Source organism: Pempheris klunzingeri, chromosome 19 (genome assembly GCF_042242105.1).
Source record: "Pempheris klunzingeri isolate RE-2024b chromosome 19, fPemKlu1.hap1, whole genome shotgun sequence".
In the NCBI taxonomy this organism is placed as follows: Eukaryota; Metazoa; Chordata; class Actinopteri; order Acropomatiformes; family Pempheridae; genus Pempheris; species Pempheris klunzingeri.
This window is the reverse complement of record NC_092030.1, coordinates 12879774-13020646: the sequence shown is the minus strand read 5'-3', so window position 1 is coordinate 13020646 and position 140873 is coordinate 12879774. Positions and strand designations below refer to the sequence as shown.

Genomic DNA, 140873 nt, shown 5'->3' with positions numbered 1-140873 from the left:
GCCACCTTAAAGCACTTTGACTGAGCATTACTTGCCGCTTTGCACCTCAGTGAGTATGAGCGACACAGCAGTAGGTGAGGGTTTTATCTTGAAAGTAGATTCAGCACCAGCAGAGTACATCAAAGATAGAATTCCACTTTTAAAATGCCTCAGACCCCCATAAGCTGTGGGTTTAAAGTGCTGAAAAGAATCACAACACCGCTTTGCTTTGGATGAATAAAAGAAAGAAAAAAACCATTCTGTCCGTCTCTGCATCTCCGCCCAGTGATATGCTTTTATTTCTGGTGTTTGGACTTGAACAGAGCCTCGTGTCATCCTCAAGAAACTCTTTTTGGTGGCTCGTTGTGCGGTCACAGCAGAAGAATTACCTGCAAAACACTTTTTGTCAGCTCACTGTGCAGAGAGCTCACAAACAAGACCATTTAGCTATTATTTCCTCTCAGTCGCAGATACACAGCACAGCGAACGTTTATCGAGAAAAATAGGCGACTGTGGGAGAGGAGGAAAATAGGACAGGTGGAGAGATAGGCCAGGAGAGATGGATGGAGGAAAGAGGAGGAGGAGGGGGGGGGGTTATTGGAGCCAGGGAGGGGTCATGGTGTCCCAGTGGAGAGAAGTAGTGGAAAACATCCGTAATTTTCACGGCGGGATCCCATGTAATTGAGTCATTTAAAATACAGATACAGAGCTGGATCAAAGCAAAGTGGCTTGTGGAGGAGGAGGAGGAGGCTGCAAAGTAAAATGAGACAGAGGTAAAAACAAGGAGATAGAAGTGTGTGTCTCCCATTATTGGACAAAGCCGCTCTGTTTATCCTTTTCATCTGTCAATCTTCTCTTTCAAGACAGGATGTTACCCGTGAGAGATTTTTGTTTGTTTGTTTGTCCTTTATGTTACTCCATCACCCCCCCCGTGATACTCCTGCTTCTTGTTCTCTTTATTCACTCTCACGCTCTCTCAAAATTGCATTTTATATTTGCAGTAACTTTTTATTTTTCCTCTCCTTCGTTTTGTTATGTCAGTCTGGGGTTTTACAGATGCTGACGATTGATCTCTTATCATTTGCCTCTAAATGTGCATTATGTTTTGTTTTTTTTATATTCCGTATATCTATATTCAATTCCACAGACTGAATCTGAGTCAGGAAAGTTTTTCACGTGTATGTTCCTGAAATGGTGCCAAAGTGCTGACTGCACATTTAAAGAAAATCAAACACAACTTAACAAAGCAAACTTTACATAACAAAACATACCTATAACATTAAGGTGGAAAAGGACACAATTACATTCACAGTTAAAAGACAAAAACAAGCAGGTTACAAGCTCAGTTGATGTGTGCGTTTGTGAAAGAGAGAAAGGATCAAAATGAAATTGCATTAAAAAGCAGTGTGCCTATTTTACGTGTAATGACACAGGAGTGTGTTTAATTTCAGACTTGTTGCTAACTTACCTTAATAGCTTTTTTCATATAACATCGTTACAAGGTGGGGAAGTTCACCAGTTCTACACATCAAAGTCTGAACTTAAAGGTCTTTGAGAGTATTACTGCACTTCTGAAAAAAGTTGTATGAAGCCATTCTTTCATTCCTGAGGGGAGCCAAAAAAGTCTGGTAGTCTGGTAACTTGCTGCAAGTGATGCATGGGAGCTGAGGACTACAAGTTTGAAAATGAAAAGAATGCGGAGCTGTGGAGTTAGACACAAGTTAGCTCACTAAACCCGTGTAGCCCGCTCTTCGTCTCTGCTTTAGGCTCACAGCTCGAGGCACATTAGCCCCTATTAGCATATCTCATTTGAATCTCCAACCAAACCCTTGGCACTTGAGTTGCATTATGGGTAATGTAGGCACCACGTTTTTAACAAGGATGAAGAATGTGTGGAATGAAAAAGACAATATATCCGGGTCTTAGCCTTTTACTTGTTTTTATTTATCTTCTTTCTTTACAGCTCACTAAAAAGCATTTTTAATATTCAAGAAAATTTTTAGAAATTATTTAAAAGATGCTACATATTTGGCTTTTATTTTGTGCAATGTGTTAGACAATATGTCACAGCCACTGCCTTTTTATTCACTGCTTCCCTCTGCGTGAACAATGTGCTCTTGAATGAAAGCTGTGCAGGGATACCTCAGAGGTCTCTAGATGAAACCCTATCCGTGTCTCGCATCCTGCCTTTAGAAAATCACGCCCACAGCAGAATCATGGCAATTATAAAGCAATTACAGTTTCACATGACCTTTTCTTTTGAGATCGAGGAGGAGAAAGTAGAAGGTGAAAGCTCAGTAGTTAAAAAGACTAAGTGTGCCAATATTGATGTTCCTTTTTCTAAATGTCCAGCTGGGCATGTATTCCACTTGCCTTGCCACAAAAACATCACATTTCCTGTAACTGAAATGAAAATCAAAAGAAGAAAAGGATCCACTACGTTGCACGTATAGTTTTCTTGAACCTTGGATTCGTTGGCGAGCAAACTTGTGCTTGAGTGGCTCTGCAGCTTTATGACAGTGAACCTTGGGAGCAAGAGTCTATTCTCTGCAAGACAATGACAGGGAAGAAGCTGTGTTTGTGTGTGACACTCAATCAGCCTGCTACGGTAACCACATGAAAACACACTCTTGGCCCGCACTAATTCAATTCCCATTACTTGACTGGCAGGATGTCACATGTTTGACCATATAAGGGCTGAATTCATAATTACTATCTGTATGTGTGTGTGTGTGTGTGTGTGTGTGTGTGTGTGTGTTCATGTATACATTAACTGCTGGCTGTATATGTCGACTACCGCCTGACTTAGCCTTTGATACCAGAGCTCTGAAATTATTTCCCAGCCACCTTGAATACATTGGACAGCACATGGTAGCAATATGTTAGGACAGGGGCCAGGATCATACTTCAGTCATGCTAAATTGGAGGTTTTCATTTCGAGCTGCTGGTCTGGGAACAGCCTTCAGCTCCTGCTTAATTTCTCTGCTTCTTTTTTGGAGGTGCTAACATGCCCAGGGGCTGACAAGGAAGGGAAACTGATATCAGTGCGGATGTCTGTGGGACGCAGCACGCCAATATGCTTGTCTCAAATTCGAGGTCAATCATCCCTGTTCAAGCAGCTGCCTGAGCATGTTGCATATAAGTAACCATAAAGGGAAACACTTATTTAAGTGTTAAGAAACAGCACATATGCTATCAACTTTATTTTTAAATTCAACTTAGTGCATTTCCTCTTCTGCTGTTAACTTTCAAATGCTACATTCACATTTTTGGACATGAGAGATTTGAGCCTCTAATATCATTGTCACTAGACTTCGTTAAGAAAATTATGATGAGCTTTATGTTCATCATCAGACACTCAGAAACAAACATTTAAATAAGTCTCAACTGTTTCTAGCCCAGCTGGACCATATATTCATTTCAGTCCTTACTAGTGGACTTTGCTCATTGAGGTTTGGATACAATTTATAGAGCAGGAACTGCTTTGCATAAACAGTTTGAAAATTTGCAGCAATTTGACTTTCTTCTGTCTGGCTGCTGGCATTTTCCAGATGTGCAACAATAGATGTTTCCACATGTGCAGCAAGGAAGGAAACCAATATTCCTCAGTGTTCATTTTGTTGTGTCAGATGGGAATTTTTTGATTCCGTCAAGACAGCTTGCAACGTTAGGACTATAAATAGCAAAAGTCAGTCAAAAACAGCAATGTGTTCTGTAGAAGGAGCTGTATGATGTATGTTAGGGCTCTCTGATTTTCATTTTTAACAAACACTTTTTGTATGGACCATCAGTACATCCAGATATGAAGTGAGTCTGAGGATGAACAGATTTCATAGCAGAGCACATTAGATCACAGATTCTTAGAGGATGCTGTTGTCCTGTAGATGACCTCCCTGAGAGGGACAGGAAGGTAAAAGGAGAATTTGAATGCTGCATCACTAAAGTATCACATCCTTATCACGATGCTGTGTGTAATTTAAAGTTTTCTGAAGCTCTCCAGTGATTTGTTTTCATAACAGCACTTGAATAAATTCTAGTTTCGTGAAGGTTATAATCATCAGCTTTTGCTGAAAGTTGATCTTCAGAAAATCAATGTATCTATTTAAGTCGTTTACCAAGAAAAAACATTAAACTATCTAACTAAAGAAAGGGAGGAATGTCAGTTTTTTTTCTGTCAGTCAAAACATGATATTACCTTTTGCTCTTCATGGTATTTTCACAATTTTTTTGATCGATTGAAAAAAAAAACAATTACACTTTATGTGTTTTAATGAATTTATGAATTATATTTTATCATGTGTAGGCTACATATGTATTTGATATATCAAACAAATATGCTTTCATCAGTCAGGATAACAAAATTTTTATTTATTTATTTATTAACTTTTATTAATTTATTATCTTTTATTTATTTATTTATCTATTCAATGTTACATGTAACACAACACAGTTGTACCGGGGGGATCCGGGGGGGTCCTTCCCTATATGCTATATGTGGTCTTAGATCAACTCGCGAGATCATGCGGCTCGCGGAGCTTTGGCTTGGCACGTGTGCTGTTCTTTTTTTTTTTTTTTTTTTTTTTTTTAAGTGTGGCTCTCAGCTGCCGAGGCGGATGATGATGATGGCGGAGCTGGTTCAGGGACAGGCCTCGGTGGCTCAGCCCGGAACGAAAGATGACTTCGCAGACACGATACGCCGGGTCCGACAGGTAAAAAAAACACGCTACCGGACAAAGCTGGTCCGTTTATCCCGAACACAAGTGTAGCGCTTTGCGACCACAAACAGCGTGTTTGCGTGTGGATCAGGGCAGGACTTTGGTCAGGGCACCCCGGACCCCCTACTACAAACACTCCTCATGCACCCAGCAAGCTAGCAAGCTAACGTGAAATAGCCGAGACAGCATAGCTAAGAGGACAGATTAGAGTTTACACGGGACAGAAGACACGTTAACTAACGCTGTCAAAACTGTCCAAACGACCAGGCAAGTCGTGTTTCACGCATAAAACACGAAGGCCTCTTATAATGTCGAAGTTTATGCAACTTTAGTAAGTTATGTCGACACACTGCAACCTGTTGTCAAGTCACAGAAGTTGCAGTTAGCTTACCTTGCTAACTTACTATCACAAGTTTGATACCCTGCAGCTTGACCCACAACGTGACTAAAGCTAATATTTAGTATAGACAAGAAGCCCGAACAACCGGACTGCCTGGCACGCTGTCAGAAAGTTAGCTTGCTAGTTTTGTCCCAAGTTAGCTTAACTATAACTGCTTATATCCCTATTTAAGGCGACTCACTGACAGCTCAGTCAGTGACCGCATGCTATGCTAACGTTCAAACCCCCCCATTCCCCTTCTTTAACTTAATAATATGCTCGTATATAAAACTTGTAGCGTATCTTGCTAATATCACATCTGAGTAAGCTAGCTGAGCTGGTGGTAGCTAGCTAGCGTGTGTGGTACTGTGTGTCCTAAAAGGCAGCGCTGGAGTAAGGCCATGTAATTTAACGTCATCTGTCCAAATAAGCCCCCCTCCTCTCCTCTTGCTGAGCACACTTGGATTTTTCCATTGCTGCCTGGAAAATACCTGAAAAATCAGTAAAATACAACCTGATTTTCACTGCCTCCCTGTTTACCTAGTGTTTCTAAGTTTTAGAAAGGGACTGTAGCAGAGATGGTTACTGTAGATAAGGTACCATTAAGTTGGTCAAAAATAGAGCTGCCTTTTTGCTGTCTTAGCAGATTAGTATACTACTGACTGCAGCTAATAGTTTGCAAATTGGACTTTAGTCAACCAGCTACCAGTTGCACTTAACCCTGTATAGATCATAACTTAGGTATGAACAAATAGTGTGTCCCTGTGTGTGTTAATCCCCTAATGTGTATGATAATAAAAAGATGTTCCAACAATATCTTGCATAATAGATGTAGATTTAATGCCTATTATCGGTAAATTTTCAAAATATAGGTTCATTTACACAACACGTGTTGTCTGTCGTGATGCGCTTAAAACCCTTTCCTCCGCTTTCTCATATGTATTTTCAGACCTTGTTCACAAGATCTCAAACTCACCAAAATCAATGCCATCAGAAGAGGAACAGTTCACATCAGCCTCTTAGCAGAAACATTAAGTTGGTTATAAGAGATTTGATTGTGGACATCAGCCTCCCACTTGAGTTATTAATTGCAGACCATAGACACTGCACATAAACATCAGAATTAATCACCAAAAAAAGCTATTTATGTCTGCTATGTTGTGTTTGTAGCTGATGTTAAATTGTAGATCCAGTCCGTTAACATGCCACTGCTCTCACATACATACATACATGCATACTTTTATAAAAAGGGATGTTATCCTGCTATAGTGTTTATTATATGGCAATTATGTGACATAAGTACTTGTTCTAAAGCTTCCTTTCACTGGTGTGTGTGGTGTTACTTCCCACAGATCCCTGCCTTTCTCTACCCAGGTAGCAGCCAGTGAAAGCGACTGACATTTAAATCTTTAAGTTGCACAAGCAGAGATTGCTCTACATTTAACGATAACTGCTCTTTTTTTATTAAATGGGTATCGGAGCAAACAAAAACAAAGTACACAATTGTGTAAATGCCCATTAACTCATCAACAAACATCACCAGATGTTGACCTCTTAACTACGCCTCCAATTTTCTAATTATTGCGTTCTGCCGCCTCCTGTTCTACACTTCTGATCCGTTTCAAATTGTGTGTCACTAAATGTGCCCATCTTGATCATGCAATTAACATTAACCCTCTGTAAACAGATGAAAGCATAAACACCATTTCTTGTAGAATATAAAAACCTCACTGTGTGAAAGTCAGAGGCTTGAATAGTGTAGCTCACTGACAAAATAGCCGTGCCACAGCACCCAATGAATGATGTGTTCTTTGACTCTAAATATAATCAGACGTTTAAGTTCACATTTTAAAGATTAAAGTATAAAAACTGACTGACTGTAGTTGCTATTTTGTTTTGTTTTTTTTTAAACTTTAGCTCAGTCAGGATCGCATTCAAGAAGTGAGTTGATCTTGGAGACCAGTCCAGTCCACAGTGGTGTTTACCTAGAGGCCACAGTGGACATTGTGGGATTTCTTCTGTAAGATAGACAGTTTGTACCAGTTTGCCACAAAATCTGACTGCATCCCAGCCTGACCCAACCACTGCAGTATGCCTCTGTAGCAAATATGGTAAATCAGCATCAGCTAAGGTGGTTATTTTGATCCTAATAGCTGGTAAGACTTAATATATATTTGTACTGAGTGTAGTTTATTATAAAGAAAAGATTTATGATGTTTTAAGTGTAGAATAACTATTATTCATGATGAAAACGTGTTTCCACACCTTTACTCTGTTTTAATAGAGATGAATTTACGGTTCAGTTGTTCAAATTTTCTGTTCCAGAGAAATATTTTACAGTATGTTGTTAGTCAAGGGACCAAGTAAAACCAATGAATTTTATCATGGCTCATAAATGCTTCATCTTAACCAGCAGTCATTCCCAAGCCACTTACAGAAATGAGGAGAAGATGGGACTCACTAATTATTGTACAGATTCATCCATTTGTGTCCATGATAAACTTAGTGTTGGCTGAAGGAAGTAAGTTTACTATGTTTGCAACAGTAAACAAGTAATAAATGTCAATCTAGTTGTGTCAGTCTTGCTGCTGTAAACGCTTGCCTCTTTGACTTGTAATTGATAAAACAATATTTTCAGAACAAAACTCAGTACTAAACTCAATATCTCAATATAAATGGTGTCAAAAACGTGACAACCTACACCCACACTGATGCGTCTCAGATGTCTTCCAGGCATCAAAACTCAGAAACACAGCTTTCACACAAATTTAAAGCATTTTCCTGCACTGACATTGACTTAATCTAAAATGCTTTTCAGGCTGCTTGAAATGCGTAACTATAGCAATGTCATGGAAAACGGCTACCCCACACCTGCTTCCCTTTCTGTCTCCTTATTTCCATTGCACCCCTCTCACTTCCACTGGTGGGCTCTGAAGTAGATAATCATCCCCGAAGGTGATAGAAGACTCTAATTGCCGTCACTATATTTTCATATTGTAAAAAAAAAAAAAAAATTCCAGTCAGGCACAGATGTCAATTTAGTATAATTTTCTGAAATGCTATACTTTTGTATAGAAGGAGAGGTAGCAGATTAACGGGGAGTGGAAAATGCTGTTGGCTCACTCGTGCAGCATAACTGAAGATTTAAATGTCCGTCACTGCAGAACACAGGCGTCTATTTTAGGTTGATGAGTTTGAAAATACGCATAGATTGGTTTTTAGTGTAGCTGTAATGTAAATAAATGCACTCTTATTGGAGTTGTGTGCAGGGGTTGGGCACTTTCCATCACTATAAGAAAAACAGAGAAACATGTCTGGCTTGCCAGAAATCTACGGATCACTCCTTGGACCACTTTTGCGGGTAAAATCAATGCACGACTGAACACTGACTAAATGCTTAATGGTACTGTTGCAAGCAACATGACAATAGGTGACATGACATGTTCTTTTACAGCTGCATGTGAAACAACGTTGATGTTTAATGTTAATGAATTTTGACTTCTTTTCACTCTAACATTGAAAAAAACAAAACTTCGAAAAGAAAAAAACCCCAAACTCCATCCATACATTTTCCAAATTAAACAATTAAGTGAGGTGATTAAAATAATGCTCACTGTAACACATTAAAATTCTGATTGTAAATGTGTGATTTGGCCACTCCTTTTTTGTCTACATTGTATATCTACGTACCCTCCTACTGCTTCTCCAAGCTGGATCTACAACCTACCCTTCAGGCTTGAATAAACTGGAAATGTGTCTTTTGTTTTTAGTTTTTGATAATTTAGGTAGCTGTCACACCTGTCGTAACTTTCAGGCAGCTCCTCCAGTCTGAGGAATTGCCATGTGCTGTGATGATCTATGTCATTTGCCGGTGAAAATATAAAAAGTTGGGTTAGTCGGTGAAAGCCGGCACATGACAGATGCTTCATGGAAAGCACCAACGTAGTCACAACAAGAACTGTAGCAGACTTCTTGAAGCTGCTGTTATATTTCACAAAGTACAGTTTTCAGCTGCTGTCAAAAAGATGGCACACTCCACAACAGATGGCTTTGTCAAGGCCCAACTTGACAGCAAACATGATGCTTTTAAGATGGCAAGAAGAAAAGCGAATGTGTCACACGTATGAGGAAGGGTTGTCCAAGATGTAGGATATTGTCATGGAAATTAAATGTATGTTCGAAAAGAATATCATGGCATATCCACTTCTCACCTTTATTCAAACTGTCTCACTGTTCTGTGTCTCCAGATGGCCGCCAAGATGGGAGGAGACCAGATCCCCAACATGAACAGTTCCTCCCCGGTCTTAGATCCTTCCCTCTATGGCTTTGGAGGCCAAAAACGTTCACTAGACAATGGAGGTAAGTCTTTAGTATATGAGCATATATATACCATGGGTTCATGTCTGCGGACTGTTAGCATATTGTTTTACATTCGCAAACCACTGTCTTATGCTCTAGCTTTTATCCTGCTTAACATGCATGTGGACACCTTTTATAAAAACACCACCCTTCTACATAAAAGCTCGCAACGTGTTCATCCCTGCAATGTAGAAAGGAGATGCTCCAAATGGCCGTCTTCTGCCTGCTCAAACTGTGTATGTTCGTGCTCTGTTATGTCAGGCTTTGCTCTAACTACCAAGACTGAATTGCCATTTCATTCCACATTACCCAATCTGACATGGTGCCATTTCTGTGTGGGAACGTAATTTTCAGTCAACACAAAAGCTGCAGCAGTGGCAGCTTGTTTACCTTTTCAAAGTGTTTCCAAGTTATGTCTGTAACTCAGCATAAAACCTGTACAGCCGTGTCTTTCCCAGCCATCTCTGCCAAAGGAAGATTTCATCCCCAGTCTTAATCTTGCCCACAAAGTTCTGATTGGTTAGTTGTTAGATGACATTTGGGCAGTGAATCACGACTCTTATAAAACTGTCAAAAGCGTAAATGAAAAAGTTCAAAAACACATAGGAAGTGTTTCTTACACATGTAGCCACCCATGCTATAAATTATATATAAGTAGATTATTAATGTAGGATATTTTCTGCTGGTTCTAATAAATATTACATATAGGCCTACACTTGGTTCAGGTTCACTGGCTTAATGTCCACTGTGTTGCACAGTGACTTTTTCCTGTGGCGGAAAAAAGATCACATAAGAGGGGATCTTAAGAGTAATATTTTTATTTAATACAATATTCTATGAAGAAAAAAAAATCCTTTTCGGGTGAACACACAACAGACTGTACTTTTATATATAACGCTACTATAATACATTTATGTTATAATACTAAAGTGGGCAGTCAGACTGAAGACAACCTTGTGCAAGGTGCTGTGTTTGTGGAAGCCTGTTGCTTCAGGGACCACAGAGACATGAACTACTAATTGGGAAGTTCAGTTTGAGAAATAGATTTTGAATGCTCGGCAGACACCAAAACACTGCACAGAAATTTAGAATTCTCTGAGACGTTACCAAGTATTTGTGAGGCAAACCATAGAAATACAGTGTTCGTGTGTCCAGCAGAAGTTGAGCCAGGCTCAACTTTGAACAATCAGTGGTCTGAACTAATCTCTTTTTTTTGTAGAGTCACATTAAATCAGTGAAATGCAAATATATGTATTTGAACCATGACAATAACACGACAATAACGATTAGAAATATTTAGCTTGTGACAGAATTTCCTTAGTCAGGAATGTTTGTTGCAGTGTTCCATAGTGTTTTTAGAGAATGGGAAAGTATGCCAAACAATAATAATCCAGTTTTTTTTTTTTTTTTTTTTTTTACACTCAGGGATGCATTGATCTATTGGTCAAAAATCAGTATTGGCCAGTACTGATGTTTTTTCAGAAATTCACCAATGGCAGTAACCAGTTTTTATCTGTTGTGTCCGATTACTTTTGCGCTGGCTAAATGTTGTGTTGGTTTTCTGCAGTCAGACTAGCTAGGAGCTAGCATATCTGGCTACTGATTTGGAGAAGCTGCAACTGGCTGGGCACAACTAGTATGACATCAGAGGGCCACGGGTTGCCTTGCATTGCTGTGGTTTGTTTGCAAATAAAAGCGAAAGAAAATGTTGGTTGTGTTAGAGTATTACACAAGAGACATGCAGTTTGTAAGATGTGCCAGTGACATTTCAATAGGAGGTACAACAAGCAAGAATTTTAACACCTCGAATGGTATCATCCATTTGAAAAACAGAGGTGAAGAAGTCTATGAATAGATGAACAGGGCACTATGGTTTCTTCATGTGAAAGAAAGTTACCAAGAGGTTGTTTCATGAATTTTTATCATTGAATTTGTGCTCTTTAAATATGGTGTAAAGAAGGTCTGACTGACTAAAGAACAGTTTAGTTATTATAATGAGGATGTTTTTTCCCCTTGGCACAAAAGGGGGAATTAAATTAAGATAAACATTTGCATCAGCTAAATTGTTTGCAATTTCAGTAGCGGGTGAGAATTTCACAATCTGTGCATCCCTATTTCATTGTTCACTCATTCATGTAATTGAAATTGAAATCTGTATTATTTACACCTTTTTAACCTGTGAATAATCTTCTTCCATGCAAATGGCCGTTTACCTCTATCTGTAGATTAGTGAAATAGTATGACACCATTGACATATCCCTTTGCGCATGTCTGAGATCAAATTAAACTAATAAAAGCATTGATCATAGTGCTACTAGTTGACAAGAACTCTGCATGGTACCTGTTAAAGCTTATCATTACCTTTTGGGAGGGATAATAAACTAGAGAAAATGCTTCCTTGTCAAACTCTTCCTCACCAACCTTTGACAGCAGCTCTATTTCCCTATTTATTAACCCATAATCAAGATTTTAAAATGCCATTATTTGATTTTCATTGTTAATAACTTTGAGTAGCTACAGCAAAACTTTTACATCACAGGTGGAACTATGTAGGGGAAACACTGATCTATAAATAAGAGCCATGGTTTTGTGTGTTCATATTTGTATGGAGTATTAAGTATCTGACGCTGCAGTGTAATGAGAGAGTTATTCTATTTGGCCGTGCCTTGCACATATAACAAAGATTTGATATTCCATTTCATATCCATGAAGTGGAAACACTAGTCATTTATCCTGTCCTCTTTATCCTGTCACTATTGTTTGTATGATAGTTCAGCCCTGAATGCATGGATAGATAAATTGTATTCAATTCTGGTTTAGGTTTGTTTGACGTACTGTTCTTGTGTGCAGCAATTTGTCCTCAGTTTTCCCAGTCAAGGTTATCCCACAGTATGAGGGAAATAACAGAAATGGTATCGGCGTATCACTGCAGTTTGCGCACAGTATTTAATTATCAAATGTGCAAATAGACCTGACACATTCACATTTTATCTTGCAGTCTTGTCCTTGTATGGATTCGGTACACCTCCTGTTTTATATTCATAGCAGTCCCATTCTCAAACGTTAACCCCGGTGCATTTCCAGAAGAAGTGAAATCAGAGCAAACAGCCATAAAATTGATTGAAACTGCTAGATATCAACTCAGGTGTTCACGTCCATGGCAGCACATCCTCCGCTGACCCTGCAGGACCCTTGCTTGGTGCTACCTGTCAAAATTCAATTCATGACCAGCAGCCACTGACCCGGCTGCTGCCTTTCTCTCTCTGAACAGCTCTGATTGAAACACTCACTCAAACACTCACAGACCTGATTACCATGCTGGTGAAAGTCCCCCGCTGTGGGTCAGACACGGACACGAACGATTGGCAGGACTACATCCATCTGTTCCCGTCCCCTCCAGCCCTGACTCATTCTTTTTCATTTTGCTGCTTTGTCAGCTATCACTTTTAAGAGCCAATTGAAATATTGTTTGTTTTCAACCATGATCTCAGATTATTTCTCACACGTTAATTGGTTCTTTGCTCTCACTTCTCAGTAGGGAACCATCTCGGTGCAATGGTACATCAAAGGTGAGCAGAGCATACTCACAATTCACTTTCTGTTCATTTTGATGCACTTTGGACGCATTCATAGTGTTCATTCTGTGCTTCAGTTAAATAGTTTTGACTTCACATTTTGGTTTTTTTTAACCTAAAAACCTTATTCTACATAACCATGAACTTTACATAACCATATCTGTCCCTATGTGACAAAATAGGCATCAGATATATTATGTTCTCACTGTTCGTGAGTTACTGTTACTGTTGTTAGCTAATTAGTTTTATCTATGAAATATCAGGAAAAAAAGGTTTTAACAGAGTTCAGGTTGACAAATACAAATTACTTATTTTCCCCGCCCAACAGTCTGAAACCAAAAGATTCATTTTACTACGATGGAAAACAAAATTATCAACAAATTTTCGGAATCGGAAGCAAATATTTGGCAAAAAATATTTAGCTTGAGAAATTACGTTGTTGTTGACGTTGTTTTGGAATAATTTGCTCTCATACAACTTGATGGTCATCATGGCTGAACAGAATCAACAGAATTAATCCACAACAATTTTACCGATCTTTTAATTAAGATAAATTAAAGATACAATGCCAAACATTCACTGGTTCCAGCTTCTCGATTTTGAATATTTGCTGGCTTTCTTTTGGTTTCTATGATGGTAAACTGGGACTATTGACTCTGGGTTTCGTATGTCGATCAGAAAGATCAGTATTTTCTGACATTTTATAGACCAAAATAGTGAATGCAGTTTGTTTAGAGAAATAGTAGTTTGAGATGTCTCTTGATTTTGTTTTCGTTGCTCAGCCAGTTATTGATCATGTTCTAATCTCTCCCAGGGCTCTTGCGACAGAAGACTTCAAAGTGCCTGATAAGATGGTGGGATTCAGTAAGTAGCTCTTCAGCTCATTATAGTCAGTATTAATGTTTGACATGTAATCATCAGTATTGACATTCTACTCAGTTTTTGGGTCACTGCTTGGGGCCCCTGACTAAATTCAAAAAGATTTACACTAGCCTTTTCTCTCCCTCCATAGTCATTGGAAAAGGAGGAGAGCAGATCTCAAGAATTCAGCTGGAATCAGGTTGTAAGATCCAGATTGCCTCAGGTGAGTTCTGACTAAATGCATTCTCTAAGCTCCTTGTTTCTGCTTGATTTTGATCCTCAGAGGCCAGAAATGTGTTTTTTGGTTGTTTTTTTTTTTTTGGAGATGCGTGGATACTAAAGTTAAATGCCACTGCAGGCAAAGGAATCTGGAGCCTTTTGAAGATCTTCCTTCATGTGCCATAATATTGTCCGAATGACTTTCAATGTATTGACTTTCTAAGGTGGTATCCATGATATTTCATAGAATGATTTGGCTCACCAAATCTCAGCTTCCGAACAACTACACACATGTTATACTGGAAACGCTAAAACTCCCCCAATTCAGAATTTATAAGCAATATTTTAAAAATTCCAAAGACGTGCAAGTTAGGTTAACTGGTGACTCCAAAACAGCCCATAGGTGTGAGCGTGATTGATCATCTGTATTTGTGTGTCAGTTCTGTGATTGTCCTGCGGCCCTGTTCAGGGTGTACCCTGGGGAGGCGGGGAGGTAGGGTGTATACAGAATAAACAGCTACAGAATGATAATATAGTCATACAGTTTGTAGAATAATGTAAAATGTCTTCTCAGGAGCAGTTTTAATTGGGGACAAATACTAAATAAGGATAGTCACTAAACAATAAGTGCGCACAACTACTGTATAGTATAATAAACCATTTAATACTAAATAAATGCAAAGATGGGGGACAAAGTACTGTTGTGTCAAAAGTTTTTAAATATCTGACTAATCATGTTCCTAAGCAATTTGCTGCATGTGCTAATACAGTACCCTCATATTAAGGCAAAGTGAACGTCAAGCTGCAGTCCAGATCACAACCTCACTATGACAACTGCTGATTAGGGCTTTGCTGAGTGTACTTCTCAAATATTTCAGCATATACATGATTGGAGCACAGAAAAAGCAAAAGTGAAAAGGTTTTCTTCTTGCACTATTGTATGCAATATGCAATTGTTGGCATTTTTACCTGTACTCTGCTTTGTGCCAATCTAGTAACTGTGTTTGCTGTGAGATTGCACAAGCAGGCAAGTTTGGCAAGAGCTGAATATGTCCTGCAAAATGTGACCTGTAGGTTTCCTGTCAGTTATGTTAAACAATAAATGCCTTTTTTTTCCCAAGAAAAAATGTACAGCTGTAATTGTTATGTAAACAGTATTAACATTAGCTTTTTTCAAAAAAAATAAACTAAAATGTTCCCATCTTGACACCCTGGCAGTCCGTTGTAGTGCAGTGAAGTTTAGACGTTTTGGTCTTGCCACATATATCAAATACACCTGGTGTCTGAAGGTCAAAGCATTGTGAATTTTACTTTTGAATAAGTGTTTCGCTTTGTCTTTGAAAGACTAACTGTTTAAGAAAACTATTAGCTACGATTATTAATGTATTTGCGTTTTAGAGGTATTTCCGAAAGCATCCAATCGCTGTAAACTGACAATGTGGGGCTTGACACAGTAAGAGAGAGACCTGTCCAGTTAAATGCAATGCAGTGTAATGCAACATCCCTGCAGTTGATACCACTTTTTTTTAAACCCAGAAAGTTTTACATATTTCTTTTTTTTTTTTTTTTTATTTTCTCTAAAACTATGACAGAGAGGGGGCGCCCTGTGGTATGAGGTGCTCACCACAAACTGCTATATCCCTGGCTTGAGTCTGCCTTGGGACCTTATTGCATGTCATTCGACCATCTCTCCCCTGATTTCCAGTGGACTCTACTGTTCTTTGCCTTAATAAAGGCTTAAAATGCCCTCCAAAATTAGCTACAGCCATTTTCTCACTAGTTAAATAAGCAGTTTTCATCAAAGGTGCTTCGGTCGCCTTTTAGTTGAGTTGTTTTTTTCACAATTTTTTCACATAAGAGTTTATATATTTTCCCTTTTGATACCAATAGCCAAAATAACATCACTTGCTGACTGCTGTAGATAAAAATAGTATGATTAATTGTTGATGCGTCTTTTGTTACAGACAGTGGAGGCATGTTGGACAGGCCCTGCACGCTGACTGGGAGCCCAGAGAACATTGAGTAAGTCTCACCCCTCAGCTTTGACAGATCTACAGAAACTTAAGAGTATTTGGAAAGTGTGCCCTATTGTTATAACACAGAGGGCACAAACTCATATCTTTCCACATCTCCTCTTAATCAGTCACTGAATCACCTGAACACCCCTTTCACTTTTGACAAAGAAAAATGTGACGGACAAACGTCTTTGTATAGAGCCCGTAATTGCAGTGACAAATGTATTTCTTGGTCGTCGCTCCACCCCCACAGTCAGGCCAAGAGGCTCTTGAGTGAGATTGTGGAGCAGTGTCGGTATGGTCCGGGCTTCCACAGTGACATGGATGGCAACAGTTCGATCCAACAGATCCTCATCCCTGCCAACAAAGTCGGCCTGGTCATCGGTAAAGGAGGAGAGACCATCAAGCAACTGCAGGTCTGGTAGTACAATGCATTGAATAGTTAAAGTAAAACTGTGCATTTAACAACCTAACAAGTTTACCTTTCTAGTCTGCTTTCATTCTTGCTGTTTAACATTTTATTCAGCATCATTGTAGAGACTGATCCCAGAGTCATTTTTTATATTGACAACATGCATACAGGCAACATTGAAAATCTCATAGTACTTACTTCAAGGAACAGCAGCCTCAACTGTGCAAACAGAATTATTGGCTGACCACTGTGCTATGTAGTGTATCTTTCAAGGACTATGAACAGTAATTATTAATACATGGATTTGAGCACCCACACACAAACTGATATGGATTCTTTTAATTATGACAACATCTGCTCAAGTTGCATTTCATTTATTTTCATGAAAATGACTGTTTGAGATTACTTGAAATATCATTTCACATGCTCCATGTGTGTCTACTGACAAAGGCTGCCAATGTTAAATAAAACCTGTTCTTTGAGATTTGGCAGAATTTGTGAACAGCCTCTTGGGCCCCAGGTAACTCTTTGGTGTGTGGTTTTTCTGTCGCTGTCTGATTGTACCCCGCAGGAGAGAACAGGAGTGCAGATGATAATGATTCAGGATGACCCCATGCCCACTGGAGCAGACAAGCCCCTGAGAATCACTGGGGATCCCCACAAAGTGCAGGTCAGTCTCAGAAGAGCTCAGTGTGTGCCCCTGCCTTTCCAGTTTACACTCAGTTTTACACATTTTATGCCTTCAGTCCTCCACTCAAAAGATTTGAAAACATCTTTGCTGTTATTGACATTTGTAGCATGACTTTTGACTTACTTTCCCTTGTACCATTGTTGTAAAAATGATACGTTTTCAAAATAAGATCTTGCTGTTTCTTTGAATCTTCTTTATAGCAAGCCCGTGAACTTGTGGTGAAGCTCATCCGAGACAAGGACCAAGGAGACTTCAGGACTGGCAGGGCAGACTTTGGATCCAAAATGGGGGGAAGCAGTCTGGATGTAAGAACTACTTGTTTTTCTGCTTTTCAAAATACCTAAATATAACTCAAATCTGATGCTTATTTATTTATTCACATGAGAGAACTTTTGTGATCTTTTCTCAATTCTTTACTCGCCCCTTATTATTCAGGTGGTTGTGCCCAGATTTGCTGTCGGCATCATCATCGGCAGGAATGGAGAGATGATCAAGAAGATTCAGAATGATGCAGGGGTCAGGATCCAGTTCAAACAAGGTAAGAAGGTAAAACGGCTTAATGTTGGAAATGTGTAATCTCCAAAGCTGGTTTTATAGTTGTGTTGTAAGGGGTTGCGGCGTAACTGACGTGCAAAAATGTAACTACACAGCGTCAACTCCAGTGGCCTGCAGAAACTCTGGATGGCTCCGGTTGTTTCCCACAGTGTGTTTCTCCTTTCTGATGCCACATAATAACGATAACATTAAGGAAGTTGAAGAAGGACTCTGTAGTGTTCTCTTCAGTAGCATATATTTAATACATTTAATTTAAAAAATCTCCACTCCAAAGCCTCTGCACGCAGTGATAACAGCCCTTTATTGTCAGTGAATGAAGGAATGAATGCAGACAGCACATGGCAGTAGTCTGTAATTCAGTAAGGAGACGAGATGGAAATGCAATGGAAAAAACAAACGCCGTTACTGTGGGAAACGTGGCCTGATCAGCTACACTTCATCCACTTAGTGTTGCTGTGTTGTTATCAGTTAAAGACAGTTTGTGTATTTGTCATTCAGATGATGGAGTCAGTGCTGATAGAGTTGCTCAGGTGATGGGCCAGCCTGACCACTGCCACCATGCGGTTCACCTCATCAATGAACTGGTTCAAACTGCTCAGGTATGTGCTGCTGCTTTGTCCCTTGTGTTAACCTCTGTCCAGTTAATGATCTCCACCAGGTGGATCTTATATGTGTGTGTGTGTGTGTGTGTGTGTGTGTGAGTGAGCATGTGTTCACAGCTAATGTCTCAAACTACTAGACCAATTGTATAGCATATTTTTGTGCACAATTATGTCTTAATCCTGAATGGGTTTATGCGACTGCTGTTTGAAAAACAACTTGATTGTTTTATACTGTTATTGACCTGACGGGTCATCAACAACTGCTTCCCTTTGACATCACAAAGTAAAAGTCACTTCCAGTGATCAGTTAGGCTAAGGCTAGGTTGTGTTATTTTCTGACATATTAACATATAGTCAACTTGGGCAAGTTTCTGACAGGGGATTTAAATATCCATCAAATGAGAAATTGGAAGAACTTTGAGTAGCTAATGCAACCTTAAGCAAAATTCTGCAATTTTAACATCACCATTTTTGTTTCTGTTTGACCTTTCCGGAAAACATTTTATGTCAAAATTCCTCCTGTCATTGACCCTTTTTTCTCCTGGTTACCTTCCTGTAGGAGCGAGACGGGTTTGGAGGTATAATGGCACGTCGGGGGCGAGGAGACTGTAACATGGGAGGGCCTGGAGGATTGCAGGAGGTGACATATGCAGTACCTGCCGACAAATGTGGACTAGTGATTGGCAAAGGTAAAGAACATGTTTTCGTCAACACCTGTCAATTCTGTAAGCAGCCTCAGTGGACAGTTGAGTTTGTGCTTTGCATGTATAGCTAAGACTTAAGGCTTTAATCAGTTTCTCGCTGTGAGGTCTCCACTTTCTCCCATCTCAGAGAAATGATACAAAGTTAATCAATACAAACGGGCTTATAAAGAGTATATCCAACTCACCAGATTGCCTTTTCCCTTTTAATAACTGAATGCCGTATGGTGTTCTGCCACTGCGTGAAACTGATGAGAAGAGAGGGTGAGTGACCACCCTCCTATTCTTCCCTCAAGGCTCATGTATACAGCACAAGTGGCATTCATTGGCTTCACTAAGGGCTTAATGACGGGGATAATGCGTGTAATGTGACATTAATTGTTAAAGGTGCATAATAACAGCCCTCAATCATGTGGAAGGCTGCCTGGCATCTAATGAGGGTCTTTCAGCCCAATAGAGTGCAGCGAGGGAATGAATAGGAGGAATTAGCTTATTGGCTATTCATGCCCACTCTATTGCCAGCTATTTAAAAGTCATTGACCATTGCATTGGAAGGAGCTCCGTGTGTGTGTGTGTGTGTGTGCGCGTGCGTGCGTGCATGTTGCTTTGGTGTGTGCAGTGGTGGGTGGGGTCGGAGGGGGCCTCTTTACCTAAGATAAAAACATGGCAATAGAAATGTCAAGTGGCTTTTGTGCATGTAGTGGGGCGAGGGAAACAAATAAACCTGGGCGTTGCGTCCCCCTCTCTGTGCATTAGCATATGAAGTGGGCCAATATGGTGGAGATGGCGGTGGGTCTGGGTGCTGTCAGCCGTCCCTTAAAGGGTGCGGTGATTAATATCTTTACGATGCCATATGCAGCTCATTGCCCCTCTATTTTGACCCCTTACACACACACACACACACACACACACTCAGAGCTTGACGAATCAAACCACCCACCAACCTGCTCAGTGCAAGAGCCGTAACAAGCATCCAATAACTTTACTCATGATTTTTTCCCTTAAAAAACTTAAACTCAGAGGCCAGAACCTGTTGAAAATTTAAACTTGTTTGAAAGCTCTGGCAAAAGTGAGTAAGAGGACCCTAAGTTAAGATTTCATTGTTAAGCCAATTCTTCTAAGGTCAAGAAAGAACTTTCACACCATACCCCTGATGATTCAAAATGTTGCTGACTGTTAAGATGGACTCGTATCTAACTGAACAAGCTAAACTTGGTTTCTCACATTTCAGTTTAATATCAGTTTTTTGTGTCTGCCCCGGGACAAGTAGAACTAAGTGACTAAAAGACGGTGCAATGTAAACCGAAATTGACACGCAAAGAAAATATTCTGCAAGTTGAATTTTAAACTGTAAAGTGCTTTGAATAAAAGTGCTGTATAAATCCAGTAATTCCTGTTTTTTTTAAGGCTTGGTACACTTGGATAGCCTTAACGTCAGATAACAAAACATTACAACAGAGTAGAGATGTACCAATGATTATTTTCATTAATCTGCCCTAAATTTTATTTATTTTTTGTTGTTTTGTCAAGAAAATGTTTCTCAATCCCACTGGGGACATCTTAAAACGTCTTTTCTGACCAAGTGTCAAAAGTCCTAAAATATTCAGCTCATCATCTTATTTGATTAAGAGGCTTATTAGGACTACATTTCCCATAGGTGTAACCTAATTCTATATTAAATGTGTTTTACAGTTGTACAGTATATTTATATTATTAAAATACTTTTCAACGTGATATTGATTCCAGCCATGCTGCCCACCTCCAGTTGGATGTTACACTGTGCTGCTGTGGCTCAGAGGTAGAGTGAGTTGTCTATCAATCGGAAGGTCCGCAGTTCCCCAGCTCCTCTAAGTCAGCATGTCAAAGTGTCATTGGGCAAGACAACTTGCTCCTGAAGCTTCAGTGTGTGACAAAGTCTCCTCCAACTTGGGTGATGGGTGAATGAGGATGTAATGTAAAAGCGCTTTGAGTAGTCGAAATGACTAAAAAGGTGCTATACAATACATTTAACTGCCGTTGTAGTAGAAGTTTCCCTGTTACACATACGGTAATAGTATTTTCCCTTGAGGCCTTGAGAGTCTTTTCTTTTTCTCCACCAGCAGCTAACCAGTTCCTTGGCTTTGCCTTGAATGCAGTCACCAGTTGCACTTTTGTATCTCCTCCTTTTCTCCAGCTCACTAAACCAGTCTCATTAATAAGGCCCGTATTATCTGCCCTCACTACAGCCCAGTCCATGAAATGAATAGTCAGGGTCTTCATTGCTCTCTGCTGTCTGACTAGAAGAGCTCATAATGGCTTCATTAAGGCAGAAGTTTCATTTGGTTGACAATGGGTTAATGGCCCATGTGCAGTCTGTTGGCAGCAAGGAATAGGCTACGGGAGGGGAGAGGTTTTTGATGAGCGTTTTCATTCGGAGGTCAGCCAGGGTCATCCGAGTGTCAGCCACAAGTGAACAAATGTGTAATTGATGTTGGGACAGCCCTGGTGTCCCCCCCCCCCCCCCCCCACACCCTCCCCCGGGAAGCACCCTCTGCCTTTTTCGTTCAGATGGGCATTGTGTGGGGGGGGGGGCAGCAATATGCCCCCCGATCACTCCCTCCTCTCATGACAGAGGACAACACAGAGTCAAGAATGAAAAGGGTAAAAGAGACAAACGATATCCCAGAAGGAGGATACGCTTCAATTTTGGCCCTTTTCTCCTGCCAGCTATGTTTCATTTCTCCCTGCTGGTGTAATTGCTCTCCCCACACGTCGGAAAGCTGGCATCTGATGCAGAAGAGGGGGAGGTGTGCAGGAGATGTCTCCTTTTGTTTCCTGATTTGCATGGATGTTACCACAGAATGTTAGATAAGTGTGAGACACATGCCAGAGTCTACTTAAGGTATCACTATCCCACCACTTAAGGATAGGGTTCTGGCAGAGAGACACGGAAAGATTCCCTCATTAGTCCCCCATGAGCGTTAGTCAACTTGGTTGTTTGATTTTGCTCAAGTTAGATTTACAAATCCTGTACATTGACACAACCCACATCCAGTGAGTTGGCAAATTTGAGTGAAGAGGGCGTTTTCTGATGCTGTCGCTTGTCTTAAACGGCGAGATGATTAATCGATTAGTTAACGGTCAGAGAGTGACTTGCCGCTTTGTCTTCGGTGATAGTTCACCAAATATCTGTAGGTTTTGGTTGTTCATTTTTAGGCTCAGGACAGTTTTTAGAGCAAACAATAAATCAAGAAATGATCGATAACAAAAATGATTTTTTAGTTTCAGCCCTAGTTGAATATTCCCTATTACTTGATGCTTTTCCAGGTGGAGAAACCATTAAGAACATCAAAGAGCAGTCTCGTGCCCACGTGGAGCTACAGAGAAACCCGCCACCCAACACCGACCCCAACGTGCGCATCTTCTCCATCCGAGGCACCCCTCAGCAGTTGGAAAAGGCCCGCCAGCTGATCGATGAGAGAATTGGGGTAGGTGGTCTGGCTCTGGCCCCCCTGGTACTTGCCCAAACACTATTGTCTGGCCTGATATTCATGAGCGGACGTGTCAATGCGGAGAGCTGCCGGGGTGAGCTAGGTTGCTGTGGTCCTGGTGGCCAGCAGGATGTCACCAGAGGTTAAACATGAAGAATCCATCAAATGGACTTAATGGAGTGCATCAGTGGCCGGCCCTGCCCTCTGACCTTGCCTGTTGGCTCCCTTTTAAACACAAGTGTGGCCTCTCACTTGCCTCCTCTTCCCTTTCTCTGCTCTAGGGCCCAGGAATGGGGGGCAACAGCAGCTTCGGTATGAATCCCTACAACCAAGGACCAACCACTCCTCCTCAACAGTAAGGTTCAATTTCTCTCCTCATCATGCCACATTTTCATATAATTTAGTGCATTACAAGTCAAACGTGTGCTGGAAGCGCAACATAGTGTCTTCAGTAGGAAGTTAATTGACCAGCTAATTACTCACGTCGAATTCTGTGTTTATTTTGCATAAGTGGGCATCAGACTTTCATGACTGGAGGATGGGGCACGACTTTTCAAATATGGCAGCCTCAAGGCCAACAGGACCACAGTAAGTACATGGACTACGCTAGGTCGAGGCTTTCTTGACAAACTGCCACTCAAGCTACCAGACCAGATTTAGATACGAAAACGCAACAAATCAGGGAATCTGATCCTTCCCCAGCTGGATAATTGTAGCCAATGCCTGGCTCAGTGAGGGAACAAAAGACTGTATACAGTTTTCATTTCTCAATTCATTCTGCAGCCCACAAGTTTGAATACACTGTAGCAGAAAACTAGCCTGGTTGTGCATCCAGAATTAAAGTGTTCACCAGCCGGGATGAGACGGCTGTCTTCCCTTTGGCTAACCGCCTCTTTCCTGTACGGACAGATTTTCATGGAAATCATTAGGAAACAGATGAGAGCAGTAGGTAAAAAGGGATACGCAAAGCTCACTCTCAGTAACTCTGGTGTTATCTGTGTCTGGTTTCAGGTCACAATGGATCCCAGACAGGCCAGATGGACTGGGAGCAGTATTATAAAAAGCTAGGCAAGTGTCTCTCTGAGAGAAAAGGACAGTTTCTTTTAACAACCGTCTCAACGATCACTTTATATTTAAATCTTAAATGTAGCTCTCCTTTACGTATGTTCACTTTGTTGTTTGCTCACAGATGCCTAAAGAAATTTTCTCTACTAGCATAAATCCTGCTCGTAACTTAAGTCTCCACCTTGGGTCCTTCTGTTTAAAAAAAGCAAGAGAGGAAAACGTCTTTTATAAAGAAACAAAACTGAAACTTGTAGCCTACATTTTTAAAAAGTCTCTTGACAAAAAACTGTTCAAATGGGTGACCTGATAACAGAGTGGTCAGGACGCATACCACCACATGGGTGCACATGCAGCGAGCAGCGAGTCCCCAGTTGGATTGCTGGCTGACTAGACTGTTTGCTGCATGTCGTCCCCTGCTCTCTTCCCCAGTCTCTGTCCATTATCACCGTCAAATAAAGGCAGAAAATGGCCAAAAATGATCTTAAAAAAACCCCGAAACAAAGCTGTTTAAATGTTCCAAACAGCTCTTCTGTTTTACAGGTCAGCAAAACCAAGCCCAGAGCACTGCTCCTGAATACAACAAAGCTTGGGGTGAGTGCTTGTGACTTGTGTATTCTATCATGAGCACAACAAAAACAATGAAAGGAGAAATCAGAGCTCAGATCTTCAAGTGCAACTTTTTTTTTTTTTTTTTTTCTCTTATTCCTGCTGCTCTTACTGTTTTTCCCCTCTTCTCCAGGCCAGACAGCTGGTCCTGGATCTCAGCAGACCTCTAATCCTGACTACAATGCCTGGGTTGACTTCTACAGACAGCCAATGGCCTACTTCAACCAGGGCGCACAGCAGACACAAGCTCCAGGCCTTCAGGTGAGAACCTACTGCCTCAACAGTGTTTCTGAGCTTCGTTCACAGCACACCTCTATCAGCGGGGGTCCTTAAAACCTCTTTGAAGAGATAAATTCATCAATAGATAAACTAAGGCCTGGATTGGTTTTAGAATATCTTTAATCAATCTTTCAAAAGTCTTAGGTAGACATGGGAAGTAGGATTTTATAAATTTTTTTTGTATTTTTCTGATGTTGCAATTTAAAATAATTGTCACTGTTTTCTTCCTCTGCACTGTGTTGTACTTCTTGCTCCAGTCCTCCGCTAGGGGTGAATTACAGTATCGCAGCATAATTGAAAAATCTGGTCCGGTTAATTCTGGTCCAATTAAATACTGATTTGGACGTCAGTTATGGCTACGGTAGAAGCTTAAATGTAACTTGCCTCAAGCTGTAGGAATCCTGTATCAGGATGAGGCCACAGCTTCATTTGTCTCTGTATTTTTCTTATTGTCGACAACTCCCACAACAAGACTAAAACCAACAGCGTGTTAGACTGTCTCGTTAATGTTACTCATACAGGAGTGGAGCTGAAACAATTGGTTGACAGAAAATGAATCTGCTACTTTGATAACACCTTGATTGTTTTAAGTCGTTTTCCAACCAAAGACGCCAAAACAATGTGCAGATCGTCACATTGGAGGAACTAGAACAAGCAGCTTTCTTGTCTTATATGATAGTAAGTTGATCAAATGTGGGTTTTGGATTGTTTAGGAAATTGTAGAGGTCTTTTTGTTTCATATTTTCTGATATATTTTTTTTAATGGAAAACTGGTAAGAAAATGACCAGCTGATTAAGGGATGATGAAAATAACCATTAGTTGCAGCCCTTGGTTGAGCATTTGATGGGAACTATTTTCAGCTGTGTATTAATGCACATCTATTTTGTACCCAAGTGTGATTCAACAATGGAGCTCTGTGGCACAATACTTTATAATATTTAAAGTAACATTAGTGATAATATTTCATTGTTTGTGGTTTGGGCCTTTTCCCCTAAATTGCAAACAAATGTCAGTGTGTTGTATTTTTTTATGTGAGGCGCCGCTGGGATCAGTTGCAATGTGTGCACATATTGTGAGAAAAGACTAACAAACCTTTTTTTTATTCTGCAGGATCATTAGAGAAGACGGCCAGGTGAAAGACTTGAATCACTGAGAGGATGAAAACGACCCTTTTTTAACAGAGGGGGTTGTAGATTTGCAACGCCTTGAAGACTTTTTTTCTTAGTGAGAAACACTAGCTGTAGAATGACTTATATGATAAAGTAATATTTCTAAAATCAGGAACATTTATTTGTTACTAAATGCTTGTGTACACTGTTATTTTGGATAGACAGTATCTGGGATCCCTTTTTGGACTTGAGAGAGCTGTTTTGTTTTTTTCTATATTTTCCTGTCTTTGACTCAGATTGTACCGCCAAAATGAACCCAAAAGTTGTAACATTTCAAACGGCAATATGATCTATTTTTTCTAGTTATGTTGAAATGAAACCATGGTTATGTGCTTAGCAGTCTTGAATACCATTTGTCACATGTCATAAGATGTTTAAAGAGTGTGTTAAAATGTTTTCCTTTTACATAATTCAGTGAAATGAAACTGTGATGTTTTTGTTACAGGAAATGTATTTTTGTTACAAGGCTTAAAATAAGGATTAATGTCAGCCAGTGGCAATAGTTCTAATTTAATTCCTGTTGTGCATTGTATGCTGTTTTTCATTGTCATTTTATTGTACTCTGGTTTAAAAAAAGGTGCAATATCTTATTTCACTTTTGAAACAAAGATGGGTTCTCTAATATTTTGACAGACTTTTAACTTGTAGTTTTAAGATGCTTTTTTTTTTTCAAATGGAAATGTCATGGATAATTTATTACAATTATCTGATATAGGATTCAGGGGGATGTTGCAAATAGCTTTTTTGCCTTTGCTACCTTGTAAAACTATGTATATATGCTCAAATATTTGACTGTTAATTTAAAATATATATGTTTCATATATATATACTTACAGAAAAATTATTTTTTTTTCCTGTGATCAGTGTTGCAGGAAATTGTCCCTCTTTTTTCTGTTCTGTTTTCATACTGAAAATGTTCAAAGATTGTGAATGTGTGATTTGAAATTTGATGTTGCATCTTGTTATGAAGACAAATAAGAAGTGGTAGATTTTTGTGTATGTTCTGTACCTGAACTATTCAAGACTGCTAAGCCTCTGTACTTCTACCTGTGTAATAATTAATGTAGTATTTTTATGTTTTAAGTATTATGATCAAAAACTGTCTTATTTGGTACCTCCCAGTTCACTAACGCCCCACTGAGCCCTCGCTGTGGACTCAGTGGGGCGTTGGACTCAGTCCAATGCTAATAACTTTTTAATTAATTTTTTATTTCTTTGTGTGATCTAATATAAATGGTATAAATGATGCATCATTATGGAAAAATGATTCTGGTATTAACGTCATTTCTTAATGAAAAGGGATATAATTTCAAGATGTCTAATTATGGTGTTTGTTTTTTTCCTTATGTGTACAGTTAACCATGTATTAAAAACATCCAGACTACCTTTATTGTGGACCTCTATTGTGATTTTGGTTGACATTATTATAAACATTTGAATGTCTTTTGTTGTGTTCTGAATTCTAAGAGACTTAGATCTACTGTGTATATGCTGACAAATGATACATGGAGAATCAACAGGCCAACTGTATTTTCATGTTTTGTTTTGTTTTTTTAAGCAGAGAAGATATTTTCTATAGTCTATTGCCACTTCTCAAATTCAAATAAATTTTCCGCAAGCCTCTCTTGTGGTTGAATTATACTACATTTACCAGTTCTTAATGTTAACAGCAACACTTTTTCACTGCTGCACTTTCCAATCAGTTTGCCATCTTAGATCACTTCTTGAGAGACACTATTCTAAACCCATCACATACATGCCCTTAAATAATCTAAAGTAATTGTCTCTTCTTTTTAGATGAAATCAGTGCAGAAGCTCTTCACTCGCTTCCTAATTTTATCTAATTGCAATATTTTGATTTAAAGTTATTTTATTTTTTAGTTAAATAGCTTTTTTTTCATGTGAATTAAAAGAACAACTCAAATGTGTTTTTAAGGTCAGTCAATTTGTCCATCTTATATTTGGGGGATTTTCTTCATAACACATCTGTCTGATGCCAGCATTCATATCCAGGCCTGTTTGCTTCAATGTCAGATGTGGTTTCAGGTGTGATTATTGCCACAATCAAAAGTTCACATCGACTCTTTTCTCCATTAGCTCAATCACAGCTAAATGTTTTGCCGTTTGCAGAATTGGGTTTTGTGTTTCATGACAAATTTCAATCTGCAGATTTGCGACTGCACATCTCGCTGCTCCCTAAACAACCCACATAACCTTTCCTTCCTCTTCCTCCCTGCGCGTGTTAACTGTCCACCAGCATCACCCCTCAGGCTCCTGTCCAGTGAGATGTTCCTCTCCACACCCCCTCCAGAGCCCCTCCAGCTTTGTCACTGCACATCTTTGCACTCAGCAGGGGGACTCCTGTCACAGTGGACCCTGTGCGGCCCCATACCGGCTCCTGCATTGATGCAGTGCAGCTGTTTCCAAATCCAGCCCTTGATTTTGATCCTCTTCCTTTTTTTTTTTTTTACCACGTCATCCCTGAGGACACTTCTGACCTGGTGGTCCTTTTGTGGCCACCTAATAAATGTAGTTGTTCCCAGGTCGTTCAAAGACTGAGGTTGAGAGGCACGAATATTTTTAATAAAGGCCTTTCTTGGACACCTTTTTCTCCTTTTTAGGAGTTATTTAATGCTGCAGCATTTGAACACTCGTCCTTAGAGCAGCACTCACTATGTTCAGTGTTTGGGACCGTGCTTCTTTAATGTGCCTGGGGAGGAGATGGGTGTTAAGGGCTGTGTTTTACACATTGTAGAGCAACTTTATGCTAAATTGGCTTGACTATCAGCTTGATCTTAGAATATAATTGAATCAAACAGTATCACCACAATCTGTGACTTCAAATCAAACAACTCATTTCTCAGCAAAAAAAAAAAAAAAAAAAAAGCACTTTAAAAGTTGGGAGAAGTGAGAATAATTCACATTTGATTGTCCACTTTTTGTGGACTATTTATACTTTTGTGCTCCACTCTACAAGATTTTGTCTTATTAGCTACACTTACTTTGAAACGTTATTCACCAAATTATTGATCAGCTAATAAAAGATGATGCATTGTTCCAGATTAAGCTGTCCAACAGAAGGAAGCAGATAAAATCAAATCCACCTCATACAAAAAAATTTTAAAAAAACTTAGGCACCAGCAGGAATATAACATAATAAAGTGATCCATTCTGTGCAATGAGAACTTTTACTTTTGACACTTTAAATATACCAGATAATAAGAAGAGAAATGACCTCATTGATTCTGTTGGGACTGTCTGCTTATAAAAGAGCAGGGCCTGAGGAAGTACTCATATATTTTCTCTGGTAAAAGTAGCATCATGCAGTGTAGAAATACTCTGGTATTAAAGTATACACAAAAGGACAGAATTATTATTACCATCAAAGTATATGCAAAGTACCCAAACTAAAAGTAATTATTATGGAGAATCGTGCATTATATTACTGCTGCATTAAACCACTTATGGGTTGCAGCTAAAGCTAATGGAGAGTTTCATCTCCAACATGTGGTCATAATTTATAGTTGATTACGTTTCTTTATAATTTAATTCAGCAAAGTAATTAAAGCTGTCACATAAATGTAGGCTAGATCTATCTATCTATCTATCTATCTATCTATCTATCTATCTATCTATCTATCTATCTATCTACCTATCTATCTATCTATATAAATGTGGTGTTTTTGCATTCAAGCTGCTCATAATGTTTTAATTATTATTTCAATGTCTAGTTTAATATTTAGGGGCAGGCTAAACAATTTAGTCCAAATCAAGCAGGTGTCCTGACTCCCCCCTGTCCTGTCCAACAAGGCGAGGGAGGGAGGGAGGGAGTGGGGGAAGTGGGGGATGCACCTCTCTCACCTTTGCAACAGATGAGCCGATCTTCAGTATCCTCCGCACTGTGGCAGCTACCTTAATCTGTTTTTAATGACCCTGCGGAGGATCCCTGGAGACTCTGCACACTTTTCTCCCAGCCGGCAGCGGTGTGTGTGCGTGTGCGTGCGCGTGTGCGTGCGTGCGTGCGCGTGTTTTCTCCGCAGCAGGCCTCTGATGAATATCTGAGCAACGTGACTTTAATTTAAGCTTAATTCTTATTTCCAAGCAGCAAAAGACGTGCAAGAAACGCACCTTGTCGAGCATCGTGTAAACACTTTTTACTCTCTCTCTGCTTCGCTCTCAGCTGCTTTGTCACTAAAGTCTAAATGTTCACATGCATCACTTAAACATGATCGAGTCTATTTTCTCCAGCCTCTCTTCTTTCTCTCCGGATAAGCGTAAACTCTCCTATTTCTCCACAAACAAATGCTTTTCTTTGATAGGTTTCCCACCAGCCCTTTGAAATAAAACAATTACCGCACTCTTTGTGCAATAATTGTCAATCATCCACATTAAATTGATAAGCTTTAAATGGACAGAATAATGGCTTAAATTGTTTTACAATGGAACAGCTAAGCAGGATGATTTGCTATTGCTGACATGCCCGCGGCTTTACCAGCTCCACATAATGCCATAGGTTAATGCATAAATAAGCAAATCAAATCCATGCGTTACCCCAATTCAATTCATTTAATTCCTCTTTAATAAAGAAGCGGCCCCACCCCCCTGTCCCCGCCATTTACCTCGGATTTGTGCGATGAATGCTATAAATGTAAATCAATCTAGATGAGAAAGAATCCCATTGAAAGAGCAGAGAAATTTCATCTGGGAAAAGGAGACAAACGTAGGAGGGGCCCGCTCATAAAAAGCAGCTGTTTCACAGTAATCTTTTTTCGTGCCCTGTCACTCACCTTGCCTTTTCACTATCTCTGCAGCTCAAAAAAGAAAAGAAAAATCCCTCCGCTATTGTATTTAGTTGCCATATCTTCTTCCATTACACTGCTATAGTCCGTGTTCGTCCAGAGAGAGAGAGAGAGAGAGAGAGAGAGAGAGAGAGAGAGAGAGAGAGAGCGCACAACTTGGGCATTTTTTCGGACAATCCCCTTGTAGTTGCTGGAGTGAAAGGAGGAGTGCATGGATGTCAAATTGGCCTCAAAACACCATGAAAGATTGATTTGCAGCACTTTTCAGGGCCCTGACATTACTTGGAGGGGAGCTGAATAGGAAACCTGTGAGCCGGGGATGGAATAAAGATGTCCTCTCTGCTGGAAAAGAAGGAAAACTGCCCATTTAGCCCCAGTCCATCAAGCCCGAAAAATGGGCAAGAGAGGAAAAAACACAGAGGACTGTGACTATAGAGAAGAAAAGGCCCGTATATACTCATCTAAACGTTGTCACAATACCGAGGGGGCTCCGAACATCCATGAATATTAAACCGCTTACCTCAACAAGGGCTTGAAAAAGTGAACCACGTCAAAGCAGCTTTGCATTTTTTGCATGCGAACAATGCTGTAAAAAAAAAAAAAAAACCCACGTCGAGCTTGTTTCCATTCTTGTCATTCCCGCGCTAAACTCCTCACAAAAAAAATTAATATTACCAGCGCATGAATACGAAATGCATGAGAAAAAAATGTGCGCGCAACTCCCAGACTCAATGACCCACTTCTGTGCACGGAAAAACCAAAGTTATCTCTGTGTGATTAATTCTTTTTGTCTGTTATTATCTTCTTCTTTCTTTTTTTCCCCCCTCTACATAATGTTTACACCTGACTGATATTGTTTTAAATCACATCTACATGCAGCAGCCTCTTACTTATGTGGACGTTCACAGGCTTTTGTTTATTTTACGCACTTTAAAGTTTCCATTCTGCACGTTTTCCTCTTTTAAAAACGTGTTGTTGGTTTGTTTTTTTCTTCTATAAAAGTGCAGCCTATTTACTGTCTTTTTAGCCAATCCATAAAGCATGTGCAGCTTTGCACAAAAATGTTGCGCGTGTTTGATGTCCGGCTTCAAGCGCGCATAAAATAATCACTAAAATAAAGTTTTGGACACTCTTCTCTCTCTCTCTCTCTCTCTCTCTCTCTCTCTCTCTCTCTCTCTCTCTCTCTCTGCTGGTGTGTTGCGGTGCAGCAGGCAGGTCCACCCGGTGAGGGGTGTGTCATTAATAAGTAATTAGACAGGGGTCACACAGCCACTTATATAAAGAGACCCTCACAGCCAGGCAGGGCAGCTTTACGCACAGACAGCTTGGAGCAGAGGGACTGACTGAAGGAGCAGCTCTGGGTGTCTAGGCCTACTTTTTCTTCTTCTTTTTTTTTTTATTATCGCTCCACTTGCAGCTACACCGGGTTTTCTTTTTCTTTCTTTTTATTCCCCCACCCCCACCCCCCAAGTCTTGGCAACATGGGCTCCGTGCTACCCGCCGACGCTTTGGCTCTCAAGTCTGGATTTAAGTGTCCGAGCCGCTCGCTGTCAGACGTGATCACCTCGGACATCCTGCACAGCTTCTTGTACGGCAGGTGGAGGAACGTGCTGGGAGAACACCTGGCGGAGGAGCGACACAGCGGCAGCGGCTGCAGCCCCAAGACCGCCTTCACCGCGGAGGTGCTGGCGCAGTCCTTCGCCGGAGGTAGGCTTTATTATTATGGGACTGTTTTGGTTCAGTCCTGGCTGTTTAACCGCACTCGTTGCGCGCGTTTGAGGAGTTTTTACCTGCAGCTTTGCAGCCTGATTGGACAAATTTTAAAGCGCTTTATTTAAGACTAATCATCCAAAAAAAAAAAACGCGATTTTGTCACAGTTTTGATTGAATTAATATCATTTCATCCAGAATGTGCTCACATTCGATCGAGTGCAATTTCTCACAAACGAGCAACATTTTCTTTCGCTCTCTCTTTTTTTTTTTTTTTTTTTTTTTCACTGACAGTTCAAATCTGAGCATTTGGTCCCAGTAAGATCATCACATTTAATTCCCAACCAAAACAACCATCACTGTCTTTCCCACACATTAATCTCCCAAACTTTCTCTAACTAACCTGTGGCTGCTCTCTGTATTCTCTCCCTCATTTTGCTGCTTTTATTTCGACCCATTTAACGCATTAACCCTTTCGGGGCGCTGAGACCTCGCGTTTGGAGGTTTGTTATGCGTGTAAGTGCCGCTGATTGAAAGACGCGGGGCATTAAATTCATTTGGTTAACTTTGTGCTTGACCTGGGAAAGTTTCCACTTAAACCTCGGGGAGAGAAAGGTTTCCTTTCTTTGAGATGTCCCGGGTTTTTATCCCGCATTCATCAATCTCCGGACAGTCTCTTTTCCTCTCTTGGCAGCTATGGGGCTCCGGTGCTTTTCTCTTTCTCTCTCCTTAAAAGATTTGCTGTTCCTCGCATAATGCACCGTGAAGGCTAAATCTAATGCTATTCATTGCATGTCAACCATCTAATCGCCTTTCCATTTTTTTGTTGCAGAAATTCCTGAGTCTTTTAAACAAGTCCTCGTTTCATTCAGCGCAAATTTATTGCTACAAAGTTCTTAAAAGGATAATGAATTTGGAATTAGCCGTTTCTTTTCCAGTAAACTTTAATGAATATCACATCTGAAGCATGACAAATTGCTGGACCCTGAGCAATAGAGGACCATTTAACCCCTATTCGGTCGGGCTTTTTCACAGCCTCAACTAAAAAAAAAAAAAAAAAAAAAAAAAAAAAAAAAAAAAAATCTTTGATTTTGACATTAAAGAACCGCAAGATTTCTCTCCCCTTTTTTCTCCCTCTGATGCGGATGAAAATGCTTTCCGAGGGGTTTCTCTGCACAACAAAAACTTTCAATTCAAGCAGATAATCGAATTAAACGGGGGATAAGGTGTAGCTTAATATTTCGTGACTAAAATAAGATCCAGTCCATTTGCTGCTTTCAGGGCTTTTCCAGCAATCCAGTTTCCTGAGGCGCTCTGGCATCCACTCACCCTGCTCAACAACTCTGACCGCAACATTGCTGCTTTCTTTTTCTTTTTTCTTTTTTTTTGTGCGTGTGTGCGTGTGTGTGTGTGTGTGTGTGCAATTCCATTCCTGCTCAGCCTCTGTTTCATTCAACATCCGCAAACTGCGCAGACCTCGTCTCCATTTCAGTCTCCATTTTCTCACACTTGTTCTCTCTTGTTTGTATTTGCAGAGGTGCAGAAGCTGTCCAGCCTGGTGCTGCCCAGCGAGGTGATCATTGCGCAGAGCTCGATCCCTGGAGAGGGTCTGGGCATCTTCTCAAAGACCTGGATCAAAGCAGGGACCGAGATGGGCCCTTTCACGGGGAGAGTCCTGTCCCCTGAACACGTGGACCTGCTCAAGAATAACAACCTCATGTGGGAGGTGAGCTTCTGATGCAGCCTAGACTTCATCCATTCATTAAAACATCCTGTTTGTGTGTGACGCTTGTCTTATAGCACTGACGCGCTTTTCCTCACTGTTGTGTGCGCTCAGGTGTTCAATGAAGACGGCACGGTGCGCTACTTTATCGATGCCAGTCAGGAGGACCAGCGCAGTTGGATGACTTACATAAAGTGCGCCCGGAATGAACAGGAGCAGAACCTGGAGGTGGTGCAGATCGGCAGCAGCATCTTCTACAAGGCGGTGGAGGTGAGGATTCACTTGCAAAAAGAAAAAAGAAAAAAAATCTGGACCTGAGGTGGCTTTGTAGGATTTTATTAGTTGATGCTAAGAATGACAACGTGCTTTAGAGCAGCGCCGCCTGCTGGTGAAAGGGGAAATAAATGATGTGGTTTTTGTAATTCGGACAAGTTCTCAGTTGTCAGGCACAGAGGAGAAAGTTGCAACATGCTGATCAGCTGATTCTTCTTTCCTCAGACCATCCCACCAGACCAGGAGCTTCTTGTCTGGTATGGAAACACTCACAACACATTCCTGGGAATCCCCGGAGTTCCAGGAACAGATGAAGACCAGCAGAAGAAAAGCAGGACTGGTGAGTAATTCCACGGGCCTATTACAGCTTGTATTAAACGTCTGAGCTTAACTTGTGATGGCTTGACCTCATCAACCCCCCTCCTCATCCTCCTCCTCCTCCTCCTCCTCTTTGTTGGCTCCCCCAGATGACTCCCACTCCTGCGACGGCTCTTCCTCTTGCTCCCCGACCTCCTCGTCCACCACAGCCAGCAGGATGCGCTGCGTCATCTGCCACCGCGGCTTCAACTCCCGCAGCAACCTGCGCTCCCACATGCGCATCCACACCCTGGACAAGCCCTTCGTCTGTCGCTTCTGCAACCGCCGCTTCAGCCAGTCGTCCACGCTCAGAAACCACGTCCGCCTGCACACCGGCGAGCGGCCCTACAAGTGTCACGTGTGTCAGAGCGCCTACTCGCAGCTGGCGGGCCTTAGGGCGCACCAGAAGAGCGCACGGCACAAACCGGTGGCGCGCTCCGCCGACGTGCCGTCCCAAGTGTCCCCTCCTCCCCCACAGATGACCACCATGCCCCACCAGCACCAGATGCCCCTGGTGCACCACATCCCCACCATGGTGCTATGATGACGGGAGCACGGAGGGACAGTCAGCGTTGCACTTTAGATTACAGCTGTGTCGGAGAGGCCCACGGAGAGGGGAATCCACGAGCTGATGTGACAAGCAAAGCATCCCGCAAACACATTTGAATATGTTGTATTGCTTGTTTCTCTGGCTACCATGTGATCAAACCCCCCCCCCCAGGAGAAAGATGTTTTAATGCTTGTCTGAAATGTGCTGAAGAACAACTGTTTCAAGATTTTACAAAAAAGGTATTATTAATACTTCTCTGTGTAAACAAGTGTCATGCATCACCAGGCTCAGGCGCAAAGTACTTTCACACAGTCAGAGATTTGGACAGTAAGTAGAGACTAAAGGAAGTGGCCACCAGTGTACATTGTTTCAGCTGCATCGTTCCACACTGTAAACAGAAAACGTCACTTTAACCTTGCACAGACTGTATACTATACTATTGTGTAATTGTAAAATTGTATTGTATGCTACTGTACATGTGAATGTAAATACATTTGTGCTTTCTTCTATTCTAAATAAATATGATATGCTGTTACATATGATGGTGATTATTGTAGGATTCAAACTAAGTGACTGTGAGTCACTCATCAAAACACCTTCTGCTGCTGCCTTACAGGCTCCCAGCCGGCACTCTTCAGAATAAACACTGAGATTATGCAGTGTTGATGGCAACAATACTGGATCTATGTATGAGCTGACTGAATCCAGTTGCTGTTGGGGTTTTTTGAGCTGTTCAGCAAATCTGCAGCCTGATGTGCCAACAGAAAAAAAAACAGATCTTAAGATTTTTTTTCTCAAAGGTTAAATACCAAGTTGTAAATGAAATAAGAAACATACGAGTCTGTCACTTAAACACTTTGTAAGTGATTAGTAAGGGTACTAAGACTTTACCAAAATAACTTAGTGGCTTGTTTTAGTTGGTCATACCAGTAGAGTGCCAGTTTTGAGAGGTGGAATCCACAAAGAAAGATATATATTGACATAGCATTTACTCCATAAGTAATACTTCCACCCATTTTCTAAACTGTCTGCCCTGTTTGGCATCACAAGGGCTGGAGGCCCAGTAAAAAGTGCCAAACACTGGACAGGTAAGCAGGTAACTCGCAGGTACAGTATGTCCTGGGTAGAAGTCATCTGCCACACTGGTGGTTGGCCTCAGCTCTTAGAAACTATTGTTTCTTAAGCTGCTTTTCTTGTACATTTTATTACCTGGGGTGTTCCAACTGTCAGTTGTAGTTGTTCTGTGGCCCGAGACAGTTTTCCACCCTTGTTCCAATAGTTGTATTCTCATTCAAACTGCTTAATGCACAAAAGTAGCTATCAATAGTTAATAAGAAACTGACAAGCACTTAATGTATATCAAAGAGGAGGAGTTCTTAAAAATGTGTTTTCATGTTATACACTGTATGTGCACTATACTGTGAATAGTTGAACATTCACAACATTATACAGTAGATATAATGTGTCCTCTCAGTTGGTTATGAAAACACACTAAGGATTAGCTACAGAGTAAAACCTTGAAATATCTTATTATATTTAATAGTGGTTCCTCTTGGTGAAAATTAATTAATTCTTCGGTCAGTGCTCAGTTGTCCCCTGCAATTCCTTTTCCTTCCACATGATGGCGCCAGATACACATGAAAAGTCTCATATGAGAAAAAAGGTCCTCCCAAGGATAAAAGGAGCAAAGATACTTAAATGACACAGATGCTCAAATGACCTCAACAGCCATTTATTTAATTAATTGGATCAATTTTCTATGCTGCTCATCACGCAACTCACTAATAAATACAGTAGATATGAGCCACTTCTGAGCCACTGCTGCACTTGTCAGCTGTCAGACATCATCCAACTTCCCAGGACAGGAGTTTTCGGACAAGTCATCATTATAGCAAGCACAAAGTGACACAGATCAACAGGCAGGGTTAAGTAAGGCGCTGGGGAAATGTGGGCATCTCTTCCGTCCTCTGCGCTGGGAGAACTGAGGCGGGGTTTTGACTGGATGTTGTTCCATCACTGGAAACCGTCCATACCTTCTGCCCTGCACAGTGAGGAAAACATGACAGTTTAAAACTTCAAGTTGGTTTGAGGTTGGTTTCCCTCATCTCGGTGATTGTTACTTCAAAATGGCACAGTTTCACCCCATCAAGTCGCACCTTTCCACTGGTGTGAACATCCCTCTGCTGTCCTGTCCTTCCCTGGGGAGCCACAGCAGGAAACTATCCACTCTGCGGCATTGCACATTGCTGAAGGAAGACAGGAATTCTTCCTTTATCTGTTTGTTGTATCATCCAAGTGTTTTCTGCTGAGATAATGCTGTGGCCTGTAACCTTATCCCACCCCTATCAGGTTTAACACGCTCCATTGCACACAATCCCACTGTACTATGCATTTTCACACCTTAAGTCTTCATTAGAATGTGTTTTTTCATTAAAAGAATGAAGCGGTCTATGGGAAAAAAAGAGATATTCACTATAACATCTATTTCATTTATAATCTCAATCTATTTAAACTCCCCTTTTGGATAATAAACAATGTCTGTTTAACAACCTGCTGTAAAAATGTGTCCAATTCTTACCCGAGAATATCAGTCACAGCATTGTTCCACTTTAATGTGCTCTTCGGTCCAGCTCCTCTGTTCCCATGTGGTCAGCGTGTTGGTGTGTGTGCACTGACACATCAAGCCAATGACACAGTTGTTTGTCAGCCACAGAGACTCTAGTGGGCTACTCCACCGACTGATGCCACTGTCAGCTCAGGACAGTGTAGTGTTACTAATACTAGTCCGAGGTGTGGTATTACTGGTATTGCATGCTTACTTCACTGACATGCACATACAAAATGATTGCATTGTTTCATGCACTTGTTAAATTCTCAGCTTCTAATTCTCAATCAGCAATCGTCACCATCTCAATGTAAAAGAGGGAGTTAAAATAAGGGTTGTAAAAGACAGAGGAAGGTGTGTGTGTGTGTGTGTGTGTGTGTGTGTGTGTGTGTGTGTGTGTGTGTGTGTCATCATCTATATTAGTAAATCAAGTTTGCCCATAGTTACATGCTATTAAACACAACACATTCTGTTATAGGAAATGAAAGGGGAAGCTATATGATGACTTCCACCCCTGTGATACTTTCAAACAATGACAAAATATCTTGTAGTTATTACCAAGAGAGGGTTTACTGATAATTAAGCAAAATATATCTCACACAATTTAGGGAAATCTAGCTCACATTATTTGTAAATACTACATAGATTGAGTTGGTCTGGCTCGATCGATGATGCATGAATCTGTTAGTCGAGTCTTGCCGATTCACCGCTGCAGGAGGATTGTTGTCATTTTTTTCTGTGGCTAGCCGTCAGAGCTAGCTAGCCGCTTGGGTTTTTTTTTTCTCCCCTACATTCTCTGATCCAGCAGGTGGGTCACAGCTTGTGTCAACAACTTTGTACTGAGCCAAGCTGATTAACTCGTGCAGCGAAAGCATTGGTGTATAAAACTAACTGCTTGTTGTCAGAAATAAACGTCGCCAGACGAAGCTAAAAGTTGAAAACAAATGTTAGCTAACAGCTAGCTGGCTTGTTAACTACTTAGCTAGCCGTGTCGTTAGCGTAGCTGCAAACTAAGCTCGTTAATCGCTGTTTTGATCAACGAACGCAAACATCTGTAGCTAGTTAAGGTTTCGTGGGTGAGTTGGGTGGACAGACAGTCTGCTTTTAGTGTAAACACACTAACTTTAGAGTTTTATACACAGCGACAAATATTTCCATGTTAGGTCATCTTCACACGACGGGTTCTGCAACGACCAGCTGCTCATATTCTCTCAGAATTAGATAAAGGTGCTGAAGGATTTTTTATGTTTAGTTCCTATTAGATTCCCAGTGTTATACGAGCGTGTTCGCTTGCAATTGAGGAAATGCCACGCTAGCATGGCTTATCAACCATAGATCCCTTTTTCATGTTGCTCTTTTCTTTGAAAATTGTACAAATTGTAGAGCCACGAAGAGCCAGCGTCCACAATGAAGTACCAGTGGATGCACTCACATGTCAGACATAATGGTGACACCCTCATTAAGCTGCTGTGACAGCAGGAGCCAAACAGCTATCAGTTGTCAGGCTTAAATTAGTCCCAGTGTAGCTGGAGCCTGTAGTTACTGGTGGGTGCTAGTGGCAAAATAATATGATTGATATGAAATAACATGACTGTTTTCTGGGGCTCTTCTTTTGAGATACAATCCATCCTCTTAGTTAGAATGTATTCTTCTTCTTTGTAGTGGAGCTAAATTGATTAGTTGAGTAATCAGATTGTGGATAGAAAATGTATCATCATTTTGATAGCTAGCCAGTTTAATGTGTCAGTTTTTTTTTTCTTTCCCAAGCAAGAATAGCAAAGCTGCTCAAAATGTGACTATTTGCTGCTGTTTTAGTTTTTTCTCTTTTATTACACAAGGTCACAATAAGGATACACACACACGTAAATAAACAAACAAAAGCTTGATTCATATCCTTATACATAGAACCAAATCCATACACACACACATATGCATATACACAGAGCTATATCTGCACACAAGCATATACGTATGTATAAAATGGTACAAAACAAGGACAATTAAGCCTTGATGGTGTGTGCGTGTCCACCTCTGTGTTTGACTATAGCTGAAACAAATAATGGATTAGGTGATAGACAGAAAATGTATCTCAACTGTTGTGATCATTTAAGAATCGTTTGTCATTTTGTCAAATGTGAACTTGTTCCAGCTTTGCACTTGTTAAGATTAGCTCTTTTCTGTGATAGGAGGCAGTAAATTGTATATCCAATATAAATAAGGCTTTGGACTCTTAGGCAGGCAAAACAAGTACCAAAGGCTTGAGGAAAATGTGTTTTTTTCCCCCCACTTTTTTCCACCATTTAAAGACCAAATGATTAATTAAGAAATTGCGTAGCATATCAATTTATAGTGAAAACAATTGTACATGTCTTGCTGAGAGTTACTTTAAACTTATGCTGTGCAGCCAACTTTTGTATAAGCCCAAAGATGTTTAATTTATATTCTAGTGGAGATCCCAAAGTTTTAAGGTATCAAAAATGTCAGACGGACTTTTTGGGAAATTGTGTGTAGAAAGATGCACAAACAAGCTATGCAATTCTGTAGAGTCTTCGGTTTGACTTTTTTACATCATACAGGCTAGCTTCGATGACTAGTTTTCACAAACAGATTCATACCATTAACATAATGGAATAAGATAACTTGCCAAATCTATGTTAAGAGGTTGAAGTTGCTTTACTAAAACATCCCAATCTTGTATCTCTGATGTGTGTGTGTGTGTGTGTGTGTGCACGTGTGTGTTACACAGGATGTTAGGATGGAGTGTGGCCCAGTTCTGCCGGACAGCCTGGTGTTGGAGATCTTCCTGCGTCTGCCCCATGATGCTGTGCTGAGAGCGGGTCTGACCTGCAGACAGTGGCTGGCTGTGTCCAGAGATGAGTTCCTTTGGAGGGAGCTGTTTTACAGCTACTACCGCATACCACGCTCTGTACCCCGACACCCAGGTAAACGATTAGAATCATAGGTATATAATTGAAACATATATTACATTGTAACTGAAGAAATTAGAGCTACATTTATTTACTATACAAGATGTTTAGAGTGGTTGCAGCTTAAAATAGCTCCTTTGTGTGATTCTTCTGTGCAGCGGCTGTGTCTTGGTACCGGGAGTTCAAGCGTCTGTTTGACTGTATCCCCTGTGTGGAGGTTCAGACTCTGAGAGAGCACAGTGACCAAGTCCTCCACTTGGCTTTCTCTCACAAGGGTCACCGGTTCTCCTCCTGCTCCAAAGACTGCACCGTTAAGGTAGGGATTAAAATATTATTGGTGTATTTCATCCTGCAACTTATTTTTTGTTTTGCTTTCTGCAAGCATGACTAGTGATTGTGTTCAGCTTTTGGTAAGGTACCAAACTGCAGGGATTTTTTTCCCCCCATTTTACTGGTTGTCCCGCTGCACATTTGAGGGTCAAAGCGAGCAACAGGTCAACCTAAAAATAGACTAAAACATGTCCTTTCAACACAATGCCACTCATACTAGTGGTGGTGTAATTATCACTATGTAACTTTCACTGTTAAAACACCAATGGAGCCAGAATATGCGGCATTTAATTTCTCTACTTATTTCATGTCACCATATATGTAATGTGCATGTATGTCTTTTTTAATGTATTTCATGTTGTTTTGTTGCCTGTGTTTGTGTATTGATTCAGTTATGTAACATCTATGTTTCTTTAAAATCTACTAAAGAAAAAAAAAAACAGACTGAATTGTTCAGCAGTCTTCAGATCAGACCAGCAGCAGCTGTCATCCTCTTTATCGTCCGTTCACTTCGTTCTAAACACGCCTTGTGCCTTCTCGTCTGCAGCTATGGGACGCAGAGCGGCCGGATGGTAACATCTCGCTGGTGCACAGCTCCAGCATGCGGCAGTTTAACTGGGGCTACACCCAGTTTTCCCAGTTCAATGCTGACGACACCCTGCTGCTCGTGTCTGGTGTCTATCTGGGCCCACACCACTCCTCATCTGGGGAAATTGCTGTCATTAGTCTCGGTAGGGACCAGACACCCCCCCCCCCACACACACACACACGAAAGTCTTGTCACGTTTTCCTGTTGGTGTTTCTCGAAGCGTAGTTACTTTTAGGTCATCTTTTATGGGAGCGTTCCCTCCTACAAACTAAGGTGTTGTCAGTGTGTGTGATCTCCTTTTGAGGTCAGACCACATAAAAAACGGTAGCATGATTTGAATTTGATGATGATACAGTTATGCATGAAGAAGGTTGATGTAGGTTAATATTTGTGACATGTAAGAAATAACGTACAAGTAGCAGCCATGACTATACAATATATAATGTGCTTCCGACATTCTCCCCATGTCGTAACACTCTACAGAAAATTACACGCTGCTGTCACGTGTGAGGAACAAGCCGTACGATGTGTTTGGCTGCTGGTTGAATGAGACGCATCTGATCTCTGGGAACCTGCACTGGATAGGCAACATGACGTCCTGCTCTGTGCTCTGGCTCAATAAAGCCTTCCAGGTGAGACCCAGTACAGCAGCTAAAGCCCGTAAAGACACGTCGATCAGAATCTTTCACACAGGAGCCACAGGAATGCTTTTGCTGCCTAATGTGATTATGTTATTGTACAACACAATTCTAAAAATGCAGTCTAAATGAGCAGCTTCCAGATGTGAGTTCATAGAAAAGTGTTTCCAGATCAACACTCGCTGAAAAAGAAGAAAATAACTCACATCCTTCACAATGTCTTTCCCCTCTTTCTCTGACAGGATGTTGAATCAGAGAACGTCAACGTAGTCAAGCGTCTTTTCAAGATCCAGAACATCAATGCCAGCACCATCCGGACAGTGATGGTGGCCCACTGCCGTCGCCACGACAACCCGGACCTGCTGCTGGACTACGAGGCTCAGTCTCAGGCCCGAAGGCAGAAAGGGCAGCAGCAGCAGCACCACCACCAGCCCCTCCTCTTTGACCTGGGAACCTCCGGCAGCGAGGAAGAAGATGAGGAAGAGGAAGACGAGGAGAGCCGCAGGGAAGCAAGGTGTCACACCCTCCCCACTGCCCGCGTTCCTCAGCCCACCATCTCAGGCCTGGATCACGTTATGCAGGTGAGCTAGGTTTAAAACTCATTTTGCATTTTGATTCATTTATTTTAAAGTAATATTGCTTTTTTTTTTGCTTTTTAGAGTCGAACAAATGTAGCACCCTTGGAGCTGGAGATTGAGACCCAGGTGGCCCAGATGATGGGCAGAGCCCACACAAAGGCCCCTGCCTTCAACCTAATTGAGCCCTCTGAGCCCGGCGAGGGAGAGGACAAGACTTACTTACTCTTCACCACCGGTAGCCTTACTTACTCCCCTCATCAGATAGGTAAGATAAGGATGCTACTGAAGCATGCAGATATAAATGCAACACACGTACGCAGCTTTGTGGAGGAAATTACTCACAATTACACACGATGCTGTCAAATATTTCCTCTCATGTTGTACTCTTTGTCCTTTTCCAGGTATAAAGCGCATCAAGCCTGACCAGATGACCACTTCTGGTCCTGTACTTGGGGAGGAGCGGAGTTCAGATGAGTTTTTTGATTCCCTGGACCATGTTATTGATATACATGGACACATCATTGGTATGGGCCTTTCTCCAGACCATAGGTAAGTAAATGATGTGCAGATTCATTATGCTTAATGCAGACAGTATGCTATATGGCCTTATATATACACATGTGTACAGCCATGTGCGCATACGTTTGTGTACTGTGTTCCAATGCAACACATTTTTCAGATTACTTATCTAAATGTACTTCTTTCCTTTCACTGATCAGGTACCTCTATGTGAATAGCCGGGCTTGGCCAGCCGGGTGTGTGATCTCTGACCCCATGTCTCCTCCCCCCATTGCCGAGGAGATAGACCTGCATGTGATCGATCTGAAGAGTTTGAGGGAGGAGAGGAGGAGTCTGCGTGCACACCGAGCCTTCACGCCTAACGACGAGTGCTTCTTTATCTTCCTTGACGTCAGCAGAGACTTTGTTGCCAGGTAGGTGACGGAAGACCGCCTGCTTTTCCATGAACAGATGCAGCTTTCACACATGTCACTGTAATTTCACTGATCATGTCGTGTATTTGCTTTGTGGGTGGTATTGATTACTCCGAGTAATACTCTTTGAGAGTCTTGCTTCATAAATACTGCTTGGTGCAACATAATCATTAATAATTTATTAACAAGGAATTCAGAGGATCTGTAACCTTTGTAATGACAAAATTCTGAGTGACAAGTATTCCATTTAGTTTGAATGTAGGAGTGTAATCCCCGAAAACCCTTGTGATGCAGACTATTATATTATAGATTATAGCGTGTTATAACTCTTAAAATGTACATAGACATGTGATTATTATTTTAAGACAGACTTGAAAAAATTTTAACCTACCCTTTAATATGTATTGGTATTGTCTATTAAACTCAAATTATGAAACTAGATAGTTCTTTCAAATGACTTTTAAGCAGGACAATGTTTCGAGCCGTTTAATCAATTAGTCTATTGGATGCTAAACATTCACTGGTTTCAGCTTCACTAATCTGAGGATTTAGCTGTTTTTCTTATTTAATAGTAAAGAGAATATCTTTGGGTTTGGGAATGTTGATCAGACACAACGTGCAAGTTGGATTTGTGATGGGCATTCTTTAAAGTTTTCTATTATTATATTATGATTCACTTATTATATTATTGATAGAGAATATCATAAATAGAGAATAACAAATCAAATAATTCCACTGTGACGCTTCCCTGACTTATCCGCTCTCCTGCCTGTAGTGGAGCGGAGGACAAGCATGGCTACATCTGGGACCGTCACTACAACATCTGTCTGGCACGTCTGGCACACGACGATGTGGTGAACTCGGTGGCGTTCAGCCCCGCTGACCAGGAGCTGCTGCTGTCTGCCAGCGATGACTCTACCATTAAGGTGTGGCGCTCGCCACGCATGGTCCGCCTGGCACAGGCCCCCACCAGGCCGCTGAGACCCCGCAGCCTCCTGCCGTCCTGGCTGAGCCGCAACAAGAGCTCAGCGTCTGCCAGCAGTGTCAACGGAAAACCATGAGTCAGGTTGGAAAAACACTTTCAAGTTGGGAGGGAGCGGGGAGAGGAAAGTTTGATCTTTTTCCTCTGTGATGTGAAAATATATATACACTCCATGTATATGTACAGCGTGGTTACAGTGAGTGGTTTTGCTTGAGCTCGAGGTGTTGTGACAGACAGCAGTGCTCGGGATCTTCAGTTAACTGGAGATGGGACATGAAATGACTCAGGGGTAGACACAAGAGAGCGCTATTGCACCAGCAAAGGACACAAATCACCACAGACTCTGTGCTGTTGACAGGAGTGATATGAAATGTTCTCACAGATAGACACAGTGTAGAGCTGACACCTAAATGCACAAGACAGACGTCCAAACACGGTCCACAAGAGTTGGTTCTTGTCTGTTTTTTATCGCGTCTGAACAGGTCATACACAGGACTCTGAGACCTGAAGTATAAATGTATGTAAGTGTGCTGCAGAGACGGCACCTTATGATCGCAGTTGTCATGTCCTGCTCATCAGAGGCAAAGTGCTGTAACTGAGAATTATGTCAGTCTTTTCTTATTCATGGATATATCCAATTAATGTCTTGAGTGTAAAAACTTCATGAACCCCGTTTTCGAAAAATTCTAAAATCATTTCAAAGCGAAAGGGAAGATGACATTGAGCTGCATTTACTGCAGTCTGCCTTGGTTTCTAATTACATCGCATCCCATTGTTTCTGTGCCCCATAAATGATCAATCACTATTCTATTCAACGTAGAACTATGGAGTCATTTGATCTAGTTGAGTCTTTAAGGAACAGTTGAAACGTGAAGCATGACAGTGAACAAAAGTTTGTGTAGCTAATAGTTATTTGGACCTATATCATGTAGAGATGTATTTAAACACATTAACTCATTTGTAGCACAAGACTGCACCCTTCGTCAAAAGACTCTCTGTTTCTCATCAGGAAGAATCCCAGAAATGTAATTTTTTTTTTTTTTTAGTAAAAAATGTATTTTCTTTCCTCACCATTACATGTGGCAGAAGGTTTGTTTAGTTCCCAACATGAATTTCCCCCCTCGAAGTCCAAAATTCCAACATAGTGATATAGAGCACAGACCCTGGATATTGGCAATTTCACTACATTAAGGTACAATAGTCAATGAATAGATTGCGGTTTTATTGAAGTTGTAACTCTGTTGAAAGAACAGACACTATACACATAAAATATGTGTATAGTACACATTAAAAGTACCATAGTACCATCTTTGCTGACATCTGATTAATTCAAACGGAGAACCAACAATGGACAGCAATTGGAAATGCTCTTAAGGGCCAATATCAAGTCAGAAAAATACAAAAACAAGAGACAATGAGATCAGTAGAAAAAGTAAAGCAAATCTCCTGCAGCCTCTATTCAAAAGCCTGATCAACACATCTGTGTGTTTGCTTTTTAAGCCCCAGCTGTCTTTTAGATGTTTGTGTGCATATGGATTCCCCCTTTACTTCCCTTCATACTCATAGTTCTCTTCAAGGTCCACACAAAGTAACGCATAACAAATCATGAAACCATGACACTGGACTTCATCCAGTTCAAGTACTTTACCTGGTAGATATTTTGGTTTACTCTTAGATTCCCTGCTGAAGGAGGTTGTGACTGATTATAAAAGCCTTCTTAGGTTTGGATTTTTTTCTCATTATTTGGCCAAAGTGAACTGTCTGGTTGTATCTGCATGTAAGCATTTCAGAGAAACCTGGCGAATTAGTCACTTTATCAGTTGACTCTTGCCACCAACTCAGCAGTATTTCCCATGTTTTGAAATGTACGTAATAAGTCATGAACTTTCTCCTTGGTTCCCTTTGACATCTTTCTTAATGTGTTATTTTAACTGTAGCTCAACATTTTAAATCATGTTTCCTGCCCTCTAATGTTATTTTCGTACTCCTCTGAAATAAAAAGCATGCCCTGAAAGGCGAGAAATCTGCAGAAATGTCTGATTAATATTCTTTTCTGTTAAAAAAATTCAAATGGAGCATGGATGTTCCCCATCTTAATTTAGCATGCATGCATGCATGCATCAACTAATTGGCACAAAACACAAAGTTCAGCTGAGGATGATGAAAATGTCATTGCTGTTGTTTCACATGTATTTAGTCATTAACCAAAGTAGGGCTGTTTCTGATAATTAAAAATGATTACTCATTAGGGCCCGATCACCAAGCAGTGCGAGGACCCTATTGAAATGCATCCGAAATAAATTACAAGTTTGAGGGCCTAAACATACATGAAAACTCATGAAACTTTGCACACGCATTGGTCGTGGTGAAAAATTACATATTTTATGGGTCTTGCAAATGGACGTGCCAAAATGGCTCCATAGCGCCCCCCAATTTCAAGCCCCGGAACTGTGTTTTATGTACATGTACGAAATTTGGTGGGCTCATGTATCTCTTCAAGATGTACAAAAAAGTCTTTTGGAGGGATGACCCAACAGGAAGTCGGCCATATTTATACTGTTTGATGACTGTCCGGCTCTGAAGACATGCACATGCTAATTTAGAACCATAGTCATAGTGCCACCTAGTGGCGGGAGGAAGTGCATGTTTTATTCTCAGACGTCTCTCTCTCAGCGGGTTAACCACAGCCACCTCAAATTTGGTCCAAACATTCCCAAGACGTGGATGATGCAAAGTTTTGAAGCTCTTGAGGTTTTGTCAAACGCTGTCACCGTGGCAACACCTCGCAGATCCCTTCCCTCCTGTGGGCTCTCCTGTCATCTTTGACAAACTCCTGCACAACGGCAACCAGGACTACAGTCCACAAACTGGCATTTTCACCAGTAGCGTACCAGGGATCTACTATTTTGCTTACCATGTCCACTGGAAAGGAGGTGATGTGTGGGTGACCCTGATGAAGATCAATGAACCAGTAATGTACACATATGATGAATACAAAAAGAGCTTGCTGGATCAGGCATCCAGGAGCGCTGTACTCCCATGACGACAAGGAGACTCTGTGCATGTGCAGCTGCCATCTGACCAGGCTGCAGGACTTTATGCTGGTCCATATGTCCACTCCACATTTTCTGGATATTTATTGTAGCCAATGTAAGAACTGTGTACAAGCAAAGGCGATAGTAATGAATGGTAAATGTTACCATATTTATGGTAAAAGCAGTCTCAAAGGTACAATGTACACTACCGTTCAAAAGTTTGGGGTCACTTAGAAATTTCCTTATTTTTGAAAAAAAAAAGCACTGTTTTTTCAATGAAGATAACATTAAACTAATCAGAAATACATACTCTATACATTGTTAATGTGGTAAATGACTATTCTAGCTGCAAATGTCTGGTTTTTAATGCAATATCTACATAGGTGTATAGAGGCCCATTTCCAGCAACCATCACTCCAGTGTTCTAATGGTACATTGTGTTTGCTAATTGCATTAGAAGGCTAATGGATGATTAGGAAACCCTTGTGCAATTATGTTAGCACAGCTGAAAACAGTTTAGCTATAGCTTAGAGAAGCTATAAAACTGACCTTCCTTTGAGCTAGTTGAGTATCTGGAGCATCACATTTGTGGGTTCAATTAAACTCTCAAAATGGCCAGATAAAGAGAACTTTCATGTGAAACTCGACAGTCTATTCTTGTTCTTAGAAATGAAGGCTATTCCATGCAAGAAATTGCCAAGAAACTGAACGGTGTGTACTACTCCCTTCAGAGAACAGCACAAACAGGCTCTAACCAGAGTAGAAAGAGAAGTGGGAGGCCCCGCTGCACAACTGAGCAAGAAGACAAGTACATTAGTCTCTAGTTTGAGAAATAGACGCCTCACAGGTCCTCAACTGGCAGCTTCATTAAATAGTACCCGCAAAACGCCAGTGTCAACGTCTACAGTGAAGAGAAGACTCCGGGATGCTGGCCTTCAGGGCAGAGTGGCAAAGAAAAAGCCATATCTGAGACTGGCCAATAAAAGGAAAAGATTAATATGGGCAAAAGAACACAGACATTGGACAGAGGAAGATTGGAAAAAAGTGGACAGATGAATCGAAGTTTGAGGTGTTTGGATCACACAGAAGAACATTTGTGAGACGCAGAACAACTGAAAAGATGCTGGAAGAGTGCCTGACGCCATCTGTCAAGCATGGTGGAGGTAATGTGATGGTCTGGGGTTGCTTTGGTTCTGGTAAAGTGGGAGATTTGTACAAGGTAAAAGGGATTTTGAATAAGGAAGGCTATCACTCCATTTTGCAACGCCATGCCATACCCTGTGGACAGCGCTTGATTGGAGCCAATTTCATCCTACAACAGGACAATGACCCAAAGCACACCTCCAAATTATGCAAGAACTATTTAGGGAAGAAGTAGGCAGCTGGTATTCTATCTGTAATGGAGTGGCCAGCGCAGTCACCAGATCTCAACCCCATTGAGCTGTTGTGGGAGCAGCTTGACCGTATGGTACGCAAGAAGTGCCCATCAAGCCAATCCAACTTGTGGGAGGGGCTTCTGGAAGCGTGGGGTGAAATTTCTCCAGATTACCTCAACAAATTAACAGCTAGAATGCCAAAGGTCTGCAATGCGGTAATTGCTGCAAATGTAGCATTCTTTGACGAAAGCAAAGTTTGAAGGAGAAAATTATTATTTCAAATAATAATCATTATTTCTAATCTTGTCAATGTCTTGACTATATTTTCTATTCGTTTTGCAACTCATTTGATAAATAAAAGTGTGACTTTTCATGGAAAACACAAAATTGTCTGGGTGACCCCAAACTTGAACGGTAGTGTAGGTCAAGTGAACTGGTTTACAATAAGTGGTGGAAGAATAATAGCTTTATATATAGTAGCAACATACTTCATTGAATTATTCTTTCCATTACATACATCACATCTCTATTTACATACATCAATGGAGTCTCAGAAAGTTGTGTGATAATGTGCAGAGTATGTACATTGTATTAATATATGTGGTCATTGGCAGTGATATGTAAGAAGCAAAGATCCTTGTGAGGTTTCTGGAGAGCAGAGGTCAAATAATACTACCAAATATCTCAGTTGCATTGTGCATTTATTCTTATGTCCATCAACATACAATAAATCAGTGTTTATGACACAGCTGGAATGATTCCTGGAACAATGAGAACAATTTCGTTACAAAAAAAATGCTCAGTTACTATTGTTTAATATTTTAATAGAACCTTTGAATGATCAACTGAACACAGAACCACAGCAAACAAATGAAATAAATAAATAAAGACCAGGTGCTGCTTCTTTTACGGTTTTCGCTCATTTCTTGAACTAAAAGTCAAGTGTTCACTCTTTCCCGACCCGCTTGAATTTAAATCCGGCTCCCCGTCTCTCTGTGGCTATGTACCTGGACCGTACCACCTCACTACCTGTCTTCAGAGCGTCTGCTGCCCTTCCTACTTTCACATAATGGTATGATCCTACTCTGTTCTCGCATGTGATTGGCCGCATGGTGTGCCAATTACAATAAAGTCTGAAGATGCGGCACTCCCAATGGCAGTCGGCTCTTCTCCTTCAGCTACAAAGAATCGGAAGCTTTGCTTCTGCTTCATAAAGTCTTTGGAGGGCGAGAGGAGGAAAACATCATGGAGACGCGGAGTTGGTTTTGGTTAATGAGGTCAGTCTGAGGCTGAATGGCCAAACAATCACAAACAAATCAGTGGTCAGTAGTTAGCTAATTAGCTAACGCTAGCTAACATGCAATCCTGCTACATTTTACTGCTGTTTGAGGTGGATATATGCTAATATATATATGCTAATAAGGGCACAACAGTTTTACTCTGTGATTTTTGGGTATATTGGTGGTTTCAGGTAGATCCTCTTAAACTTCTTGACAGCTTGGTTAGCCTGATAAAGTCTGTGAGTAGCAGGGTGCTGAATCCACTGGCAAATACTGATGTACTCAAAGAGCCAATTGATGGATACATCAGTCCCAAACCACAGTGCAGGTAGAAGTTTGGGTTCAGGTGTTGTGCATTTTTGAGGACACAGCGCCCCCCTGTGTCCCGTAGGAGTAACTATTTATCAATGTTCCTCCACTCGTTTTCTCTTTTTCACTGATTTTTCTTTTCATTTATTATATCTTTTCTTTTCATGAGTCATTAAATGAAATGTGTTAGCACTGGTCATTTGGGATGAATAAAAACAACAATGTGAAGTGTGTGTACCTGCCTGTTGTGCTCTTTTTGACAAACGTCAACGTGGCAACGCCGTGTTTGCCATGAAACAGGAAATTGTTGTATCTTCACTGTACATTATCCAACCACATAGTGACAACAGGAAGTAAGACTTTTGTGCCAATCATCATTTGATTTGCATGAAATTTTCACGGTGTAGTCAACACTTCATATGCTGAAATATAGGACGTGATTAGAGGCTGTTCGAAATACATGAAAATTCTGAGCTTGGCATGGAAGGGTCGGCGTCCAGCTACAGGATGAAGCCGCCGCCCAACCCGACGTGCACGAAGGTGCGAAGGCCCTTCAACACTGCTTGCAGCTTTTATTATCGATTCATTTTCAGATTGTTTTTAAATTGTCAGAAAAGGCATCCATAGAGTCATGCAGCTAACATAGCTATTAAAAATATGACTCAAGTTTTACTCAGTTTTTTCCAGAGCTTTCATGTGCATCTCAGGGTCTTCCTCTGCCAAAAAAACGTCATTCTTGAACAGACCAATGCTATAAAAGAAAATATTCTGTTGAAAATAACCTCAGTGTTAGGATGGATCTTGTTCATCTTGTAAGGTTTTTCCATGTGGCTTTATCTGTCTGCTTAAATCGAGCTGTGATGACACGTGTTTCCTCTTGCAACTTCCTCAGGGGAAGTTGCAGTTGTGGTTAACGTGGTCATAATGCAGCAACAGTCATTTCATTGCAATACTTCCATATCGAGTCATCTGGTTTTAGTCAGAAAAGTGGCAGGCTTCATTTTCTTGCAGAATGTTGTAAATAGTGACAGGTGACGCCCTGCAAAGTCAATTTGATGCAAAGAAAGTCTGTAATGCAAAGGTTCAAGTCGTTGGTTACCACTTTTAAAATGTCAGTTCACCAGAATCACAAAAAAACACATCTTCACTCTTAACCTAGTGTCTACACATGCAGGTCGTTCGAATAAGACTAAGAGTCAACAGGCATGCTAGCAGATCTGTGAGGCTGTAAATGATAACACTAGCATGGTAACATGCTGTGATGTGCAGCAGGTACCATTTTTACCATGTTCACCATCTTAGTTCAGCATATTAGCATAACAACATTTGCTAATTTCGCACATCTTAGACTGATGGATTTTGCAGATATTTATATATATATATATTTATATATATATTAAACATTTTGAAAAAGATTTGAATTTTGACCTGATGATGATGCTAGATGTAAGGTCACCCAAAGATTTACAACTCATACAGAGGGAAAGTAGTCTGGCAGCCAGACGAATCTGTGAACTCATGGTTAACTTGCTCTGGCAGTTAGTCGCTCTGGTTGTCTTTATACATCCATGATCACATTAGTATTGAACAAACTGGATGGTAGTTATGTTCTCTTTCAAAGAAGAACAAACAACTTCACTTAAAGCTCCTGTGTAGAAAACATGTGTTTGCCATACTTTTGGTTTTGTTAATGCCATTTTATTGCTCTGACCTCCAATTATGTCCTGACGCACGTTGGTCTGCGTCTCCTGGAAATCATAAAATGAACTCTGTGGTACCACACAAGAGTTGATCTGGCGATGCTAAAGGGAAACTTGAATGTTTATACCAGATGTTGTGGATATCCATTGAATCTTGTGACACTTCATCCATTACAAAGCAGCTATGAATGAAACTGACAGTCTTGTCTTTTTGTTAACAAAACCTGGGCTTTCAACTACAACTACAGCTACACTGACATTTATGTGTAAAATCAGAGGAGATCCCCTTTATACTTTTCCACACCAGTCCACACCAGTAGACAGGTTAAAAAAAAAACACACCTAACCACCTTTTTTTTGTTTTGTTTTTTAAATGGCACATTGGTTAAGAGTGTGGTTGTTCTTTCTTCTGCAAAGGCTGCAGACTGTTTCAGTTGTTGCATGTAGCCCGTCAGCTCGGTTGCTTTACCTGACACTCTATGTGTTACTGTGAACCAGGAAGTATCACAGACAACAAAGCTTCATAAAATACGGTGGCCCACAGTGGAAAGTTGTCACATTCACAGATGGCATTTTAATAACATCATACGCCGAATAAGAGCCGAGTGAACTGCGTGGAGTAAAATTTCTCCGTGGATTTTTGACTTAATGCTGATCCTCACTCGATAACACAATCAATGTGTAGTGTGGATAGGATATCAAGTTGTGGAAGTGCTGTTTAAGCTGCTGGCTAAGTAGGGCTGCATCCAATGATTTCATTACTGATTAATCTGCTGATTATTTTCTTGTTGAATTAATTGTTTCGTCCGTTAAAATATCAGAAAACTGACCGGAAAACTGACCCAGGCGACTTCTCAAAATGTCTTGTTTTGTGCGACCAACAGTACAAAACCCCAAAGATTTCCATCACAGAAGACAAACAGGAAGCAGTTTAATTTTCTGCTGATTGATGAAACAATGAAAGATTTTGGCGTGTGTATTCCTTCATAATGAACGTCTTGTGTGTTTCTAAATAGCAGCGAGCATGGCACCACGCGCTGGATTAAAAAATAATTAGACAGAAGCGACAATCAGTAAAATTCATGAAATATGCTGAAATTCTTTATTTTGATTGAATTTTTCATCAACAGCATTTTAATGTTGTAGGTGCAGAAAACAATTAGACAATACTTTTTTAAACTGCATTTCACACATCATCATCAGGAAATGATGACTTAAAAGTTATGTTTGCTTCATCAGAAAAAACACCAAAGTATTATTAGCAAAAAGGAAACTGTAGTTAATCTATGAGTATTATATAGGAAGTGGATATAATATCTATCTATATATATATAGATATATATAGATATATATGAACATCATATATAGAGATTTCATGTTACAAGTAGAACTGAGTTAAGCAGGAATTTGTGCTAAATAGGAAGGTATATGTTGTTTTCTTTACAATATTAAATTGCTATGCTGCAACTCCGGTCTTGTATTGGTGGTCTATAGAATACTTCACAGGTGCAGTGGAAGCTCAGGCCTTGTTTTTTTTCCATTTCTTCCGTTCATTACACCGTTACGGTTGACACAGGTAGTTTGGGCTGTCACACGAGGTTATGCTAACATTCATTTGGTGAAAAATGACTTGTGTATGCAACATTAGAGATGAGGAATGATTTATGGGTTATCCACATGATAAACAGTGGTCTGCTTCATCTACAGTGCAGTGAAAGCTGGCGTACATGTGCTTTGGTCAAAAGGGGGCGTGCAATTTTAACTGTTGATTCATCTGTTTTATTGGAGTTCTTTAGACTTCACGTGCACATTACATGTTTGTCCTGTATAACATAGAACCACACAATGCAAAGCGGATTCTAGAGTGTTATAATTATAATATGTATATATATAATATAAATAAGGTATTTGATACAAATATTTTTTATAATCTAAAGGATTTGAATGTCAAGAGGGTCACATTAGGATGACAGATGGTTGCAGACCTCTTTTATCATGAGAGAGATAGGTAACTCAGTGGCTCTTACGGTTTTCCTGCACCTGCTGACAGCTTCACATTTTAGATCTAGGTACTGCCAAAAGTCTTAAATACACAAGACATTAACAAAATAACAATATCTAAACCTAGGTAACGCGTGGGTATGACATGGCAGTCCATTGGCTCTTAGAAGTCAGATTCATTTATTCACTAAAGATGGATGCCAGTAACCGTTATAGAACCACCACCATGACTGTTATTATACACACCCTTGTATATCCGTCATAATGTGACACTCCCAAGAACATCTTGATCTCATGACATTCTTTATGTATAGTTTAGATATGAGATCATGTATGCAATATCATAGTAACATAATATATATTATCATACATATGACCATAATATAGATTATCAGATAGACATATTATCATTAAGGTGATTATTATAAAATTATTTAGGGTTTTTTAAACTTTGCTTTCCTTTATACTTATTTTGGTGCAACTTCCACAGTCTGCACGCTATAAGCCTGTGAGGTCGACAATGGCTTTGATGAAAATGGTATCATCTCTCAGATAGGGGCTCTTGCCAGCCAGTTTAGCCAGTGGGCAGAAGAGCGGGCAGCCGCTGGCGATGTTCATCTCACTGATTGGTCGCTGAAAAGAGGTGGAGGTGACATCGGGGCGGAAGGCATCAATAATGTGCTCCCTGTTGTTCTGATCCAAGAGCATTAGAGTCACCTGGGGAAAGAGAAGGAGAGGGAAACATCAGCTTGTTTCGTGCTATTTATTGTGGCTGCTGTGGGTTAAAATAGCACGAGGGATCATTTACAAGCGGTCTTACCTTCTGACTGAATGGCCATTTGAGCAGTGCATCGCACTTTCCTCTCATGACGACGAAGAACAGTGACAGGTGTGTTCCTCGACCCGTCCCATCGCCGTTCAAATACAGCCGCAGACACATTTTGTAGCCATATTTGCTGGAGTAAAACGCTGTGAGGAGGAGAGAGTCGGAGTGTAAACAGAGCCTGTATAAAGGGTCATGGGAGAATAGGAGTAACATGTACACTCCCTGAAGCACAACAAGGGTGTAGTGAACTGGAATTTCCCTCGACTACATGCCAAGAGTTAAAGCCATACAATACATAGCCTTTCAGCTGGGACACGTGTACAGAGGACCTTTGAAGTGCGTGATGGGAGGTGATTATGTCTTTCATCTCACCTGGAGAGAACATTGCAGGTGCTCGACCGGCCACAGCATCCTGTCTGCGACGTGAGAAGTCTGAGATTCTCCAGACAAATATCCCGTCGTAGGTGCAGAACTGGAGCTCTCGCACCAGCTGCTCTGTCTCCGATAGCTGCAGGTCTCTCATCGTGAGCGTCCGCTCTAGCTGACGCACTTTGTTGGAGAGGTTTTCAATTTTTTCCTGGTCTAAACGATGCTGATGTGAGAAAGCCTCCAATGTGACTGAACTGCGCTCCACCTCACGGTTCAGCACACACACGATGTTTTCTAACGCATTCACCTGTCAAAAACACAGGAACATGTACCTCTAGATCCTCATTCAAAACTTATTAAGATTAGTTCATAACAACTAAAAGCATTCAGTCCGCTGAGACTCACTTTTTTTTCCAAGTCCACAGACTGCACAGAGGCTGTAGCTCCGGCGCCCATATTGACTCCCTCCTCAGGAGCCCTGTACAGGCCCAGACCAGAGTCCTCCTGCCACTCCCCTGGACCAGAAGTGTCCGCGCGTGTTCGAGCCATGGACAGCACCATGGGCAGCAGCAGACGCAAGTGCTCCATGGTACTGCTGTGCTCATGGTCGCTGAGCTTCCCGTTCTCTATCTGTGGAACACAACAGAAGTTATTTAGCTGCTACTGTAATTAAAGCAGAGCTGAAAACATCTAACATCCTGTTAGATTTTATCCAGCTGTAATGCTTGATGGTGTTACTTTTGAGGGTGGTAAACTTGTGTCTACCATCTGGTTATTTGCACACGGGTGCTTTCCAGCTATTCACACCCAGTCCGGTCAGCAATAAACTCCTATTGCTATATGGTGGCTGAATGGTTTATGTGCAGGACATTCATCCAGGAGATCGGGATCTGAATGTAAGACCAGCTTTCACAATATAGAATTTATTTTCAGTATTTATTTGTAGACTTAGGTCAAATTAAATAATTTGTAAAATACAAATATAAAAGGCAGAGTACGCTTAACACCAAACTCTGGTTATTTACACCTTAATGTGAAGGTAACCAGTAGACAGGGCCAGGCTGGCTGTTAAACTAACCATCTCCTGGCTGTAGCTTCATATCTACTGTACAGATACATGAAAGTGGTATCAATCTTCTTCTAACTCTTTTATGAGCAAATAAATGCGTTTCCACAAATGACAATCTCCCATTAAAATACGCTGAAAACAAAAGCATTATATTTCATGAGATTATGGTACATACCACATATTTACAGCCCACTTCATTGAATGGACAGGCACTCTTTGACTTGGTGCAGGACTTGATGTGGTCATTGAACTGAAGGTTGAATGGACCAAAGAAAAGCAAAAGTTAGTGGACCAGCCTCCAAAAAGTGAAAGTGAAGTAGAGGATTCTTAGTCAGAATGAAACTAACAGGCCATAAAAAGAAATCTAAAGTATAAAGATAGGTCCCTTTACTCCACATAGACATTTAAATGGAAAATTAAAGGATAATTTAAGGAGCAGCTCAAACCTTTTCTCTTGGGATCTTCTTCTTGCCACAGTCCTTGCATTGTAAGGGAAACTTGAGACAGATCTCATCGTGGGCCTAAAATAGACACATAAAGTTACTATTTGACAGCCCTCTATGCAGACCTAACTAGTATCTGCTTTACTACTACAGAGCGTCACACATATTTATGTCTCACCTTGATGTCTTTGAAGTTGGAGGTCATTTTGCAGTATTTGCAGTTGAGTGTTCTTGCTTCACATTCTCTCTCATTATGTCTGTCCTTGTCCGTAAGAAGGATTGAGGTTTGGCAGGCCTCGCACTGTACCCGCTCGAATTCACAGCGGCCTTCGTGTTGAGCCTAAAAATGGAGGACAATCTATTGTTATTACTGCATTCATTTGTTACCGCCTGACCGTCTCCTGCAAGCAGGGGTGTCTGGTGTTCGTTGTATTTTATAGTTAACATCAAAGAAAGACAGCTATCAGTTTAACAATATTTGCCTGCACAAAGTGTAATTTACCAAAGATTTATGGTAGATAATTTTGTCACTTTTCATAAAATGATCGCCCTTGTCAATCATTGTTAAAACTGACCTAACTGTGGTAAGTCAGTGTGGAACAGTACTGACAGCTGTAATGTGGAAAAAAAAAAAGTTACTTATTTACTCAACTTTGAATCTGATTAATCTCCACTGCACAAAAAGAAGCAATAAAGAAAACAACACACTAAAAGTAGAAAGTAGAGTCATAAATATCTGGATAATTGGCGAAGTTTAAAACAAATTTGAAAAAAGCCGGGAAATGAAAGGGGTGGAGATGGACTGTGAGGTGGAGTTAATCAGCTAGGAGAGTCTCCACAATGCCTCTGCACAGCCCGCATGGAGCCACAGAGCAGGAGTAACAGGTAGGTTGGCCTGTTTTTCACTTAACTTTTCAGAAATGCTTCACCGGAAAATCTCAAAATCGAAACACTTATCGGATTATGAATCATTAACGGCGTTCCAATAAAATCCCTGTCCGTACCACGCCACTCAGACGCCATGCTTAGTCTATTTTTCCACATTTGCAAGGCGTTGTTTTGGGTGCGTTTGGCTAGTTAACAACAGCGTGGTTATTTCCACACCACGGCGGCAGCCTACAAATGTTCCCACAAACATGATGGTGTAGAGCAATGATTTCGCTGCATTGCCATATAAAGCATGTACATGTACACTGACAGGAAGTATCTTAAGCAAGCAAACCAGTCAGAACCACATTTGCAAATCATGCAAAGCAATCTCCAGCATCAGCTTAGTGTCCTCATTTGAAATCATTTCCTGCCATCACATAATTACCAGTAAGGTAAAAGTAAACAGACAGACAGAAAGCACTACAAACATCCTTTGTACAGAATTAACACCAGGAAGTCTCTTCAATAAACAAACTGACGCCCCACACACAGATATTCACAGCAGAAACAAAACTAGCACACTGATGATATTCACTCAAATGCAAAAACGCACACAGCTTTACTTTGAGAGAAGAATGTGGTTCGTAGTCTAAATCTGCTCCTGTTTTATTAGTAACAGCCAGTGTAAATTCAGCAGCTCACCCTGCGGAAACCGAAAGCTAAAAATCTAGTTTCATTATCTTGTCATGGTCAGCTTGCTGTCCGCAAGCAGTCAGACTAATCTGGGGTTAGATTGCCTTTTATGGCCTGGTACTTTCCCACTAAGATGTTGATGTTAGCTGTGCTGGTAACATAGGGACTTTCCAGGCTGCATGTTAAGTTTCACTTCCTGTCTGTCTGCTTTTGCCGCAGTGCATGTAACACGAGCACATGGTTCAGCCATATTGTGAACTGAAGGCTGGAGGGGAAAATGTGAGCTGAGAATGCAGGATATGTGACATGGTATACACGGTGTGGGTGGTGCTGCTGGTTTGAAAAGATTAAAGAACATACTGACTGACAGTACTGGTTTGGGTGTGGTTAACTGACGCTTGGTTAAGCTAAGACAGGCAGCCAAACAAACCCACAACGACAAAAGGAAAGATGAACATTATACCCCACCTCGTACTCTTTTATTGAGCCTGTCCAATTGCAGCCCTGGTTCAAACACCTGGCAGGCAGACTTGCTATTTCTCGACCTGCAGCATTATCTGGAAATGCCTGGTGGGGGAGCAATAAGCAAACGTCAGTGTCATTACAAAGCCACTAATTGTAATAGCAAACAGACATAACAGGTTGCATTGTGTGAGGTTGTGGTGGGGAAACTCCCATCAGACGGTTTGGTCTGATGGGAGTGTGAGTGTGTCTGTTCCTTTGAAACAGTGGGTGGGAGTCATGGTATACAGATTAAAAGGAAAATGTCTCATAGAACAACAATGTTGGCTGAAACTGACATACTTGAAAACTTACCTCATTACTATTTAGAATGGAACTAGGTTCCTCATATATCTCCTCTTGGCGACAGGCTTCACATGGCTTTGGCCCAGAACTGACAAACAAAACAGGTTTGTGACTTTATAGTAAAAAAAAAAAAAAACAGCTGGCTGGCACCAACAGTCAGCAACAATTTCCTCCTGATCCATTACAGTGAGGACTGCTGTCCAGTAAGGACTCAAGCTCAGCTAGATGAATCATTAATCACTGCAACGGTAGCGAAAGAAGCTTGTAGTGCTATGCTAATACTGCAATTTGCAAACCTGATAAAGTGTAGGAAATTTACAACTAAAATGCTTATAGCAAGGATGAGGACAAATAAACAGCTAATACACACACACACAAACAAAAAGTACATGTGAAATCACCTTATCCACATGACAAGAAGGCAGACGGGGTTTTCTAACGGGTCATGTGAAATCACCTTTCAAAACATTAATTTCACATGTAGTTTTGTATAAAAAGTACTTCATGTGACAGTATTTCACATACTGTCCTTTTTGCTGGTGTGTGACTGCTGGAGGATTAGCAAAATGAGACTCTGGCGCAGACGTGTTATATAAGTTTAGTTTCAATAGTTTAGCTGTCAAAGAGCTGTTCCTGTATTGTCATTGTATGTTTAATGATTATGTCAAAGCATCATTAGACATCAGAAACAATAACGTATTTGTAATGCATTCACAGAGCATGAATGAATGAATGAACCAGTGAATCAGTGGAAAAGGAATGGCAAAGAAAACAATGGACACCTTTAGAATGGGTCAGCATGGTCAGATCCTTGTGATTCACTGACTTCAGTAATAGATTCCAGTCATGTGAGGGATGAGTCTGAATAAAGTAATTGATCTTGGGTGCACAAAATCCCCAGAGGCGAGCAGAGATAAGAACACAAGATGTGCTGAAGCATGTCCGGTAAGAGGGTAAGCGTTAGGAGGAGAAGGGGTTTGCATTTCACATGGTTGTAGGTGGTCTGAGGACCTCCAGTCTACCTGGTGAGCTGCTTGAAGCAGTGTACACAGAAGCGGTGTCCGCACTGAGCCTGGACAGGCTTCCTCAGGACCAGGAGACACTGCTGACATTTGTATTTATTCTCCATGGGCACTGACAGGACACTGAGGGGGATCCCTGGTAAAGAGTTGGGACAGTCCAACGAAATGCGGGCCATTTTTCTCCATCAACCTGGTGCTTTATCCTGTGAATCAAAGCAGACAGCACATTAATCACAATGTTCTGTGTTTTCCCCTGACATACTGGTAATAACTTCATGCCAACTTCACATTAGTCTACCTCTGACATACCCGAAAGTAGTTATTGGTACGTCAGAGATACACCTAGCGGACGAAGAGAATTGTCCAAACCCTTAAATAAATGATTATACAGCAAGTTTATAAGGTTGATTCATCATTGTGAAACTGGGCCATCTTGACTATGTTAAGTTGGCTGCTATAGGCCTAGCAAAAAAAAAAAAATCTTGTTTTATATGTCACAACCCATTGATGTCAGCATGCTGAAATAATTTGCAGCGGTCAAAGTACCATGTTTTCAAATAGGTTTGCATGAAATTCAAAAATATGTAAAACCACTGAGTCTACAATGGAACCTGTGTTGACCTAGAATACATGGTTAGCTGGCTTGCCTTTCCAAAACACCACCTCACCTACAAGCCCTTCATGAGATGCGTGCGAATTCTTTTGAGTTCTTATCATCAGTGTCTTATCAGCAAAAATATAGCTATGACATACTAGCAGACATACTGGTGACAGATTTGTCTGATCAGTTGTTCAAGGATATAATCATGGTGGGTGGAGTGGATGTATGTTAAAGATGAAAAACTGATGCTTAGGAGCTTTCCCAGCATCTGTGCAACTCGACAGAAAAAGGTTTTCACTGAATGGTCTAGCTTTATGTTACACTTAATCATATTACTAACCAACAACTAAACCATAAAGCAGCTAGTTACAGCACCACCATGTGTTCAATCTATCTCTGCGTCTGTACGACAGAGATTTTTAATACTTTCAATCTTCAAAACATTGTTACTCGAGGATGGTGAATGAAGGTCTCAAACTATGTGCTATACAATTGCACTCAGTTAAGTTTGAAATGCCATTTCCTACTCAAAAGATTTTATTAAAGAACAACTACTTAAGGCAAATGATCGTGCTTGTGCTGCCATCTGGTGCTTACTGAATGTTCTGGCAACAATACATAGAGGGCAACGACGTACAATGGAGCTGGCTATGGTCACAGTATTTGAAATATCAACTTTTATTAGTGTCGTATTTGTGCTTTACATAAAGTACAATTAAAATGTAATGATTTAAAGCCCCCCATCTTTATAAAAAACATTCCGTTCTTTAGTGCCATCCGGTGGACGTATCAAGAATGACATGATGGCAAATTACAGGCACTGAGCAGTCGCTAATAATTGCTGACATGTCATTAAAGGTGTGGCATCTCTCTACAGATTAAATGATCTCCCAGGAGTCTGCAGGTTTTATTTCCAATTAAACAATACACTGCTTTAGTAATGACACAAGCTAAGGAGAACTCTTGCTTCAAGTCTTTCACGGTAGAAAATAGTTGAAATACAAAGCGACAGTTTCACAATTGGTGCAAATGTTGACTATGTACACAATCAGCATATAAACTTCAACATGGTCAAGAGTGGCGGTCACAACAGGACTTTCCACTACTGCGTCAGACTGCTATAAGGCTTAAAGTGTTGGCTGGTGGTATTCACGTCCTTATATACACGTCATCCTTATTGCTTTATCAACAATGGGGGAAAAAACCCAACTGCTGAGTTCAAGGATATGATGTCTGCTTCCTACTCAGAAACAATGCTGGTAGTTTTCATCAGATTAAGCAGCTGATGCCATTGCCTGGGACTGAAACTGAATTTCTGCTGTGGTGACGGTAAATGCAGTATTATGTAAATTGCTAGAAATGTCCAAATGACTTAAATTTAGTACCACAGTTGTGGTATAACTCCTTTTTCCAATAAATCAGCAAACTTTCCCATCATTACAAAAATACCCTTTCTTTAAGAAATGTCTGCCCTATGAATGTTTCATCTGTAGAACATAACTTGTGGGAAAATGAGTGGGGAGTATTTTTCCCATAAACCAGCAGATGCAAGTACAGCATATCAGCATATAGTTGCTCTAAGTGTCTCTAAGTGAAACCCTGCAAAGAATATGAACAGACTGCAGCTTTGCAAGTCATTACATGATTGTATAGCCTTTGCAATCATGTCTGCTTATCTAAAGGTTGTGGATAATATGTAGTTTATCCGGTTTGAACAGTACAAAAGCCAAGTAGCTTTGAGCAGTGGTGTCTCCAACTATTCATTTGCTTAAGTCAAAGCATGTCTATGAAGCCACTGATAAATTAAAATTCTATGGGATTCAAAATGCCACTGGTGGTTGTACGATAACAAAAATGACCAAAAAGTTCCATCTCTCCCTTTTCCTAAAATGGGACATGGGTAGCAAGTCTAGCTGATTACACTAGGTGGAGTTAGATGCCATTATTTCAACCCATATTGCACTGCTTGGTTACAAAACATACTATTTATCCTGCACAAATAGGCTGGGAAAATTTTTGAAAAGTTTTGTTCCTCTGTAAACACACACAAGTATTCTATTTTTCACCCATTTGAGCCTTTTCTCAGACACAGGAAATCTGCTTCTACTTGAGATTAAAAGTGTCTTTTAGATCAAAACTTTAAAGAAGATAAATGAAACTTGGGAAACTGAAAGGCTACTATGACCCTCAAACTCATTTGACTACGAGCACGAAAAACAAAAGCCACCAAACAAGATCTTGTTCCTCACAGCTCATTATGATGACAATCACATGATCTGAAGAGAAATGGCTAGAGCACAAAAAGACAATTCTCATGCTTATCATGAGACTTAAACTGTCACAAGGGAACATGACCAGAAATGCTTCAGTAGCAGTTTGTAATAATCATAAACATGTGTAACTCTGAGTAACATTTATCCTTTTACCCCCTGGGATCTTTTCTATTTCATACAATTAATAACCAAAATAAAAATAATTTGTACCAAGATGAGGTTATAACTTAAACTTTTAAGATTGAGGCATTACAAAGCATTTTAACTGTTTGAAACATAATATTTTATCTAACTATCATCCATTGATGACATTAGCAGTTCCAAATTAAATAATGCTGATGCATCATTTCTGTATCATAAGTACTAAATGATTCAAAATGTATGTCTCATATTTGTCAAATTTTACATAATAGTGATATAGTCATATAGTGAAACAGCAATGCTGGTCATCTCACATGAACTTATCTAGAATAATTCTGACTATGATTATCCAGTTCTCTTGTTTTACCTCATATCAACCTCTGGAAGAACCCTGTTTAAGGCGGGAAAGTTTTACATTTCAGTTCTTAGAAAAAGCCCAATGCTGCTTATCACTCGAGAGTCATATTTCCAGATATGATTTAACTGCCACTTTCATAATGCATGATGACTAGTACATATTCTCTGTTGCAGCATGCAGCTGTAAACCTTTTTATTTCACAATTACTTCACAAGTGTCACTTGTTAAAACCTGCCTGCGTGGAAAGGTAAGGCTATATGATCCAGTGAGTCTTTAAACACTGTTTACTGTCAAGAAAAACAGTCCTGCATAGAACATGAGCCAAGCCCTAATAAACACAAGAACACACCAGGGCTGGTGTTTAGCTTGTGTATCCATAGAAACCTTGAGAGGACAGCAATTACAAACCCAGTGAAAGCAATAATTGAGTCAGGCAATTTCATGAAGAAACCATACTCTGGTTTCTTTGTCAGCAACCACACTTCTGAGAGGACTAACTCACTAAAGTGGATCTTTGTACCCTGTGGTTGAAAATGTGACAAACAAGTAGGTTGGAAGCACGCACAAACATCATGAAGCTTTGAAGACTGAGCTGTGTATTAAAAAAAACAAAAAAAAAAAAAGGGAACAGTGTCCATGCAGTATGTAAGATAAGACTGATAGATAAAGAAAGTTTTACAATCGTGTCTGTGAAACACGTAAAAGCAACAGCTGTCTTCTCAATCAAAGCGATGCCTTGAAAAGTACAGCAAAACAAAACATTTGCAACCGAACTATCCCTTCAGGCTCCGCAGCCTGACACAGCTGTCCCAATGGAGAGAGAGAGAGAAACACCCTCTATCCGTGCTATCCGCTCGCCATGTTCTCCAAACAAGGCTTTCTATGGTCCGCACCTCTCTGCGACACGAACGTTACTGAAAACAAGCCTATACTCACCGAGTGGAGACGGCGACTGTTCAGTTATACTCCAACAGCACAGCACCCATGCCCAGTATATGACAGTGGTGTGCGGATCGATACGGAAATATCGATACCTCCGATACCAGATATTTATGTTCTAGAATCGATTCTCATATTAAAATATCGCTGTTTTACTAATTTGGAGTAAATGTATTAGTTAACAGGAACACAGGAACACAGTGGAAAGTAACTATACTATCAGGATCTCGTCTAAATGATACCCAGTTAGTAGGGACTACTTTTTCTTCCGCCTGTCATAGTCATGTGCGAAATACGGCTGCGTAATTGAGCCGCGACGCAAACGAATCTTCACAAATGCAGGAGAGGTTGTGATCAAACAACGGAGCAGACTTGAAGGGAAAACTGTAAATATGCTGTTATTCCTAAACCAAATTTTTTTTAAGCTATTCGTGTTCAGATGCTGTCAATTAACATGCTACTTTTCAGTAGCAGTAGCTTTTTTCTTGTATCACAATTCTTCATAACTAAACAATCAGAGTAGTGTGATGTCTTGCATTCATTATGAAGCTATAATTTGAAATATATTACTTTATACTTTGATTTTCCAAACACACTAAGTTTTTGTACAAAGTATCGGTATCGGATGAATTTTACTTGATATCGGATGAATTTTACTTGATATCGGATCGGAGAGGAAATCGGTGGTATCGCAGCACTGCACGGTGGTATAAAGCACTGCTAGTAGGAAACATCAGTTCCATTTGGAGTCAACAACTTCGTCACTATCTTACGTGCCTACATATTCGAAGCAATAGTTATCATTTACTTACTTAGACATTTGTGTTATCGGCTCAAAACAAGCAATAATGTAAGCAAGTACTTAGTACTTCACTTACTTCTTGGTAGCTACACAACTTTAGGCAGCTAGTTAAACGTTAAGTTAGGCAATGTTTGACTCACCTATTACCATGGATTTAGCGAACTAACTCTTCGGCTAGCTGAATGCTAAGCTAGTCATCTGGCAAGAAGAAACACCAGCTAACTAACCTTGGCGTCTTGGTTGCTTCACTACCGACAGGGCAGACAACGGACGTCTCTGTCCGCTGTAGCAAGAGAAGGGCAGCTCAACCTTTAGCACTGTTTACAATTTTATTGCTGTAAGCGCTTGTTTTTATATAATGGGGTGAACGGAGTCATTCTGTTTCTAAGCTCTCCGGTGCTTTCAGTTAACCCCGCCCCACACATCAGGGCTGCCCCGGACTAGAAAACTAAGTGTGACACTGTACGCATGCGCATCAGTGTACACAATGTGGCTGCGTTCAGGGAGAGCAAAACATTTTAGACTGCTAAAGCAGCGACAGTGCGCGTTGGTCTCTAAAGGTATGAGTTTTCCCCTCATGACTTATGTGAAAGGCGAAAAGCCAACACTTCTTTTTTTAATAAATGTAGTTAGATGCAAGTTAACTATTTAAATTAATGAGTGAATTAAGGGACAAGCAGTAAGGTTACACTCACCTTAGCTATGTAGGTAACTCGGTGAGCGGTCAGCATGCGATAGCTTATATCTAAAATGAGCTAGTCAAAGAAAAAAAACTACCTCAGAACACCGATTTCGTCCACAATAAGTGGTTAAACAGAACGAATCGATTGGTGTAGGTCGGTTACTCGCATCTCATTGAGGTCATCTTCTAAAAATGTCAGTGTGATTTATGAATGGTACTCCTGAGCCAAACTGATTTGAGTGATATTGTGTTGTATAACGAGGCAGACAATCAGTGAATGATGAGCTTAACCACCCATTTCACCTGTCTCGCAAGCCATAACTGAGAACAAGAGAAGCAAATTAGTTGAACTTTTCAGCCTTAGAATCTCACAAATAATTAATTGATGCTGTTATTGTGTGAGTGCAAGAGAATATAATAAACTGCATTGTTAGATTGCCTTGGTCCAGTGGTGTAACTGTTTCTAATGCTGCTCCACCTCTTGTCTCAGCGGTGTGTGTCCACAGCAGTAGCACTGTGTTGGCAGACAGCTGCTATGATGGGCTGTATCCTGGACATATCCACACCACTCCCATTCAGAAAGCCATGCTGGCTGTTGGGTCAGGTGTGGCCGCGCTACAAAATCCCTACAGACATGGTGAGATCCTCTGGTATTGTTTGTACGCTGCTTTCTTTCCTTCTTCATCCCCATTTTCTTACGTTTGTTGCACAGCCCTGTTTAAACTCGACCCCACTTTGCATTTCCTGCCTGTAACTCCATTATAAAAAAAGGCAACATGCCAAAACAATTAAAAAATGGACCATAAATACGAACATGTGGCAGTACAGCCCAATCACACACGTCATAGTCAAATATGGGACAGCTCTCGTAATGGCACCGCTACAGAAAACCCCTAATGTTCCAAATGTGGGAAATCTGTTAAGAATCAATCATACCCGTTTGTGTGCTTTTAGGTGAATGTTTCATCTGTTGCAGCCAAGGGGACATTACGAAGTACATCACTCTGCTTTGATCAGAAACAGGAAATATAGCTTCTATAGCTTCTTCAAACTTGTATCACAAGGTTCGCCTACTTGTTTTTTCTGAGCTTTTGGCCTTAATAGCAACAGAGTTTGCTCATGAAGGCCAAAACGTGGATATAAAAAACAAGTAAGTGAATATTTCGCCGAGAACATTTAGTTACGCTGATATTTTCAAGGTCAAGAATAAACCACCAAGCGTCAAATTTGAGAAATGTATAATTCCAGTTTGTGACCTTTGTGACTAAATTATGAGACAGAAGCTTGGTCGTCTTATTGCTGTTTGCACAACGATCCTTTTTGAAAATGTATTTTATTACACCACATTTTCCTCACAGCTTTTGTATTTTTAAGATGTGCTGCAAACGATTGCGTTGATTAAACCATTAGTTAGCCCATCTGCAGCCCGACACTTGTGTATCAGCTAACTTACATCCTTGGCATGCCATCAACATTTCGGGTTATAAGAACCCGAAAGAGTGTGTCATCCTGTTTCTCAGTTTTCTGTAAAATGATACCATTGTTTCGGGACTTTACCTGAGTTTCTTTTCTCATGTACTGTTCAAGTAGAGCTGCTCATTCTCAGGCTTTTATTCCCATGGAGGCCTTGGAATGAGATATGAGAATAAATACAAATCAAACCCACAAAGTTTCAAGGTGGAAGCAACCCCTAACATCTGTCATGCAATGTTTAGTTTAGAGACTGCAGGTGTCTTTAAAGGGCTAGTCCTGATTTCTAGTCCTTACTATCAGCTGATCTCAGATAAAGCTGCATCTTTTTTCAGGAGACCCTTCATGCCTGATAAACAGCCAAGGTCCTTCCAAACCGAAGTAACTGATAAAATCACCAGACATTCTCAGACCCACATTTTCTCAGGCTTTAAAAATCTCCTTCAGCTTTTTTCACTGTCTGAGTAGCACTCCTTGCGATGAGTAAACTAATCCTCAAGTGAGAAATGTGTGGAGTGCCCCTTTAGTCACTAGGTAAATGAAAGCTATATTGCACGCTCTATTTTAGGACAGCCTGTGCACAAATTGAAAAACATCAAGATGATATGTACATTATTGTTGGGCAATCAATTATTGGAGTGTAGGTTTAGCAGCAATAAAAGGTCACATCTTTGAAAATGTCTTTATTGTATATTCAATGCCATTTAATTCCATGAAACTCTCTCTGCAGACATGGTTGCAGTACTCGGGGAGACGACAGGACACTTAGCGTTGATAAATCTCAGGGACAGGATGAGAAACGACCCTGAAGGCTACACTATCTTAACGTGAGTCGCTGTAACGCAGGAACTTTCTGATTTAGGACAACATTTTCTCTTCCGTGAATGAAATTAGATTTTGTCTGACTTGTTACTTGACTGGCTATTGCAGAGAAAGGCCCAGAATTCGTCTGTCTACACTCGATCTGAGCAAGATGGCGTCGTTGCCTGACGGCTCTTTTGGGAGAGAATACCTTCGTTTCCTAGAAGACAACGTGAGTGTTTGTGCCGTAAACCTCCACACAAAGACAATTCCCTACTTAACATTTTACATCTCTTAACACTAATTTGACCCTTTTCCTCAGAATTCCCTCTTTTTATGTTTCTCTTTCATTGTCATTCATAAATTGACTGTCCTATTCTGTCAGAGCGTGACCCCTGACTCAAGGGCAGACGTGAAGTTCGTGGACAATGAGGAGCTAGCTTACGTCATGCAGAGATACAGAGAGGTCCATGACTTGCTGCACACCTTACTTGGCATGCCCACCAACATGCTGGGTGAGTCAGGCCTCATCAATTCTGAACATGCCACCCAGATATTAGTCAGCACACTGTCTCTGCATCTGGAAAGGGTATATCCTATGATTCACTGGAGCCTCAAAGCCAAGCAGTTTTCAATAGCACAATGAAAAGTTAATGATGTAGATAGGTCTTAGCAGGAGTCATTGCATGCGTGGCAGAAACTCGTGCCAGCTGAAGGGTGCACCTGGAGCCAAATGTTTGACTGCTGACAGAGCAATGAGAACCTTTGCAGAGCTTAATCACGCCTCTTCCACGTCTTCCAGTTGTGTTTGCACGCTTTCTGCTTTTCAAATTGTCGCACTGAAAAAGGACGAGAATGTTTTGCAATATTGTCTCACCACAAAGGTCTTGACACTCTTGACCGTTAAGTGACTTCTGTTTTTCTCTTCCTTCTATCTTTCTCAGGTGAGGTGGCAGTGAAATGGTTTGAAGCTGCTCAGACGGGGCTTCCCATGTGCGCTCTTGGAGCTGTGTTGGGGCCACTGAGGCTGAATGCAAGGTACAATGGTTGGATTTTTATTTTAATTTTTTGTAACAAGGGTTTAAACTACAGAATTTTGTCAGAAATTTGTAGAGAATGATCAGCTCAATTTCCCAAAGCCCAAACTGACACATCCAGGCACCTTGTTTTGTCTGAGCAACAGTCCAAAACCCCCAAAAGTTCAGTTTAATATCACTGAAAATGAAAACCAGCAATTTTGAAAGCTTGAAGGTTTTTCATCTTTTCTCAAAACACGGTTAAAAGTTAATTAATCGATGACTCATTCATGACTACTTTTTGTTTTTTTTTGTCCTGGATTTCACCTCTTGAGCTACATGGAGACCGACAGGCAGCTTTTATTCTTTTGGTCTCAACTGTGTGTAGGCAAAAGAGGAAACACTCTTGTAACTGTATACCACTGCTGCCAATATGATGAAACAATGCCTGTAAACCTGTTAATCATTCACAATCATTCCTTCCTCATTCAGTAACTGAACTTCAATGTGTTTATGTGAAACTGGGCTGTATAAAATGATCTGTTCATTGTTGTATCATGCTGAAATGTTCCCTCCTTTTCTCGTCCCCTCCCAGGCGGTTACAGTCACTCGTCACATCCCTGGGTCCCTGGGCTGTGCAGAACGGTCGGCAGGCCCGATGCATCCTCAGCATCTTCTACGAGCGGCGATGGGAGCAGAGCCTCGAAGACCTCAGACGAGAGCTCAACATAACGCCACCTCCTGTCATACTTAGCGCTACCAACAAGAGGAGCACATGAGAAAGTAGAAAAAACACAATGAAGTAAAGACTTTTAATAGCGGACAAACCAGTGGATTTTTTCATGAGGATTACTGAGGAAAAGAGGGAAGTTTCTCACTGAGGGAAATTTCTCATTTGGCCAATTTTGGCTTGTCCCTGCTTACATCTATAAAGTATCTCTCTGAGAAATAGTATCAATGTGTAGCTGTAGTTGTACTAACACATATGGGGGGGGAAGGAGCAGATGATGGTTTAAAATAACACACACAGGTGCAGCTGCTTCTTTTGCCTTTTGACTCACTGGTTTATCACATACTGTGCTCTGAAGAAACAGATGCCTCTCCTTTTTACAGTAATAATGTCGTTAGCAGGAGGTCAAACTACACTGCTTCACAGCTGTGTCAAAAAAAATCACCTTTTTCTAGATAAAAGCATTTTCCATTGAAAACCAACTTCAAGGTTATGATAAGGTTGTTTTTCTATAAATGCGTAGATTTCACTTTGGATATGACAGATGTGAAATATGAACCCCCCGTGCTGACCCGTTTACTCTCCAAATAAAGAAGTAAAAACTTGCGGTCACTCAGCTGTTTATTGTGTTAATTTTTAACCAGTTCATTGGACTCACTTCAACCAGTTAAAAAGCTTATGAAATTTCAAAATTCTTCCACACATTGTCCCCTTGTATGGCCCTAGCATGGCTCAGACAGCCTTAGTATAGTTAATAATAGAGTGAATGGACATGTTCCACCAAGCCCAATACAGTTCATATCTAAATGGCTTTTATGGTAAGATGTTCGGACAGTTTCTCTGTTGATATAACATGGCTGGCATGAATGGGCTGTTACAGTGATATGGAAATATCTGGAGTTGCTCCATTCAGGGATCTCCGCCACTTCAACATGACACATCCTGAAGCTTTTTTAATCAGTTCTGTCCTCATAGTATTATGAAATTTCCATTCCCATAACAGTCTCGTTTATAAAGGGGATAACACCCAGGTCAATGTACTGTCTTTCACCAGGTATTTCATATGTGCTTAGTTTAAGCTTGAGTTTTTTTTCCGTCTGATTGTAGCCAGTACCTCCATGGTCCTGGACTAACATTTTCACTTTTCTGATCTGATCTGATATGATGATATCAATTTCAACACTGCATGATTCATGTTTGAGATGCTGGTTATGAGGGTTTTATTTGACATTGCTGCCCTCTACTGGCAGCAGCAGAGGTGCTCACATCTGCTCTGCTTCATCTTATATCTTTGATTCCCAAACTGGCTCTTTATCAGATTTGGGCTCCAAACCACTTCCCCTCTTCCTGATTTAAAAAGGAAGTTTTCAATGGAGATAACAGAGACGGTGCTGCGAGTCCTTTAACAGATATAAATCACATTGTAGTTTGTTTTTTTTTACTTACAAATATTATGAACTTCACATCATAAAGATGAGCTACTTTGCCAAATTTAGAGGAAAGGAAGTTACAAAAACATACCATGGTGCATTTATGGAAATGTCTATTACAGAGTCGGAACGTGTCTGCCAATGTACTGAGCATGTAACATCAATACAAAATGATCTCAGAGTATTTCTGTGGTGAGCTTCTTTAAAACAGTTCTGGATCACAAAGAGTTTTGGGGGGACGCTTCATTACAAACTGGTCGTAAAAAGAATCATATTAAAAGAGCATATTTCATAAGAAAAGCGATCATCATTAGTCAAAACAACACTGTAATAGCACTACGGTATGATATGATCAACCGATAAAGAAATTTGAATCTATCAAATCATTAAAAACAGTAAAAAAAATCAGCAGCTATTAATTCAATAGCTAATAGAATAAATAGGAAGGGATGCTTTTCATGATTGCACAGACAGAAGATCTTCAGCTGCTGATCATACTGACATTAGAGGGAGTCGTCTCTCTGTGGCATTTCTTCACATATTTAAGGTCATTTAGTTTTTTGGCAGAGCGGGCGTTCTGTCAGTGCAGTATGGTGATGCTGCGGTCAGCCACCGCACACGCCGCCAGCAGCGGGGCACTGAACTCATGCGTGACAGAGTACAGAACACCACTGGAGTCTGGCTCGTAAAACATCAGCGTCTGACTTGTCCAGTCCAGCAGCAGGCCGATCCTCTGGGGTCTCCTCACCACCTGCAGGGGCACCTTCTTCCCTGCATGGCAGAAGGAGTAGTCCCCGTCATAGTGGGACAGCACCCAAGACTGACTGTTGAGGCCCAGCCGGGCCTCATTGCCAGAGCCTTTGCGCTCCACAGAGGTGTAGCAGACCCCGACCTTAAAGGCAGCACTCTGGCCTACATCCACCACCCAGCTGTGGGTGCCAGACGACATGGACAACGAACCCAGCGCGTTGGGCCAACAGTCAAACCGTGCTGGGTCATACGGCGGGGACTGGCGAGACTTTTTGTGCTGGAAAGTCAAAGTGCAGAAGTCGTCAGACAGGGACAGGAGAGGGCTCACAGTGCGCTCATCAAACTTTAAAAAAGATGATCCATAAGCTGTGGGGAGAAGGAAAAGATGGATTAAATGTGACAAAGAACTATAAGAGGACATGTTTTACAATGTCTTCTAGCTTTCCATGAGTGAACGTGGATTTTGGTGCCACTATCCTGCAGTTGTCAGTGTGGTTTCTCTATGGTGTAGGGAATTTTCTCCCATGTTGGGACGCTAAACAATCACTTCTGTTTTCAACCAGGAAGCACAAAACACAAAATGTAATCTGTGTAGATAAATGTGTTTATTATGTGCAATATATTTCCAGAAGTCAACACACACCTATCTCCAACATAAAGACGAGTATTTATGTGATAAAGAAATCAAAGGCCACAGAAAGCAATTAATGCAGCCGCAAATAGTAACTAAGATAAGTACGTTTACTCTGGAGCAATTTTGATTCCACTGTAATGATGTGTTAGTAGTTACTCTTTTTTACTTTTTTTGATCATTATTTTACATACAAAACTTTACATGATACTGGCTTCTAACTAGCATATTTTAGCCTATAAAGTATGATATGTTGTTAGTAATTGAACTAGCTACAATTAGGTCTACTGCAACCAGCTACTATATCAACATTCTGCTCATACAAATGACAGTATAGTACCTTAATACATACAATACTGTATAGTGAGTCCTTTTACTTTAATAGTTAGGTACATTTTACTTGTACTTTTACTTGATTGCAGGACATTTGCTTGCAATCGTATTTTTACATTGTAATATTGATATTTTTACTTCAGTAAAAGACCTCCTAACACTGGATGGACGTTTTGTGTTTTCATAAACACAAAAAATATTCAGATTGTACAAAACACGCTCTGTATTATCCCATATTCTGGATTTTCAAGGTTTGCAAGTATGCTAAATACATCATCAGTGTATGTAATAATCTTGTCCCGTTTGCATGAATAAAAATCTACTGACCATTTGGCCCCAGCAGCACTGCAGTGGCCCACAGGCCTCTGAGGAGCTTGCTGTCACTGCAGCCTGGTTTCAGGTTGAGCTGGTCTGTGTCACAGGGCTCCCCGACCCCCTCTGCCTCCTCCACCCTGACACAAACACAGCAAGAAGAGAAGAGAGATCACCTTCTGGTATGCCCCGAGCAGGAAAAAATACATTCACAAGCATGTGATGTCATGAAAGATTACCTTTCAGATATCTCCTGGATACTGGTCTGAAAAGGAGACGAGGATGTAGTTAACTAGTTTATGACCATTAACAGGATACTGTTTGAGCACAACTCTCTCTATTCTTCAAAAATCTTCCCCAGTCATCCCTGAACGCCCCCTTCCTGAGAGATAATATACCAATCTCTCACCACCAGCCGTGCATCCGGAGTGTGCGTCAGCGTGTGCACCAGGCCGGAGCGTGTTTGGGAGAGACTCGCCAAAGCCTGGCTCCAGTGGGCTCTCTGGGTGAGGAGGCACTGCTCCACCCGCTCCTCCTCTCTCTGCACCTCCTCCAAGAGTCGCTGCTCCTCCTCCTCCAGGGCCTCACGTGCTGCGCCGACCTGAGCCAGTAACTGTTCCCTCGCCCTGCTCGCCGATGCCTGCACCCAGAGACCGGAGAGAGGAAAAAAATACTCAATGGCTTGTGGTGAAGGAGGAGAAAAGATATGGCTCTGAATTCAATTGTATAGTCAATGCTGTATCTTTATGATAGAAGCCAACAGGTTGATTGTAACTTTTAAGTTGCTAAAGCCTGCACACTTATGGAATGTTTCCAAATTTCTGATAACTCTCAGAGTTTATGATTATGCTTTAAATCATGCCCTGAAAAAGAAAAACACACTCTTCCAACAAGAATTTCTTCTTCTTAAACTGGCAACTTTTTTGTCAGACGTGTAAGAGACGAAATACTTTTCACGGAACACTGCTTTTAATATTAAAAGTAAGGCTGCAACAAAGGATTATTTTCATTTTTTCAATGAACTGTGCAAAAAAATTTTAAGAAATGACTGAGCAAATTCCCAGAGCCCAAGCTGACATCTTCAGTTTAAGATTAGCCGACGTGATGGTTATTGTCTTGCTGCTGCTAGTCCCCGAGACGCAAATTCATAAAATTCTGTATATATTGTTTTGTTGTATTCTATTTTTATTCTATTTTTTATTGTATTGTTATTGTACGTTTGTTCTATGTGTGTGCACGGGCGTCTGGTTATAGTTAAAAGTGGCGCTGCATGATTAGTGACATGCAAGGAGAAGTATGGCAGGAAAATGTTCATTTAATCAACACCTGAAGATGGCATTTCCTACAATACAGAGCCTTCAGTAATGTCCACTAAAGCTGCTCTTTCAGTATAAAGCTCAATTTATATTACACCATAATTGCATTTTTCATTGTGTTCTGCACAGCATACATTTCGTTGTACAACCGTGTTGCAAAATGACAAGTAAATGACCTGATGCCATGAACAAACGCACATTTTTCATTCAGTCAGAGCTTTTAGCCTACAGGTAGTACAGTGGCTAGTATGTCATTAATTTCTCTGGGTATGGGCAATGCTGCAAATAGACTACTTTATGTTATTATTGGACTTAAACATGAGTTTTGCATCACTGTATTTAATTTTCTGAATTAGCCTTTTTTGTTTGATTATGTTATCCCTAACCAGTATCTCAGTTGATTTTACAGTATGTAATAACTATAACAATAATAATATGATAAAACTGCACATACTGTAATACAGGATTGTATTCATATTGCGTATTCCTTGTTAAATTGTTCATTTTGTCAATCTCCAACCAATCGATATTCAATTCATATTTAACCAAAAATAATCAATAATTCAATCATTAATATGGAGGAAAGCAGGGAATCCTTATTTTTTAGAACTGTGAATGTTTAGCATTTTTGCTTTAAAGTTGACTTAAACTACAAATGATTTGGTTAAATTAAATGAAACTTTTTCTCCGGAGACATTCCGACATATCACAGTAATAAGATGTAAGTAATAAGATTCATGATGGCTGAATCCAGTTTAGTTGCTTCAGTTTCAGGGTCCTGTACCGTTCATACTGGCTCACTGTTACATTGTCATGGCTCATTGTCACTGACTAAGACACTGAAATGAAAAGCTCATTGATGGATAGCAAGGAAACTTTCCAGTCTTGAAGGCAAACATATTCTCTCAAGCCCCAGATTATAAACACAAATCAAAGATTAGGGAGCATGTAGGTCACACAGTGTCACAAGTTTGTGTTGGTCATAAGCAGCCAAACATCTGACGGAAGCACAGAGGTTGTTAATGACATTTCACACGATAAACTTCCCACCTCTGACCATAAAGAAACACAATAGTTACAGAGATTTACTGACCACAATTTTAACCAAAAGCATTGTTGCCACGTGTCAAGTAAGATTCTCTTCTTCTGTTACAGAAGCACGTTGCTTTGCTTATTTGACTCTTGCTCAGATAAGACCTACGTGTTTGTCTTACCTGCCTTTGCTGCTTGCTTGAGGTTTGATTTGCTCGTGGTAGCTTGTAACCTAGAAAGCTACACATGCATGACCGTAGGCTACCTCTAACCATTGCATTGAGAGAGGCAAACTGGTGACAATGAACAGTCTGAATCAGTAAACGCAATCTCTATTTCAAGATAAACTTGACCAGTCAACAAACCTCTCTTACCTGTGCATTTACTACAACTACAAATTCCCTCATTATATGTCATTTCAGTGGAATAAAAAGATATCAAAACACTTACCTGTCTGTTAGAGAGAATGAATTGTGAAAAAGACACAATTACATCAGCAGACACCAACCTCCCAATGCTCAAAAGAATTTAGATTCAATAAGCATGCCCATCATACTGATATTTTATTATTTAAGCCATAAAATCATGTAAAGGAAAATTAGTGTAAAGTCACATGGATTTCCAAGCTTTCCAAGATTTTTACAATACAGACATGATTACTGGTGCAATTTCCTCTCAATGTTAATGTGACTTAACCGTTTCACACGAAAAGAAGTGAGATTGTTAATCCAATAATGACGTTATTCATCGTTGTTTCAGTTTTTCTCAGTCTTGGGTAACAAAAATTGAGTATCTTTGGGTTTTGGAACAGCTGATCTGACCAAACACACAATTTGAAGGTGTTTTCACTATGTGTTGACATCTTGTAGGCTTCACAATTGAGCAAATAATAAGAAGTAGTCGACAAATGATGAAAAGGCTGAACATGTGTCGTTTCAAATAGGCGAGCCAGTCAAGTGTTGAGGTTTGCACTAGTGTGTGGGTGAGTAAATGGGGATCAGTCGTGTTCCTCACCTGAAGCTTTTGCTCTTTGGCTGTCAGTGTCTGGTTGATAAACCTCTCAATCCTCAGTGCCTGCAGCTGTATTTTCTCGCACACATCAACCAGCTGGTTCTGGTGAAAACACACACACATCATCATCATCATCATCATCGTCATCATCATCATCAGCTGGAGACACAACAAGAAAATCCTGTCTTTTCAAATACCATGCAAAGGAATCAACAAGGAAAACCTCATGCAAAGCGTGGCACACCCAAGAAAGAATTGTTCAAAAGGAAAATATGAACACAACTTTCACACATTATCAGTGAGCCGTAGTCACATCAGGAGAGCTACCGTCCTCCACAGAGAGACAGGCTGAAATAGGGAAAAAAAAAAAGCACATTTCTTCTCATGAAAGAAACTTAAAACAGATGTAGGAGTGTAGATTTTCAAGCAGACTAGAAGAGGTTGGACAAGTAAAAATGAGTTAATAGTTAAGAATAGAGCAAATAAAGAAGTTAGATGGCAAACACATTCATACAAAGTGAAAGTAACCTTCCTGGGCTGTTTAGAACCCTGCAGGTATCCTCAGGTTGGCTATTCAACTTTTTTCAACTTTTTAAAATAATATCATGTCACAGCTCAGTCAATACATTCAACAAAGAGGCAAATAGTTGGTGAACACTAGTACAGGACATGAGCAGCTCCACACACGCACCCTGACTGCGGTTACTCTGGTGGCCAGAGGGGTCACACTGTGTCCGCGGCAGGAGCCCACGACGGCGCAGCGGGAGCAGATGACTCTCTTCTCGGTGCCACAGAACCAGTCCAGCTCACACTCGTGCTCCACACACAGCTCACTCTCCCCGGGGAAGATCCCGGACTCGGTGGTCGCTGCCGGTGAGGTCGCACCGCCGCAGGAGCTCACGTCTCCCGCCTGCAGCTGCTGCTCCGCACCTCCGCTCAGCACGGAGAAAATAGGCTGATCACAGTCCATCTCTCCGGTTTTCACGGCGTTTAAAGCCGATGGGGACGAGCATGTGAAATCGCACATTACTTGCCGCTCGGTCATGGCGTGATAAGGCGACAGGTGCACCGGCAGAGCTGGAGACGCACCTACAGGCTACAGGACGGCGCTGTAATACAGGTGTAACAGGTGAGCGGAACACGGAAGTCAGGCGGACATCGGAGGTCAGAGCTGAGAGAAAAAAAAAAGGTTTCTGCTCTGCTGGTTTCCACTTGTTTGATATGGGCGTCAGCTGACAACCTCCTTTTTTATTTTTAAATCATACTATAAAACACAAGCAGGTATATTCTGCTATAGCTAAGGATAAAATATCAAGTCACCAATTATATTTTTTTCATTTTCTTTAGCTAACCAGTTTGGGGTTTTTTTTGGCCACTTTTGGGAGATTAGGTCAACCTACTGCAGGTTATAGTTTAAGAAGGCTATTTTGTGGTCAGGGAAAAGTGCTAATTTTTTTTCAAACAAAATACAAAATAATACATAGGCAATCACAAATTAGGCCTACACACATAGTAGACCTATAACCCCCCCTCCACCCTTAATGCAACGTTGGTTGTCATCATAAATACTCCATCATATGTAATGAGCATAGATATTTAAAACAGCACAGGACTCAGCAAACGATCAATCTGTATCTGCTCAACCCAATTTATAGAGTGCAAGAACGGGCCTTCAGGGGTTAGGATGGGAACGAAAGAGGCACCATTCTCTCTATCACAAGTCAGTGTACCATCAACATGATTCTGAAGCATTTTCAAGGTAAATTTGTTGCTTAATGTTGCTTTATGCAAAACAGTCCACTGGAAGAGCATCCCTTGGCATTGTTTTAATGTTCTTACATAAGGCTGGCCCTAGTCATTTTTGACAGTCTCTGCTGCAGTGGGGAAACAAGCTGCTAGTTAAGCTTAAATAGCTAGATTTGGTTTATAACAATAATGTTGCCATTATACAGTACCTGACTGTATTTTGCTTAATTTTCCATCATCCTCCCTCTTCAGCTTTCTCCCCTGTGCAACAGACAACTTGGATCCGCCTATCCCCCACATGCCAGTCTGTTTTCCCCCTTGGATGCTGCTGCTGAACGTTCAAAGTGCTGTGCAGTCACTTTGTAGATCGGGATCCCTTTCCTTTGTCTTCTTCAGAGCTGATAATGCCCCATTACCCAGGCTCTGAATCATCATGGGATAATACAAAACAGTCCCTTGACCCTTCCCATAGCTCATTTGTAGGCTACATTATTGAATAAGCCCTTAGATCCAAAGATCCCTGACAACAAATGGTGAAGTTGCAGGTACCTGAAGAACTGAGACCTCGGAATTCCAAGTCCTCAAAAGATTCCAACACACCATTGTGAGGAAAGTGGTATTTTTACTCAGCTACTAACTAATCTAACATACTTTGCATGTAAAGGTTTTGCTTGAAAAGCATATCTGTAAATCTGAGTAAATTGGATGATTTCCTGTAGTTTAAACTATCAAATAAAGTAGTCTGTCTTTAATTCCACAGTCAGGTATGACATAAGCTACATATACATTCACGTATCAAAAAATTAAAGGTACAATTCAATCTTAAGTTAAAGGACAGCTTGCATCTATTATTTTTGTCAATAAAGTGATAAAATAAGCCTCTATTTTGATTTACAATCAATTTATATGGTAAAAAAAAGACTGCCTGTGCTTTTATTGTGAAATAGGCAAGGTCTGATGTATATATATCACTATATGGCACCTTTATGCAAAACAACATTAAAAATAAGCAAATAGATTTTCAGTGCCATTAAATGTGTTCTTTTGATATACTTCACATAAGACAAAACTCCTCCCATTTAAAACTAAAAATGTTATTCCTTATATTGTTGGTTTATGACTATAATTTTTGTGAAGTCATCACTTTTGTCAAGATAATTTTGTAAAATGTATTTCTGGGACAATTTTCAACTTTTTGTTTGCTGATACAAATGTCTTCATGACATTTATGAGATCCCGCTGTAAAAAAAAACTGTGACTACAATTAAATTTTCCAGGGTGGAGAGGCGTAATAGATACACAGTTTCATCATGTGAGTGTACCCAGGGATCAGAGGCGCAGCCACACCTCAGATCCAGCTGTGTTTTGCAATAGTGAGCAACACTCAGTGTACGGAAAATCTCCTCATTCCAGAGAGAAAAACCTCAATAGGAAGACCAAATAAATATTACAAAACATGGTCTGCCCTTTCAAATGGCCCAGCCCATTCAATTTAAGTGGTTTCGCAGTTAGTTGGGTTTGGTTGCAACCAGCATCCCAAAAATGATGTTTTCATTTCTAAAACATAGAATACCATCAAGTATAGTAAAATAACTTTATGTTCATTTGATTTGCCAGTGTGACATAGTTTTAACTAGTAGCGTCTAGTATGTTTGTGCCCTTTTCTGCCCTTTGATGTGCTTAGCTTTCACCAGAGGATGCTGATATTGGAAGTTTCCCGTTAACTCTGTCAAGCATCCCGAAGAAGAAAACTGAAGCGGAGGGGTTTAAAACAAAGGAAAGTAAATGGGTTTGGATACCTTTTGTATCCCTTCATATCCCATCGCTTTTTAGACGGCGCTCCAATGAAAGAGTTTTTGTTAAAGCTATAGGTATACGTTTGGGAGGAAACAGATCAAACTTCAAGGACCTCAGACCAGCACAAGAAATCACACACCTCCCGCTCCTCCCAGCTGTTGGTAACTGGATAGGAGCGATTGACAGGAGAGAGTCATGCCTTCTGGCACAAACAAGGTGGGTTTCCACACATTTCACAGCAGAGGCACAGGGCCGCCATTGTTTCCGACATAAGAAGCTGTTTTGTAATGGGTAAAACAAAAAGACATACAGGTGTTCACGTCATGAAATGAGGAAGGGTTTCCTGTGCACTGAGTTCGTTGTGAACATACTAATACAGATTGTAAGCAGAGGAAGACAGCAATAAACAAAATGTGAAATAATGCAAAGGGGCTTTACTGAGAAGAAAATTTAAATCTGTATCTCTTTATACTGCAAACCCTGTTGAGCAACATCACATTCAGTCTTGGGAACTTGAACAGAGAACACAGTGGAAACTCTATAATGGTATTACAAAAAGTTGTCATTTTAAATTGAAGATGTCTCCAGTCTACATTTCTTTCTTTTTAAAATTCAAAATTACTTTTCTTAATTTGTCCTGCAAAATGTTTTTTCCCCCCCATTTCAAAGTTTCTGTAATACAGGTCCCGATCTCCAGAGGGTGCTCACTCACTGTGGTCACTGAGCTGAAAGTCATCTTCCTCACCAGACAGATGGGGAATGAAGATGCTTGTGAACAGCTATTGGTGGTTCCTGATGAAACAGCATCAGTATCATGAAGATTATTTTGAGTGATGAATGCAGATAATAAGCTTCCTTGATAGTGAATCATCCTTTATGGCTCCATATTCCAGTGTTTGCTCCTATTCTTTTTCTGCACATTCCCATTTTATCCACTTATTGACCAATTGGGATTCATTGTGTTTCTACCATCTGGGAATACATTTACTCCAACATATGCCAGTATCCAGGACCTGTGCAAAACTACTTTGATTAAGATTGTATTGGTATGAGAATGTGTTTGAAACTTTGTTGGAGGTGTATGTAGTAAAACTTCAGTAAGCGGAACAATAACCCACCATTTAGCCCCGACTATTTTCTATCTTAGTAGGGGAGCTCCTCCAGTGTGTTACCATATCAGCATCAGAGTGTTTGCGGTGAAATGCTTTGTGGTACACTCTTTTAAATGGATGGAAATGCGTTGGAATGCATTCAACAGCACAATTATTACCTGTTTTACCTGTGATCAACTACACAACCTGTGGTTTCATAGCCTTAAAATATAAACCATCCAACATCATGATCAAACACATTAAAAAGTACAGAAAAGGGCCATGTCTAAATATACGTATTGCATACTTAGTCGTTAGTTACACAGTAACTTGATGTACACCGTTAAATACATAACTGGTCAATCTAAGTAAGTGATGAAGACGAACCATCCTTGATTTTGACCATTATTCCTTCCTTTGGGCCTCTGCAGTTGCATTAGTGCAGGATTGTCTTAGAGATGCACAGTATAAACACTGTATTATCAATCACACCTCGGACCAGGTGAATAAACTGCCCGGATGCATAATGGAATCAAAGATGGCGCCCATTCACGTTAAAGAAGATTGCTCGCCAAGCAAAAAGGCCAGTAATTGTAATAATAAACTTTATTTTCTCCGCAGTACAAATGCCTTACATGGTGAAAGCACATATTGGGCCATAGCTGATTTTTTTTTTTCCATTTTACTAATGGTCACTGGGACACATTTTGGACTGAGCGGAAGCGCCGTATTCACCTCTTTTTAACTTTAATATCTCCGCGGTAAACGGTGATAATCCCAACCAGCCATCCAGCATTTCGCGCGAAAATGGCTGGAAGTGGTCACGAGAATATAGTGACGTAATGACTGAAACAGGCGGTTCTTATAAATAGTTGTTTTCTATTGGACAGCATGATCGGACGCCCCGTGTTAAAAACCTAACTATGTGTGTGATTGGTCGGTGTGATTAGTGGCTCGCCCCGCCCCGCCCCCCAGCAGCTCGCTCGGCTTTCCTGCGCCAGCAGCGGTGTGTCACCGAGGCTGGGCTGCTGCCGGAGAGACCCGGAGACAGGGCAAACACCCAAGCAGTTCACCCAAACTGGCATCGCAGCGGGGCTGAGGGGCTGCCCCTGCGCGTTTTAAATCTGAATTCCACTTAGGTTGGACCCTACGCCTCCCTCTGTCACCACCGCCCGTCCTCCCGATGTCGGATTTCAAGCTCGGGATCGTACGGCTCGGCCGTGTGGCCGGGAAGGTGAGCTGGATCTCAGTGCTGCCATGTGCGGCCGCGGAAGGGCCCATGGGGACCACAAAAGGCGATGGAAAAATGAGTTTCGCGGTGATGTGTCGGCTTTAGTCAACCCCTGTAATGGTTATCAAGCCGTTGCTGATGCGGGAGTAGTGAAGCTTTGCTGTTTTCAGCCGCATTTGAACGGATTAGAGACGCCGGCCGTGCCGAGCCAGTCTGGTTTTCTGTGCCTCCGCCGCCAACCACAGTCTCACTATGATGCTAACGCTAACTAGCATGTAGCTGGGTGACGTTAGCTGTCGGCTAACGGTAAACGCTGGAATAGTGGCACGAAGGTAAACACCGGGGGTCCTCATTTTGTCGTTACCGGTGTCAGCTAATGCAGGAACGGAGAAAACGGGTGCTTTTCCTCCTCGGCGGCGGGCCATATCATGGCAACGGTCGGTGGAGCGGTTAGCAGTGCTACGCTAGCTGTGTTATTTGGATTATACGGTGAAGTGTCTGCTAAAGGGGAAGCCATTGCCACGCTCCATCAACTGATTCTTTTGTGCAACGTGACAAAGCACCGGCAGGACTGCGCTCTGCTCAACAGCTGTGGCCGAAAACTTGCACCGTTTTCTGGCTCAAGTTACATAACTATCGCCCCGCACAGATGTGACGTTAAGCCGTGGCTGTAGAAATGCTCCGGGCTGCTCGTCTCACACTCGGGACAGACGCTGCACACCGTTTTGTTTGAGTTGTAACTGATCAGTGTTCACCTGCTGAGTGACAGCGGTCCAGTCAGCAGTCGTGTAACTAAGTTACATGCTGTCACTCCTGTTCAGATCTTCACAATAGTCTGGCAGTAGAGACAAAGGTATCACATTGCACGTTTCGACCTTTTGGTATGTGGACAACAGCGCCCGGCCTGTGGTGCTCTGTGCCCAGTGTAGCGTGGGGCTTCTGTGTTGGCATTTTTGTCACGTGTATTTGGAAGTCGGAGAGCTCAGGTAGCTCTTAAATGGTTAAAACCAGTCTCTGTTGCTCCTGTTTGTGCAAACATGTTGCACCTCAAACCCAACTGTGCCTGTTAGAATATATTTGAGCCGAATTAGTGTTTGATTTGTTGTAAAATTGTTTTTAAACTGTCATTTGTGAGCATTGTGGCCTCTGCAAACATGCCACTTTTAATATGCCGTGTTGCAGGACTTTTCAAGACTACAAACTATTCTAGGGTGGTGGTTGGTTAGTTGCCCTCCTTGGTGAGGAAACCAAAAGATCTGAATACCCTTTGCTAAATGATAGGAAGTGGACCAGCAGCCTCCACTGGAAAAATTGACATTTGGCTACCCTTGGACTTATGACTAATTGATGTCAGAAATCATTTACTGGTGGTTTTATTTATTTATTGTCTAATTATGCACGTGGAAGGTTTCACACTACATAAACGTGGTGATTTTTATATGGTTTTGTTCTCCCGCTGCCTTTTTTCCCCCCCCTCTTTTGGATGTAAATGTTCCTAAAATGCAGGAGCCTTGCTAGAGCAGGTCCTGAAAAAGTAGCTGCTCCTGCAAGGGCTGTAATAGATTTAGCTGTTAACATGAGAAAATTCTCTCATTCCAGACAAAATACACACTGATCGATGAGCAGGACATTCCGCTTGTGGAAAACTATGCGTTTGAGGTAAGATACTAGGATACGGCTGCAAATGACTTTTAAGGACAAATGTTGCTGTTACCGCGTTTCTGATGTTTTCACACTGTTAAAGCATCTCATCATTCCATTTCCAGGCACGCATGGAGGTAGATGCAGACGGCAACGGAGCTAAGATCTTTGCCTACGCTTTCGACATCGGCAAGGGCCGCTGGGCAGGGAGGCCGTTGCATGAGCTGCTCTGGTAAGTGATTTGTTTGTTATATCAGGTGTGGAGAGAACAGCTCTTGTTTTCTGTCGGAGCATCTTGGGTTCAAGACTCTGCATTGGCCAGCGTTATTATTGTGGCAGCGTCCTTGATGGGGTCTTGTGATGACAATCGGTCTTAAACTTCTGCATGGCCCTAGATACAGATGAGTATTGTTCTAACTGTCTGGTCAAAAAACAGTTTAAATTGCAATATGAATGCCGTAGTAAGTACTTGAATATCTTAAGGAACAAAATTTTGGATCCCCGCTGATGCAGACAGGTGCTCTGTAGTTAACAGTACTGTTAACTACAGTTTGGTATCTCAGAACTCTGTTAGTTCAGTGGACCAGTACTGTGTATTTCACAGGTTTTGACCGTTGATTTTTCACATAATGACGTCGTATCCCTTTATCAGTGTATAATTTGCGTCTTGCTCCTCAACCTACATAATGATAATTGTCAAACTTATTGTGAGCTGCAGTTAGTGTTTTTCGATCCAGAGAACGTCTAAAAGCTATGCATGTGGCCTTTAGAAGTCATGCTCATCTTCCGTGACACCAGTGTCCTGAAATAAACAAGGAAGTAGTCAACACACGGGCCCTGCAGTGCTGCTCACACATCTACACCAGTGAATAATGCCCTCATCTTGAAGAGCTGTCATTATCCTGTGGCCGGTAAGAGACTGGCCGACCTGTGACCTGGATTAATGTCTTGACGCAGGGAGAAGCACAGAGGAGGCATTGCCCCCAGTTTTCAAGTCATCCACATCAACTCTGTCACCGTGGACAACCGGCTAGACAACCTGCGACTGGTGCCAGTGGGCTGGAGCCCCAAACCGGAGGAGATTTCCAGCAAACAGAGGTAGGACTACAGCTTTGCTAGCACTAAAGGCTGAATTGTGATTCTGTAGCTCTGCAGGAACGTAGAGTACTGCACGTGCTGGATGTTTTGTCTGTGGGCAACACCAGTCTGATTCATTGAGGCCATAGCTTGGCCTTACAACTACGATTCTTTTTTTTTTTTCCAGGAAAAGCTAACCAGATATGGGCATTTGCTTAGAATCTGAATGAATCTGAATATTTGCTAGTTTTATTTCCCCATTAAACTTAGCATTGCATTATCCCTGTCATCACATCAGGCTCTCCTTTATATTTAAGGTTTGTGAAGGTGAAAAAGTTAAGAGCTGGTGTCTTGGTTTTTAAAGAAGTAGCAGGAGTTAATCTAGCAGCACTTTTTTTTTTTTTAATTCAAAGTAATAGACAGGTGTGAATGGTGTTTGAGAAGAGCACAGTTGGATCATTGCATCACTTGTCTGAATTATTCTTTCTCGTGTCCAGAGAGCAGTCTCTGTACTGGCTGGCTATCCAGCAGGTACCAGCCGACCCTGTGGAGGAGCAGTACCTGGAGCTGAGCCGCACACGCTACTACAACGCTAACGGGGAGCTGGTGGAGGAAGAGGAGTGCTCCTGCACCTATTATGAGTGTCATTATCCTCCTTGTTCACTCATTGAGAGGAGGGTGCGTACTATAACTGGCTTTCCTCTGAAATTATCAGTCAGATTGTTAATCCATGAGTTGTCTCATTTTGTGGATCACACTGTGAAGGAATTGGACAGTCTCATATCCAAACATGATCTTGTCTCGTTGTCTTCCCGCAGCTCCGTGAGTTCAACATCTGCGGCCGCTGCCAGGTGGCGCGCTACTGTGGCTCCCAGTGCCAGCAGAGGGACTGGCCCGCCCACAAGAAGCAGTGTCGCGAGCGCAAGCGGGTGCTGGCCCTGGAGTCGGAGCCCGAGCGATGATTTGCCCTTCTCCTTGCCTGGGAGAGGAGGGAGAACGGGTGGGGGCGGGGGGGCAGGGTTAGACTTGTGGGAGGGGAGCGGGGACGAAGTGCAGAATGGGGGTTGGGGGGTTGAGTGCTGACAAAAGACTAACAACAGAGGACAATGTTGGTTTCTTGATTGTTTGACGGATTCAGGGGGGTGACAAGATGGAGGACGAAGGAGAATAAAGCAAAAAGACATCTGCCACTTCCCAGAACTGGTAATTCTCCATAGCTTGCTTTTCATGTGGATGACGAGGAAAGGTATTTGCGTTTTTTTTTTTGTTGTTGTTTTTGTTTTTTCCTTTTTTTTTTTTTTTCTCGAGGAGGGAGATTCTCGAGCTCTACCTGCTGCTATGGTTTTGTATGCGAGGGGGAAAAGTTGTCTTGTTGATGAACTGGACAAGCTTCTTTGGACCACAATACGGACAGTTTGTCGTCATCCACTTTTGTTCCTCCACCCGGCCGCTGCGTGTGGTGACGTCTGTGCAAACGGGGGGACCCAGGGGCTGCAGTACCCGTCGTTCTGCTGGTACAATGGGACATGGACCTTTTCACTGTATCGCTCCCTTTCTGACCTCTGGTGCACATGGCTGCTGTCTTCATGGTCATCGACACCTTAGCCACCTCCCGCCCTGTCTGTCGTAACCCCCCCTCCACGCAGCCAACCACGACACACATCAGATAGATTTTCACTGATTTGAATCACACTACCAGTATTGCGTGTGGGAGTGTGTATGTGTGTGTGTGTATGCTTGTGTATGTATGTATGTGTATGTGCTGCCAATATGTACTGAAGGACATTGACATGGTCAACATGGGTTAAGGGCAGGGTTAATGTATGTCTTCTGTCTTCTTAAAGGGGCCATATTACACCATTTTAAATTTCATATTTAATCATAAATTGGTGGGTTAAATATTTTCACTGTTCTATAATAAAGTAGTTGCCAAATAAAGGCTTTCATTTTTTTCTAGAGGGTTTCTTGACCCATGAATTGTTTTTGTTTTTCTATCGGACTTATTTTGTTTAAGACAAGGTACACAGTTTGATCAGCTGAGGTAACTGGATTTATGACATAAGAAACTCTCCAGATACTATTTAAAAAGCTGCTTCTGGACTTATTGGTACTTTAGCGGGCTTTTTTTGCATAGATCACAGATCACACAATAAGAAGCTGTTTTCTCTTGTTCTCAAATTAAAATAGTTTCACGTTCTCAAGACAAAGTATCTGTCAAACTTCTTGGGATGATCACAAGGAAACGAAGCGTAAGAAATGATCTGTACCAAAGTCTGGCCTGTAGTTTAGCACTCCGGTATCAAATGGTTTGAATCCCTCCAGTCAGTTGTGGTTTGCTGGTTTTTAAAAGACTGTCTTTTCAACTTTTTTTTTTTTTTTTTTTTTGCATCTGCAGGGTTATGGTATGTGTGTTTGGGTCCGGGGAGGGGGGGCGGGGGGTAACGCTCAGTTTCATGTGTGAGAGTTTGCTCTAAGAGTTTTTTTTTTTTTTTTTTTTTTTTTTGAAGAAATTCTATCAATGGAGCTATATTTATTTAAAAAAATTGATTGTGAAACATGTTTTTGTCCTGGTGATATTTGAAGGCAAACGTTTAAAAAGTGGACAATGTGGGACCTTTTTTTTTTTGTTTTTTTAATGTCACATCTTTTTGGGCAGGGAGGGGGACTGTAACTACAGTTTCTTGTTTCGTTTTTTTTTTTTTCTGTCCTGATCCTGAATGAATGAGTCCTCCTCTCCTCGGTGTGTCTCCAGATGATTTTCCACGAAAAACACTGCACGCCATCATTGTCACTAAAATCTTCCATGTGAGAGACATCTGGGAGTGTAAAACTTGAATCCCCCCCCCCCTTTACCCACCTTTGGTAAATTTTATTATGCAGAGTGGTTTTATGAACAGAACCATCTCCTGCTTTTGTTTTCTAAGACACCGCAGTCCAAGTGAAATTGTTCTGTGTCAACTTTATCCTCAATCGCCTGCCTTCCTTGTATTACCTACAATGCACACCTGCTTATTGTGTCCTCTTGTGTCTTAGGTGAGGAGTCCAGACACCTAGTAAGCATGTCATTCACAGACGTACATGCGACTCGATTGTTCATTTTGTACGTGTGCGCGTGTGAACAGGTTTTCAACACTGCACTAAAATTTGGCTCCCATGTTAGCGTTTGTCATAGATGGGTTGAAGGGAGGGGTGTGATTTGACTTTGGAGTGTACAGATTGTGTCTGAAATCTTTTTGTTTTGTAAGAATATAAACATTAATCACCTAGAAATAAAGAGCTACAATATGTGAATGGAAGTACAGTTGGGGATAACTGACAGTTGCTTTTCCAATGTAAAATGATAATAAATAAAATGAACCTCATTTGTTCGAGTTGGAGTGTGAATAACACACTATATTAGTATTATTGTAAGGTTTTCAGCCATGTTGAGTGTGTGTTAATATGTGAGTGGAGAGCTTTGTCCTGCTGAGACAGAAAAGTGCCATGTAAGTGCATTTAATCAGAAGTGATATTCGGTAACACTTCTTTAACCCTCCTGATTAGTACTTAGAAGCATTATATTTTTCATTTTAAGTGTTTATTATTGTACAGCGTCAACGTACAGTACTGTGCCAAAGTTTTAGGCAGGTGTGAAGAAATGCTGTAAAGTAAGAATGCTTTCAAAAACAAAATGTAATAATTTTTTATCAATTGACAAAATGCAAAGTGAGCAAACAGAAGTAAAATCTAATTCAAATCAGTATTTGGTGTGACTACCCTTTGCCTCCAAAACAGCGTCAGTTCTTCCAGGGACACAGTTTTTGAAGGTTGTTCCAAACATGTTGGAGAACTAAACACGGATTGTTCTGTGGATGTCGGCTGCCTTCATGTGATCCCGGACAGACTGGATGATGTTGAGATCAGGGCTCTGTCACCATCACTTCCAGGACCCCTTGTTCTTCTTTACTCTGAGGATAGTTCCTAATGACATTGGCTGTATGTTTGGGGCCCGTTGTCCTGCTGCAGAATAAATTTGGGGCCAATCAGACGCCTCCCTGACGGTATTGCATGATGGGTAAGTATCTGCCTGTATTTCTCAGCATTGAGATCACCATTAATCCTGACCAAATCCCCAACTCAGCCCCAAACTTGCAAGGAACCTCCACCATAGTTCACTGTTGTCTGCAGACACTCATTGTTGTAGCACTCTCCAGCCCTTCAGTGAACAAACTGCCTTCTGCTCCAGCCAAATATTTCAGATTTTGACTCAAACAATTGAAGTTTGAAAGCATTCTAACTTTGCACCATTTCCTCACACCTGCCTAACACTTTTGCACAGAACAGTATATAACTTCTGTGTATTTTACATCACCAAAACTGTTTCATTATAAAGTCATTTATTATCTGGATACACAGCAGCTGCCCACAAGAGCATTCATAGCTATTATAATTCATAGCTAAATTTGCTGGTTCAAGCTTTTCTAATCCAATGAGTCTCTGTTTTATATATTTTCGGGCATTTTATTAAGAATCTGATTTGATGGGGACTTGCACGTTTTCCCTACGAATGTGAATCACAATATTACCACCTTTAACTCTTTGGTTTTTATCATTTGTACCTCTGGAGTCACTCTGTTCTTTCCTCTTTCTCCTGTGTAACAAGTAGCAGATGTAACTTAAGCCTCTGTGTTGTTGCGTGTGTCTCAGCAGCAGCAGGTGGATTCTCTCCATCGGCCTCTTCTTCTTCTTCTTCTTCTTCTTCTTCCCACTCATCCCCAGCCTTTGCTCTCACTGAGGTCACTGTGTTGTCAAAGTGAGGCCAGAAGAGGGCTCACAGGTCAGAGGTCACTATGATGACTTCATTCAAGCACTAACTTTTATGTGTTAGTCTGTTTACTGGGCCCCAGAGATTAAGCCAGTAGTAGAGGAAATATACAGATCCTTGAAATGATACTGTAAAAACTTATTTGTATAATCAGGAAAAATGCCCCCTGTGTTTTCATGGTAGACTAATCTGCTGATTATTATCTTGATTTATTCTGTATTGTATTTACAACAGTCTAAATCGCAAAGTGATTCTGTTCTCTGTAATCTAAGATGAAGCAAAAGCAGCAAATTGTCACATTTGAGAAGCCGAAGCCTCGAAATGATCCAAGCATGCATGAGAAATTACTCTATGATTTTTTATGACTAATCAAAATGCCGGTAGCAAGTTTTTTTTTTTTTTTTTTTTGTAATTTGTCAGAAAGTTCAGTAAACACTCCAGTTTCAAAAAAAAATTCTGGCAATTATTTCATGGTTCAGGCATTAAAGGGTTAAATTTGAGCGATGCTGCAGTACCACCTCCTGTCCATTAGGTGTCACTAGTATTTCTATACAAACAGCTGTTCCTCTCTCTTTCTGTATTCCTTGGTTTGGCAGCACGGAAGTTGTATAACAGCAGTGTTATGCCATGGGTTATACATCCATTGGTTATGTATACAGTTTCAGCATGAGCTAATGGTATTTTACTTCGAAGACTGAAACCTCTAGCTTCACAACAGCCCCCAAAAATGGTGAATCTCGGTCTCACCAGAGTGGACGATGCGGTGGCAGCAAAGCACCCGGTTTGTTTCTGTTTTTACCCTCGATCCTCATCTCTGCTGAACTTCAGAGGACACTGGCATCACATTGACATGCTGCTACACATTTTGAAAACCTTTGTAAAGTACCGGGAAAGTGTGCAGCCGTGTCCTAACGCGGTGAATCGTGTAGTGAGAGATGCTGTGGTTTGTTTCCTCATTTTTAGGGTTTACAGACTTATGCTGCCTGTCAGTCTGGCGCCTTCATGAAGGGGACTGGGAGCTTCATACTTGGTAAGTGATGTTTAGTGCTTCCTAAACCAGTCAATGAGAAGAAGTCATAAGAAGTCAATGACTAAATTCTATCTACAGACAGACATTTAACAATCAGTAAGAAAAAACAGTGATTTTACAGGCTAAGCATTGTCCTGATCTGTGAATACCACAGGAGGGAGCTGTATTCAGCCCATCTTTATGGGATCTATAAAGCTGGATGTTTTACTACCTGGTACATACTGAACTCAACACAAAGTGATGATGCTTATATGATCATAATAGTACAATCTTTCATATGCATCAGTAACTAACATTATTATTAATTAACATTAAGAAAAAGATTTTGTGCCGTCAACTGACCCTACAGTGATAATTGTTGGTGAACACTGTCATTGCTGTGATAATTTGCATTTTTGTTACTGAAATCAGGAACTTGAAGAACTAAAGAAGCATCACATTTCAAATGTAGTTTTTCGGCCATATTATCTATCCCAGAAGGAGCGCAGAGACACAGGCATAAGGTTAATATACAGTGGGTACGGAAAGTATTCAGACCCTTTCACTTTTTCCACATTTTGTTATGTTACAGCCTTATTCCAAAATGGATTAAATTCTTTTTTTCCCTCATCAATCCACACACAATACCCCATAATGACAAAGTGAAAAAAGTTTTTTAGAAATTTTTGCAAATGTATTAGAAATAAAAAAGTGAAATATCACACGTACATAAGTATTCACACCCTTTATTCAGTACATTGTTGAGGCACCTTTGGCAGCGATTACAGCCTCCAGTCTTCTTGGGTATGATGCTACAAGCTTGGCACACCTGCATTTGGGGTATTTTTCCCCATTCTTCTCTGCAGATCCTCTCAAGCTCTGTCAGGTTAGATGGGGAGCGTCGCTGCACAGCTATGTTCAGGTCTTTCCAGAGATGTTCAATGGGGTTCAAGTCTGGGCTCTGGCTGGGCCACTCAAGGACATTCACAGACTTGTCCTGAAGCCACTCCTTCGTTATCTTGGCTGTGTGCTTCGGGTTGTTGTCCTGTTGGAAGGTGAACTGTCGCCCCAGTCTGAGATCCTGAGCGCTCTAGAGCAGGTTTTCATCCAGGATGTCTCTGTACTTTGCTGCATTCATCTTTCCCTCTATCTTGACTAGTCTCCCAGTTCCTGCCGCTGAAAAACATCCCCACAGCATGATGCTGCCACCACCATGCCTCACCGTAGGGATGGTATTTGCCAGGTGATGAGCGGTGCCTGGTTTCCTCCAGACGTGACGCTTGGCATTCAGGCCAAATGGTTCTATCTTGGTTTCATCAGACCAGAGATTGTTTCTCATGGTCTGAGAGTCGTTTAGGTGCCTTTTGGCAAACTCCAAGCGGGCTGTCGTGCCTTTTACTGAGGAGAGGCTTCCGTCTAGCCACTCTACCATAAAGGCCTGATTGGTGGAGTGCTGCAGAGATGGTTGTCCTTCTGGAAGGTTCTCCCATTTCCTCAGAGTAATGCTGGAGCTGTCAGAGTGACCATCAGGTTCTTGGTCACCTCCCTGACCAAGGCCCTTCTCCCCCGATTGCTCAGTTTGGACGGGCAGCCAGCTCTAGGAAGAGTCCTGGTGGTTCGGAACTTCTTCCATTTACGAATGATGGAGGCCACTGTGCTCTTCGGGACCTTCAATGCTGCAGAAATGTTTCTGTACCCTTCCCCAGATCTGTGCCTCGATACAATCCTGTCTCGGAGGTTTACAGACAATTCCTTTGACTTCATGGCTTGGTTTCTGCTCTGACATGCACTGTCAGCTGTGGGACCTTATATAGACAGGTGTGTGCCTTTCCAAATCAAGTCCAATCAATTGAATTTACCACAGATGGACTCCAGTCAAGTTGTAGAAACATCTCAAGGACGATCAGTGGAAACAGGATGCACCTGAGCTCAGTTTTGAGTGTCATAGCAAAAGGTGTGAATACTTATGTACATGTGATATTTCAGTTTTTTATTTTTAATACATTTGCAAAAATTTCTGAAAAACTTTTTTCACTTTGTCATTATGGGGTATTGTGTGTAGATTGATGAGGGGAAAAAAAGAATTTAATCCATTTTGGAATAAGGCTGTAACATAACAAAATGTGGAAAAAGTGAAGGGGTCTGAATACTTTCCGTACCCACTGTAAATCAGCATTGATGAAAAGAGTAGTTCAGGGTCTTTTGATGAGCAGGGCAATGGAGGCAGGATAGAAATTCCAATGAGATCGGTCAAACGTAAGCTTCATGAGCAGTCTGTGCACAGCTTGCCACTTGAAATACCAGCTGGAAATTACTTGTTCAAAAGAAGAACTGTATGTGCAAAAGGAGAATAGTGAAGTGTTCTGGATAATGAGTGAGCCACAAAGAGTTGTAGTGTTCATCACGGCTGCTAGATGCGCCTTTAAGATGTACGCGGTGCTGCTTTTACAGGTGCCATCAGTTTATTTGCCATCCAGAAGGGTCTCCAGAGGAAGCTCCCATATCCTCTTCAGTGGAACCTACTCATTTCAATAGGTGAGAAATGAAAAATGGGCTTTAAATGGGCAGTAACACACAAGATCTCGGTTATTTGCCATTTAGCCAACCATTCTTCCTCTCAGCTTATCTCCTCTCCTGTCCTCTCTCTCGTCTCTCTAACATCGCCTCTCTTTTCTCTCCCAGTGGCGTCGTCAGTTGGAAGTTACGCAGTGACTCGCTGGGAAACGCAGAAATGCTCGGACCTGTGGTTGTTGCTAGAAACGGGCAAAGTCCCTGACAGATCGCCACCGCAGGGTGAGTGTAGTGTGTGGCTGCAGACAGGTGGAGGCTCAACTGGTTTATGGAAGGAAATACATTTTTGTCCTGGGATCAGTTCTCTACAGATTTGTCAGCTACACCTTCGTGCTGTGTGTTTACTTGTGTGTATGTTTGTCTTTCAGTGTCAAAAGCAGAGGAACCAAAGGGACCCCAGAAGACAAAATATGGCGATGTGATGGATTGAAATGGTTTTTAATCAAACCTGTGTATCTACTGTATATAACTACACCTTTTCAACACCATGGTGGAGATGCTCAGAGTAACTGGGTGTGAGATACATTCTGTATTTAATTGCATTCTAGTATTTTTCACCTTTTATCTTTGCATCACACCACATAGATTAAATGTTTTTTTTCAGTTTCAGAGGTTGTGGAGCGTTTTGAATTTCATAACAGCCTTACTGTGTGGATAAACAGATGAGTCTCCTGAATCAGAGGTCAGGAATTAGTTTGGGGTTTTTAGGAGGAATCCGACGTTAATCTTGTGATCCGGTATTATCATTTGGATGTGTCCGTTTGTCATGCAACCAAATTATTGCTGTCCTGCCAGAAGTAGCCACTAGTTGTCACTGTATGCCTCTTTGGATGTGTGCTGTAGCTTGGTGGCGCAACCAAACCAGTAAATTCTGTTTTCAAGCGTATGATCTAAATCACACATTGATTGTTTTAAATCATGCGTGAATGTGTCATCTTTTTGACTATGTAATAACATGCCCAGGGCAGCATTTCAATCCACATGAAATCATGCACTGTTGTCGCCTTCAGCCGCTCCATGTTCATTCATCTGTCTTCAGTTCAGTGATGCTGTAATGAACCCTGCAATAGCTCAGGACGACCAAACATTAATCCTGTTTGGATTTAGAACAATTTGGCATCTGTGCAAAAAAACTGCTAATTTACAATGACAGCATGAGCAGCAGATTGGGGGATGAAAAGATGGGAGGGGAAATGTAGAAGTCATTGCTGTATAGTTAGACATCATGGCTCTCATTTCTATGGAGTTTGAATGCGCTTATTGGGAGTTGCTCTGGAAAACAATGTCTGTCAAATGATTTTGAGGTCATATATTTTGACAATAGTTCAATATGTGGACTACAACAACATCACACTGATCCATCCTCCCCTCATCCACAGACACAAAGACACCCACATGTGCATGTGCAAACAGAGAGGTAAAAATGGAACCATGTACCATGACAGAGAAATGTTTTCTGTGCAGCTATCAGTGTCTAATGCCTATTGGTATTCTGTACATGGTTAGTAAAGGCTAGTATATGTTGTAGATTGTCCATAGGCACAAATCTGCCTTTATTAGAAAGGAAACAATTATGTAAAATTACAAGCCAGTAGCAACTGTTTCCCCCTCACACAGACAGATGTTAGCAACTGTTTAGGACTTCAAATAGTTGATTATTAGCCAGTAGCCAAATTCTTTAAAAATGGCTCTGCAGAGGTGCTGAGAATGGCTCTACATACATTTCATTGAGACCTTTCATTTAAAAATGTTGAACAAATGGTTGAAATTCTCCAGTAACATTTAGGCTCTGTCGATATAGGATCATTTTGTGTTGGTTAACACACAAAAGGAAAATGTGATGACGATTGCATTATTATGCTTTTACACCAAACTGTGACTCCACTTTATTAACATAGCTGAACTAATTTGTGCAATAAGATGTTAGTAACCTAAATTCTGCGCCATGTGGCGCAGGCCTGTGAAACAATAGAGTCTTTCAAGCACGCTTTAACACCTCGAGTGAATGAAACGACCAAAGTCCAGGCCCATTATTCATGGAGGACAAGCCAAAGAAAGCCCTCTAACTCTGGGAGCAGAACACACAAGCTCACCACAGTGCACTTTTTTACAGTGTTTGTGAAGGAAAAGCATCTGGATTCTTGATCCTCATAATAAAGGCAATCTGAATAAGGGAAGATTTTGGCTTTGGTTTCATGTTTTTTCCCTCTCCATCTTTGCACAGCCTGAATCCACCCCCACTCTCGCCTCTTCTCTCTCTCGTCCTCCCACTGTAATTCAAATCTGATTTAACACCTCCAAGATTTGAAGGTTTTGAATTCTCTTTCTGTCTCCCTCCATTCTCCAAAAAAAAAAAAAAAGCTTCACGAATTGAATAAGCTCTCAAATCCTTTGTCACATGCACACTGATGCCGCCGAAGGAAAAGACTTAGAGAAACAGAGAGCAAACAGGAGATAATGAGGGAAAAGAGTGTGTGCGCGTTGAGTGTGTTACATGAGCGGGCTGACTGGCTAGTGGAGCTGAGGCTCTGTACATGTCCAGTAACTGAAATAAACAGCGGTATGGACTGGCTTTCTGGCACGCTTGACAACCACTTGCATGGTTTATAAAGCCTCAAGAGTGTGTGTGTGTGTGTCAGAGAGAGAGTGTTTTGTGCAGCAGCAGTGCACGTGTGCGTGATAAAAGAGAGATGAGGAGAACAGGAGTGAGTGCTCATTTGTCTGACCCTGTGCGATCACTCTGAACTGAGCTGCAACTGGACACTGTGTGTGTGTGTGTGTGTGTGTGTGTGTGTTTCTCCTCTTTCCTTCACTTTCTGTCTTTCTTTGGTTATATAACAACCAGGCTTGAAATGCAGGACCAAAAAAAGCCCCAAAACAAACTCAATTTACAGCATTTTTGTATCCCGGTCTCATAATGGAGAAGCAAACCATCCTACATGTAAACATTATCATCGTGGATTTGAACAGCTGATCTATTTAGCCCTTTTCTCTTGCCCAGGGTCATAATCAATTCCCACAAATTAATGTGCTAATGAGAACAACTGGTGTGTGCTTGACTGTCAGAGGGGGGAGGGGGGGGCAGCACGTGTTTGTTGGGAAGGAATTCATTGATTGTATGGCCTCCTTTTCAGCCTCTTTCCCCATGAAGACAAATACACACTGGATTTGATAAAACATAACAGAGAAAATATGCAATTCAATATCTGGTCTGACAGGAAAAATAACTATCTGTCAATCACAGGCAGTCTTTTGTAACCGTTGTCACCATAAATGAGTGCTAAAGCTTTTGCATAGGATGAGAGCTCAAGTCCAGGCAGGCCACAGATAAACACGGATCTGTGCAGAGTTTCTCTGTGTGACTCATCGCTAAAGAAAGAAAAACAGCGTTCCTGGAATCCCAGAAATGACTGCGATGTGTTTTGACTCTTTCCAGCCCAACTGAGAGAAAACCTTGATATAAATCACATTTAGTGATATTAAAGCTGGCACGTGATTAAAGGGTCTTTAGAGCGAGGAAGAAACACAGTTAACACTTCATTGAGTTTTTAGGAGTATTTGTTGCTGTTGTTGTCACTTGGTAGTAGTGTAGTTTGGGGGTTAGAGGTATTGTGTCAAGTTCAGAAAAGTAATAACTTGTGTAAGAGAAATATGAACAAACATATCCCTTAGAGGACGATTTCAAATTCTAATAAAAGAATATGACAAATATTAGGCTTAAAATGAATGAAATACATGAAAAGAGCCACAATTTCAATCAGAATCAAATGTTGCATTATATTATAATGAAAGTTTTGTTGCATTTTATTACCTTGACTGTGTTACATTGCACAGGTGAGTCTTTGATTACGCTTGACCCCCTTGTGCCCATATGGGTCCAGTTTTATTATTTCATTCAGTTTTATTTACTCAAGGAGTTCAATCCCAAAAGTAAAATGAACAATGGCTCATTTTGAGGCATGTCCACAACACAGCCCGGTGGATGTTTAGTCATTCCAGGGACAATCATGGAGTTAAAAGTTGGTGTGGAACAGCAGGACTCTGATCCCCGTCACGGCTGCTGTAAGGTGATCGTTTATCCAGCTTTTTCTCATTATGTGGAGGGAGGGATAATATCCAGGCTTTATGAATAACGTCTCAGCGTCAGCAATAACAAAAGCACAACTCAAACCGGAGCCCACCTCGGGCCTGCACCAATGAGCGCAGAGCTCGTGCACGCCGCGGCCAATGGCTGGTCTCGGGACGCTCGCGCACAGCCGTTTGAAGGGCGGGCCTGAGCAGAAAAGGAAAGTATGGAGCGGAGAGCGGAGGCAGCGGAAGACTGTGACACACCGGCACCATTTCAGCTTAAAAGTCTTTCTTAGGACATGTATTTCTCTGCTCCGTGAGCGTGTGTTGTTTTTAACGAACCGTGTATGTCCCGGTGTTTGCTTTTAGAAAGTTAGCCAACTTGTTTTGGCGTGTTTTTGATTGATTACTTAGTGAGTTCATCGGTACCTTCATGGCGTTGATAGCGACTGACCAGAGCTGCAAACTCAACGGGACGTCGGTGATTTACGGCAGAGTTGGACCGAGAAAAGTGTTGAGGGCTGAGGGCTTCAAAACTGCCAAAATGCAGCCAAAAGAGACGGAGTATTCAACAGATGGTCTGCCCAAAGCCTTCCTGCACAGCCTCAGGACCCTGTTTGACATTTTGGATGATGGGGGACGGGGCTACGTCCACATCTCCGAGATCGAGAGTCGCTGGCAGGGCGCAGACACCCGGGACCTGCCCGGCGGGGTGCTGGGCTGCCTCAGGAGGGTCACACCACCTCATGGCTGCCTCACCTTCGAGCGGTTCGTCGCGGGGCTGCGGTACTCCATGCTCAACCCGGAGAACAGCTCCCACTTCAAGGCCCACGCTGCCGTGCACCCGCAGCAGGCACCGAAGCAGCCCCAGAAACCCGCCCCGCTGTCCACATGCAGCGTCGGGACACGGGTTGAGAATAAAGTCCGTCCGCTGGGCCCGAGCAACGTGACTAACACCCTGCAGCACCGGGCGTCCTCCCTGCAGAGCCGAACCAGGCCCGAGGACGGGTACCCCGTGTGTGGTCCGGCACCGTACAGCGCCGGATTCGAGAGAACCGGGCGGAGTTTGGAGCGGAGTTCGGTAGCGCCGGGGGGCGGGTGTTACCCGGCCGATCCGGGCCATGCCACCAAAGCAACACAGCCCCAGCAGAGCCGGGTCAGGTCCATCGAGTCGCTTGCTCTGGAGTCACCACAGCTCCACGGACCAAGTAAGTAGTGCCATGTAAATAGAATCGTGTCTGTGCGTGCGAGAGTGTGTGAGAGAGTTTGGCCACAGGTCAGTGAGTGCATGGAGGACTCCTAATAAGTTAAAACCCCGTCTGTCAAAATCCAGATGTAACAGCAGCACAGTAACACAAATGCAAACCGCATATTAGCTCTGATCCCATCTGCCCATCAACAGTTCATACAAAATGCTGCTGCCATGAACTTATCTGCACCTCACTAGTTCCACCACCCCTTTCTGATTTGTAATTCATCCTTTCCGTTAATAGTCAGCCCACAAAAATGCCAGGAAATTATGAAAAAATACACATCATGATTTCTCAACGCCCAAGATGGGTCTTTAAATTGCTAGTTTTGTCTGACAAACAGTCCAAAAGGTAAATATATTCAATGTACAGTGATGTAAAACAGAAAAAAAAACATTGATTCATTGATTATTGTCATTTAAGGACTGCTGTCTAACGTAGATTCATACAAATCATGCAATTTATAATTCCATGGCTCCTTTTTGTGCCTCAGGTACAATCTGCTGCTGCACTAAACAAAGACAAAATCTTATCTGGACACCAAAAAATATGCACGAGGATGAGTTAGAAGTAGAGCTACTGAACCCCCGAATACCCACCAGAACACTGAGACTGAATTCCTATTAGCAAGCGATTTAATTGCACGCATAACTGAGTTGATATGTCCACTGCAGGCTTGCCAGCTTCGATCTCATAGTCTAATTTAATTGGATGCAGTGATCCATGTAGTACACACAAGTGCAGAATATCTGCAGAGTGCTTGCATTGTCACCCAGAGGGAGTCTGCAAAGGTGAGGATGGTGACTGGGAGGGAGTCTTTGCCTGAATCTCCATGGGGGTCAACAATAGTCTTGTTGGGGTTTAATAACGCATGTTCCAGATTTTCCAGGCATGTTCCAGATTTCACAGCTTAAACAGGCCTTCAGTTGAACAGCCTCTGCTACAATGATAGGTGCTGAGTTGGATAACTGCCGCTGTTAACCCGAGGGCAGGTCAGAGGTTGTGTCAGAAATTCCAGCAGAAATGTATCAGTCTTGAGGGTTTTCCTTGTGGAGGGAGCACAGCCGTCCCACCCGGGGTCCCGCTGCCTGGGAAACGCGTGATGGTCAGTTGCATGTGTGTTCATTTGGTCAGATTTTCCTGGGTGAGCAGGATGTAGGTTGGAAGGGCCGCTGGAGAGAAATACCCAGTTTGCCTGCTCATTATCTTGTTCATACATACAAGCTCTCACGCTCATACCAACTCACTCTTGGTCTTCTTCCTCTCACAATCATACAAACGCTCTTTCACGTGCTCTCTCTCTCTCTCTCTCCCTCACACACACACACACACACACACACACATTCAGCTAGAGTCTGTCTGAGTTTGCCTGATCTCTGTACAGCCAGGCCTGTCTGGAGCTATAAGAGTGACGCTCTCAAACTCTCTCTGTCGAGGCCCTCGGGGCTTTCACCGCTTACATCACTTAGAACTTAGAGCAGTATATTTTTCTTCAGACTGATGGATAGATGGAAGGACGGGCTATGTGACTAAATGTTCACATATCTTTGTGCACTTTTTGTTGGGACAGATGAAGAGACATCTCACTGCTACAATCTGCAAAGATAAAATGACCTTATGCACAAAGTGAGGTCCATAAAGAAATGGTTTTCTAAATTTGGTGTGGAGGCCAGTTTGCTAGAAAGTTTGGGGAGGCTGTTAGTGTAATAAAGTAAGTCCACTTACTTTATTCACACACATTGGTTTGGCCATATAATGTCGACAGACCGATAGATCGGCAGTGTTCGTGCTGTAATCTCTCATATGCAGCCAAACCCTGTTGGATTAGGTCAGATTACAGCAGAAAGGCCACGGCTCACCAAATCATGGCAGTGGTGAAATCCTCCCCATCATCCTGGACTTCACCACAAAGTCCTGCCACTCTTTCTCTCTCTCTCTCTCTTCCACTTTCTCTTGGTTGTGGGAAAACAGGAGTGGTGCACACTCATGCCTAAAAATGCGACAATGATAAAACGCCTCAGTTGATGTGAGTGGAAATACAATGTAGAAACACCATTGAAATGCATCGCCAAGTTTACACACTGGGCTCGGAGAGCTCGGCAGCAGCCTTACCACTTGTTCGGTCCTGCGTGTCTCTCAGCTGCGATGGGAAACCCTCAGAAACACAGCGAAAACATACACACTCAATGCACAAAGGAGCAAAGCAGAGACATTTTATACATGCTGTCTTTGGAATAACTAAAAAGTGTGGTAAGAGTTGCTCTTGAGTCTGGAAACAGCAGCTGACAAAACAGTCTCGCTATAAGGTGTATTTAGTACCTGCTTTTGAGCTTTCGATCATGTTACATTTCCGAGCTCGTTGCCAAAGTTAGTTTGAAGCTTTAGAAAAGTAAAACATTCTCCTTTCTCTCTTTTTCTCTGTTGTGTATATACTACCCAGTATAATTTCTAAATGTCACACTTTGCTCATTACACTGTCATTCACTGTTCATCTGCTTCACCTCCGTATTCAGAATTCTTTAGGTCTTTCTTTAGGTGTCTGAATGGAATCAAGAGGTTGTCCTGTGTTGAGATTTCTTGAGTGGCAACGCTACAGCGTGTTTTAGCTCAAATACCCTTGCTTTTTCTTTCTGCTCCTCCTCAGTCAAGTACAAGTAATCAATGGACTGTGATACGTATTTGTGATGAAACAGTTTCTCTTCTTGTGAATTTTAAATATAAATGTCTCTACATTTCTCGTCGCTTTGTGTTTAGTTCAATGTGATAGTTGATATCAGGCATGTTTGCAGAGTACAGCTCCCTCTTGTGGTAGAAACGGGCAACCTCAAAGCAGTATTGGCTCAAATTCATGTTTTTTGTGTAGTTTTCTTCATTACTCTGTCTACAGACGTGGGTGTATTTTGGCCAGTAATGTGTAATCTCACATCTGCTAGATAAGGGGCTGATTTAGAATGCACGACTGAAAATTAGCAAGCACCCTGTACAATGCATACATTTCAAAATTCAAACACTTTTGTGCTGATTTTAACGTCTGAAGTTGTGTCACAAGTTCCTGCATTACAAACCTTGAATGCGAATTTGGCACCCACCCTGTTAAGGATAATGCAATTTGACTGTTAAAGTGTTTCACTCTGACATCAAGACATCAATCTACATATGTGACATAATTATTGTGTGCATGCATGTGTATGTCAACTATAAAAACACTCCTTTGCAGCTCTCTTTACCACTGCTGCTTCTTAGCTATTAACGTTGAACATAGTGTTCAGAAGACCTCATATCTGAGCGTTTGTAATTGCCTAAATCATTAGAATGAATCATATTTCCAAATGTTTTCGTACAGGATTGCACAAAATGTTTTTCCCTATACTGCAACCAGCTTAACTGCAGTAATTACAATGTACATTCCGACTATGTGAGATATTGATCTCTTGATATTAATTCAGTCTGTCTGTTTCACATTTGTGTAGGTGTTGGGAAATCAGGTTTACCGAGATCTCAAAGCGAATCAGCAACAGGATTTACTGGTGGCTCCAGGCGACACGGGCGGAGTCGGGAAGAGCAGAGACGGCATACTATATCCAATGGAGTGGATTATGGAGTGGTTGGTACACACACACACACACACACACACACACACACACACACAAGCAAACCAGGTTGAGAGTCAACATTAGTGATGCATGGTTCCACTGTAGTTCCACCCAAATCCTCCTAGTTTCTATTAACACGCAACACACCCTCTGTCTGTTCCTAAAGAAAACTGTAGCACTCATCACTCATTTGAAAACCTCTGGTCCTCACAGGTAAAACCACAGTCCTTGCAAACATTCTAAACCTGCACATCTCCAGCTGACATATGTAAACTTCATATGTCTGTAGGAATAACCCAGTGAAGGTCGTGCTGTGATAGTAAGAAGCCAAACTCAGAGCGACGTGGGGCTGATTTTAATATAAAAGACGTTACTGCAGTTTGGAAACATGTCTTGTCACTTTTGGTTCATATTACAGCACAAGCGCACAAACAAATTCCAACAAGGAGTATGGTAGCAATCAGTGGGATCTCTTACTATGAATATTGAGATCATAATTTCTTTGCACTGTCTTAGAATTTACTTCAGTCTTCAGTCAAATAAGGCAAATGTGTAGAGATGATATCCATCAGTTAACGGACTGAAATCAAGCAGGAAAAAAAAGCAGAAAAAAGAGGTTTCACTGCCTGTTCTTGTCTTATAGGTTGGTAATTTAAGTACCTTTGTATATTAGACAAAACACCCAATTTAAATGTCACTTTTGGATTACAGAGGGAAGTAACTAAGGAAGACGATGGGAGATTATTCATAGTTATGATCTGAACCAGTGAATGCAAAGTCTTACTTATTGCACATTTTAAAAATGATTTTCTTCTTCAATCTATCATCATTTCATTTGTGACTTGGGTTAAAGAATAGAGGATCTACAGTAAAAGACATTCAGAGAGACAGAAGTCTGCTTGGACTTGACTCTTCTGATTTTAAATGTGAGTGGATATAACAAGGATTGAGGCTCACAAAAAGATGTCACAAAATGCTTTATTCATATGGACAAGTAAGTAGTTGAAACATGAAGATTCCAGGAAAATGTAAAAAAAAGTACAGTACAGACTCTTCTACATTTCACTTTCTATTGGCCCCCACATTCCCCTCCCATCGGTCTGCCTGCTGGCTCCCCCCCGCTCTGCCCCTCCCACCCTCCAGTGTGGAGCTCATGCCTCCCTTCACTCTTCGTCTCTCCCCCTGCCTCACCATTTCTCACTCTCTCTAGCTCGCCTCCTCTCCCTCTTTCTCTCCCTGTTTGTGTCGCCGTCTCCGTCTCTTTTTTTTCCCCCTTGGAGAGGCTGACTGACCGACTCCCCTCCTTTTCCCTCCCTCCCTCCCTGCCCCTGTCCTCCTCCCCCTCCCCTGCGGCCCTCCCACCCAGGCCGACTTGGCCCGCTGCTGCCCTGATGGTAGTGAGCCGGGTCGGGCCCAGGGGCCTGGTAGAAGTAGAGGACTCGTTTGGCCAGCCCGACCCAGCCTGGACGGCTGTGTGGGCTGCCTACACCACCGTATTCATCCCCCTCAGCAGTAGCATCTACAGCAGCAAGGCCCTGCATTTTTTCCTCTGGGTGAGTAGGACGAGAGGGAAAGAAGGACTCGGAAGGAAAGGGAGAGATGGTTGCAGCATGTATAGGAAACAAAAGTTTGTTTTTGAGATTGTGATTGTTTCAGTATGAAGATAAAAAGTTGTGATCAAGTTCAGCAGCTGGGAATTCAGTGTGTGAAATGTTGAGCAGGATATTAAAGACTATTTGTGCTAGCTGTAGTGACTTGTGGGCTTGGTTGTTGGCTCTAACCTGCTGTGGTATTATTGAGCTTTAGCGTTTGAACCGGTGCTGAGACGAGCAGTCGATTAGTAGTTGGCCAGAGTGTGATGGACGAGTGTTTCCGATTTATTTATCAAGCACTTTCTTAAATGTGAGGATTCTTTACTTTTTTCTGTTTTATATCAAGGTGAATATCTGTGGATTATGAACTGTTAGATAAAACATGCTATTTGAAAAACTTGATGGGCAATTTCCAGTGTTTTCTAATACTTTGTAAACTTTAATTGATTATCAGAAAAAGAAAATAGTGAAATAGTGAAAATAAATCTTTAAGATATTGTTGAGCTTCAGGTTTTGGATAATTCTAAAAAGAATGGTCAGTTAGTTAGTTTCATAGGTTCCTTTTTTTCTAATGTTTAAAAGTCTTTGATTTACAGAACCTTGGTCTCTAAATGAGCATTTGTCACTATTTTCTTACCTTTTATAGACAAAATAATTGACAATTGACTGTTCAGAAAAATAATCAACAGATGAATCTGTGTAAATAGTTGTTAGCTGCCACCTTAAATTGTCCTTGTTTCCTTTGTAGATGCAGTTTTGAAAGGCTGTTGTGTTCTTCTTTGTGTTTTTAGCTAAACAGCGTGTGCACTGGGTGTCATGTCATTGTATGCGCCTTGTTGTGTGTATTCATGCCTGCTCATTCAGCCAGTACACAAACATACATGTACGGACTTTTCCATAACCTTTCAGCCATTTGCTGCTGTGCTCCCTCTCTGTGTGTATTTTCTTTTCGGTGGGTTTTTCCTGCCTGTGGACCACCACACATTCATGCAGCCTGACACTGGGTCATGCTTCATTCTAACCCTCCGGCCCCCTCCTCTTCCCCAAAACCTCCCTCCCTCTGTGTGCACCCTCCCTTTAGGCTCTTTGGGAAGGAGCACAAATATGCTAAACTAGGTTTGGTTTAGACTCTTAATAATGTTGTCCTCTTTTAGTTTCCTTTGGCAACATGTGTCCTTGTGCATGACTGACTTAGATAGCACTGATGAGCGATGTTCAGTGGAATGTAGTGAGCTTCACTGGGACGGAGGGCTGGAGCAATGGTTGATAGAAAGATGACACACCAGGTGGCTGAATGCCAGCAATGAGGCCTGGACTGTGGCAGTGTGCCGCATGGACAGCCTGGTCAGCACAACTCAATGCAACCTTGCTGGGGTACACACACACACACACACACACACACACAAATGCATATACACACACACATCTCTCCCCCTTCCTCTTTCACACACACACACACACACACAGACTCACTCTGGGGCAGCCATAGTTGAAGTGGGTCCACTGTTTACCCCATTCTTAGGTTGCTGCACGGTTGCCATGACACTGGACTGATTGCTCCTCTAAACATTGTTCAGGATGGGAAAGAGTCCCGCACAATTGGTATGGCGCCATTGTCTCTGGCAGCACAAAAGAGTTTGCTGCAGATGCCCTTGTGAAAAGATGGGTGTTTGTCTACCATGTAGGCAGCCGGCAGCCCAAAATCAATCATTAGATTTCATCTTGGCAGTGATCTGAAACCTCGTGGTCGTGATGGCATGGGAAATATGAAAATGAGATGTTTTATTTCCAGGGGGCCTCCATGTGAGATCTGTACAGAAAGTGACTTCTCTTCTTAATCACATTTTTTCTTTTTCCTCTCCCACCATTTCACCCTTTTGCTCCCCCCTCCCGCCCCCCCCCCCCCCACCTTTTCACTCTCGCCTTTACAACTTTCAACTCACTCAGTTGAAGCAAATGAAAGAGCTGGAGCAGGAGAAGGACTCGCTGCTGGCGGGCCTGGAAGTGGTGGAGCGGGCGCGAGACTGGTACCAGGGCCAAATCCACAATGTCACAGAGAGACAGCGGCAGGTCGGCCAGAGCTCCCACTGCACGGTCAGTTCAAACCCGGGTCCGAAACTGTTAAAAAGCACAGATAAAAGGTGCTCCAGATGAAACCTGTTGTATTTTGTTTGACAGTGTCTTGTCATTAGAAGATATTTCCAACACATAGGGAGATTTTACCAACGTTGTCAACATTTTCCAGCCCTTTCACAAGTTTCTGTTGTCTTTTATGTTCTCTCCTCAGGATTTTTTCACAGAAGCCAATCAGAGCCGCATGAATGTTCTAATACCCAAACTGCAAGAGGTCAACCGCTGCCTTAATGACCTTATTTCTTGCACAGGGGTGGTAAGTGTTATCTGCACATTGACTTTTGCATTTTAATGGTATTCTAGTAAGATCTCGGAAATGAGATTGGCCAAGTGTTTCTCAATGTTTTGCTATATGTAAAGGGGATGTAAATGTATTGTAAATATAAATGAGTGGCTAGTGTTCATGTAAAAGCTCAGAGGAAATAGTTTTGATTCCAGAGGCACAACTCAGAGATGCGATTCAGAGAAACCAGGCAGACAGAGAACAGGCAAGCATATCCAAAAAGCAGAAGTCCAATGGGCAGGATCATACAGGCAGAATTCAGTGAGGCAGTAACAGATGACTGGAACGCTACGGCAGAAGCAAAATAGACGATCTGGCAGGAAATGGAATGAATGGAAAGGGCAGCACGGTGGCAATTGGTGACTCTAAATTGCCTGTGAGTGTGAGCGGTTGTCTGTCTGTGTGTCTGAGTGTGTGTTTTGGCCCTGTGGTTGGCTGGCTGACCAGTCCAGGCTGTACCCTGCTTCTTGCCCAAAGTCATGATTGGCTCCAGCTCCACCGCAACCCTGATGGATAAGTGGTATAGATAATGGATGGAAATGTGCTGTTATATATACTACCAGGCAATACTTTGGTATAACTTTGCTTCCTCTTTGTTTCCCAGCCGTCATTTCCCTCCAGCACCACTCAGACAGCAGCCTCTTCCCAGCCTCCTGGTCCAGCTCCTCCGCAAGCCATCCAGAGACTGAAGGACCAGAACCGACTTCTCACACAGGTTCAGCAAAGCTTACAAACCAGTAGATACATGTCACTTATAGTTCATCAGCCACTACTGCTGTTTTCAGTCACTTAAGGAGGATGGGTGTCACCTGCTTTGTTTTTTTCCCCTTCTCTTCATGAAGGAGGTGACAGAGAGGAGCGAGCGGATCGCCCAGCTTGAGCAGGAGAAGTCGGCCTTGATAAAACAGCTTTTTGAGGCTCGAGCCCGCGGTGCCCAAGACACCAGCACTATGGATTCCACCTTCATCTGAAATGAATTACACTCCACCCATCACCGTAACATCGGCATGTTTCAGCTAGGAATCATCATGACGCTGGTCTGGAGCAAACCTTTTATAAGATGACTATTGTTTACCCACACTTGTAGCAGTGATGCACCTTTAGCCATGATACGTCAACACCCTCTATTGCAGCATGTGACCACTCCACCCCAAGCCAATTCGCGCACTACCTAGCTGCGAATGCTCCGAGGAAATCCTGACCCGAATGACGTGACAAGAGAGTCCAGAGACTCTCTTACTTGCTGCCTTGACGTTTCCTGCATAAACGCTCATTCCTAAAATACTGGAACACTTTCAAGAAACCAGCCAGGTCTCGTGAGATCCCATCACTCCAGTCCTTGCAGGATTACAGCATCTGCTAGATCTCCACAAACACTCCTAGAGACTTTTTTTTTTTTTTTTTTTTACTTATGCTGCTCAACCACACAGGCGACGCAAAAAACATAAAGTTAGTGGTCCAAAAAGGAACGGACAACAGGGGGAACAGTTTCTGTTGGAATAAAATGCCATACTCTCACAGTTTGATATAAAAACAGATCAGCTGCATCTGCTTGCTTTGACCTATCAATTCCATTTTATTTAAACCTTTTAAGTTTGGTACTTTGATCTAAATGATAATAAGATACACTTTGCCCATGCCTTTCAGTATTTCCTTCCTTTTTAATGTAAATTAAATTACATGTTTACCAGACATTGGCTTTCTAGAGAGAGAGAGAGACAGGAATTACTGAAACAGTTTTTATATTATAGTAGCATGTTTAATGTTGAGACCTTTTGATGAATCTCAAGATGTTTTTAAAGATTGAAAGAAGAGATGGGAGGACAGCCTACAAGCCATTGAGTTGTAGAAGCAGAGACAGTTGAGAGGCGTTTGGAAGTTTGCACGTAGAAGAGGGCTGAGGAGGATAAACACGGTAGACGGTGCATGTGTCGGAGCCCGAGCTCCTTGGTGGGGGGATTTTCTGATGTCATGTCGGAAACAAAAACAAATCTTATCATCGCTTTGGCTAACTAGTGCTGCATCCCCTGTATGTCTATACAGTGGGTTCTTTGCATGGGTCTTATTTTCAGCTCAACAATATTTATCTTCTGAAGAGATTTCTGTTTGAAACTTGGGGATTAACTGTTAGCAACGATGTTAAAAAAAACAAAAAAAAACAAACCCATTTTGTCCCCATAAATGTCCCTCTTTATCAGGATGGCTTTAGAATAAAAATGTAAAAACATTCAGCTATCCACAAGTTTACATGAGAAATATTTAGTTAGTGGGTGGTGGTAGGAAAGAGCAAACATTGTAGTTTTGTAATGGATCTGTATGGTACTGCTGGGATGTCTGCACATAACGTATTGTTGATGTCTGTCTCCCATTTGTTTGATTGTATGTTTCTTGCTGCTCAAACTACATAATGTGTGAGTGAAACTCTTTCCCTCTGCTTTCTGTCGAGAGTAATCAACCTTCAGATGAAAATGTAAAATAATAAATACAACCAAACAAAGCTGACTGGTTGTCTGGTTCCTAGCAATGTGATTCTCATGATTTTGTTGCAGTCTAAATGCCGATATTTAAGTTAAATGAGGTGATTTTGAATCCCTTAAAACCAATCTGTCTGCAAAAACTACTCAAATGTGATAGATTTTTCAATCTGTACATTTTAATTGAAAGTCATATTTCTTGTCCTTTCATGTGAAGACTGCAAGCCTTTAATAATTACACTTTTTTTTTTTTAACAAACTCACACCTCTCATTGGTTTTACTTCTTTTCTGCGTCCACATTTTTGATGTGACTGCTCGGTCGCGTGATGTGTTCATGCGATGTGATCTCATATACAGCCCTGCTGTCTGGGTTTCAGTTAACAGAAAAAACTCAACTCTAAAGATTTCCAGGGAGGTCTGTTCTGCTCAGCTCTGTTATGATTTCCTGTCATAAATTAAGGAAATGTCCCTAGATAGTGAGACTGATCTGATGTAATTCATGCGCCACATTTGCACTTTAGCCTCTGATGTGATTAGCTCTGCTCTGTTTTTAATGGAAACTGGAATTCTAGACAGTTGGTGCAGTGAATCATGGACTCAAAACTCAATCTTGGTAGCTTTGAAGCCCATGAAAACTTGGTTTTAAACTTGTATTTCCCTATAAGATTAAATATTCACGAGCAAGTAAGCAACATTTAATACACATGTTTAGCAAATTGTTATTCACAAAGAGTTTAACAGTCAAAAACTGAGCTGGTGGACTTCATCAGGACTATGTGGGTGTGGTATCTATCTGTCGATCTATCTATCTGGTAATTACTTTAATCTACACCTTCTATATACTGAAGGATGGTCTGTTTATTCTCAAAAATGCAACTTTAGGAAGCTCCAATGATCTCTGAATGGGCCTGTGTGGACAAAGGCAGCTGTGTGCTGCTGTGTGTGTTTCTGCTCTGATGCAGAATTTCACAAACCTGTGAGAATCTCCTACCTTATCGGAGGGAGACACAGATCTCCCGTGGACCTGACACAAATAAAAACAAGCTCGGGGACGGGCCCACGAAGGCAAACAAACCTGGGTCAGGCTTCAGCTGAGTCAAACAACCTGAAACACACAGAACATCACACTGTAATACCACAAATACAGCATGACCTGTAATACAACAAAAAAAAAAGCCAATGAGCCTTTATTGTGACGTGTTTATAGAGTCTAATGTGTTGACTGGTGATGTTAATGATTCTGATCTACACAGCAGTCTTTGCAACCGTCTTATAAAATAGGATTGAAAGGTCAAAGATCAACTGAGAGGTCATTCAAACAACAACACTATCTGCAGATGCCACACACTCAGAGAAACACGCTTAAATACATTCTGTATGTGTGAATCGTGGATGAGGGGATGTGTAGTTCTCAGTGCAGATACGACTCCCTGTTCTGCATGTTGGGTGCAGCACAAACCCACAGACGGACATCGCACCTCGAGATGTGAGCCTCACGTAACATGTTACATATTGTTACACTGAAAGGCATCACGAGTCATTTTCTGGACTGTTGCATCAGTTGTTTACTGCTGATTTTCCGTCAGGCACCATCGGTTTGTTGCATCAGTGCCAATCGGCGTGAATGGATGACGGCTTGCCACAACACGTCCTCAACACAGGGCCGGATCGTGCTCCCGTGAGGCCCCTGGGCATATGTCTGTTGGAGGCCCCCCAAACCCACGAGGTGGAGATTTTTCCATGTTCCAATGGGAGCACACAGCCCTCAGCTTTTTACATCTATCTAATGCAGTTATGTGAGAACAATATCATACGTTTTTAGACGTCTTGAGGGAACCCATGAAAAGAAAAAAAAAAAAAAAGTTAAAAATATAATTGCGGGGACATTCTATAAAGTCCCAACTGATTTTCTCCATAGAGAAAAACGTTAGATCCAAAAATCCATAGTTGGATGTGGCTCCATTTTACTCCAGGCTTCATCAGACATCAGCTTCAAAGATAATCCATTCTATCACTTCTATCACTATTCCTGTTGATATTGCCTTTGTTAATCTTACCTTCTGTATTTTTGTAATGCTATATCAAGAGAATATTCCAAAAATGTCTACAATGAAATTCAGATTACTTAAAGATTTTGCATACAGTTGGCTATAAACAATAACAGTAAATGATAATCATTTAACAGTGCGCTAGTTTGCTAGCAGGGAAAATGGGCAGATGGCTGAGGGACAGCTAGTTATGATAAGTAAAACAACGAATGGCATGCCACAATATGACGCTCTGCAAACTCTCATGTTAAACTGGCTCGTTGGTGTATATTGTATAATGTCACGGCATATTGTATAGTGCCAACCGGTAGCTCAGTTTGCACAGAAGCAATGTTCTCTTTGAGAGGCTTTCATTTTAAGCATGCACAGTAGGTCCAGGTCTTGCGCTGAGGAGCCTTGGGGCCAACACACAATGTAAACACCCAGGGGCCTGGGGGCCACAGCATACGCTTTAAGCTCTGAAGGACCTCACATTGTAGCACCGCCATAGTCGTCTGCTCTTGCGCAGGAACCCTGCCATTGTAGGTGCCATGGGGCCCAGAGGTGCTAGTGGTCAGATCACACCTTAACCCCCCAGGGGCTCAGGGGCCCAAGTGGTCAGTGAACATTTTAAACCCCAAAAGATCTGGAAGCCCTCACATTGGGAGCGCAGAGCAGTCTGGGGACCCTAGTGGTTAGTTCACACTATAAGCGCCCAGAGACCTAATGGTCAGCTTGTGCCGCGCGCACCAAGGACCCTGGTTTACAACTTCCTTTGGTCCATAATTCAGCCTCTCCTCCACACAAATGTGTTTGATATTTCATTGCTTTTTCCTGACCCAACTTACTTTCACACATTTTCCTATCATTCAAGTGATCATCCTTAATGTTTGTTCCACATTTAATTTATTAATTTTTAAAATCCGATGGATGTACTGGGGGTCCATAAACAAGACACCGTGGAATCCAGAGGGAGATCTACAACTTCCACACCCACATCTCAAGGCTGTGATTGGATGATCAGACTGGAGCAGGATCCCTGAAGTGTTGGGTCATCTTCCAAAAGATGTTTTCCATTCATTTTGAAGTAGGGGATCAGTGTTTGCTCACACTGGGACAGACAGACACAAGAGTCACAAGGATTAGGCGGAGAGTGGGGACGCCAGATTGCTACAGTATCCTGCTGAACAGGTGAGTGTCATTTTGGAATAGTAATAGTGACTCTGACCTCCAAAGTCAAATAGAAACACTGCAATTCTACAGAAATGTCTTGCGTCCTCAGAGAGGTCTTTAGTCTTATAGTGGCAATATTCTGCCACTGCAGGCTTTATTAGATAATATGTTCTGCAGGAGATGACGCTCGGGTTGCACATTTACATGTCACCCAGAGATAGTGGAACCATGCTTGTTGATATGGTGAGAACATGTAAGAACACATGGAAACAATTCTGCCCTTTCATAAAGCCACATTCAGTCTTGCAGCCATAAGTGTGTAAAAAGGAAATGAGCTGAGTCACCTTGACACTGTGTACAGACAGTTGAGGGCAAAGCGGATCAGTTCTTAGACAACTTGACATCGATTAAAGGTAAGAGGTCTTCGGTGCCATTTGGATGTTTTGTTTGATGAGTGAGCAGTTTCTTTTTGAGTAAAGAGTATTTAGGGGAAGTACATTCTGTGAAATAAAGGTGTTACATCGATAAGAGTTTAGTTACAGTTCACTTCGTGTCTCGAAATTTCCTTCATGTGACTGCCGAGGATTAAGATTTGTGATTCAGTACCTCCTTTTTAAGAATGTAAATGACAGTATTCAATGACTGGTGCTTTCAGACAGTATTTCATCTGAACTTTGGATAAGACAAAAATCACGAGTTATCTACAGTACATTAATGGTTAAAGAGTCATTTGGCAAAACAGCAAAATAGTAAGTTCTTTAATGATATTACAAGAACCACAGTCAAAGAGGATATTTAATCAAATATCACAAAATCATTATTAAACTAATACCAATAGATGTATATTGTGCAACAGAACAACCAATCATATCACAGCACAACACACAACACTGTTACATTTAGTTCAGCTTCATAGTACCCCAAATATTCAATGCCAATGTATAACACCAATCTTCATCTGTCAGCTTCACATGTACTTAACCGTTGACCGTTAACCGTGGGTCTTGACTCCCAAATTGGGAACCACCACATTGGACTGATTTTTTACCTAGCAGAACCTTTGGTCCCTTAAATTTGTTCTCACAGTCTTGTAGTGTTGACAGCCACTTTCCACTGACATGTCCAAAAACTCTTTTTTAGTCAGATTAAACAGTTTGACTAATGCTGCTTCTACCAAACATGGACCATGGAGTGAAAGGCCCGATCCAAAATAAAAATCCAATCCAATACTAACACAAACACTTCAAGTGCCCTGGTGGCCGAGGGGTCCATGGTTTTGATCATGTACTCCTGAGGCCATTCCCCCTTTCTCTCTCCCTTCATTGACAGTGTCTTTTGTCTCTAACAGTTTTACGTGAGGTGTGTTTGTCTGATCTGTTTTATTTATCTGACAGATCTTTGTTGGTCTGGCTGGTGTCGTCTGACGACTTCGCTCTAATTCCGCCCATCATGGAGGTTTTATACACCAACTCCTCTGTGCTCTATGTCTCTCACCGACCCCTCAACTACACCAGAGACGACAGGACGGTGTATGAGCACTGCAAAAACATGCCCGTTGTTCTTATTTGGTACTTGGGCCTGCAGTTCATTAACATGTTCCTGGGCATTCCTGCCAACTTCATGGTGCTATGGCTCATCCACAAGAACAAGGGCGACTCCTCCACCTCAGACATCTTCATCCTTCATCTTGCGGTTTTAGATATACTCTTTTGTCTCATCCCTCCACTTGAACTCGCCAACATTGTCTTCCTCACCACCAGCAGCACCTGGTACGTCCTGCGCTTCTTCTATGGCATGAAAGACTCCTCGCCTCTCTTCCTCTCCTGTATCTGTCTGGACCGCTACATGGCAGTGGTCCACCCCATCACCTTCACCGAGCTCAAGGACCGCAAACACAGAGCAGTCCTGGCCCTCACAGTCTGGCTGATCACTCTGGCCTATGCAGCTGCAAAATGTGTAGGCAACATTGTCAACTTCGAGAAGGTTTTCACGGCAATGATCCTCGCAGCTTTCGCCTTCATGGTGTTCTGCAACATTGCGATCCTGTGGGCGCTGAGGCAGTCTGGGCCCGGCAGAGACGAGATGCATCCCGTGAAGAAGAGAGCCTTCAAGATGGTGCTTATCATCCTGGCCATCATTGTATTCAACTATTTCCCTCCTGTCGCGCTGTTTCCCTTCCAGCACTACTTCTCTCCTGATGTGTTTCGTTGCTACATTCACTATGTCGCATTTGGCCTGATGGACTTCAGCAGCAGCATTCAGCCTATGCTCTACCTGTCCAAGGAAAAGCTGCCACGCAGCCTCAGCTGCTGCCACAGCAGCGCGACCCCAATCGAATAGGGATTCGTCTATGTTGCATTATTATGTGTTGTGAAAATGTTCATATGAAAATACTGTTGCTGTGAAATATTGGGGAATATAATATGTTCCTGATTGTTCCTGTGGTTTTTATGCTGATTATTAAACTGCTGTTTTGTACAATGGTTCCCAACCTGCAGTCTGGGTCCCCTGAGGATTAAACCAAAAGTTCTTGCTTATTTTGAGGCAGACAGAATATGGACAATTTTTCAGACTAAACAATAAGTGAATTGGAAAACAATATGAAAATACTATAAAAATATATATTAAAATAATGGGAAAAAAAAGAATAAATAAAAACAATGAAAATAATGAGAATTTAGTGCCCATTTGTGTGAAATGCCTCAACAGGCTGAATGCTCCTTATCTCAAGCATCAGAGAATACATGCTGGGAACCACTGCATTTCTCACAATCACTTATATATAGTGTGCTGTATTTGCCTTTCTGGTTGCACCAAATGTGTAAAAAAAGGAAGTCACAGAATGTATTTGTGCTCTTCTTGCACACTGTGTTTCATTTCAAAGAAAATGCACCTATAAAAGCACAAGTGAGACATTCAAAATGTTTTGATCAACTTTTCTTTTTAATTTACACACAAATCACACCTAAGTACGTCCCAATAGATTCCTAGTAGCAGACACTCAGTTTAATATACATTGCTGTGCAGGTATATCAACCAGCTGCCACAACAAACAGTAGCCCTGTCATCATAAACATGGCATTTTGCTCCTGTGTGTGTGCGTCAGTCGTACATCATTCATGGGAAGAAACATGTTTCCTATTGAACAGCCTACAACAAACCCTCTAGAAGCTCGACTTTCTTTGAGATCAGCACGACTTACAAAACATTTAGCAATTTACTAAAGAAGTTGGTCAATCGATGCTGAGTAACATTGTTACACAAATACATTCTTGTCAGTTCAATGGATCAGACTGTAGGTCATACAGTTAAAGCTATATACAGCAATGTATTAATGATCTTCACCTTAAATCGCTGATGTGGCACACATTTCTAACTCTCTGGCTACTACGAAGTCTATAAATTTTAGTTCAAAAGCATCTTCATTCTAGAACAATTATCCTGTTAATTTTGGAATTACCCATGTGGGGATTTTTTCTCTCTCCACAGATCAGGACCAGCTACAAAACAGAAACCTGGACCTTGGATTCAGTATCTTGCTTCAGCAGGGTTGAAACCATCCTGCCAGTCTGGCAGATGTTGAATTCAGTGATTTGTTTTCCCTTAAAACATCTCAAAAACATAACACCAGCATTGTGGTAACATACAGTTAAGTCACATTTAAAGGAACTTCTTCTCTTTTAGGGTCCCATTTGCAGTCTTTAACTCTTAACACTGTGTTGTGAGAGACAATTAAACAATGAATCATATGGTACTGCCAGGTATTTGGACCTACTGGAATCACAGCAAAGATTAGACCTCAGTGTATTGCACTGTACCACAAATGTCACATACAGTGAGCATTAAAGCTCATTCTTGAATCTTGACCATGGGAAGAAAAGTAGTCTTAAACCAAGGTCCACTTACTAGCTTTTACTGAAGCTTTCAACCACAGCACACTGCTTTAGTGGTGATTCAGGCCCTGCGTTAAAAGAAGTCTTGCTTGAGCTATGGATTCAAGAGCTTAAAGGCTTCCCAGGCGCCTAAACACAGCATGACCGTTTGTAATACTCTCCTAATGTAGGCTGCTGCTCTGGAAATAGCTGGTATGTGGACCTTGATTTAAAATTCTTTTGTCAAATCACACACAGCACTCAGTCTCAGGTTTTATATATTACTCATCTCAAAGGATTTGGCTCTAAATTCTGTCCGTGTCTGAAAGTGTCTCAGCAGCTGAAGGTCTGGCCATTTCAGCCTCGCTGGTGCTTCCCTCGCCAACAGCCTTCCGCTCCTTGGCAGCGTGCATCTTCAGGTGCTTTTTCAGGGACGACTGGTCCGTGTATGTCTTCCCACACTGGCTGCAGAGGAAGACCTTCTCTTTGGTGTGGACCAGCTCGTGTCTCTTCAGGTGACCCGACCTGCTGAAACTCTTGCTGCAGTACGAGCAGCTGTACTCTTTCTCCCCTGTGTGAGTCCTCTGGTGCAGCTTAAGGCTGCTGGCCACTGTAAACTTCTTGCCACATTCGTTGCAGCTGTACGGTCTTTCTCCTGTGTGCATCCTCATGTGTATGGTGAGGTGGCCCGCCTGACTGAAGGTCTTCTTGCACAGCTCGCAGCTGTAAGGCCTCTCTCCAGTGTGAATCCTGTAATGTGTTTTGAGGTCACCCAAGCCGTTAAACCTTTTCCCACACTGGGTGCAGCAGTACGGCTTCTCACCAGTGTGAATCCTCTCGTGAATACGCAGGTTGCCTGCGTTGCTGAACATTTTGCCGCACTCCTGGCAGCTGTAAGGCCTCTCCCCAGTGTGAGTCCGCAAGTGCACTTTGAGCTGGTTGTGCTCGTTGAATCGTTTACCGCAGTGCGAGCAGGAATACGGTTTCTCTCCAGTGTGGACGCGTTTGTGTATCCTGAGCTGACTGGGATAGGCGTATGTTTTACTGCAGATGTTGCAGCTATAGGGTCTTTCTCCTGTGTGCGTACGCTTGTGGGATTTGAGGAGGTCGGCCCGGCCAAAGCGTTTACCACAGTAGCTGCAGCTGTGAGCCTTCTCCCCGCTGTGAGTCTTGATGTGGATGTTGAGTGAGGTTGCTCGACTAAAGGTTTTGGGGCAGGTGGGACAGCGCAACAAGTTGTCATGAGTGTCCAAAAACTCATCCGCGGGAGCGGCGGGTGCATGGTTTTGCTCATGCGTCACCACTTCAGCCAGCTTGCTCGCTCCCTCGGGATCAACTTCTGACTCTGGTAAATATTCCAACGCATGCTTCAACTGCTGCTTAGAGAAACATTTGTCATTGTCACCATACTGCAACACCCCATTCTGCTCCTCTTCCTCTTTCTTAATGAACTGTCCGTCCTGCATGTAACTATCAGAAACAATGGTGACTTTAACTTCACCGTCAGTGCTTCTGGAGTCTTGCTCAAGGCCTCTAGATGGCAGCAGAGGTGCATATGCATCTTGACCATCAAAATTGACCTCTGTGCTCTCATCTTTTATCGGCCTCATTGTTAGATTGAGAAGGGATGAAGGCTGGGACAGGTCAATAGCACCACTTTCATCTAGGCCAGGCTCCGTCTTTACAGGTATCAAGCTTTGGGTGGAGATAGCTGCCTCTGCCGTGTCCACACACGGCCCCTCTACCATATGATCAGCCTGCAATGAAAAGGAAGGGGAGGATATGCTCTCCCTCATCTTGTCTTTCTGCTTCCTCCTGAGGCTCTTCTTGTCGCTGCTGCGTATGGACATCTTGAAGATGCCCTGGGTGGAGCTGATGGGACAACTGTTCCATTCTGAGGTCGAACACTTTTCTTCAGTGGCATCTTGCTCATGAATATCTAAAAATTCAAGGAAATAGTCATGAATAAAACAGTACAAACTACACATTGAATGCATTTCGAACAAGGGGATATCAGAGATTATTTATTGCTAAGTGTAAAAATGCTTGAATTTTATATCTAACTCTGGGATGATGGGCTGGCACATACAATATTAGCTGCAATTGCAGTAATCAGGTAAGTGCACAGTCTTTCATCTCAGCTATCTGGAAATCAGAGACAGAAAATTTTAAATTCATGCAAGCATTGCAACATTTTGGGGGGAGTCAAACACTGTGATTTGGACAGGGTATTGTTTTAATAATCCTCAGGCCTGTTTCCCACCTCATAAACGTCTGCACAGCCCTGTAACAATGTACTGCATGCTGCATTGTTTACACCTTCTGCTGCTGTATCGCAACCTTTTATTGATGTCCGGGGTAACACACATCACACACATCACACACATCACACACATCACACACACACGTGCAATCTGCTGACAGCGCAGGCAATGCTTGCACAAAAGGTCAGTGGCTCCATGAAGCTACACTGTCCGCTGTCGTGACACCCTCCATTGCTGAGCGGCTGTAGACATCCATACCTCTGGCAGCAGACTCCGTGCTCTTCTGTGCTAACAACAGCCGCTTCAGGCCCTCGTTTTCAGACTCGATCCTCTGTATTGTGCCCTGGTACTCGGACAGGGTCCGGTCCACCGAGTCCAGGATGTCGCTCACAGTCGCTTTAAAGATCTCATTCAGAGAGGACTCCAGGAAGATTTTCAGATCATTCGACTTGGCCATGTTAGACCGGGCGGCTGCGGATGTAGACAACTCCCCAGATGGTTTGTGAACGGTTGAAAAGTATCTGTAAAAAAAAAAAAAAGTGGGTGTGTGCGGCTCTGCTGCCGTGTGCGGAACAAACAAAGCAGAGACAGTCGCAGGAAAGTGACGACGAGAAGAAGCTGGTTTTTGTTTTTCTGACGGCTCACAGGTCTGTAGCGCCCCTTGGCGGCGCGGAGTAGAATAGCTGTATTAGCCTAGCCAACTTTATTGTGGTGCTACTTACCCAAATAACCGCGGTGGTAAAAGGTGTTTAAAAACAAGAAGAAAACGACAGGAGCACTACTAGGTCACTACTAATAACACTATTACCTGTCTTACTAAATCAGCCACTAGCTAGAAACTAACTCACTACAGCTGCAAGGATGCTCACATAAATGCTAGGTAATGCTAATACTTGAATACCAACGGACATCTTTATGCTAATCATGCTAATGACTCAACATGCAATGTGTACCAAGGTAACATAAATAATGAAGCTAATAACGCTATGCTAATCATGCTAGTAATGCTAATCACACAGAAAAAAAACGATGAAAGTGACTCATTTCAACGTTACTACTACCATAACTATTACTAATTTTGCTACCATTTTACTACCATTACTTTAACTAACCAAGTTACTGGCTAATTTGCTAGTTGGTATGCTGCTGCATCTTTGCAAGCGTGCAAATCATTTTGATGAAAATGCAACTAGCTAAAAAAAAATGCTGACTTTGCTTCTGACTCATAATGAATAAAGAGAATTAATCACTGTCAGCAGTGCAAATACTTTAAAGCAAATAACATGAAAAATGAACAAGAAGATGACTGTGCAGTGTTTTAGTTTTGTTCTTATAGGGACACTGTAATAAACCTCCTGTCTATGTTAAACAGGCTTTTCTACTCACAGCCAGACAAGCTTGTAACCCTGTAGAAAGAATCACAGTTATTTCCACTGCAGCTAATGACTTGTACACACTGGATCTGGATACCTTCTGGTTTTACCACATCATTCTTGGTATGTTTGCAGGAATGAAGCTACTCCTCCCACCTGACATGTGTGTGTGTGTGTGCTTGGATGCCTTCGGGCTAGTGGGTGTGGGCCAAGGCCGCTCAGGTGTCTCTGAGCTCTTGAGTCATCTGCCAATCACAATGTGTCTTTTCTTCCTCTTTCACTCTACAGCTTTCTCCTTCTATCCCTCTAAATTCTACCCTACCCCCCCCTGCACGTATCTACCGGGACACAGACTGGACAGAGGGAGTCAGCAGTCTGATCTTGATCTATCCAAACTGGACAGGAAGCATGAGGAAGAAAGAGAAGGACCCGGTCCAGAAGAGGACTTGTGACTTGCATGCATCGTTATGCGACACCACAGACTAAAACACTGCTTGGCTTAAAGAGAGCGGATGTGAGCTGTGTTTGTTGTGCGCAACAGGTTCAGCCATAATCAACTGAGAGCTATTTGTATGCTGGTGTGTGTGTGTGTGTGTGTGTGTGTGGGGGTGAGTATGTCTGTGAAGACACAGCTCTTTGACAGTGGTATAAACCCAGTATAACACAGTGGTGTGTCTCTCCCTCCCACAAGACTAAACCTAAAACCTCACAAGCTGGCTGATCATATGATGCTGCTTTAAAGCGCCTGAAGGGGGTAAGTCATGCTTCAAAAGATTCCTCCTAATGAGATTTTCTAGTTCTTTGAGGTTTGAAACTGTTCAAATTTATGCCATGTTCACTGGTGCTAATGAGGCAGTGTTTATCCTCTTTAGACATATTCTATTATTATACATGTTCATATTTATACATCTTTTCTCGGATTTCACTTCACACTGTGTTCCTCTTTTTATTTTTTTTCATATTTGTACTTCTCCTTTAGTATTATATCAACTACCCTCTAACGCCTGTGATGTGCTGTGTAAACCTTCCGTGCATTGTCATCAGCTTCTGGTATTCTCCACTTTAGGGCACACTGCAGTTTGTCTGAGAAATATCACGTCTGGCTGAAAGTCTCGTGATTTACTGTTGTTTTCTCTTTGATGAGGGTGAAAAAGTGTTTCTCTCTGTCAGCATGTCTTGTACAGTTATCATAATCAACAATGCTGCTAGAGATAACACCACACGCCGAAGATTATCAGTGTTAAAAGAAGAGCAGTTGGAGATTGCAGTCAGTACTCTATAATTGTAGAAATATTAGAATGGTCCAAATTATTTTGAAATTTTGTTCAACTAACCTTTAAAGCAGCATTGCCTGTCTTGAGGTTCATAAGTGAGAATCAGTTTAATTAAGTTTTAGTCTCGCCACATTTTTAGTTCCAAACACAGTCTGATCCACTCATGATTCTCTTTCTAAATCTAAATGTTAACTCTCATACTGTAGCTCTTGCTGCACCCTGACAGGAACTGAAAAGTGAGCACCCACGCAGGAAATGTGGTCAAGGTCTGTCCCGGATGTTGGTTGCGTGACATGAAAAGACAAGACGAGAGGAATAGAGAAAAAAAAAAATAGAGAGAAATGAGGAGAAAGTGGGCAGAAAATAAGAAGACATGAGGTGTGATAATTGCGTGCTTCAGACACGGATGACATTCTGTTGTTGATGATATGTTGCTGGCCTTGGTGTTGTTAGAAGAGATGCCCTTGGTTTGTGTTGACAACATGCAGTTCACGTTCAAGGTTTTGTCCCTCGCAGAGTCACATTGCAGCGTGGCGATAAAACGATAAACACGGGACGCAGGCTGTTAAACTGCACACCAGAAACAACCCCTTAACCCCACCCTCTACCTCTCTCTTAATCCGCACTGTACACCTCTTTCTGTCTTGCTCACTTGCTCGGCTGATTCTCTGAATCTGTGGTCAGGAAGTGCAAACATGCTTTTGTCACCTTGCACTAAAACCTACTGCACTGCACATCTGCAATGCCACACACTAGGAAGTTTAAAAACGATGACAAATGAGCAGCATGAACTGGATCCAAACTGGATTTTGTTGAAATGTTAGTGGTGAGTATTTTTGTGCTATCAAGGCTGTAATTTATTTTTGCTTTTTGGTTTTGTTTTTGCTTGGAACGTCATGTGTAATTTAAAATGCTGTTTTACATTGACGCTTTCTCACAGATGAACAGAAAAGAAATACAGAGCCACTAGAAAGACTTCACTATTTTACTACAACCAAATTTAGTAGAGTCTTATGAATGGCTTATTTGTCTACTAATTCATCAGATATTCCTCCTGGAGGAAAAGTTTCTTTTATGAAACGTGGTATTTAAATAGATCCTGAAGAGTGAGTTTCACACAACAACTTTACTATTGTTTTTTCTTTTTTTATAATGCTGCCAAAATTCGAGGGAAGAATTTCCCTACATTGCTTCATATGGGGGTGTGGCGAAGTATTTTTGAACATTAATGGTTTTTTTCTCTTGTCACAGATCTGTGAATGGCGCAATTGGACGTTTTATCATGCTTCAGGATTTCACATTCATGGAACTTAACAAAATGATCATCCTTCACACGGCAGAGGAGGACATTTTGTAGCAAGACAGCATTTAAAGCTGCAACATCCTTCACCAACAACAGAACTGATTGAGATACAAGCTAATGGAGGAGGAAAACGTGTGCTCCTCTCTGGCAGATGTTACAGATTCAGTCCTACAGCAGCCTCAACAAGACTCATGGACCACTGTAGACCACCAGTACATCAATGGAGACCAGCAGGCCATTGTGTGGGGCGAGACAGAGGTGCAGATACACCAGGCACACGCGACAGATCAACTTAATGTTTCCCCAAAAACAAGGCGAGAGGCTCCTGAGGAGGCAGAACAGTGGGAGCAAATAATGTGGCCGATGCACCCCATGGCCTGTACCAGCGCCCCTCTTTCCTTTGCCACAGTGCAGTGGGACATGCTTGACCCCTCTGCAGAGACGCCCTCACTCTTAACTGACAGCAGCTTAGCCAATGAGCTCGGGTCTGACGACAGCCTAGATGCCACTTCCCCCGTCACTCCACAATCTCAAGACGGTGAAGCTGAGCCTTTCACTCAGGAGTTGAGAGAGGAAGAAGATGAGTTTGATTCACAGCTTCTGAACTTCGATCTAGAGCTGACAGGAAGTAGCTCAGAGGTATGTATGGTACACGATGAGATGCCAAATGAGATATGTGATATTGTCATGTTGCCATTATTTAGAATTTGGGGTATTTCTGTTTTATTTTTATTCGCTGTACACCTTCATATACAGTTTCCTGTATCATTCACCCTTCACTTCACTGAGCAGTGACTTGCCTCACCACCTCTTTATCTCTTCATCTGTTGAGAGACGTGTTTGGGTTACTGCAGTAGGTTGAGGAGAGGTGGGAGGAATAGAGTGGACATAATGTTAGTCAGATGAGGCTCACGCAATGAGCCCACTGGCAATCACAAGCGTTCTAACACAGCTCGTGTTCATGATCGATGGCCTGTGTTGCAATTTCCAGCCATGTGATGCTGGTGATGTGCAAGAGCCACCGAAACAGGAAAAGGAAGATTCGACACATGAGCTGTTAAACAGTAATAACGGTACGTATTACTTGGAGCCACATCTTTAATTATGTGCTAAATAGCATTTATTTTTCCATTTGTTACTCAGTTTGTGAAAACAAGTTCATGATTCTCAGTTTCTGGTGTTTGTGTATTTCTTGTGGCCTGCTCATTTTTATTAGAGCGGACTCCTGCAAAACTGTGATGATAACCATCCTCTAAAAAATCTTTCAGAAATCCCCCCGAGGACAGACTCAGAGGAAGAGGAGGGACACTCAGCAGCCTCAGATCCCGCTGAAACTGGGGACCTAATCGACAGTCTTGAAGAAACTGAAGGCTCAGAGGATGATGTGGACAGTTTTGTGGATTTAAAACTAGAAGAGGAACAGGAGGAGCCCAGCGTTCTGCTGACTGGACGGGGAGACTCGGAGGAAGAGCACACTTCAGCTAATGGTGTTGAGACTGAGGAAGTGAATGAGGAGGGAGGCGAGGTAGAAGAGGAGCTGAGTGTGACAAGTGTGTCCTGTACTGAAGAAAGTAAAGAGGCCAAAGCTGTCGGTAGTTTGACTGATGTGTAAGTATCATAAACTTAACTTTAGAAAGGGGAGCAGGAAGTGTGTATTAACAGTTAATCCTGTCATTATATTAATCTTGTCAAGGTATGATGTGCTATTATAACATGAGCTGTATTGCACATTTTGTCCACACTTTGTAGGGAGGTTCCTGCAGAGCCACGACAAACTGATGATACTGGACCAACTGTAAACCCAGATAAGCTAGCTGATGTGCAACAGTTAGAGCTTTTGGAGGAAAGGCTGCACTCAGGGACCGAAGAGGACGTAGAGATACTACAGCGGTTACATGAAGATCCCACAGGACCGACTGAAGAGCCAGAGATGTGCAGGCATGTAGATCCGTGCGTGGACCCTAAACAGTCAGAGGCTGCGGATGGCAACGGAGAACCATTGATACAGGTGGCAGATGATGCAGAAAGGGCAGAAAACTCAAAAGAAATACCAGAGCTGGCTGCAAATCTAGAGGAGACAAGCTGCTTACAGCATCAAGATTGTGACCAAATGACCTCACACAGCATGGATCTGTCCCTACAGTCTGAGCAGCCTAAAACGACAGATGAGCCAGAGCACATCCAAGCAGAGGTGTCACATCAAGCAGAGGAGAAACACTCGGAAGACTCGGATGAGTTAGGACAGTCGCAACATCTGGAGCAGTCACCGCAGATGGAATCAACAGAAGAATCAACCCAAAACTCTGAAAACGCAGACCGACCAGAGGAGGCTACTCTGTCAGAGCAGACAGTTTGCACCGAAGCTGAAGACCCTCGAGTGGCAGAGCAGGAAGAACAGACGGAGCCATCGGGGCAGAATGAGCAGCCACTGCAAACGGCCGACTTGCCTCAGCCAGCGCTCTGTGAGCAGCCCGTGCAACTGGAGAAGACGGATGAGTCGGAGATAAGAGAGCAGCTGTTTCCTGAGACTGAGGCCACACAGCAGACAGCAGAGTTCAGCCAGGTGGACGAACAGGCTGAGACGTCACATCAGGCCGAAGAGGTAGGAGGTAGTGAGGAAGGATCTGTACAAATAGTTGTCGCAAACGGAGAGCAACCCAAGCCCCCTGAGACAGCAGTGCCTCATATGAACGGAGGTGAGGCGGACAGAGAGATGGCCCGCCGCCTCGCTGAACAGCTGTATAAGTTGGATGGGATTCACCGTGTGGACGTAGTGAAGCACTTGGACAAAGAGTAAGCACATAGTATATGTTTATATTTTTTATATCTTCATAACTGCAGGGTGATGGTGTTATGAGCGCTGCATTGAAAACCACAACTGGCCACTGGAGCACCCAGGTGTAGATCACTGGCAGGTGGCTGTGCTCCTGTGCAATCACATAACATTAAGACGAGACACTCGAGACAAACACGTTGCTTTTCATGCACAATTTTGAGACTTTGGGCAGTTTTGCCTCCTTTAGAACGTCTTCTTCTTAAGACAAGAGGAAGGAAGATGTCCAAAATACACATGTAAGTGTTTATTATATACAGGACGTTTTCTCCACTGCAGTTAGACACACCAAACTCTCCAGTTTTATTCCTATTTATAGGAATTGTTTTTACAAATGATGTAGTTAAAATGTCATTCATAGCCTGATTTATATAACATTTTATTCCTAAATACATGGTAACATTTTTTCATTTAGTGATAAAAAAAAAAGATTCCCTCTATAAAGACCTTTTGCTCTAAAATGTTAACACAATGAAACGAGAACTTTAAACCTGGCTTCATCCAACGTTCATGATTTCTGTTTTGGAAATGTGTGCAGATTAGCACATCATTTGTATATTTAACGCTCAATTTCAAAAAACTTACTGAGGAAGTTACATGCTAATATCCATGAGTTTTTTTTTTACTCTGTTCACCTGTAGTGTCTCCACTTAATGAATGACATAAATTCAAGAACGCCAGGCCCAACAACTTTCACAAAAAACAATCTGCACACCCTCATTGTCTTCTATAATGTTTCCCAGTCTTGGTCCTGGAAGTCCACTGCCCTTCTCCAACACACCTGGTGGAAATGATGAGCTCATCATCAAGCTCTGCAGGAGCCTCACCCACCTGACTGGTGTGTTGGAGCACATCTGATTCTAAAACATCCAGGACCAGGATTGGGAAACACTGGTCTCCAATATAATTCACAAAGCACTGACAAAAACATTGTGCATTTCAGGGATTTGTCGAGCCATTTCATAGAAAATCTGAAGTCATCACAAGTTATACAGTGCATGTGTCTCACTTTTCACACTTCACAGCCAACCTCAGTAACCAGAGGAGGAATACCATGCCTCAGCTGTGCAACAAAAGATGTTTGGCTTCTAGATAAACCAGGTGTAACATTTGTTTTAACTTTAGCTTTGACAAGACATTTTATACAGCACATTCACCTCCTCAAAGATTGAGAAAAGCCCACGAGAACTGTGCAATTTATTCCACACAAACACCCTCCAATTTATTCAGTCCACATAACATTTAAAGGGCACGCAGATTTTACGCAGATTTTACACATTAAGACCAGGGCTGCTCAGCCGGTGGAAACAGTTGTGTAATATCTCCTGTGGCTTTGTATGAGTCTAAGAAAATAACACTGGTGATATCAAGGGTATATCAGCCACCAATAAATAACAATGTGTATGTTACAAACCGGGGGCATCGGGATTGAAAGACATGGAGAGTCTAATGAAAGGTGGCACTGACAAGTGTTGGATCCAGTGTTTTTGGAGTTCGACCCAAATTCTGAACTAAATATCAGAGTATCTAAATCTCTGCCGCCTGTCTGTTTATAGAATTGCAATACTAGAGTAGAGTAATTTAACTTTGACAAGCAGTATTTTACCACGTCTCTTGCGTTATGGCTAACATGATATATATATTCAGCTGAAATATAATCCTTTCCTGGTCACAGTTAACCGATTTTTTTCTGACTGTTGAGTTGAGTGGAAATGAACACTGAGTTCCTCTAGTATGCTTGGCCATCATATTCAAGAAGTCGATTTCTTGTTCATTATCCATTCTTCCAGTTTAGGTTAAATGCCATATTGAAGCGCCAATAATCCCCCCCCAAAGTATTGTTCCATTCTTAATATCAATGTGTTGATATTGTTTTTGTTTCTAATAAATAAAGTGGTATTTTGTTTCTGTTTAGTAATGACTTCAGTCGTGCTGTTGGGGAGGAATACCTCAAGTTCTTCGACTTCACCGGACAATCCCTGGATCATGCCCTGAGGTGAGAATTACAGAGGCAGAGCATGGACTGATATCTGTCAGAAAACGGCCCCATAAAGCGCTCATCCCTCTGTCTTCTCCCTCTTAGGTCTTTCCTGAAAGTGGTGGTGCTGATAGGAGAGACCCAGGAGAGAGAGCGCGTGCTGCAGCATTTCGCCTGCCGCTTCCACGAGTGCAACCCCGACTCCTTCTCCTCCTCAGGTGAGCCTCAGTCATGCTTTACTGGATATTTCTGCTTTTCTGCTCAAAGATTCAGCGTCACATACGACAGACGTGTCATTTTCCCTCTTTTTTTTTTCTATCCTCAGGTTCTGTGCTGGCTCTTACATGTGCTTTGATGCTCCTCAACACCGACTTGCATGGACAGGTGGGGAACGTTTATGGCTGTGAAAGTTTTGTTTTGACATAGCACCATGTTACCAGGTATTTAGTCAATCAAATGCTTTGTGTTTTGTTTACAGAATGTAGGAAAATCCATGTCCTCTTCTAAGTTTGTGTCCAACCTGGATAGGATGGATGAAGGAGAAAACTTCAGCAAGGATCTCTTGAAAGTAATACTGCCACTGACCCCTGATCATCTGAGCAAAGTCAAATCCTTGCTGGTGAAAGTTATTGAACCTTTTCCCCTCCATCTACATTGCAGAGTCTTTACAATTCCATAAGAAGTGAGCCGCTGGAGTGGGCTGTGTAAGTGGATACAGTAAATACTCCATGATCTCTTCTTCTCCGTCGCTGATTTTTCCACATATGCAGTATGATTTCAACCGTAATCTGTCTTTGTGTGTCAAAGTGATGAGGAGGAGCTGAAGGGCACTGTGTTGGCTGATGAAGATGCAGAGGAGGATGCGCCGCTGCGTTCGAAATCCAACCCCTTCCAGGATGTTCCTCACGACAAAAAGGCCTCCGTGGTCAAAGAGGGATTCCTCCAGAGAAAACTCCATGCTGACATCGACGGCAAACGCAGTGAGCGACACGCAAACATACATTTCACCTATGTCTGTCTAATTTATTTTGCCTAGGATAGGATTTAAAGGCACAATCCGTGATTTGGTAATCCGACATTAGGAAGTCTTTAGTTAGCGCAACATAACATTTTATAGAATTGCAGTACTAGAAACTAAGGGTTTCTGATGTTTGACCATGCTATGGTGTCCTGTTGCAGAGAATAAGGGCAACTGGCAATTATACAAAATATCAAGAATGTATCATCATGAAACGGTTGTGATTTTACAGGCCTTTTCATTTTAAATGTTAAATGTTGGTGATTAGGACACTTCGTTCTAGTAAGCGAAATTATTTTTATAACACTAAAAAACATTAATTCTGATTCCCCAGGAGACAAAACTCTCAAAAAATCTCTAAACGAGAGTTCAAATGAGATGTGGGAGTGGTGTAGTGAGATTTAATGTTTCATACAAATGATTTTTACATTCCTGTCTGCTGAATGTTTCTGTGTGGCAGCTCCTTGGGGAAAGAGAGGCTGGAAGACTTTCTACGGAGTGCTGAAGGGAATGGTGCTTTACTTACAGAAGGTCAGTAACTCAGCTCTGGGTCTTTCAGCATTATCCAGTATGAATCTCAATAGTACACACAGCCATTAATAAAAAGAGGTCATGATTATGAATACTTCTCTGTAATTTCCCCTCTTTGTGTGTGTCAGAATGATTACAGGGGGGATCAGCCAGCTAATGAGGAGGTGGTCAGCGTGCATCACTCTCTGGCCGAGAAGGCGGCCGACTACACCAAGAAGCCGCACGTCTTCCGTTTGCAGACGGCCGACTGGAGGGTTTTCCTCTTTCAGGCCTCGTAAGTCAGTCAGTCAGAGTGTGAGTGGATTGTGGAGTGTGTGTGCACGCCTAAGAGTCCACCAGTCGACGTGAAAGCCCCGTTTGTTTTCCTCTCAGATCCAAGGTGGAGATGAATTCATGGATCAGCCGCATTAACCTGATTTCGGCCCTTCACTCCTCGCCTCCGTTCCCGGCTGCTGTGGGCTCTCAGAGGAGGTTCTGCAGGCCGATCCTTCCCGCTTCGCAGTCTGCTCACACTCAGGTACACAACTGTACTTCTCCTTCCTAGTGACACTGATTTCTTCACAATTACAAGTAATTTTTTATGCATGAATGGGTTTTTCAGTATTTTCACGTCACTTACCTTATCGCTTAGTTACTTTACCTGAACAGTGGCCACTATAAAACTAGCTACTAGCTATTCATCCATTTACGTAGCAATAGGGAGCTAAACTGGCCATACCAGGACAAATAAGGCTGTAGCAACAAAACCGCTGAATGTACTGACTTGAGCAAGAGTGCATTTAATTGCTCATGAATTTAACGTTTGATTTGCTAAAGAACGCCTTATTCAAAAGCTCAAAATCAAACCGTCATTACATGTGAAATTAAGAAAGAAAAAGTCTTTACATGCAGTTTTATTGAAACTTTGATAGCAGCCAACACAGTGCTGAAATGAATCATATAAGGGTGATACTTTCTGCCCACTGTGTTTGTTCCTCAGCAGGATTTTCATCAAATGGATTTGCATGAAATCTGTCCCTTTGTTCCACTCTGTGCAGGAACGTCAGCTACAGTCTCATGCCAGAATGCTGGAGTCCTTCAAGGTGGACCTGTCGGGCCTGCAGCAAAACCCACCAGAGGGCAAAAAGGCCAAAGCCAAGGAGCTGGAGGAGCATCGGGTCAGAGCGGAGTACCTGCAGCACGAGGTAGCTGAAGTTTTATGACGGAAAGAGTGTGTAGACAAGTGTCAAAAGACCCATGAGTGACCTTCTTGTTCAAATCCTGCAGATGTGTCGCTATGAGAACTACATCCAGGTGCTGGAGGCCTGGAAGAGCGTGGAGAAGACGGGCGGCAGCGTGTTGACCATCACGGACCTGAACCTGTTTGATAAAGCTGTGTGTGCAGACTCGGGGGAGGAAGCAGAGGAGGAAGACGGGCTGAAAAAGTCTCACTCCAGCCCCTCTCTGGAGCTGGAGCTGAATCCCCCATTGGTGGCCAAAGTCAGACGCAACATCTCAGAAAGACGGACTTATCGCAAGATCATCATTCCTCGATGGAACAAAGAGGCCTGAAACGTGTTTCACTCAGAGAACTTTGCCAGTTCGTGGCAGCTTGAAAAATCAGATTTACACTTTTATGTCGTGAGCTGATGAGACTTTAGTTTGAAGAAGCGCTGAGCAGAGCAGCAGAGAAACACCAAAGTCACATCTGAAATCTGCCTCAGCCAGTTACTGTTTTGTTTTTAGAGTTTTTCTGCATTTTTATCTTGTGCACTTTTATAAAAATAAACCTCAGGGACTCCCTAACCCTCAGTCTCTCTCAGCATAGAAGGGAGGGGGCCTGATTTATTTGTTGAGTGACTCAAAATGCCTGGACCTAATTTATTTAGTTTTGTTGTGTTTAGTTTGGTCTGCCTTAGAGCTCAAAATAGCACACGTGTACTTTCATTTGGTATTTTAGTTGTGCTGTGCTACACCACTAGAGGGTGGTGTAGCACAGCACAACCTGGAGTGAATGCTGGTGACACAGTGCGCTCAGTTTGTTTCAAACTTGTGTTTTTAAAGAATCCTTATTGCACTTTTATTGTTTTATTATTGTGTATGAAATATTGATTTGTTTTCTGTGAGTATTCATGAAGTATGTGTTACATTTTTTTTTTTTTTCCAAATGAAGGGCTCATTTTCAAAATGTGTGGGGTTTTTTTCTCATTGAAGGAAAAATAAAATGTTACTTCTCATTCAGTTTGACTGGGAGTATTGATGAATATTAACAGGTTTGGTTTGAGGGACTGTAATTCAGTTTGATTTAGATACAATAAGTACTAGTAATTCACAGGCTCACAGTGAAATGAAGGATGCAGAAGCTGAATTTCTAGAAGAAAATAAGAGAGAGACCATTTAAATTTTTTTAGTTAGTGTGTTTTTTAATGTCCCTAACCTTTCAGTGATGAATTTTGTTCATTTTAAATGATTTTTTCCGATATAAAATCAATTTTTTGAGATGTTTTTTCACTCAAACATAAAATCTGCTTTACTATTAGCATCTCAACAAAGTAAAAAGGCTAGTTTCTGACCCGTGTGTGTGTTTGTGTGTGTGTTGCTCTCTGTGGCACGGGCCCCATTTTGTTCTCTCTCAGCTTGACATGTTGAGCAGCGGTCGACCTCGGGCGGTCAACAATAAGAGCAGGATGTCTTGAATCAAGCCCCCCACCACCACCACCACCACCACCTCCAAACACACACACACACAAACACACACACAGGAATGTGATGTGACAATAGGAAACAGACAACACAGATAGGGACACACCGTCTTGTCTGGGTGTCCAAACTGGATGCAGGCACCAGACAAGCGGATGCTTCTTTACAGCTGAAGGTGTTTGTCCGTCTTGCGGATATATTTAATTCCAAACTTTTCCCTCCCGGACAGCCGTTAGGTGAAACTCAGGATGCTCTGCCTGATCATCTGTGGTGGCTAGTTGACGTGATAATGCTCAGCTTCTTGTCCTTCAAATGGAAACAGTCTCCATTCATTCACAGGCATAACAACAGCTCATTAAGATAAAGTCAGATTCTGCAGATGAGGGTGACTGATGGGCCACATGAGTGACAGGAGCCCGGGGCCGTCACAGCACCTTGGGAGGGGCGGCCCGGCACGCTGAAAGGCGACGCCATCCCGGCTAACCTACATGCTCTCAGGCCTGTGACGAAATGTTACAGCAAGAGGCAGCCATTAGCGCCTCTTGTTTTTCCAATCAAATTGAAATGTTTAATCTGTGCTAAAGGTGCTTGCTCGGTTCCGGCGTCACAGAGGAGCTTCTCGACCAAAAGCTCTTCTCACATGGCCTGTGGACCATGACTTGAGCGGTGGTGGTGGCCTTGTTTTGGAGTGCCATCTCTGTCCTCCTCTCCAACAACAATAATGACCGGCTGGAGCAGCAGGGGCTGCATTAGCTGCTGGGTTCAGAGGGCATCCATCCCAAGGAGCTGGCCTGTTTTTGTTCCATCTGCGCCACTCCATTCTCGAGCTTTGTGCGACTCAGTCAGGCCTGGGTGGGTAATTAAAAAGGCAAGAGCTCAAGTTGTGATCATTAGGGGCTTGTCCAGCATGGGCTCCAAAAAAGACCCCGACACGTAAGGTCACTTCTTCCCCTTTTATTCCTCCACTTTTCTCCTCCCCCTTGCACACAATGTTGCTTTGAACGTTGCTCAGCATCCACAACGGTTCTGAAACGCTCAGTAAATATAAGCCACAAACACCTGCGAGCGCTGCCAACAAACATAAACTGTACTGTAAAGACTCACATTCATCCCTGGGATTTTTTTTTCCCGTCCTCAATGCTCCTCCTGACGCACATTCTCCATCTGCTGCTGACGCCTCGCACGCTCTACTTGTTACTTTTTATCTCTTATCCACAATAACACTTAATGTCTCCCACTCTGGCTATTGGAAAAACATTTTTGTCTCCCTTTTGGTGCCCCCCCCACCCCCACCCTCCCACTCCTCTATCCCTCTGTCTCCATCCTTTGCTCTTGACGGCCGCTGTTGTCATTTTTTCCCCAAGTCCAGGGCCCTCAGAGTCTCTCTGTGGTCCTTTCAGGGCTTTTGCTTTTCCACTTAGACTCCATTCATCTCTTTCACTGAGACATTATCTAATAACTTTCTTCTAATTCTCTCCTCCTCTTATCCGGGACTCTGCTGTACTTTCCAGAGCCGACTGCAAACATGCTCAATATATCTGATTTCTATATATGTGTAAAGTGATATTCTATTATATTCTATATTCTGTTGCTGGAATTTCATTTTAAAGCAATGGGAGGCACTGAAGACGAACATCTTCCCTGCCTCCCCCCCCACCCCAGACTGCATTCATTAGTGTTGCTTTTCTCATGGCCAGACATTTTCATTTTATTTGCCAATCAGACCAAGTTCAAACATGAATCCCTCTTTGGATTTCATCACTGCCGACCCCTCATACGGCTCTCACAAATGCCGGCTTTTTGTAGCAATGGAGCCCCTCATTGAGAGAGTTAAGGCAAGTGCCTTGCTTAAGGGCATATCAACGCATGACCTCTTTTTGCCCTCCCCACACACACACACTCTCTGACAACACTCCTCAGGCACAGACTGAGTGGCTTTTAAGATGCAGGACAAACATACCGGACGCTCAGTGCAACATATAGAGCAGAGCAAGAATGTTTGTGAACTAATCTCCTCCATCTTATCTCATTTCATCTTTCAGCTCGCACACAAATCAGTTTTAACTGTAGTATTCAGTCTAAATATATAAATAATTGTATCTGTATTGTAAAATCTTTCATCTACAGTGCAATGCAGGGATAAAACAGCACTACGGAGATGTTTTTGTGATGTTGAATGAGCTATTTGTCAGCTGTGTGTTTGACTCTCCCGGCCTCCACAGGTCAACCCTCTCCCTGGGGGCAGTACCCGATACCTGGCAGATTTTATCCACCACTGTGTGTGTGTAGTCGTCGCATGTGTGTGTGCTGTGTGTGCTTTGAAAGGTGTGTTTTTCTTGATGTCTTCCAGTCAATAGTAGCTTCCTGCCTTCAGGGCCCGTGTGTTGTTTAATAGGCTGGTCGGACACAGGGCACCTGTGTTTCCTCCCTCCGTCTGTTCCTCCACAGAAACACCCTCTGTTTGACCACTTTGCTCTGTTTGACTGGCACATTTGTTCCAGGTGCATTATGGTTAAAGGTGGAGGAGATTAGATGGCCTCTTGAAATTTGAGGAAGGTGTTGTTGTTTGAAGTCCGCTCAGGTGTTCTGAGGCCTTTTTCCCGGCCAAAATGTCTCTCATACCAATATTTGGATGGCCGGTCCACCACTGTGGCCCAGACTGAAATATCTCAACAAATATTCAATTGATTGCCATGAAATCTTGAACAGACATTCAAGGTTCCCAGAGGATGAATCCCACTGAGTTCATTGATCCTGTGAGTCTTCACCAACTGTTTTAATGATCAGATGTTTCAGTTACCCGATGGAATGTTTCAACATGTAGTGGATGGATTGGCACATTGGTCATGGTTCCCAGAGCTTTAACCACATCTGTCAGCCACACCTTGAGGCTTACCAAGATTTTCCACTGTGGTTGGTTGAGATGTGGTTAAAACCTGGAAAGTTGGGCCTTGTCTTGAGACTTTTTCTTTTTGGTTTGACTATTTTGGATTGACATGAAACTCCCTTAACAATTCCATCATCAAACAGGTGTGGAGGATGATCCAGATGCTGTTTGATGATGAGTGACCCTTTTAGTCTTGTTAGGAATGTGTGAAGTGATATGAAGGAAAATGAGAAGTTGGTGTAAACATCGATGGCAAAGTTGACCGTTGCGTAAAATCTGCAAAATATCAGTGAGTTTGAAAAAATTCAAAGAAAAGGAGGATTAGATAGATGGCAAAAGGTTCCGAATAATCAGCCAGGCTGCATCCAAAACAAGTAATAAAGAAAGCGATCAGTTCACTCAAACAATTTGGGTTTTCTCAAGGGTCACAAATAGCCTGAATTGGGTGGGTCTGACACAGCACTGCTGCCATTCACAGTTTAAAACAACAGCGTGTTCTGCAGCTCATTTGGATGGACAAATTCTGTCAGCCTACATAATACTTATTTGCAGGACTGAATTGGTCGGCCTGTGTCTCAGGCCCAGAGATAAGTGGAGAACTTTCCAGATGACTGGCGCAGGACAACCCCGACCCGTCATCCCACTGATTGCCACACACTCCTCTGCTGCCTTTTTGGCAGCAATTTCTCCAGGGGCCCCCATCCTGTCTTTGAGTTTGTCCCCATAATGGTAATGGGACACATGCCTTCTCTTTCACACACACACACACACACACACACACGCTGTTAAATCACACAAATACACACATAGATAGGCATTCTTGCTCTGTGTCGCCACACACACACACACACAGACACACACAGTGTTAGCATGGCTGTGTGTTAAATGTAGTAAGTCCCAGTCGCCCCGTCCTGCCAGCTTTGTCTGCCCTCAGCTGTTCCAGCCCGGTGCCTGTATTGTGCTGCCGGGCTCATTACCAGACCAGAAGCACTGTGGCCGAAACCTCCTCGCTAATAGGCCCAGTGAGAGACAGAGAGGAGTTATTTCTGCTGTGGCTTGTGCAGCGGTATAATGTTTGGTTTTTTTACTCTTTTGGCTGTGAGACTGTTAATGTTTAACGTTTGCTGGCCGAGGAATTTAAAGTTGGGTCCAGTGAAAAGCTTTACCTTGTCCCATGTGAAGCACATTGACCTGAAAGCTCCTCTGTATGTATGAGTGTATATGGATGTGTGTGTTTCTGCATGCCTGAGCAGGGAACTGGAAAGAATGAGTGTCCAGTCAGTTGATGGGCTGTCTGGAGTGGGCCAGGCCACTTGGACGACAATGGAATGAAGTGCAGCTATTGTTTAAAGTTTACAGGGCGGCACATGGTGTGTACAGTAGTGTGGCTGCAGGAGAGGGATTCAAAGAGAGGGGTGTAAAGAGGTGAGTCAGGAAAATGGTGAAATGTGAGGAGGGTGACGGCTCGGGGAGACAGAGAGAAAGAGGAGTGCATACTGTAAACAGAAAGACGTCAGGGCTGATCTTCATCAACAGACAGATACCCCTCTGACTGAACTGATATTGAAGACTTTAAGTGATTGTCTCAGAAGTCAGACAAAGGCCTTCATACAGTCTGATTCAAGAGTTATGTAATTAGGTTTGAGGGTTTCTTTAAGGATGAATTAGGCCATGAACCACACAGGAGTTCGTGAACTGAGAATTACTGCGGAGGTTGCAGTGGTCTAATGAGTCTAAACAGCAGCCTCCAGAAAGGATAAAACCCAGCACTGAAAACTGAAGGAAGTTCAAGTGCACGTTTGTTTTTTTCCCCCACAGCAAGAACTTATCATGGAACTTATCTTAAAAGTATACAAGAACAAAACCTGTGAAAAAATTTATGTTTTTTTTAGCAGGTGCAACATGGATACCCAATACAAAAATAATGAAAATAAATAAATATTCAAAAACAAGTTGTAATAAAGTAAAAAAGAAAGTAGAAATAGTTAAATACTGATATATATATATATATATATATATATATATATATATATATATATTTGCTTATTTAGTTTATTCAGTCTATCAATTTTAAATTATTTGATAATTTCACTACTTGCTTTATATTTATATTATATTATATTTATTATTATTCTTTTTTCTCTCCGTGCAAATGAATCATTCTAGGCTACTTTGCGTCACTGTCACAATTATGTGCAACTGTCCGAGCGCGTCTCCGTGCTGCACATCTCCGTGGCGGAGCGCGCGGCGGCACCAGGTGGGCCGCGGCACCGCCGAACCGTGGCGTCGTTAACGCGCTGCAATTACGAGGCCGCAAAGAGGGACGGAATAATTGCAAATAAAACTACATGATGCAGAAAATAAAAAAAGAAATTAAACAGATGCGCGTGTTTTCAGGACCATTGCTTTCGTCCTTTAAAAATGCTGAGTTAAGAAAAAAATATGCAACATTTCAGTGTATGCAGCTGGCTTTAAGCATGTAAATACGAGGCTATTACTACAAATGATGATGATGATAATAATAATAATAATAATAATAATTATAATAATAATGATGATGACTTATTTAAAATGAAATTATTATTATAATAAAAAATAATATAATAAACAGCCTCAGCTGTCTTGTTAGAATCTACCCTACTTTAACCCTAATTAAAATAGCAAATATTATGCAATAGCACTGTGAGCTCTACACCTATACAGAGAATTATTTACAGCTGTAAAGTCCAAGCCATCCTTTAAAACAGACAACAGTAAATACAACAGTAAATTTGTCATGCTTTAATTAAAATAATTCTTTAGAAATTCATTATTTACATCTGCAATAATATTAATAACAGTATAAGAAAAAATAGTCACAGTTCTTACCAAACATCAGAACATCAGCATGACAACAAACTAAATTTATTTGACGCAAGACAAATGTATTTCAAGCCTCGTTGGGTTTAGTAGCCAAATCACCATCATCCCCCTCATCAGTCATTCTCTGAGTAAAATTGCATCACTTCTCCATAAGTAATTCATCATTTACAGTATGTACATATTGCTAGACAAGTACATTAATTGTCTTCGAGGGGCATATGTGGGCATTTTGTCGTAACTGTGATTTAATGTGTCACCGTTTAGTTTATTTTCACCACAGGAAAAGCTCTGAAAATCTGAATCTACAGTGAGAACAAGACACAAAAAGAATTTGCAAGCCGACACGGATCAAAGAAAGGAATTCATTAGAGATGACGGGACAAAAGCATTGTAAACAGAAGCAGGCATAGGTCTGTATGAAGAAGTTGCATATCCGTATTCGCTGGATCAGTGGTGTCAAGTTGCAGATGTGCGAGAAAGAAAGTCTTTGGCCAAAACAGCATTGAGGAGCCATATGTAGTGAAAATGCACCAAGGTGTGAGACGTCAGGCTGAGTCTCTGGAAACAGGCCCTGGGAGGAGATCAGGGTTCGCAATGTGTAAACGTGCATGAGTCACAGTTACCCTGGGCGATGCTATCAGTGATGACAAATAAATAACATATGAGTAGGAGTGGGAGGATGCAAAAAAATGTTGCTGGTTCATCAGCAGAGTCTCAAGTTCACATCCAGTTTTGACTTTCATGCCCTGGTCCATAATCAGATGCGTCAGCTGATGTAAAGTTCACCAGTCCTGGTCAGGTTGGGTCCCTCTGAGTCTGTCCATGCAGCAGGGACTAGAGGTGGTCGTAGGCAGCTGCAGACGGCGGAGCGGTGCGGGAGGCCGAGCTGTAATAATAGGGTGAGCCTGCGGGGGGAGACACAGATGAAGGGTCGTCAGAGGTGGAAGGTGTTGATGGTGAGGGTTCAGACTTTCTTTATCCATCTTATCCAAGGTTTTACGGCAGATGGCTGAGCTGAAAGTCTGAGCAGCTTGCACTGTTTGTCCTGGGAGTGGACTGAGTCTTAACCCCTCCCATCACTCTTAAGGAATGAAAAAGAAATGCAGGGCTTTTGTTTCCTGTCTAACCAGGTTGATAGGTGATGCAGCGGAGGAGATTTCCCCAAATGCCTCCGTGCTTCTGAAAGGAACTTCTAGGCCGAAACACACCCGTCTGCTGTAGACTCATAGTATGCTTTCACAGCAAAGAGACGATTTCTTTGCAACCCAGATTTTTAATTTCGTCGCTCACATGAAACAGTGATCTTGTGATCATTATCTCAGACTACAAGACACAAATCTGCTTTGTGTCCTCGATTTCAAGTGAGACATTGAACTGTGACGCCTGTTTTGATCTACTGACCCCACCCAACACGGACCCCGACAGAAAGTCGCCCACCTCTGAGCCTGGTTCTGCTCGAGGTTTCTTCCTGTTAAAGGGGAGTTTTAACTTGCCACTGTTGCCTAATATAATACCTGATGCTTGCTCATGTGGGACCTAGACCTGCTCTTTATGGATTTATGGATATTGGCGGCACATAAATAAAGATTGACTGATTGATTGATTGGTACTGTAGCTTGAATTGTACCTCAAAAGTATGTCACCAGGACACAAATGTCTGAATAAATGTAAATGTTAAGAGTTAAGTTTTCAAACTTAATGGGACTTCCCTGATTAAACAAAGGTTAAATAACAGTTTTAAGTAAATCCTAGCCACTAATGTAACTAGTGGTTCCCACAGGGGATGAAAAGTGCTGCTTCCTGGTGAGTCTCTCCTCTTTCCTGCTGCCATTCATTTAAATTCTAGTCACGTTGAAATGTTTGACTCATACAGCCACTAAAAGTGAGTCCTGAGTTCCTTCTCAGGGAACTTTTGTGAGTTTTGGAATGTGTGCATATACTCCTGAAAATAATTTAAAACATCGACGATTTATCTTTTATTGTGGAAGTCACAATTATTATGTAGTAAAACTAGATATATTCAGGGGTGCTGTGCTGAGTGCAGGACATGCAGAAAATGCAGTGCATACAGCTCTCAGTGTGTCCTTACTCACCCAGTATGCTGGAGTTGGTGAACCTCCAGGCTTCACTGTAGGAGGTGTAGGGCGGATGGCTGTAGGTCTGACCCGAGTAGTCTGCACCGGCTGCAAGATAGAAGAAAACTTCATCAAACGCTACACAAAGAAAACATTCGTTCTCAGTAGGCAAAGACATGGCCAAGAGCTCTATGGCGTGGGGTTGTTTGTTTGTGTGTGTGTGTGTGTGTGTGTGTGTGTGTGCCAGCATCTGCTCAGCCTTAGCTCATAATTCACCAACAGTTAGTGCAGCCTGTAAACCATTAATCTGTGGTGCAGGTGGATGGCTGAGGGAAAAATCCCTCGGCCCAGTGGTGCGTGCATGCAGCTAGCCTCTACGCCCTCTCTCCTCAGCACTCAGCCCCTCGCATCGTTCAGCCTCTGCCCTCTGAAATGCCCTCCTCCTTCTCCTCCTCCTCCTCCTCTCTCCATCCTACACTTCCTGCTTTAGCCTCTCTGGCACTCCTCTTTCTTTCTTTTCTCTTTTTTTAACATTCCAATATCTAATTGGTAATTATGTTGGCTGGAATGAATCCCTGAGCTCCCCACCTCCTCCTCCTGTCCCAACCCCCCCCACCCACCCACCCACCCACCACCCCCCACCCTCTCCCCCCTCCTCCCCTTTCACTCAGTAATTGTGTAGCAACGCTTCCTCACAGCGAGCCCACCAGAAAAATAATAAATCAGACCCTCTCATTTCGCGCTTCGGAGGGCAGACTTCAAATAAAAAAGGCACATCACACACGCATACACACACACACACACACACACACATACACACACTTTCTCTTTCTTGTCGTATGCAGGCATCCTGACGTATATACACACACAAACATGCACATGCACTTGCACACATACACACACACACACCACAAAGATCGCCTCCTTTCCGTTCATACCCAGACTTTATACCCCCTCCGCCCACCCGGCATCTCCCTCCTGGGCCCCCTGGTTCCCATGGCGATGTGTGGTCAGAGGTGTCTGGGTGGGGGGTGTGGGCAGCAGGGCGGAACCCCCAGCCTGCTCCTTGTACCCCCTGGGCCCATGTGCACCCACACACACTCACACACACACACACACACACCCACGCACACAGACAAACACACAACACAGTTCACCACCCTGGCAGGACTACTCATTGACTCATCCTGTCGTCCTGTTAATCTACAATCCTCCATCCCTGCCTGTCTCTGTATTCCTTCTCTTCCCTCCCGTCTCTTTCGGTCTACCTGTCTGACTCATTGGGCGTC

The 140873-nt window shown here is 42.0% G+C and overlaps 13 protein-coding genes across 15 annotated transcripts in view; 9 read left to right on the top strand and 4 right to left on the bottom strand.

Annotated features, from left to right (window-relative positions):
• The first annotated feature begins 4579 nt into the window (after positions 1-4579).
• On the top strand, positions 4580-27037 carry fubp3 (far upstream element (FUSE) binding protein 3). 2 transcript variants are annotated; one of them, XM_070850542.1, is made up of 19 exons: positions 4580-4688; positions 9321-9432; positions 12968-13001; positions 13822-13871; positions 14020-14091; positions 16052-16109; positions 16356-16518; positions 17086-17184; positions 17406-17510; positions 17641-17743; positions 18259-18359; positions 18922-19051; positions 22370-22530; positions 22815-22888; positions 23045-23121; positions 23545-23601; positions 24139-24189; positions 24338-24465; positions 25595-27037. In XM_070850542.1, the coding sequence occupies exons 1-19, from the start codon at positions 4593-4595 to the stop codon at positions 25601-25603; spliced, it is 1680 nt and encodes a 559-aa protein (XP_070706643.1). In that variant the 5' UTR covers positions 4580-4592; the 3' UTR covers positions 25604-27037. The 2 variants fall into 2 exon arrangements, with proteins under 2 accessions (XP_070706643.1, XP_070706644.1); XM_070850543.1 differs by lacking the exon at positions 23545-23601.
• Positions 27038-31933: 4896 nt separating this feature from the next.
• On the top strand, positions 31934-35215 carry LOC139219285 (PR domain zinc finger protein 12-like). The gene is made up of 5 exons (XM_070851095.1): positions 31934-32159; positions 33698-33888; positions 34000-34155; positions 34384-34498; positions 34626-35215. Exons 1-5 carry the CDS (start codon positions 31934-31936, stop codon positions 35057-35059), a joined length of 1122 nt encoding a protein of 373 aa, XP_070707196.1. The 3' UTR covers positions 35060-35215.
• Positions 35216-38378: 3163 nt separating this feature from the next.
• Positions 38379-46667, top strand: fbxw5 (F-box and WD repeat domain containing 5). 2 transcript variants are annotated; one of them, XM_070851113.1, is made up of 10 exons: positions 38379-38478; positions 40417-40612; positions 40756-40913; positions 41475-41658; positions 42000-42148; positions 42397-42735; positions 42814-42997; positions 43134-43281; positions 43452-43664; positions 44440-46667. In XM_070851113.1, exons 2-10 carry the CDS (start codon positions 40426-40428, stop codon positions 44723-44725), a joined length of 1848 nt encoding a protein of 615 aa, XP_070707214.1. In that variant the 5' UTR covers positions 38379-38478; positions 40417-40425; the 3' UTR covers positions 44726-46667. The 2 variants fall into 2 exon arrangements, with proteins under 2 accessions (XP_070707214.1, XP_070707213.1); XM_070851112.1 differs by lacking the exon at positions 38379-38478 and adding an exon at positions 39049-39117.
• A 6753-nt stretch (positions 46668-53420) lies between these two features.
• traf2b (Tnf receptor-associated factor 2b) lies at positions 53421-65806 on the bottom strand. The gene is made up of 11 exons (XM_070851124.1): positions 65701-65806; positions 60447-60649; positions 59434-59512; positions 59086-59184; positions 57233-57394; positions 57058-57132; positions 56787-56861; positions 55948-56172; positions 55546-55849; positions 55168-55316; positions 53421-55064 (listed from the first exon to the last, which is right to left on the bottom strand). The coding sequence occupies exons 2-11, from the start codon at positions 60620-60622 to the stop codon at positions 54846-54848; spliced, it is 1563 nt and encodes a 520-aa protein (XP_070707225.1). The 5' UTR covers positions 60623-60649; positions 65701-65806; the 3' UTR covers positions 53421-54845.
• coq4 (coenzyme Q4 homolog (S. cerevisiae)) lies at positions 65794-70875 on the top strand. The gene is made up of 7 exons (XM_070851126.1): positions 65794-66120; positions 66733-66879; positions 68443-68539; positions 68643-68745; positions 68899-69028; positions 69458-69551; positions 70125-70875. Exons 1-7 carry the CDS (start codon positions 66048-66050, stop codon positions 70306-70308), a joined length of 828 nt encoding a protein of 275 aa, XP_070707227.1. The 5' UTR covers positions 65794-66047; the 3' UTR covers positions 70309-70875.
• Positions 70876-71786: 911 nt separating this feature from the next.
• Positions 71787-78166, bottom strand: bspry (B-box and SPRY domain containing). The gene is made up of 6 exons (XM_070851125.1): positions 77766-78166; positions 77078-77170; positions 74125-74355; positions 73955-73980; positions 73731-73855; positions 71787-72805 (listed from the first exon to the last, which is right to left on the bottom strand). The coding sequence occupies exons 1-6, from the start codon at positions 78117-78119 to the stop codon at positions 72270-72272; spliced, it is 1365 nt and encodes a 454-aa protein (XP_070707226.1). The 5' UTR covers positions 78120-78166; the 3' UTR covers positions 71787-72269.
• Positions 78167-82728: 4562 nt separating this feature from the next.
• On the top strand, positions 82729-86625 carry zmynd19 (zinc finger, MYND-type containing 19). Its single transcript, XM_070850937.1, has 6 exons — positions 82729-82942; positions 84539-84598; positions 84706-84812; positions 85538-85678; positions 86155-86335; positions 86476-86625. The coding sequence occupies exons 1-6, from the start codon at positions 82892-82894 to the stop codon at positions 86617-86619; spliced, it is 684 nt and encodes a 227-aa protein (XP_070707038.1). The 5' UTR covers positions 82729-82891; the 3' UTR covers positions 86620-86625.
• A 4440-nt stretch (positions 86626-91065) lies between these two features.
• tmem141 (transmembrane protein 141) lies at positions 91066-94957 on the top strand. Its single transcript, XM_070850767.1, has 5 exons — positions 91066-91242; positions 91425-91491; positions 93922-94005; positions 94153-94263; positions 94410-94957. The coding sequence occupies exons 1-5, from the start codon at positions 91189-91191 to the stop codon at positions 94469-94471; spliced, it is 378 nt and encodes a 125-aa protein (XP_070706868.1). The 5' UTR covers positions 91066-91188; the 3' UTR covers positions 94472-94957.
• Positions 94958-98351: 3394 nt separating this feature from the next.
• sapcd2 (suppressor APC domain containing 2) lies at positions 98352-108494 on the top strand. Its single transcript, XM_070851169.1, has 6 exons — positions 98352-99317; positions 102830-102963; positions 106492-106638; positions 106832-106933; positions 107565-107675; positions 107803-108494. The coding sequence occupies exons 1-6, from the start codon at positions 98543-98545 to the stop codon at positions 107929-107931; spliced, it is 1398 nt and encodes a 465-aa protein (XP_070707270.1). The 5' UTR covers positions 98352-98542; the 3' UTR covers positions 107932-108494.
• Positions 108495-114084: 5590 nt separating this feature from the next.
• Positions 114085-114975, top strand: hcar2 (hydroxycarboxylic acid receptor 2-). The gene has a single exon (XM_070851046.1). The coding sequence runs from the start codon at positions 114085-114087 to the stop codon at positions 114973-114975; it is 891 nt and encodes a 296-aa protein (XP_070707147.1).
• A 619-nt stretch (positions 114976-115594) lies between these two features.
• LOC139218447 (zinc finger protein 436) lies at positions 115595-119293 on the bottom strand. Its single transcript, XM_070849995.1, has 2 exons — positions 119030-119293; positions 115595-118446 (listed from the first exon to the last, which is right to left on the bottom strand). Exons 1-2 carry the CDS (start codon positions 119226-119228, stop codon positions 116813-116815), a joined length of 1833 nt encoding a protein of 610 aa, XP_070706096.1. The 5' UTR covers positions 119229-119293; the 3' UTR covers positions 115595-116812.
• Positions 119294-120488: 1195 nt separating this feature from the next.
• LOC139218446 (PH and SEC7 domain-containing protein 4-like) lies at positions 120489-131433 on the top strand. Its single transcript, XM_070849994.1, has 16 exons — positions 120489-120898; positions 122670-123360; positions 123713-123794; positions 123990-124329; positions 124471-125514; positions 127470-127550; positions 127638-127750; positions 127858-127916; positions 128011-128100; positions 128193-128236; positions 128340-128512; positions 129011-129081; positions 129210-129355; positions 129454-129598; positions 130119-130265; positions 130348-131433. The coding sequence occupies exons 2-16, from the start codon at positions 122839-122841 to the stop codon at positions 130630-130632; spliced, it is 3342 nt and encodes a 1113-aa protein (XP_070706095.1). The 5' UTR covers positions 120489-120898; positions 122670-122838; the 3' UTR covers positions 130633-131433.
• Positions 131434-137413: 5980 nt separating this feature from the next.
• Positions 137414-140873, bottom strand: part of pax8 (paired box 8) — a 9602-nt gene continuing 6142 nt past the window's right edge. The window contains exons 10-11 of the mRNA XM_070851045.1: positions 139603-139692; positions 137414-138414 (exon numbers count right to left, since the gene is read on the bottom strand). Coding sequence (XP_070707146.1) covers positions 138344-138414; positions 139603-139692 — 161 coding nt within the window. The 3' untranslated portion in view covers positions 137414-138343. The remainder of the gene's footprint in view (positions 138415-139602; positions 139693-140873) is intronic.

Coding starts and splice junctions, on each gene's coding strand:
- fubp3 (XM_070850542.1), top strand. CDS start 4,593: ATGATGATGATGGCGGAGCTGGTTCAGGGACAGGCCTCGGTGGCTCAG. Junction 22,889..23,044: donor CCAACCACTCCTCCTCAACA/GTAAGGTTCAAT, acceptor ATTTTGCATAAG/TGGGCATCAGACTTTCATGA. Junction 23,122..23,544: donor TCAAGGCCAACAGGACCACA/GTAAGTACATGG, acceptor GTCTGGTTTCAG/GTCACAATGGATCCCAGACA.
- LOC139219285 (XM_070851095.1), top strand. CDS start 31,934: ATGGGCTCCGTGCTACCCGCCGACGCTTTGGCTCTCAAGTCTGGATTT. Junction 32,160..33,697: donor GGCGCAGTCCTTCGCCGGAG/GTAGGCTTTATT, acceptor TTGTATTTGCAG/AGGTGCAGAAGCTGTCCAGC. Junction 34,156..34,383: donor TCTTCTACAAGGCGGTGGAG/GTGAGGATTCAC, acceptor TTCTTTCCTCAG/ACCATCCCACCAGACCAGGA.
- fbxw5 (XM_070851112.1), top strand. Junction 40,914..41,474: donor CCAAAGACTGCACCGTTAAG/GTAGGGATTAAA, acceptor TCTCGTCTGCAG/CTATGGGACGCAGAGCGGCC. Junction 42,736..42,813: donor GCCTGGATCACGTTATGCAG/GTGAGCTAGGTT, acceptor TTTGCTTTTTAG/AGTCGAACAAATGTAGCACC.
- traf2b (XM_070851124.1), bottom strand. CDS start 60,622: ATGGCCCGCATTTCGTTGGACTGTCCCAACTCTTTACCAGGGATCCCC. Junction 55,850..55,947: donor CTGTGGACTTGGAAAAAAAA/GTGAGTCTCAGC, acceptor TGTTTTTGACAG/GTGAATGCGTTAGAAAACAT. Junction 55,317..55,545: donor ACCTGCAATGTTCTCTCCAG/GTGAGATGAAAG, acceptor TCCTCCTCACAG/CGTTTTACTCCAGCAAATAT.
- coq4 (XM_070851126.1), top strand. CDS start 66,048: ATGTGGCTGCGTTCAGGGAGAGCAAAACATTTTAGACTGCTAAAGCAG. Junction 69,029..69,457: donor CATGCCCACCAACATGCTGG/GTGAGTCAGGCC, acceptor TATCTTTCTCAG/GTGAGGTGGCAGTGAAATGG. Junction 69,552..70,124: donor CCACTGAGGCTGAATGCAAG/GTACAATGGTTG, acceptor GTCCCCTCCCAG/GCGGTTACAGTCACTCGTCA.
- bspry (XM_070851125.1), bottom strand. CDS start 78,119: ATGACCGAGCGGCAAGTAATGTGCGATTTCACATGCTCGTCCCCATCG. Junction 74,356..77,077: donor CCAAAGAGCAAAAGCTTCAG/GTGAGGAACACG, acceptor CTCTGGGTGCAG/GCATCGGCGAGCAGGGCGAG. Junction 73,981..74,124: donor CTCCGGATGCACGGCTGGTG/GTGAGAGATTGG, acceptor TCTCCTTTTCAG/ACCAGTATCCAGGAGATATC.
- zmynd19 (XM_070850937.1), top strand. CDS start 82,892: ATGTCGGATTTCAAGCTCGGGATCGTACGGCTCGGCCGTGTGGCCGGG. Junction 85,679..86,154: donor GAGATTTCCAGCAAACAGAG/GTAGGACTACAG, acceptor TCTCGTGTCCAG/AGAGCAGTCTCTGTACTGGC. Junction 86,336..86,475: donor GTTCACTCATTGAGAGGAGG/GTGCGTACTATA, acceptor GTCTTCCCGCAG/CTCCGTGAGTTCAACATCTG.
- tmem141 (XM_070850767.1), top strand. CDS start 91,189: ATGGTGAATCTCGGTCTCACCAGAGTGGACGATGCGGTGGCAGCAAAG. Junction 91,492..93,921: donor GACTGGGAGCTTCATACTTG/GTAAGTGATGTT, acceptor CTGCTTTTACAG/GTGCCATCAGTTTATTTGCC. Junction 94,264..94,409: donor TGACAGATCGCCACCGCAGG/GTGAGTGTAGTG, acceptor TTTGTCTTTCAG/TGTCAAAAGCAGAGGAACCA.
- sapcd2 (XM_070851169.1), top strand. CDS start 98,543: ATGGCGTTGATAGCGACTGACCAGAGCTGCAAACTCAACGGGACGTCG. Junction 102,964..106,491: donor ATGGAGTGGATTATGGAGTG/GTTGGTACACAC, acceptor CAACTCACTCAG/TTGAAGCAAATGAAAGAGCT. Junction 106,934..107,564: donor TTATTTCTTGCACAGGGGTG/GTAAGTGTTATC, acceptor TTTGTTTCCCAG/CCGTCATTTCCCTCCAGCAC.
- hcar2 (XM_070851046.1), top strand. CDS start 114,085: ATGGAGGTTTTATACACCAACTCCTCTGTGCTCTATGTCTCTCACCGA.
- LOC139218447 (XM_070849995.1), bottom strand. CDS start 119,228: ATGGCCAAGTCGAATGATCTGAAAATCTTCCTGGAGTCCTCTCTGAAT. Junction 118,447..119,029: donor CACGGAGTCTGCTGCCAGAG/GTATGGATGTCT, acceptor TTGAATTTTTAG/ATATTCATGAGCAAGATGCC.
- LOC139218446 (XM_070849994.1), top strand. CDS start 122,839: ATGGAGGAGGAAAACGTGTGCTCCTCTCTGGCAGATGTTACAGATTCA. Junction 128,237..128,339: donor GAGCCGCTGGAGTGGGCTGT/GTAAGTGGATAC, acceptor TGTGTGTCAAAG/TGATGAGGAGGAGCTGAAGG. Junction 130,266..130,347: donor CGGAGTACCTGCAGCACGAG/GTAGCTGAAGTT, acceptor CAAATCCTGCAG/ATGTGTCGCTATGAGAACTA.